The 128,026-nt window shown below is 36.1% G+C and overlaps 1 protein-coding gene, 1 long non-coding RNA gene and 1 pseudogene across 4 annotated transcripts; 2 read left to right on the forward strand and 1 right to left on the reverse strand.

Moving 5' to 3' along the window:
- Positions 1 to 16,422: 16,422 nt before the first annotated feature.
- LOC104242880 (mitogen-activated protein kinase kinase kinase 18-like) lies at positions 16,423 to 17,750 on the forward strand. The gene has a single exon (XM_009797995.2). The coding sequence runs from the start codon at positions 16,507 to 16,509 to the stop codon at positions 17,743 to 17,745; it is 1,239 nt and encodes a 412-aa protein (XP_009796297.1). The 5' UTR covers positions 16,423 to 16,506; the 3' UTR covers positions 17,746 to 17,750.
- Positions 17,751 to 28,489: 10,739 nt separating this feature from the next.
- On the reverse strand, positions 28,490 to 76,717 carry LOC104242881 (sesquiterpene synthase 15b-like; annotated as a pseudogene).
- LOC104242878 (uncharacterized) lies at positions 69,018 to 72,330 on the forward strand. 3 transcript variants are annotated; one of them, XR_011401026.1, is made up of 5 exons: positions 69,018 to 69,204; positions 69,365 to 69,535; positions 70,818 to 71,009; positions 71,110 to 71,168; positions 72,031 to 72,330. It is a non-coding gene; the product is annotated as an uncharacterized lncRNA (long non-coding RNA). The 3 variants fall into 3 exon arrangements; XR_011401027.1 differs by having other exon boundaries at positions 70,840 to 71,009; XR_011401025.1 differs by lacking the exon at positions 70,818 to 71,009 and having other exon boundaries at positions 69,021 to 69,204.
- Positions 76,718 to 128,026: the final 51,309 nt, after the last annotated feature.

Below are 128,026 nucleotides of genomic sequence, written 5' to 3' on the forward strand. Positions count from 1 at the left end.
ATTGTGGCAAAAGTTCTTTTTACAAGAAGATCCACTTCCCAATTATTTAATTGATAAAAAAATGGAAAGTGGGGGGATTATCTGTATTGGGAAAAAACTGAATTTATATTAAAAATGATGTGGCATGACACGTGGATTAGTTGAATGGTCAAAGAACAGCAATTGACTAAGAGGCACGGTGAAAACAGCCACGGGAAGAAGAATTTAAATAGGCACGAGACGATGTATAGATACGAGTCTCGTACCAATTTAAATTATTTACAGCCAACGGATTAGAAGGCATTGAAAGCAAGGATCAGATGACAGAAAGGAGTCCAAATTCATTATTAAATGTCTGATACGTTATAAAGTTGGTATTTAATAGGAATGATTGTATAACGGCTTATTTAATGTCATTTATTGCTCATGATTATATCATTAAAACTGATGCTTTATTCCTTTACCTAGAATGATCTATAAAAGGAAGAAGTATCATCATTTGTAGGGACACGGAATACTATTGAAAATTCATTGAAATACTTATCTATTTACATTCTACCATTGTTCTCAAAAGTATTTTATTTTTTATCTCCTGATTATCAGTAACCCGAATTTCTCTTTTAGCTTTGACCAAGCACTCAGATTTTTGGTTAAACAAGGCTAAATAGGCCTGAATTGTAAACTAGATTCTATCAAATGAGAAAGAAGAAACTTAATTTATATGGAGAAGGAGCTTTTAATCTTTTTCCACACAAATCAAAAAAATTCGTGAAATATTAGATACACTATATATTCTTTTCATCGAAAGAAAAGTCAAATATGGTTAGTAATTAGTACCATAATTCAAACCAGAAGCTAACAATCTCCATCTTGGCATAAGTTTTCTTGCATAACGAATTCGATTCAACCTTTTTCACATAGTCTTCGAATATTAAACTTGATACATCTCCTCCTCTGAAGACCCAATAGGCGAAAATATCCAAATCTAATTCATAAAGTGTCACGAGCCAAATTAGGACCGTGACCGGCGCTTAGGAGCTAGTGCTCCCAAGCAAGTTTCATCGGAAATTTTACAAAAAATTGGACAGAGTTTTCCCTATTTTTGGACCATCCCAAAAAATTTCATATCTTAAATCAGCAACAAAACATCCTAATAGCAATTCAAATGACAAGGACTTTATCAATTAACCAAAATAAATATCTACCTTTAACAGTCCACCCACTAACAACTAGAAATACTACTATATTTGCAAATTTGATAAGAATGAGCGTTACTCAACATAAGTCTATAATAACAAAGGCTACTCAAGACACTAAAAGAAGGACCATGGAGCGACTCTAAGAGTCCAAAGAAGACCATGAAAATAAATAAAATCTCCGCCCACGCGAATAAATGTGAGGTTCACCGAGAACTATCAATCTGTGCGCTTTAATTAACGAAATCCTTGCCTGCATCAGCTGTTGTCTCTGTAAAAATATTTAGCGGGGAATGAGTCGCTAGCTCAGTGAGTAATAACACTTAACCACAACCGTTTTTATTTGGGGACAAGTTAGAAAACAGGATAGTATCTCAAACAGAAAATAACATAAAAATGCCCTTTCAGAAACAATAAATAATTTTCAGCCTCATCATGCTTTTCTTGTAGTATAAGCTCGGTAACCACTGTATAATATCAATATTCAAATTTGGGAGGTTTCAATGAACGGATCATGTAATCGGTATAACTGTGGACTTCTTCTCAAGAAGTCAAATATAATGGCAGTCCCTACTCGAGGAAAATCGGTAACGGTGTGCTAGTTCTACCTTCCCACTAGCGAGGGCTATAACTATACTCTGTAATCGGTAAATACAAGGTGCACCAGGTCTAACGAACCCGCCGTTAGCTACGGGATCCTTCAAAGTCTACTCCCATTTATACTTGTCTATATATCTGTAAATACTCATAGGAAAATATTTTAAAATAATATAGGGCATTTTGGTTCTTATCAAATCATGTAATTCCATTTCAATAACAGTAAATTCAAGTAACTGTAGAACAAATCTAGTGACAACAAGAATATTTAAAACAACGGTAATCATCTCAAATAACTATTTCGGTATCATATCGAGTAAAAGACTTGTCCCACATGCAACTCAAAATAATCGGTAACATATTCATGTTAAAAATCATGTGTAAATCATGCAAGTTATGAAAACACAAATTGCGGTAAGATTACTACTCACAGTACTCATACCGAAATACCAACTGCTTCATCTCAAGCTAGTCGTACAAATTCCTCCAATCAATCTATAATTACATAATATCGATCTCATGTTAATTTCTTTATTTAGACTAATTCATAACTAATTTAGAATATTCAACGCTCGAGATTACACCTTTAAGTGTCAATTCGTCCAATTAATGTCTATCCATGCTTCGGGTTACTCAACACATTCAATATTCTTCTATTTAAAACTGTCATATTATTTATTCATGGTATTGTTCAAAAATATTTTTCTCTTAAACATGTAAATAAGCCAAATTTAGTAGCGTTACTGGATATAGGTACATAATTGGTATTTAATATTCATTACCCAATGAAATTTTCGTATACACAAAGAGTAAACTCAAGCAAACCGTGAGTAAGAAAAATTACTTTGGGATTGAACGGTGACTTCTACTATTTGCCTTCGCTTCTGTGTTCCATGACACAAGATTCCACCACAAAAGCTATTTGATCAACCATCCTTTTGTCCTTCACGGTTAATTGCCAGAGAATCCCCTCCTTTTGTCCTCCTTGTTTTCAATTTTTAATTGCTTTCAATTCATTGGTCGACCAAAGTCATTGTCTTTTGCCCAAATATTAATCTGTTCTTTTTTTTCTTCTCCTTTATTTTGGTGGCTAATACACCTATCTTATAAAACCCTTAAGAGTCCATGGTATCGGGTAGTGTCTTCGGCCAATTAAGATGCTTTATACATTTTTTTTTAAAAAAGTTTTTGGCTAAATGGCAATTATGCCCTTATTTTAATTGTAGGATATTATATTCTCCCCCACCTTATAAAATTCGGTCCCCGAATTTATACACATACACACCTGCAGACTGAAGTAAGTGAGGATACTTGACTCACATAGCTTCTTTTACTTCTCTAGTAGCTTCTTAAACTGTATGGTTTCTCCACAAGACTTTCACAGACACATTTTTTTTTCCATAACTTTCTTACCTGTCTGTCAACAATAGCTACCGGCTCCTCCTCGTAGAATAAGTTCACATTTAATTCTATAATCGGTGCTTCAATCACATGAAGGGAATTTGATGTGCATTTTCTTAGCATAGAAACATACAATACATAATTTATGAAAGACAATTTAGAAGGAAGTGCCAACCAATACACCACAACTCACACTTGGTCTAGTATCACGTTCGACCTTATAACCCTCGGGCTAAACTTACTCTCTTTTTTCAAATTACATTACGCCTTTCATAGGGGAGAGTTGTAGGGACACTCTGTCCCCCCAATTGTGAAAACTAAGTTCCTTCTCTTCGTATCCCTAAAAGACTTTTGTCTGCTTTTATTTGTGAGCAATCTTTGCCTAATCAACTCGACCTTGTCATTAGCTTCTTCTACTAGGTCATGTCCCCATAAGTTAGTCTCACTAGCTTCAAACCACCCGATAGGAGAACAATATCTTTTACCATAAAATGCTTTGTATGGTGTCATCTGAATGCTGGATTGAAAGTTATTATTGTAGGAAAATTCAGCTAAAGATAGATCGACATTCCAACAACCCCCAAACTCAAGAATTCAATTTTTTCAACATATCCTCCAAGATCTATATAGTATATTCGGAATTTGTGTTTGCGTGTGATAAAACTAGTACTAAGATCTACTCGTGTACCCAACGTCTCTTGAAAAGATTTTCAAATCGTACAGTGAATTGTGATCCTCTATTAAAGATAATGGACAATAGAGCTCTATTGAGTCAGATAATTTTCTGTTCATGTATATCTATGCATATTTTACCTCATTATAAGAGGTTTTGACTAGCAAGAAAAGTGTCTACTTGGTAAGCCAATTTACAACTTTCCCACATATAATGATACCTCTAATGATTTGAGTAATTTAGTCATATAATGTATTGTTCTATTGTATTTCCACTTCAAAATCTTGAATTATTTTAGTGGGCATGTGAGTCGCACGTGCTTGCGTTAACATACTGACATGCCAAATAATTAGAATAAAGTTAACGATTTTTTTTTCCTTCTTTCTTTTCCAACCAATCAATTTTTTTTATAGTCATGGTACATCTTATAGACCTGAGATATACAGTGTATCTAGAGTTGTGAGCTCCATCATGAATAGTTTGTCTCAACCCATATATGTTTGCTATACATAATTAATTATCTAGTCATAGAATACCCTCATTATTAATAGTCATATCCTTCCTTTTACCAGCTAAAAGCTAATCTTGGTAATTAAACAATTGTTCATCCTTGTATTGGCAATAATGTCTTAGAATTTTTTTTCCACATTGAATTTAACACGTGTACCCTCTAATCTATGCATATCTTCATCCAGAAGTATCTCTACAGGAGCTAAATGCGTCAAATCACCCATATTTTTTTTGGCATAAGCTATAATATTTATCTTTTTCGAACATTACAAAATAGTACAATTATATCTTCAGTAGTTCCCTCCATTAGCATTGTTAATATTTATATCTCTGTGAGTTTTAAATGTACTTCAGGATCTTGTGCTAGGTATAAATCTCATAGGTTTCTTCAGATAAATAGTGTCTCTAAATCTAAAAAGGAAATACCAATATGACCATCTCCAAATCATGAATGGCATAACACGACTTGAGCTTCTTCAATTTCCTTAGAGCATAGGCTATCACGCGACTATTTTGCATGAGAAAATATTTTAAGCCTACCCTCGAAGTATCACATAACATCGTGAATCCTCTAGAGCCTATTGGAATAAGGCTAACATTAGTATGGTTGTCAAACATGCATTGGCTTCTGGAATCTCGTCTTACATTCCAATATTCACTGAAATTTGGTGACTTTATATGTTAACTTGGTGAGTAGTGGTGCTATTCTAGAGGAATCTTATACAAATAATGCTTGTAATAGCCTGTCAAGCCAAAAAAAAAAATCAATCTCTTTAGGAGAAATGGATCTCGGCCATTTAGGAAGTGTTTCTATCTTCTCAGAATATACCATCTTTTCATTCTTAGATATCATGTGTCCTATGAATACCACCGAGTCTGGCTAAAGTTCACACTTCAAGAACTTGGTAAAAAGCTAATTTTTCGGTAGCATTTATAACGCAGTTTTTTTTCTTCCAAGTAATTTTTCGTGTTCTTTCTAGCTACAAGAATATACTAAATATCATAAATAATGGCCATGATACTTTTTCTAGAAACAACTTGAACACCATATTTATTATATCTATGAATGCAGCTAGAGAATTGGTCACTCCAAAAGGCATCACAAGTAACTCATAATGTTTGTACTGAGTTCTAGAGGCTTACATTGAAATATCTTCCTTTCTTATTCTAAGCTGATGATAACCAGACTAAAGATCAATCTTTTAAAAGTGGGAGGCTCCTTGTAACTAATCAAACAAGTCATCTATACGAGACAATAAGTATATATTGCATATTGTTATCTTAGTCAATTTTATGTAGTCAATTTACATTCTTACGGACCTATTTCCTCCTCTCTCTCTCTTTTTTCCCAACAATATTGGTGCTCCACATGGTGAAACACTCGGTATGATAAAACTCTTATTCAATAGGTTTTGCAATTATTTACTTAGCCCTCTCGACTCCGTTGGTTTCATATGATATAGTTTGTATGTCAAGTGTCAGCTCAATACCGTAATCTATTTCTCGTATTGGAGGTAGTCCTAGTAAATCCTTAGGAATAAATTAGAGAATCTCTCATTATGATACTTACTTTTTTTTCAAACTAAGTATTTCTTCTCTTGTGCCCCTTACCGTATCTATGAGATCCAAACAACCTTTCTTCTATAACCGTTAAGTCTTCAAAATATATAATTTGCTCGTCTCTAAAACCTATAATCCTTTTTTTTAAAACAAAACTAGTTTTTAAAGTTCACCAAACCTAATTAGTCTTTCCAATATAATCGAGGGCAACATGGTAAGAAGATAATTAATCCATGTCCTTCTGTACATTAGAGTCAACCATATCAAGTACAACTTGGTTAGTTGGGGTTTTCTTCTCTTAGCTTGAATCTTAAAAGTTTTAAACACATGTCTAACTACTATAAATTTTTCACAGATATGGCAACCCGAAAAGGATCGCTTAGTATCTGAAAATGTTCTTGATTTTTAAATCTTCGATTCATATTAAAATCCATTCTAATAGATGTTCTAGTTTTGATCTTTCTTATGTGAGTTCTTGCAGCCTATCATATCCATATTTTCAATCCATCTGGTAAGTGAAACTGCTACAAAATAGGTTTAAGTCTTCATATATGTAGTTACTATATTGTTTAAACAATTAACCAACCTTTCAACAAGCCTGTAAACTTATGATGTTGCTTGTGTATCCAGTTGAGAAAGTTTAGTGTTATATGTAAGTATACCCAACGTCTAAATCAATTTCTTAAATGATCTAGCAGGAAAGTTCTCGTCACAAACTGTCAAGAAGGAAGTGATTCATAAAAACTTTAGTGAAATTTATTCCCAAATTAGTTGTGTTGCTCTTGTTGGCATCTCTAAGAGTACAGTAGCATTTCATGTATTTGCCATGTTTTCTAGTCTAAAAGTTGCATGTTCCATAGACCTCTTCATGAAATATCCTATAGCTCACAACGTGGTAAGTATTTTACTAAAACTTTTAAAGATCCTTTGAACTATCAGAAATAGTAAACTTAGTAGTTTCAATTTTAGGAACTTTATTAAGAATATTTTGTTGGTCCCCATAATCTTTTAGGTGCATGAGGACTTTAGAACCCCTATTCTATTGCTCATTCTTCTCAGGTTTATTTAGTATATCCATAAAGATCTCAATTTTTTTTTCATGGAGGTAAGTACCTTTTTGAGATAGCACTCATTTATCGCTGAAATGGTGTACTAGTATAAATTTCTGAAATGCACTCTATTATGCATCTTACTGGAAAGTACCTCATATGGCTCAATGAATCTTTCACTGGTCTTGTATAGTACCTATGTAGCATTTTTATATGGTAATTGGTCAGAGCCATACACGAATAGGATAAGTAATGATAGATTCAGTTATTTGACCCTAATCGCCATACATGTACAGAAGAATAAGAAAGAAAGACAAGACACATCCTATCACGCCCTCGCAGAATCACGATTATGGGAATGGCCGGCTACATAACCATAATTGAGATTCTACTACCGACGTGTGCTCCATTAGTCACAAGAATAACCTAAGCTCTGATACAAACTTTTGTCACGATCCAAATTAGGACCGTGACCGGCGCTTAGGAGCTAGTGCTCCCAAGCAAGCCTCATCGAAAATTTTACAGAAAATCGGACAAAGTTTCCCCTATTTTTGGACCATCCCAAACATTTTCCTATCTTAAATTAGCAACAAAACATCCTAAAGATAGGTGGCTAATATACCTATCTTTATAAAACCCTTAAGAGTTCATGGTATCGGGTAGTGTCTTCGGCCCATTAAGATGCTTTATACATTTTTTTAATTTTTTTTTTGTCTAAATGGCAATTATGCCCTTATTTTAATTGTAGGATATTATATAAAGTCTCCATCTTGAGATGCCAAGATTGAAGATGACTCTCCATTCAAATTTCTTATACAAATACTTCATTATTAATCTTGAAATTGTAGCTCTAGCGTACAATTGTATTATGATATATAGTGGAAGGGTTGTACAAAGGAAACAGACAAACCACACCAACGTGATAATTCGAGTCAAATCGAGAAAAAAATTTGACTATGGTTTGGTTTGGTGTTGGAAAAAAAACCCGATCATAATTGGTTTGGTTTCGTTTTAATTAAAGAAAGTCAAACCGAAACCAAACCAACCCGACATTACATATATAATTTTTTTAGATATATTTAATATATAAATATACTTATTGTGATGTAATTTATAAATATTTCTTAAAAAAATTCATAATTTTATCTTTTAAGGTATTATTTCAAGGTTAGACTTAGAACTTTTGAATGCTCCAATAAGTTTTATAGCCATTAATATTAGTAAATTAAATAATGCTAACAAAAGCCCAAACCAAAATCAAATCAATACTAATGCTAACAAAAGACATTCAATTCAATATTACGAACGAGAATTTATTGAATATTTATTTTTTGTTTTGCAATAATTTAGATAAAAATGCATAACCTATTTTTATTTTTCTTTAGCTAGCGTTTAGTCATGTAATTAATACTCCCTTCTTAGTCTATTTATTTTAGCATGACTTAATACTTTTAGATTATGTTTATTTTTATTATGACTTTTTAATTAGCAATATTTATATTACATAATTTTATTGTCTTTATTGTTGAATATTTTAGGATAATGCCATGACACATCTCATATTTTGTATTATTTTCTTGGAAAATACTTTATATAGTTGTATCTTATTAGGATTAAAGATATGTTTTGAGCATACTGTTTTGTTCTACGAAGATTTTACCGGAAAAAAAATTCGAAAACCCCGAATAACCCGAAAACCCGACAAAAACCAAGATTAAAAAACCCGAGTTTTATTGGTTTGATTTGGTCTTTAGATTTAATAATCCGACACAATTAGTTTGGTTTGATAGTTGTAAAATTCGAACCAACTCGGCCTTTGTACACCCCTATATAGTGGTCCTTATTCATATAGAGAACTTGATAATATAAACTTTGGACGACAATACGTAAGATAACAATTATTAGAATAAAAGGATACACAAAGAATTATATAGTTTGATCATAAAGCTACGTCCACCACGCATGGAGAACCAATCCATTATTTTAGAAATGGTGAGGAGTGTAGAAAATTAGAGACACACTGCGAGATTAACAAAGTTACAAAGTTCACTCTCTGTGTGAGTAATTTACAATAATTCGACAAAAGAGGTTTGTTCAAGCACTATTAGAAAATCGACAAAAAGCAACTAAAAAAATCGACCAACTTTGGTCGGTCAAAAACCCGGCCAAGTTGGTCGGTTTTTCAAAATATTTTAATTTTTTTTTTACGAAACCGACCAACTTTTGTAGATTTTCTTTGGCGCAAAAATGCGAGAAACTACTTTTGATTCCTACGAAATTTATTTTTCAAGAAATCGACCAATTTTGGTCGGTTTTTGCAATTAAAATAAATAAAAACTAATATTAAAAAAACCGACCAACTTTGATCGGTTATTTTCGTGCGAAAATACAATTAAAGAGTATAAATAAAAATAAGACAATTTTAAAATAAAATGCACCAACCTTGGTCCTTTTACCTTTGCGACCAACCTTGGTCGGTAATCAGTGACCAACCTTGGCCGGTATACTAAAATGACCACCAAAATAGCGACCAAGCGTGTTTGGACGCGTTTTAATCGGTAATTTGCCAAAACTAACCAACATTTATCGATTTTTGTGATCGCTAAATTACCGAATTTCTAGAAGTGAAGTGGTAAGCACCCTCTATTTTTAACTTTGAGGTTGCGGGTTTGAGGAACAGAATGAAGAGCTATTGGGAGGGGTTAAAAAAAGCTCATAATGGGGTTCGTAACGCAAGCGTAAAGATTACTTATACACGTGGAAATAGGTATAATTCTTTTTTTTTTGGAGTCTCTAACTCTCTAAGGGGTCGTTTGGTAGGTGGTATTAGAAAATATAATGCAAGCATTAATTGTGTGCATTACTAATACCTTGTTTGATATATTTTTTCAACTTGTATATAACTAATGCTTGTATTAGTTATACATCACACTTGGTATTAACCTGTGTATAAGTAATGCATAGAAAACCATGACATTAGTAATACCAAGGGTGTTAATGCATGCATTAGCATAGTTGAAGACAAAATTGTCCTTGAAGCCCCTTAAAGCTAGATAATATGGAGGGCATTTTTATAAAAAAATTATTTTTCTTAAAATTATACAATACATTAAAATTTTTAATACACCACACAAAACAATAAATAAGAAATAACATCTGCATAACTAATGCTTGTATTACTAACTCATACATTACTAATCCTTACATTATTAATACACCTTATTCCGCACTATTCTTATACACTCTGCCAAACGAGCCCTGAGTCTTAAAGGATTTCCCATAGTGTTTAGTAAATGGACTACCTTCAATCTACCATACCAAACTTCCACATGTATATGCTCAGTACGCCACAATTAAATATAATTTTGCGAGTTGTAAGTTGTGTCAATTTAGTTTTGCCAACCAAATAGCAGTGCTGTTAGAGTCAGAGCCAAGTTGTTAATAGCCCCCAAAACTATTGCCACGTGTTAAATAATTGTCTAACTACAAAGGGGTAAGCTAAAGACAAGACCACGTTATCATAGTAAAAGGGGGAATGGTTCCAAACCTTTTGTGAGTGATAAGGAAAAAAAGAGATCTAAAACCTATCCTAACAAACAGTTTGAAGATAAACAAGTGAAATATCATAACCAGCAAATAGGATTGGGAAGTGAAAGTACATACGTGAGTACATGCCCAACAATGTCTAGCTGTCCCTCTCACGCAAAGCCAGCAAATTTAATTACTCCACTTAATTAATTCCGTCTTCTACAAAAAGAAAAAATAATAACACAAACAAAATAGCCAACCAAAATTCAACACTTGGCATAATATTTTGAATCTTTTTTGATATCTTCAAATATATAAAGATCCTATCCTCTATTCCTACTTCATCCGACTACTATAATTGTAAAGACTAAAGAGCGACGTGAAAGCCAACAATAAACATAACACGCCTACTTGTCCTGCAGCTGCTTCTTTTACAATTGGCAGGCTAACCAACCCCTGTCTATATGTCATCTTCCTTATTTGCATTTCCCAAACTAATTGTCTTCAATTTTCTCTCTTATGGTCCACACAACACAAGTTGGAGGAAAAACGTTTAAAATAGGTTTACATATGTCTGGCCGTCCTACTAATTCCCAAGACCTCCCTTGCGTATATTTTTGCGTTCAAATATCACCCTCCACAAACTTTAACCATGCTTACTATATCAAGTTGTGTCATGGGTTTAATGCAATTTAGAGGAACGCTTAAATTAAAAATAGTCACTCAATGTATAATATGATGTGATATTATATGCTTTCGGCCAAGCCTGTATGATTTTTCTTAAAAAAATCTCACACCATTAAGTGATCCCTACTCCTTATATGTAGGCTCTCAATTTTTTCAGCTACTAATGTAAGACTTTGTTCGCATACCCAACAATCTCTCCTTCGAACTAAGTTTCATGTGGCCTACTACCACGATCCACGGGTGTCCCCGTCGAACCAAGTTTCACGTGGCCTATTACCACAATCCACGAGTTAATTTTCGAGATTCATTGTGTGTCACCTATATTGTCAGAGTATTTAGGGCAACCGAAGCCCGCAACTAGCTTCTTCTTGTTTGCACGTCTCCAAGATCATACGGGTAAACAAATCGAGCCGCACACAATTATTCAGCCATCAGCATACTCGTCCCAACAAACCTAGGCTCTGATACCAAATTTTGAACTAAATCAGCCACATAATACTCTTAACATGACATAATATTGTTCAGTTTGGACCAACCCATGATATATATATATATATATCATATGTAATCAGTATATAATTTATAAATACATATAAAAAGATAAATAATAAATCCAACCGGTTAATTATAATATTTTGAAATGCAGTCGCTTTAATACTTCTAATATACTATATTCCCCGCAGAGGCTAGAACGAAGAACCATAAGAGAAAGATTAATTGTGGAACAATAATATTACCCCTTTCTAACTCTGCTCTGCTTATTTCAAGCTTTAACAGGCCGAACCACGTGGCGGAATACTACAAGCTGAATTACATCGCAGATCCTATGTTAGATTATTCATTTCAGATCCAAAATGAACTGTTAATTTCATGATCCATGACACACCTGTCACTCCATGAATTAATGATTTAGCCTTAACTTTCCTTATGAAGAAAAGAATTAAGGAGCTTAACCAATTCAAATTAAAGTGGTTAAAGTTATACAATAATAATACACGTCACTTGAGATGAAACAACATCTCTTATTAATTTGCTAACGCACACACGCCACGCTTCATACATGGGAGAGCATGAAGATGGAGCTTAGTATTATATTATAATTTATAAAAAAATAGATTCGTAATCTTTTCTTATCATACTTGCAAGATTTAGATTCGTAATTAAATTAAGTTTTAATACGGTTATTGTGTCATACGTCATGAGGCCCAAGTGATGAGGTAAATCTTTTGTTTTGTGGCTTTTACTTTACAACTAATTAACCTCACTTACTGTGTCACACTCACTTAATGTTCTTTAAAGAGTCAAATTCTTTTCTTTTTGGTGAAATTTGTTACTTCTTCTTTAACACCCTTTATCCTTCTTTATTTTTATTTTTTCAACTTCCCCTTTAATCAAACCTCTGCCGAAGAATGTGTTTTTTACACTTCGTAATTCAGATGTTCTTAAATATCGAGTTAATGTCATATTTATTGAAATATGCACGTACTGTTTCACAATTACTAAACCAGAGTAGAATTTAGCTGCAGTTGGTGGGTGCATTCAACTGAAGTTAACTTACATCTTTAAGAACTGTAAAAAAGAAATTAATACATTTATAGTTTGGTATTGAAACAGTTTGAAGTAGCCTTCTTTAATGCGTAACCATTTGGACACGACATTTTAAAGGTTATTTTAGCAAAGTGGTTACAATATGTAGAACTGTAGATGCTATGCTTCTTATATAAGTAAAAGAACTAAATTCATAGGCGGGGCCAGGATTTAAAGTTTATGAGTTCTAAAATTGCTATCGAACTCATAATAACTCGTTTAGTTAATGAGTTTACAATTAAATATTTATACATAATTAATGAATTTCTAATATAAAACAAGGTTTAAGCAATAGTTTCTGAATTCGTCCAAACCTGTCAATAATTCGTCTCTGACTAAATTATAAAAAAAGAAAAGAAAATAAAAGGCATGTAGTTCAAGGCACATTATTGTTACTAGTAACAGTTAAAAAGTCGGCATCCGATGGAATCTTGTGGAAATTTTGAGATATGATTGGAAAATAAAGCCTACTTTCCCACATTGAAGGATTATCAAAGACTTGATTTAGAAGTTAAGAACCACTACTAGTAAAATAGGCCACTTTTACTCACTGTTTGAGAATGGTTTAAACTGCAAGGGTTCCAACTACAATTCTTCCTTTAGCATAATGAGAAAGCAAATTTTATTGTTGACGTTCCAGAAGGTGATTATGCGATTTGGAATAGCTTAATTATTTACATTAAGTAAAGGTAATTATTAGTATCAAACACTTGATTCGCTTTGATTAAATGCCTTGTTGTTTTCATATGACACCCGAGAGGAATCCTACATTGACAAAACACGAAAGATATGCTAGGTATATAAGTAGATAGACCTTAAATTTTAGTGACGCGTTTTAAAGTTGTACGAGTTTAAGTCCTTAATGGACAATATCACTAGTGAGGTGTCAGGTGGGCCATTACACTCACATACAATAAATTGGGGAGAAATTTAAAAATAGCCACATTTACAAGTGATCATCAAAAATAGCCACAATTCCAAAAGTAATTGAAATTTAGCCACTTTTCATGTAAAGATAAATTTGAACAAAAACACTGTTCAAAATCTGGAAAAATACTCCAACATAATATACTGGAGTTCTAGTATATTATACTGGAACTCCAGTATAATATACTGGAACTCCAGTATAATATACTGGAATTTCAGTATAATATATCGATCCAGCATAATATATTGGAGTTTGGAGCACCGATGCTCCAGTCTCCAATATATTATACTGGAACCAACAAAGTATACTGGTCCAGCATAATATGCTGGAAGTTCATACATAGGTGCACTGAACTCCCGTATATTATGCTGGACCGGTCTCTATTGCAGCAAACTAATGGCTATTTTTCAATGACTTGGTAAACGCTGGCTATTTTTGAATGACTGATGATAGGCTATAATTACGTATTTTAGTCGATTATTACACTCTAATTTACTGCACTTTAGTTGAGTTCGCGCTTTAATCGCTAGTGTTTTGCACTAATTGTGTGTTTTATGCCTTGTAGGTATGATTCCGAGCTATATAGATGTTATGTAATGAATTTAAGTGGTTTGGAGCTTTGAAGTCTGAGTAATAGCTTAAGGAATTAAGCCGGGATCGCGTTCGGGGATCAACGGATGATAAAACAACAAAACGAAAACTCGAAGAGGTATATTGCGCACTGTCTAGTAAAATAGACATAAATTTTTACTTAGAACTCCATTTGAGCTCCACAATATATGGTTGGAAATCTAACTCAAAGGGCTACAACTTTCATGTTTTACGTTTTTCCAAATTCCAAACGGAATAGGGTCAAAAATCGCGACCGCGGCAGAACCGCAGCAGAACCACGACAGAGGGCAATCGCGGACAACTGAAGAATCTGAGTGTTTGGCCGCGGTTCCGGCGCGACCGCGGTGGAACCGCGGCAGGATGCGTAAATTTCAGGGATCAAAGTGCAAAACACGGGATTTTAAGCCCTAAACCTTATATTAAACCAAGGAAGCCGGCCAAGAAAAGGATTGGACATATTTTTGACATAGGTTTGACCTAAGGAGGCAGAGACACAATAGGAGCAAGGCTTGGGAATTCTTCCACGAGTTTTTTCCTTCCTCTTCCTATTTTTCATTGTTAGTTATGACTTTTAGTATTGTAGTTTTACATACTATTATGAATAGCTAAGTTGTTATCTAGAGTTTTGATAGAACCTTTTGTAGGATAAATTCTTGTTATGTTTTTATATAATTGAGTCGTAGTATAATCTCTATTTGTTCAACTACGTTCTTATTGTAGTTAATTGAAGAGCTATCAATTAGCTGTGCCTATTTAGTGTGCATAACTAGGGAGAGAGTGCATATTTAGGTAATTGTTGAACAACACCACTCCCAGAGTATATGAGGGATCAATAACCGAGGGTTTAAAGGCGGGATTAGGGATAACGAAGCCTTGGGTGCGATCTGAAGTGAGCTGTATCAAAAGCCAGCTAGCGTAGCTCGGGAGAGTGCGTCTAGTAAATTGTCGTGATTACTCGGGAGAGATTTACGGTAATAAGAGTGCTCATGATCGGTAGAGAATACTTAGGCGAAATTATAGAAGACATAGCGGGAAGGATTCCGACAATTGGGGAAATCATAACTCTAGACCTCCTTAATCTTGTCTCTAACTCTTAATATCTTTAGTTGTTAATTTATTATTTTAATTTGTTAATCAATTAGTTAAACACAAGAATCTAAATATCTATAAGTTAAGAACTGTTCAAGCTTGTCTTCTTGGTGATAGTGAACAGCTATAGCTAAGCCTTAGTTCTCTGTGAGATCCGATTCCGGACTTGTAAACCGGATTATATTTGCAACGACCGCATTGTCCTTTTTATAAGGCATAGTTGGGCGTAATCAATGACCAGTCCAAAAACTGGCTAGACCGTGCTATTTTAACAATAAATTGGCTACTAATCCGTTTTTTCCTTTGAAATCTATTCTTTGTAGTAAGACATATCTATTTGCTAGATTCTTCTTATTTTGATTGACCTTATGCTTGTCCTTTTCTAGGAAGTTTAAAATCCATGGTAAAGTTTAGTGGATAAACATGTAAAGAGCATCAATGACTTCAAACTCCACTTGAATTCAATGCCTATCAAAAAGTGGAATATCCAGAGAATTCAATACTAATATCCATTTTTGTGGTTCAAACTAGCCTCTTGAAAAGAATAAAAACTTACCAAACACCTTCCCTAACTCCCAAATTTAATCTTCAAAGTAATTACACACCATACAAAACAAAGGATCACAATCCCAACTCAACTTCTTTTCAAACATAAATTAAAAACTTAGATCTACCCATTTTGATATGATTTAGTTATATGTATCGATAATATAAAAATATCTTTTATGTTGGCACTATACTTTAGCTTGAGATAGCAGATATCATCTAATTATAGTAATTTACCAGCAATTATCTTTACATATATAGTTGTACCTAAAACTTAAAACACTTTTTTTTTTGAAATTATCATAGCTTGCCACATGGCAACAATTCCAATTGGCCAAGTAATGGGATTCCTCCAACCTACTCAAACTGCCGTATGGCCACAAGCATTTGTCCACGTTGTGAATTCCCGTTAAAGCAATCGTCAAAGTTTTAAAGGGAAAAGAGAGGCCACCTAAGCTCTACCCAACTAATTTGGAGTTTCGAACATTCACCATATTATATATACCTCTTTGCATCTTATAACAAACCAAAAACAGAACACTTTCTAAAAATTCTTCTTTTAAAATGGATTGGACCAGAGGGCATATTATCGGCCACGGCTCCTCTGCCGCCGTCTCCGTTGCCAAGTCGCGTTGGTCCAGCGAGATTTTTGCTGTTAAGTCAGTGGAGTTATCCCAGTCTCAGTTCTTGCAAAAAGAGCAGAAAGTTTTGTCCGCATTGAGCTCCCCTTACATAGTTAGCTACAAGGGGTACGATGTTACAAAAGAGAACAATACGGTCATGTTTAATCTTATGATGGAGTACATGTCGGAGGGTACAATTGCCGATGAAATCCGGAAAAACGGTGGTCGGATCAACGAGCCGGTAATCGGTTATTACACAAAGCAAATTCTGCTAGGATTAGAATATCTACATTCAAGAGGCGTAGTACACTGTGATATTAAGGGACAAAACATTTTGTTAGGTAAAACCGGTGCCAAAATTGCAGACTTTGGCTGTGCAAGGTGGGTTGATACGGCGGAGAGGGACGGTGGTGCATCGGCCCAGCCAATTGGCGGCACGCCGATGTACATGGCACCGGAGGTGGCGCGTGGGGAAGAACAGGGGTTTGCAGCTGATATATGGGGATTAGGATGTACAATTATTGAAATGGCCACAGGTGGATCACCGTGGACTAATGTAACTAATTCAGCTTCATTACTTTACAAAATTGCATTTTCTGGCCAATCCCCAGAAATTCCAAAATTTCTATCTTTACAAGCAAAGGATTTCTTGAGCAAATGCTTCAGAAGAGATCAAAAAGAAAGATGGACGGCTAAACAACTCCTCAAACATCCATTTCTTGAGGAAATATCCAATTTTAAGGAAATTCAAGATTCTATCACAAGCTCCCCAACAAGCATTCTTGATCAAGACATTTGGAATTCAGTAGAGGAAACAGAAACCATGGATTCTACTACAATACAACTGGAAACATCAATAGATTCACCTCTTCAAAGAGTAAGAAAATTGGGTCTGAATTCAAGAAAACCAAACTGGAGATGGGATGACGAAATTTGGACCACGGTTAGATTGAACAGTAAACAAAATGAAGGAGATGATGATTTGGAAGTTTGCGGGACAGTGACAGCTTTTTCTGGAAGTCGTGAAATTGAGCTGGAAAGCTGTTTTGGTAGTGACGAGTCGGAAATAAGTTGTTTAGATAATATTTTTTGTTGTAATATACAAAAGAGCTCTGTAGTTAGAAGTCTCAATTTTACCAGGCATTTCACAAGTTCAGTAAATAAAATTCAATGTTCATAATTCAATCCTCTCACTGTTTACCGTTAATTTTTACCTTTTTTTTATTTGAATCTTTAAAAATATTAACATTCCATAGAAATTAAACGCATTCCACAGACAAGAGGGTTAATAAATTAAAGAATTAACCCCGCTCAACCTTTAAACTATAAATAGCCGGTGGAAGTATAATATATGTATATTTTATGCATTATATATGTATAATTGTATATAATCAATGTATAATCTATGTATATGACTAATAAAAATAAACAGTAAATATGACTGCTATTTGTGAAAAAAAATTTCATTTCACTTGTCGGTGTGCAAAAGTAAGAAAAAATGAATGATGGGGGCTTAACCACAAGCTTTTAGGAAAGGAGAAAATTTTGTAAATAAGAAAGCACGTATCATGTTTTAAGTCTATTGAAAAAGACAAGTCATATGTACATATAGGGGATCTTGAGAAGATATAATGAACAATGTTGGTGGAAGTTAAATTTAACAACGTATACATGATTTAATATCTCACTAAAACTATAAGGAAATTGTTTTCATAGTTAATTCTGTGCTCCCACTTTCTGCCCACTCTTTCTGCGTCTGCTATGAGTAAATGTTTAATGTACAAAATTTATTTTTTTTAAAATATTTTAATTTATTTTAGAGAATAATTGTCCAGGTATTTGGACACTAAGATAGGTAACTTTTTATAGTAGGTAACTTATATTAAAAGTAGAATAGCAGGGATACGACAAGGGCTGGTGTTCTGGCAATAATTTTGACTATTGCAGGTTGATCATAATCATAATATTATTATTGGTTGCAATTAGTGACTTGCTGCAAGATTAAGATATGGTAAAGAAAAATTACTTATTTACCAACAAAGATTGTGATGGAGTAGTAAGTACTCCTCATTATTAATCAGAGGTCTCGGGTTTGAGTCCTGGATGTGGAATCGTCTTTGTTAGGGAGCGTTTTACTCCCCTCTTGCCCCAATGTATGACTTTTCCAGTGCAAATCCAAAGTTAGTTGGGCCTAATGTGAATATCGAGCACCGAGTGTAAACCAAAAAAAAGAAAGAGAAAGGAATTACTTACACTCATCAATGACGCAAGTCATTCCTACCCATTACTTACACTCATCAAAAACTCAAAGATAATTTCATTAAGAAAAATATTTTTGCTAAACCAAATGCACACTAAAAGGGAATTAAATTGAAGGGAAGTTAAAAAGAAGAAGTCATAAACAGGACTTTGAGCCAAATCTGTTAGGTATCACCACGATGTCGAAAAATAATTTTCAAGGTATTGGGAGAGGCATGAGTGTCACGTTGGGCTTGCTTTTTTCTATTTAAAATGGGGATGAACTTGAAGATGAGACTTTTACTTCCTGCATAATTGTCTAAATGCTTTTGTTGGGCTATCTCAATTTTACACCTAACTACAAGGAAAATTATATGTACATGAAAAAAGGACAATAATGACCCACTTGCAATACTCTGACTCTACTATTTGAAGGAACACCAAATACTTGACATCTAGGATCTGACGTACCTTCTTTTGATTTGGGTGTATTATCACCACATTCACCCAAAAGCAAGAGAAATTTGCACATGCAATTGTAGATATGAAGCATAGTGTTTCTCCGCATCAAATTAGGACTGAAGCTAGAACTAAACAAAAACATGATTTCGATGTTGGAGAATTTTCGAGGCCAATCAAACAAGCGGATAGAAAACGAAAAGTGATAGTTCTAGATGATGATTTTGTAGAAGATGTGTCTATCAGTAAACCTAGAAAGAAAGCTAAGGTGGCTCCCAGTTCAAAAACTCCCAAAAAGAAGAAAAATTCAAAAAAAGCCCCTAGTGTTAAAATTCCTAAAAATATTCGAAAACACTCATTGGTGAAGGTAAGATTTTTTTAATTTCTTCACTACTTATTTCGCCTGTTTTAGTTGTTAAAAATCTATATAATCTGTGGTTTTTTTGATTTATAGATTTTTGTAGAAATGTTGTATATAAATTGCATATGTATCTATGTTTTTAAGCACTGAAACTATGTGAGATTATTTATCTTAATTTTGTAGTTTAATTATAGATTTGTTGATCTATTTAACATTGTTGTTATATTGTATATTTTTGAAGTTATTTTGTAGAAACATACAAATGTATCAGTGCTTTTTAATTACTGTATTAATGTTAGATTACATTTGTTGAATTTTGCAGAATGAATATTTTTTTGCATCCCATAATATTGATTATGGGGTGCTTAGATTCCAGACATTATGTGACCCTAACATTCCTAGCCAAATTAAAGCGCTTTTGTCTCCAAATGGTTTGAAGTTGTTCAAGAAGACATGCTTTGGTTATTTACTGCCATTTCCCAATTATGCATGCAAAATCAAGCTATTCATCTTCTTATGAAGTATGAATTGAAATCATCCGATGCTTCCTATTTTTCAGTTGAGTTAAAAGGTGAGAGGTTAAATTTTGGATTGAGAGAGTTTGCAGTAATAACTGGTCTTAGATGTCATACTGAGGTGACAGACTTTGGTTACACTCCTAGTTATGTCAGTAAGATAATGAGCAGTTACTTTCCAAACAAGGTAAAAGTGGAGAAGACATACCTAAAACAGATAGTAACCACCAAAAGCTGGGTCAATGATGAGGATGCAGTCAAGTTATGTATTATATATCTCATAGAATACTTCATTTGTCCTTTAGAGAGAGACCATATTGGGTTGGTAGATCATTTTAGGTTTTATTTGGTTGAATCCGGTCAGTACGAGTCATTTCCATGGGGTGTTCAATCTTACAGATAGTTGATTGAATCTGTTAGGCACATGCTAAATCCTTTCATTCATTCTTATCTCATTCGAGGATTCCCACTAGCCATGCAAGTATAGTTGTATGAGTGTTGCTCCTCCGTCAACATTGATATAGCTACAAAGATTTCTAATTCAATCCTTCGCATACTAAACTGGTCAGTTGCTAAGGGTCAGATTTGGTTAGCTGCAATTGAAGACAAAATGATCAAGCCTGAATGGATGAAGGTAAATGGTCTTTATCTATGATAATACAATTTATCTATAAAATATCTACATTTTGTACACATATTCTGCCTTAAACAAGCTAATTTATTTTTTTCATCATTCAGTTCACCAACATAAATGAATCACCTGAAGAGCTTTCAGTGACGTCTTTTCTTGATAAAGTTGAGTACACAATTGAAGAGGTTGAACATGTTTCTGAGAATCCAAAAGTTGATGCTCCTCCATTGGAACCCAAAGAATCAATTGGAAAAGAGGAAAAGGAGTCTATTCTTCGTAAAATAAAAAAGTTAAAAGGAGGTGTTGAGAAGGTAACAAGTAGTCCTAAAAGGCATTGTGATTTTTATATAATAGTGTATCTGTTTTTTAATACATATTTCTGAAGGTAACTATGTATTTTTTTTATTATGTAGGTCGATGAAATGCTTGAAAAATTTAGGAATGATGTATTTGAAGAACTAGATAACCTTCGAGACCTAATAAAGGATTCAGTCAAGACTGTTTTGCAGGTGATAAACAATCCAAATGATCAAGTTGATGTAAAGGTGACATTTGAATCTTAATCATATTAAAAAAACTATTTATGTCACCTCTAAAATATATATCCTAACTAATATAAAACTTACAGTTTGCTGGAAGTTCAACAAAAAATACTGACCAACCAAAAGACAAGAATAATCAGCAATTTCAGTTCAATAGTGGTGAAACAGTGCAGGTCAGCCCCAGCAAAACAGGTATCTACAATATATCTCCAGTATATCTACAATTACATACAAAATATCTACAAAATAACTACAAATTATCTACAACATAACTACAATTTGTCTACATTATATATACACAATATATACAATTAAATCCAGCTTATTTACACAGCAATACAGATTTATGTAGATATTATGACACACCTTAATATCTTCATAAGTTGTCAAGCTAATATTATCCAGTATTATTTAACATTTTTAATGAAAAAAACATAACATGTTGAATGTGCACATGGTGAAGAAAATCATCCAGCACGTATTGATTTATATATATATATTTTGAAGGGGTTGTTGATGAAGAGAATGCAGGTGAAATTGTTTTCAGAGATATTTTCTTTTTGTTTCAATATTTTTACCATTCTATTAAGTTATATATACATGGTGTTTCAGAGAGGGAATATATGCATGCACAATCTCCAATTCACGGAGTGACAGTAGTAGCTCAAACAGAACAGCAGAATCCGGAAGATGAAAATGTAGGTGAAGAGGCACAGTATGTGAATGTAGGTGATTCAGAAGAATCCAGAAGTAAGAAGAAGGAGGTTACACTTAATGATTTCGAGCTGCCTGATAACTTCTCCCAGTTGGTTAAGTTCGGCGAGCCTATACAAGATAAAACAACACTCGCGCATCAAGGTAGAATAAAGCAGCCGGGAAAGCATGCCTGATCACCATTTCTCCCTTTATACAGTTCTGGTGGTAGCACCTTGGTTGGACCTCAAATATTTCACCTCAAGCACCCGTTTACTAGTGTTATTGGTCAAAATATAGACCCTGAGTTGTTGGATCAATTCCACAAGTGGTTATACAACGGTACCGACACAGGTCCAAAGAGGTTAGGTTGCACAATTTGATACTTTTATTCCAGTATTCATCTTTTACACATCCACTTCATTCAACAATTATATTTTAATTTCTATTTGTTTATATAGGAGGAAGGCTCCATATTCTATAAAGGACAACCAAATTAAGCCATGGTTGGATCTTGGAGTTGAAAAGGTTGACAAGAAGGAGTGATTCTTTTCCCTTGCACACCCAGGACAAGTCCTTAATGACTCGGTAAGATTCAATGTATTTAATTTATAGATATTTTGTAGATAAATTGTAGATAGTTTGTATTCTGAATGAATAGATGCTTTGTATTTCTGATTGTAGATGTATTGTAGTTATTTGTAGTTTTGTGTAGAATATTTTGAGATAACATGTAGAATAGATGCAATCTGTTTTTGTTGCAGCACATTAACGTTATCATGTATTACTTGAGAAAAAGAGGCAAGTATGACCCCCACAACAACACCAGATTTACTACAACAGATTGTGTGCTTAAGACTAGGATTGATCAGATTTATGAAAAGTTCAAAAATTCTTCTCAAGAAAAGAAGTTTTCTGTTGTCAAACCCCAGGATGTTGTAGCATAATATATATTGGGGTATAGACTACTCGCAAATGTTGCATGGGATGAAGTTGATTATGTCATCATGCCCGTCGACATTGTAGAAAAATTTCACTGGGTGTTTGTTGTTTTTGACATTGCAGAAAGGTGTCTTTATGCTTATAATTCCATGGTATCTTCACACAATTACCCTATTGTTGAATCTTATGTCGACAAGTTTTCTATTATTATCCATTTGTATTTGTCATGCACCGGATTTTATGGGAAACATAAAGACATCAACTTCAAGAATACAAAAGTACATAGAGAAACCTGTTACCGACCCTCTTAACATTCAGTAGATCGTCGGAGAGATACCACAGCAAAAAGAAGGATCACTGTAACAAAAATCTTCTTTCTTTCTTTACATTTAACCCTTTTTTCTGATGGTTTGGTAAATATTGACATTTTTTAATCTTTTGCAGCGATTGTGGTGTATTTGTTGCTGCCTTTGCAGAGTATGTTAGTATTGGAGAATTATCAATTCCGACAGAAGACCTTTCTGATATTGACCAACACCGTAGACGCTATGGAGCGCTACTTTGGGACTATGCTAGAAAGAAGCAGGAGCTTGGGGCAATTAGTGATAGTGAGGTGATAGACAAATTGGCAAGGAGGAAAGGTGCACCAGCTTTGAATGAGAAAACAAGAGTCCAGAGGAAGAAGAAGTAATTGTAATGTTTGGAATGGAACATGTATTACAATTATGTAGTTGATGCTAGTTTATAAGATAGATGGTAGACAAGTTTTTGAACAGTTTATTATGTTTTAATTGTAGCAGACTTGTGCTACAATTATAGTAGCTTTTGTTTCTTTTTTCTTATCCAGTATAGTAGTAAAAATGGAAACAGTTTGTTGGGTTTATATTCACTTGTTGAATATGTACAGTACTTGATCTTCATTATTTTTAGCATTTAAATCCTTTGCAACTGAAATTTTATACAGTTATTCTGATCTACATTATTTTCACCATAAAGCTTCTTTCTACCTGAATTTTAATCTATATATTATGTCAGCTACAGATATTGTAGCTTTTTTGTAGTTGTATTTGTAGATTATTTTAACAGTGTGTTTTGTTTCTTTTATATTCATTGTTTCAATGTAAACAATACTCCATCTACAATATTTTAAGTTTTTAACTACTTTCCTATAGATTTATAATGTATATACTCTGTAAATTCCAGATAATGTATTTTTTTGTAGTTTTATTGTAGATAAATTGTAAAAACACATTAAAAACTATTTAAATGATTCCATATATAGTAAAAAAGTTATAGATTATATATATAGAAAACATTCATAAACAAATCAATTTATGAAAGTATTATCTCAGTATAGAAACATCCTAACTAACTACATTATGATCTTAAAAAAACCAACGATTACACATCAAAATCTGTTATCCAGAACTAACCAACAAATTTTATGAAATATTCTGTTAACGACATAAAATTTTATTTCATTTTGGGTGCATTCTTGCAAGATCTTTTGTTATGCCCTTCTCCTCCGCAATTGCCACATGAAACCTTGTACTTCTTTGAATTTATTTCATCATATGTTTTGTATCTTTCTTTTTGAGGTCTTCATTGTTGTCTTTTCCCTCCTTTAGGTGAATATACTACTTCTTCAGTTATATGTTGTGGCACATTCCATTTGCTCTCATCAGGCAGTGGATTTACTGGTATTTCATACGTACGCAAGAGGTTCGCCCTTGTGTAATAAGGAGAATAATATTCTTCAAAAGACTCATCCCTTTGTCTTAAAGCAGCCAAAACATGTGGACAAGGTAGTTCATCAAGATAGAATTGCCCACAACTACATTTCTTGTTTTCAACACAAACAATCTAGCGCCTCACACCATCTATTACTGTATGGATGCAGTCTGTTCAAGCCCTCACCTACGAGTACATTACAAACAAAAAAACAATTCATATATGGTTAAAATCAAGCTATATACAAAATATCTAAAAAAAATCTACATTGTGTTGTTTATGAATTTGATTCAATAAATAATCAAATCTTACTCTAAGCTTGTGCGACAATGTTCAGTTGTCATCCAACTCTTTGTTGAATTTGTATCCAAGGTATGTGAATGTACCCTTTGCTTTCAATAATTTTTCTTTCGTCCAACGTCAAGAAGGGTCCTTATATACTCTAATAGTTCTACTATCGGCAGCTCTCTTGCATATTTTGTTACAGCATTCAATGACTCTGCAATGTTTGATGTCATAGTCCAAGTTCTGTTCACCGTAGCATGTACTCGAGACCATCTATGATATCCAATATCGCATAAGTATGCTTTAACACGGGAGTCAATCTCCTCAATCTTTGACATCATTTCATTAAATTCATTAAGTATGTATGACCGCACCGTGGCAAAGTATAATTCACTTAGCTTAAGATGTCCCTTCTTGAACTTTGCCCATATATTTATCCAAATATGCCATATGCAAGAATAATGTGGCATGCCGGGATAAATAATAGGTGTTGCCTTCAAGATACTCTCATTTCAATCCGAAACAACACACATATTTGGTCTTTTACCATACGCAAGCTTGAATTGCTCAAAAAACCACTTCTATGATGCGTCATTCTCTGAATCAACAACAACATACGCCAATGGTAATATGGTACCTACATTATGTGGCAAGAAGCAATTAATTGGCTGCAGTAAAAATGCAGAAGAAGACATATATATACAAACTACAATTATTCTACAATATATCTATAATTAATCTACAAGTACTACAAAAGAACATACAAGCTATAATATTTCTACAAATAAAACTTCAGTACCTACTGCATCCATTGTACTGGCTGTTAGCATTATTCTCCTGTATGCTGACTTTAAAAAGGTCTCATCAACTACTACAACTAGCCTACAATATTCCCAACTATTGATTGATGTACAAATCGCAACAAATACATACAAGAAGCAGTCATCATCTGTCTTCTTCAATTTAACTACAGACCTCGGATAAGTCTTCTCTAGAATATACAAATAACTAGGAAATTTGCTGTAGGAGTCAGCAGGATGACGTCTCAAAAACTGTAAAGCCTTTTCCTTTGCTCTCCAGGCTTGCATGTAGGTTAGATTCACGTCGTGTTCAGACAACATGTCAAATTGAATGTCTTTTGGGGGTATAAATTGTCTTAGAATCAGAATATTTTGGAATAATCATACTACCAACTACCATGACAGTAGGTTTGCGTTGTATGAATGTATTGTCCATTAAAGAGCATGTGTGCTGGTTGTTGAAATTTCTGACCTTGAACATTGCAGAATCATTTATGCTAGTTGCCTTGAAGTGCCATGTACAGTTTTCACCAACACATATGAGCCAGTAGCTACAAAATAAATACATTTTAAATAATGGGTTAAAATTTAGATTTTAAAAAAAACCTGTTGTAGCTTAAACAATCACATTATACAATATAAATATAACATAACTACAATTCAACTACAACTCTGTTACACATTATCACAAGGAAAACTGAAGAACTAAAAAATTACAAATAAACTACAAAATTAGAAAAATAATAATCTTTGACTATTCATATGTTCATACCTTCTAGCATTATATCTTTTAATCCTGAATTGGATATATATGCAGTTTATTTGTAGATAAAATGTAGATAATTTGTAGTTCATTTACAAATTATCAGAATTTCATAGAAAAAATAACATCACACACCTGCAGTTGTGTTCTCATATGTGATACTCAATTCCATATTGAAATCGTGAATAGTTATACATAACAGATATGATCCTAAGTTTTTGTTTTCCTTTTTCCTCTCCATGTATACACGAACACCCATATCGTTCCTAATTTCCATTGGAGGATAATGCTCGTTGACAATGTATTTGATTTCTAAATTTTTTCGGATGTATCAATCATTAATTGATGTGCTATTGTAGAAATCAATAGACTGTAAGTCACATCATCATCGACTACAATGTCATCGACCTCGAATTCTCTAAATCGACCAAAGCTATCCCAATTCCTATTCGATTGTAGCATAATTGGTATTTTCGCCATAATTGCTTTTGTTGCAGAAGAATTGTAGAAGATTTTGTCGATTTTGATTTGTGAAATCAGAGAAAATGTTGAAACAGATTATATCGCTAAAATAGAGTGCGGAAATTTTGTAACGAAGTCGACGATAGTTATTACTGTGTGTGATTTGCGTTGTGGAAGATCTGGAAAATATTAAATTCCCTTTTTTTTTAGCGCCTAAATAAGGAATCCTACAGCTACAATGATTCCTTATTTAATACATTGTATATATTATATAGAAATACTATTAGCATGAAGGGTAATATGTAAACTATGAACATATTTGGTAATATAGTTTCCTATACGGTATAGGAACGAAAATTTCCCTAATCTAAAATAAAGTAAGGTCCATTTTATTGCAAGTCCATAATCCTAACGAGATTTCTCCCGAATGAAGCTAACATATTATTAGGGGACATAAAAATGGTACATCATGAGAAGTTGTTGCTTCAAAAATAAATTCCGCTATACTGTAATGACATTACTTGGTTAAAGCGCTTTTGTCTCCAAATATTGATTGGATCCTAATATTGATTATGGGGTGCTTAGATTCCAGACATTATGTGACCCTAACATTCCTAGCCAAATTAAAGCGCTTTTGTCTCCAAATGGTTTGAAGTTGTTCAAGAAGACATGCTTTGGTTATTTACTGCCATTTCCCAATTATGCATGCAAAATCAAGCTATTCATCTTCTTATGAAGTATAAATTGAAATCATCCGATGCTTCCTATTTTTCAGTTGAGTTAAAAGGTGAGAGGTTAAATTTTGGATTGAGAGAGTTTGCAGTAATAACTGGTCTTAGATGTCATACTGAGGTGACAGACTTTGGTTACACTCCTAGTTATGTCAGTAAGATAATGAGCAGTTACTTTCCAAACAAGGTAAAAGTGGAGAAGACATACCTAAAACAGATAGTAACCACCAAAAGCTGGGTCAATGATGAGGATGCAGTCAAGTTATGTATTATATATCTCATAGAATACTTCATTTGTCCTTTAGAGAGAGACCATATTGGGTTGGTAGATCATTTTAGGTTTTATTTGGTTGAATCCGGTCAGTACGAGTCATTTCCATGGGGTGTTCAATCTTACAGATAGTTGATTGAATCTGTTAGGCACAGGCTAAATCCTTTCGTTCATTCTTATCTCATTCGAGGATTCCCACTAGCCATGCAAGTATAGTTGTATGAGTGTTGCTCCTCCGTCAACATTGATATAGCTACAAAGATTTCTAATTCAATCCCTCGCATACTAAACTGGTCAGTTGCTAAGGGTCAGATTTGGTTAGCTGCAATTGAAGACAAAATGATCAAGCCTGAATGGATGGAGGTAAATGGTCTTTATCTATGATAATACAATTTATCTATAAAATATCTACATTTTGTACACATATTCTGCCTTAAACAAGCTAATTTATTTTTTTCATCATTCAGTTCACCAACATAAATGAATCACCTGAAGAGCTTTCAGTGACGTCTTTGCTTGATAAAGTTGATGGAAATTGTCGAACCAAGTAATGTCATTACAGTAATGTCATCTGTATTAGGTTCTAGGCATCCTCGACAAATCCTTCCATTTATTCTCCAATATTTTCCTAATCTCTGTGCATGCTTCTTCCTTTCTGACACCATATTCGTTCATGTAACATTCGACACCTGATACATCTCCTCTTTCTACTTCTCTCTGCATATCCATATAAAAAGCAATGATCATTAGAACACAAGAGCCAAAATTGTTGTGTAAACTAAATGTTATGGACTATGATTTCAGGGGAGAATCTAGTATATTATAGGTGTGTGTTAAATTGAACCCATATATTCTAATCAAGATTTAGATTTATTTGTGTAAAACCCATTAGAGACAGTGTGAACCTTGAAGTATGAACTCCTAACTCAAACAAGGTGATAGATTCAATGATTGAAACTTAAGTCTTGAACCCAGGGAATTAAAATTTTAAATCCACCTCTAATTGTGAAGCATCCAAAGGCCTTGAGAAAGCTTGCACAATAAGTTTTGGTTGAACTCATAAATACTACAAAGAATTAAGTATATTGTATTTGTTACTCCCTCCGTTTCAATTTAAATGACACACTTTCCTTACTAGTCCATTCCAAAAAGAATGACACATTTATATATTTGAAAATAATTTAACTTTAATTTTTTATTTTACTCACTTTACCCTTAATGAAAAGCTTTCAAAGCTACACAAATGTTATGGCCCCATAAGCCTTTTGCCCCTTGAGCTTTCAAGTCCACATATTTCGAAAGTATTCTTTTTTTCCCTTAAATTTTGTGCCACAGTCAACCTTTTTTTTTAAAATTAATTATCCACCTCCATCGAGTATGGATAAGGTCTTATAAATATGAAAGCATTACAAAAGTAGGATATTGCATATAAGCTATCCTATATATGTTTAATAGGAAGGAACAAGCTCCCCCTTTACATCAATTTCACAACACAAAATTTAGTGGGAACAAATTCTCAGAGTGAGAGTCCTCCCGAATGAAGCTAACATATTATTAGGGGACATCAAAATGGTATATCATGAGAAGTTGTTGCTTCAAAAATAAATTCTTCTTCATGGTTTTGCTACGAAGAGAAGGATATTGGAGTTTGTCCATGTTAACTTCTCCTCTAACTTCCCTGGGAAGTTGGTGGAAATTGTCGAACCAAGTAATGTCATTACTGTTGAAGTTTGGCAAAATTCCAAAGTCCCACATCGGTTGGGAGAAGAGTTGGGGAGATTTTTTCCCCCTATAAAAGAAGGCCTAATGTTTAGGATTTAAACACATCTCTCATTTGCCTTCTCATCTGTTTAAGGCATTTGTATCTTCTCTTTTTAATATTATTTCACTTGTATTTTTAGAGTGGAATAAAATATTGATTGTGTCCGAGGAGTAGGCAAAATTAGCCGAACATCGTAAATTCTGGTGTTCCCTTTATTGTTGCTTTATTGTCTTATTTATTATTTGGTGGCTGTCATAATTTTTGGTATAGTAGTTGTGACTTATTCACACTATATACATTTGGCTTCCGCAACAATTGGTATCAGAGCCAAGGTACTGTCTAAGTATGCTCTGTGGTTGCAGCATAGTCTGATCTTCCACATCAGAAAAGATTTATCTTGGTAACTGAGTCAAGGTTCTGTCTGAGTATGCTCTGTGGTTGCAGCTTAGTCTGATCTTCTACATCAGAAAGGAAATAATCTTGATTTGTGTCGTCAGCTATTAAATAATATTTGTGTCAAATATGGGAGACAATAAACAAGAAGAATCTACATCAAGTGTCAACAATACGTCATCATTGGCATCTTCGCTTATGACAAGAATTGTGTCAAATGCGAAATTTGCGGTAGAAATTTTTGACGGGTCCGGACATTTTGGGATGTGGCAAGGCGAGGTTCTAGATGTCCTTTTTCAACAAGGGCTAGATCTGGCCATTGAAGAAAAGAAACCAGATGTTATTGGAGAAGAAGATTGGAGAATTATCAACCGTGTTGCTTGCGGTACCATTCGATCCTACCTTGCTAGAGAGCAGAAATATCCATACACAAAGGAAACTTCTGCAAGTAAATTATGGAAAGCACTGGAGGATAAATTTTTGAAGAAAAACAGTCAAAATAAATTGTACATGAAGAAGAGACTGTTTCACTTCACCTATGTTCCTGGTACCACGATGAATGAACATATCACCAGTTTCAATAAGTTGGTCACAGATTTGCAAAATATGGATACAACTTATGATGATGGTGACTTGGCCTTGATGTTGTTGGCGTCACTTCCTGATGAGTACGAGCACCTTGAAACTACTCTACTCCATGGAAATGACGAAGTTTCTCTCAGAGAAGTTTGTTCGGCTTTGTACAGCTATGAACAAAGAAAGCGAGAAAAACAGAAGGGCGGAGAAGGAGAAGCACTGTTTGTGAGGGGTCGTCCTCAAAATCAAACGAGGACAAAGAAGGGAAGATCCAAGTCAAGATCCAGACCCAGCAAAGATGAATGTGCCTTTTGTCGAGAAAAAGGGCACTGGAAGAAAGACTGTCCGAAGTTGAAGAATAAGGCCAAACATAACAATGGAAAGGCCATTATGGATTCAAATGTAGCTGATTGTGATGATTCAGACTTCTCATTAGTTACAACAGAGTCATCAACATCATCAGACATATGGTTGATGGACTCGGCTTGTAGCTATCATATGTGTCCCAACAGGGACTGGTTTGTGGAATTTCAAGAAGGAGAATATGGAGTCATCCACACAGCGGATAACAGCCCTCTTACCTCATATGGCATTGGTTCAATACGATTAAGGAACCATGATGGAATGATCAGAACATTAACAGATGTTCGATTTGTACCGGATTTGAAGAAGAATCTCATCTCTGTAGGAGCCCTAGAATCAAAAGGGTTCAAAATCATTGCAGAAAATGGAGTGATGAGAGTATGCTCCGGTGCACTAGTGGTAATGAAGGCTAATCGGAAGAATAATAATATGTACCGCTATCGTGGCAGTACAGTTATTGGGACAGCGACAGTGACATCCAGTGACGACAAAGAGGCAGAAGCAACCAAGCTATGGCACATGCGCTTGGGACATGCTGGAGGAAAATCCTTGAAAACTCTATCAGATCAAGGATTGTTAAAAGGAGTAAAGGCTTGCAACTTGGAGTTTTGTGAGCATTGTGTCAAAGGGAAACAGACAAGGGTTAAATTTGGTACAGCGATCCATAATACTAAAGGCATTTTGGATTATGTACACTCTGATGTTTGGGGTCCTTCCAAAACACCTTCATTGGGTGGGAAGCACTATTTTGTAACCTTTGTTGATGATTTTTCTCGAAGAGTGTGGGTGTATACAATGAAAAACAAAGATGAAGTGCTGGGAATTTTTCTCAAATGGAAGACGATGGTGGAGAATCAAACAGGCAGGAGGATCAAGTGTATTCGCACAGACAATGGAGGTGAATACAAAAATGATCATTTCAATAAGGTCTGTGAAAATGATGGCATCGTCCGACACTTCACTGTTAGACATACACCACAACAGAATGGAGTGGCAGAACGTATGAACCGGACCTTGCTGGAGAAGGTACGGTGTATGTTGTCCAATGCTGGCTTGGGCAAAGAATTTTGGGCTGAGGCAATTACATATGCATGTCACCTCATTAATCGTCTACCATCTGCTACTATTGATGGCAAGACACCATTTGAAAAATGGTATGGAAAGCCTGCTGTAGATTATGACTCTTTGCACGTGTTTGGCTCAACTACATATTATCATGTGACAGAGTCAAAATTGGATCCAAGGGCAAAGAAGGCTATTTTTATGGGAATTACTTCTGGAGTCAAAGGATATCGCTTATGGTGTCCTATGATAAAGAAAGTAATATTCAGCAGGGATGTTACCTTTGATGAATCTGCTATGGTAAATAAGGTAACAGAAGATACCAAACAAAATGAAGGTGCTTCTAAGTAGGTGGAGTTTGAGGGAAAATTTATTTTTCCTACACAAGAAGAAGAAGAGGAAACAAATGAAGATTACCCTCTGGAAGGAGAGCCAGTAGAGGAGATTCCAACTCAGGAACCTCAACAACAACTTGAATCAATAGCAACCAGCAGGCCAAAAAGAACAATAACGAAACCTGTTCGTCTCATAGAGACGGTTGCTTGTGCAACCTCAATTGTAGCTGATGATGTTCCTACTACTTATAAAGACGCTGTCCAAAGTTCAGAAGAAGATAAGTGGAGGATTGCCATGAATGATGAAATACAGTCCCTTCATCAGAATCATACATGGAGATTGGCCAATCTCCCGAAGGGAAAGAAAGCAATTGGGTGCAAATGGGTATTTGCAAAGAAGGAAGGATTTCCTAACCAAGTAGATGTTCGCTACAAAGCAAGATTGGTGGCCAAAGGATATGCTCAAAAGGAGGGAATTGATTACAATGAAGTGTTTTCTCCAGTTGTAAAACATTCCTCCATTAGAATTATGTTGGCTTTGGTAGCACAATTGGATTTGGAACTAGTTCAGATGGATGTAAAAACTGCGTTTTTACATGGAAACTTGGAGGAGGAAATCTACATGACTCAGCCAGAAGGATTCAAAGTTGCTGGAAAAGAAAATATGGTGTGCAAACTTGAAAAATCGTTGTACGGATTGAAACAATCTTCTAGACAATGGTACAAGCGATTTGACGAGTTTATGTTGCGGCAAGGGTACAAGAGAAGCAAATACGATCATTGTGTGTATTTGCACAAGCTTAAAGATGGTTCCTTTGTATATCTTCTCCTATATGTTGATGATATGTTGATAGCTTCCAAGAATTCGGAAGAAATTGATAAGTTGAAGATTCAACTGAAGAAGGAGTTCGAGATGAAGGATTTGGGTGAGGCAAAGAAAATTCTTGGCATGGAGATAATTAGAGATAGACGTTCAAAGAAACTCTGTTTATCTCAAAAGGAATATTTGAAGAGAGTACTTCAACGTTTTGGCATAGATGACAAGACTAAGCCAGTTAGTACTCTACTTGCTCCACATTTTAAGCTGAGTATTACTATATCGCCAAAGGATGAAGCTGAACGAGAGTATATGTCAAAGGTACCATATGCAAATGCTGTTGGTAGCTTGATGTATGCAATGGTCTGTACGAGACCTGACATTTCACAAGTTGTTGGAGTTATTAGCAGATATATGCATAATCCAGGAAAGGAGCATTGACAAGCTGTGAAGTGGATTCTACGGTATATTCATAATACTGTAGATGTTGGGTTAGTTTTTGAGCAGGAAGACAATCGGTCTGTAGTTGGATATTGTGATTCAGATTTTGCGAGTGATCTGGACAAACGAAAATCAACTACTGGTTATGTGTTTACTTTTGCAAAGGCACCAGTTAGTTGGAAGTCTACTTTGCAGTCAACAGTTGCTTTGTCTACAACAGAGGCAGAGTATATGGCTATTACAGAGGTTGTGAAGGAGGCAATTTGGCTTCAAGGATTGCTAAAGGAGCTTGGTGTTGAACAAAAAGGTATCACAATTTTTTGTGATAGTCAAAGTGTTATTCAATTAGCGAAGAACCAAGTTTATCATGCAAGGACGAAGCACATTGATGTTCGGTATCATTTTGTACGAGAAATCATAGAAGAAGGTGGAGTCACGATGAAGAAAATTCATACTACAGAGAATCCTGCTGATATGCTGACAAAAGTGGTGACTGCGGTCAAGTTTCAACATTGTTTGGATTTGATCAACATTGTTGAACGCTGAAGATTGAAGATGAAGACACAACCAAAATTTGTTATTGAGAGAGAATTGAAGATGTGGAATTTTGCCAAGGTGGAGATTTGTTGAAGTTTGGCAAAATGCCAAAGTCCCACATTGGTTGGGAGTTAAGTTTGGGGGGGATTTTTCCCCTATAAAAGAAGGCCTAATGTTTAGGATTGAAACACACCTCTCATTTGCCTTCTCATCTGTTTAAGGCATTTGTATCTTCTCTCTTTAGTATTATTTCACTTGTATTTTTGGAGTGAAATAAAATATTGGTTGTGTCCGAGGAGTAGGCAAAATTAGCCGAACCTCGTAAATTCTGGTGTTCCCTTTATTGTTGTTTTATTGTCTTATTTATTATTTGGTGGCTGTCATAATTTTTGGTATAGTAGTTGTGACTTATTCACACTATATACATTTGGCTTCCGCAACAATTACAATTCAAGCCAAAGTTAGCCAAATGATCTGGATACCTTATTGCATTCCCTGGAGCAATTTTTCATAGTAATTTCTTCAAAGCAATTCATTTGGTTCCTGATTTCTAAAACTATATCTTGTAATCTCCATGGAATATTATTGGTGTTTGTAATCCAATTTACCAGCATAAGAGTCACTTTCTACCTCAACCTTTTTGATATTATTATGAATGAACCAGTCTATACCGTATTTCAGTGCTAAAGCTTCAGCAAAGTTATTAGTTTCTGTGCCAAATGATATAGCATACACCTTAATCAAGTTCCCATGATCATTCCTGATAATACCCCCTCCTCCACTAGGGCCTGGATTGCCCTTAGAGCATCCATCGCAGTTCAATTTAATCCATCCATTGTGTGGGAAGGACCACTTAACGAAACTAGTATGAATTGCAGGTTGTGCAGTATCAATTAATTCAAAGAAATGATTCCCTTTCATAAACGGAGGTACTACGGGGAATTGTTTGTGAGCAATAATATTGAGTTGCTGGGTAGTGTGAAGGATTATCATGCTGGAGGACATTCTAATCCCTTCAAATCTGCTCTTACATCTAGCTTTCCAAATTTGCCAAACAATTATGCCAGGTAGGATCTGTAGGGCAAATTTTTGTAAAGCATTTTGACCACTTTCCATCCACCAAGTAATGACCATCTTCCTAATGTTGTTATGATCTCTTCTAATACCAAACATTTGGTTGAAGAAGAGCCACACCGCTTTACCAACCATGCTGTTGATGAACAGGTGATCTTCATCCTCTGAACTAGAACTAATGCAACACGAACATTTGGAGGCCAATTGAGTGCCAAATCTGCCTAGGTTGCCATCTACAGAGACCTTATGTCTGAGTAGCCTCCAAAGGAAGAAAGAAATTTTAAACGGGCATCTAGGATGCCAAGTCATCTTATTAATCAGTGAAGTATTGTGAATTTCTCTAAAATTTCTCCAAGCCGAGTTACAACTAAATCTCCCATCTATTGACGCAGTCCATATTGGTTGGTCTTTTATGTTGGGATAGTTAATTTTAACTCCTTGAATTTGATGAACAACATGTAAAGGAAGGTTTTGAGAGAGTTTAAGAGTATTCCAGTTACCATTAAAGATATAAGAGGATACGTGATTCTTTGTGGAGGTAGATGCAGTTCCAAATTGAGCTAGTTTACCCATTCCAGACCAGTTATCCCACCAAAAGTTTAAGTTGCCAGAGTTTATCTTCCAAAGAATTAGGTGGTCAGTTCTGTGTTTGATTTTCATCATCCTTCTCCAAGTGTGTGAGTGAGAGTAGTTCCATTTTCTGGCCATTGGGTGGACCCTTTGAGAGTATTTGGCCTTCATAAAGTCAGTCCAAAGAGATTCTATGGTTCTAAATTGCCACCAAAGCTTAGCTGAGAAGGTATCTCAGATCTCTTGCAGAGTTCTAATGCCAATTCCTCCTTCTTCAATTGGTAAGCACAATTTTTTCCATGAGGACCAGTGATATTTTTGTTTATCTTCTAGGTTTCCCTAGAAAAAGTTTGCAAAGACTCTTTCAATCTGTGCTAAAATAGTTTTTGGTGGTTGGCAAATAGACATCAAGTGAAGAGGTATTGCAGTTAGAACATGCTTGATAAGAGTCTTTTTGCCACCAGTAGATAATAAGTTAGCATGCCAAGATCCTACTCATTGGATGATTTTAGTGGCCATCTCCGTAAAGAACTCAATCTTTTATCTCCCATAAAATAGTGGACATCCAAATATTTGATGGAAAATTCTTTTTCTTGAAAATTCAAGTTCCTAGCCACAATATTTTTTCTCTTGGCAGGGATCTTTTTGTCCATCAGGAAACAACTTTTCTCCTTATTAATAAGTTGGCCTGAGTTATCCTCATATTTTCTTAGAGTGTCCATAATTAGTTGTAAAGTTGCTGTTTTTCCTGCACAAAAAATTATAATATCATCAGCATAAGATAAATGATTAATCTTTGGTCCATTTGGTTGCATAGTAAAACCAATGAACTTAGGATTACTATATACGTTATTAAGCATCCTTGATAAAACTTCAGCAGCAATAATAAAGAGAGATGGAGATAGATGGTCTCCTTGTTTTACTCCCCTTTGTGATTTGAAGAATCCTTGTCTTTTACCATTTATTACCACCGTATACCACATATTGGATAAAAGGTTCCAGACAATATGAATCCATTGTTCTGCAAAGCCCATCCTCCTCATAACTGTGCCAAGAAAATGCCATGATAGCCTGTCATAGGCTTTGTTCATGTCTAACTTAATCAGGATATTACCTCCCTTATTAGGTTTTCTCATATAATGTATAATCTCTTGCGCAAGAAGAACATTTTCCCCAATTGCTCTCCCCTTAATGAAACTGCTTTGGTTTTGAGAAATAATTCTGGGGAGTAGCTTAGATAACCTCGCATTTATCACTTTAGAAACTATCTTCTGGGAAACATTACTAAGGCTAATAGGTCTGAATTCAGAGAAGTACTGGGGCGCTTCAATTTTTGGAATTAGGATTAAACAAGTGTTAGTGAAGAATCTAGGCATTTGCTCTCCATTAAAAACAGCTCTCACCAGATGAACTATATCATCACCGACAATCTCCCATGTTTTCTGAAAGAACACACTATTGAAACCATCAGGGCCTGCAGTACTATTTGGATTTATATAAAAAACAGACTTCTTAACTTCTTCCGGAGATGGTTCTGCTAACAACATCTCATTGTCTACTGTTGTAACAACATTTGGTATGACATCCATGATACTCATATCAATCTCATTGTTGTCTTGGTTGAAGAGTTGTTGGTAGAAGTCTACAGCAGCTTGCCCAATATTATCATCTCCTTGTATCCACTGGTCGTCAACCTTAATTCTATGTATATACAATCTCTTCCTTTACCTCTGACCACGCTATGAAAAAATTTGGTGTTCTCGTCACCTTCAAGTTGCCATTTGAGGTTAGCTTTTTGTCTCCAAAAGGTGTCAACCATCTTGTGATGGATCAATAATTCGGCCTTGGCTTTATTGAGGTTCATTCTATCTTCTTGGTTCAGAGAATTCATAAAATTAGTCTCACATTCATCCCCTTTGTTTTCTAGTAGTTGAATGTTAACAAAGATATTCCCAATTTTGTTTCTACACCACTCACTAAGGGCTCTACCAGTCTTCTTCAGTTTCTGATGAACAATCCAAAAGATGTTACCCGAAATATCAGCCTCCCATTGTTGTTTAACAATATCTCTGAAGTCATCTCGATCCACCCAAAATTTAAGAACTTAAAATATTTGATGTAGTTCCCATCATCCTTTTCGATAGTGATGAGAATTGGACAATGGTCAGAGCTTAATCTTGTCAAGTGCTGAACTGATGTTTTAGAGAAGTATATATCCCGCTCATTATTAGAGACCATTCTATCCAGCCTTTTCCATATGATATCCTGCCTTTTTCTTTCATTACACCAAGTAAATGCGTGCCCTGAGTATCCCATATCCATTAAACCACAATCATTCAGACATTCGATGAAAGGAAGACTTTTACCAAATCTATGTGGAACACCTCCCAGCTTTTCTTCTGCATTAATGATGATATTGAAGTCACCACATACAGTCCAAGGGACAGAAACAGTAGTAGCAAAAGTTCTCATAAAAACAGCCCTGCATACCCAAAATATTTTTATAAAAGTCAATAGTAGTTTCTTGCATAAATGGTTCCTGTATAGCAACTAAAGAGATTTTATGAAGCTTAACCATGTAGATTAATCTTTCTGTAGCAGCTTGGGATTTCATACCCCTTATATTCCAATTAAGCAACTTATTCAGAATATTAAGGGTTGTTTGTGAGTTTCTTTTTTGGCCCCTAGTTATAGGAGATTCTCTAGCTTTTCCACTTTTTTTTCTTTTTGATTTGCCCCCGGAAGGTATTCCCTCCATTAAATTAGTAATACCAGTTAGGCCTTGGACTTCATTAATATCTTTCTTCTTTCCTCCAACAATTTGATGCAACACTTCAGTTTCTTCATCTGTAGTTTCCTCCTCTGATGACGCTTCATCTGTTGTTTCCTCCTCTTCTGTACTAGCTGCATCTTCCCACTCATCAGGAGGCTCTTTATCATTCTGAGACTTGTCCAGGTTCTCCTCATTATTATTCTGTTCTTGCACCTCTACAACTATTTTGCTCTGTATGGCGTTATCCTTCCTGAGAGAATCAAACTTATTATGAATAGCTAATTCTTTCTCGGTAGTATTCTGATGTATCTCCCTTTGTTTCTGCATCTTTGTAGTCTTTTGTTTCTGAGCACACCATTGTCTCTCCTCTTCTTGTCTCATTTCATCATCTCGAAATAGGATGACTTGAAGAGCTTTAGGATCTTCAATGGGAATAACTATTCCGCTTCTTTCTATATTCAAGTTTTTCTGGATAGCTTCATCTTGAACTATTATTTGAGAGGTACTACAGGATGCTATATTTGTATCTTTTCTTTTATCCTTTGTAGTCTTTTTTGCTTGGTTCTTGTTTGGTTCTTCTATCCTCACAACATTGGAGTTCGTACTTTTGATATTCCCGACATTAGGTAGAGGTTTATCAACCCCAAAGATCGCTCCAGTTGGTTTATAAGCTTGTTTTGGAGGAGCACTCTTTCCTCTTTTTGGGTTGCTGTCCATATATTTGTTCTTTTTAAAATCTCTGCCCCTTTGTCGATCCTCTGCTTGTATCTCCTTTGGAATCAGTTGTTCTTTAGTCTGATTTGTTTGGGGGTGTACAATATTGTCTTTCAATGTCTCATTTGTCTCACTGTTCTCCTTTTCCAGTCTTCTACATTGGTTGATTGAATGACCTTGTAGTCTACAATGCATACAATATTTAGGTACTCCTTCATACTCAATTTTTTGTTCATATCCCTGAAGCGGATTAGTCGATTTCCTTTGACCAACAAATACATGATTTAATCGTGGTTTAGTTAGGTCGATTTCTACTCGGACTTTTGCCATGCTTGGTCTAGTTTTTCCTTTAGTAGCGACATCCATTGCCATTGGAGTTCCAATTGGGCTCAGTATTTGTTTCACGTAATGCCAAGTATGTAAATGAAATGGGAGTTTCGGCAGTAGAACCCATACCGGAGTTAGAGGGCTATCTTCCTCCGGAGTGAAGTCGGGAGTCCATCTGCTTAACCACATAGGCTGACCATCAATTTCAATAACATGTTTAAAGTAGACCGTCTTGAAGTCCTCTTCGTTGTAAACATCGATGAAGACATTCTTGTTGTCATAGACTCCGACTTTAATCGAGCCTTTGATTGGGATGGTTTCCTTGACTACAGCCCGTATGGTTTCAATTTGGGGTCGTGTTTTTAGAAATCGGCCATTGATAGTATATTTGCATTCTTCTGCCATAATACCATAGTAGTCCTCCGCATCAAATATGACCGCCGGCATACCATTATGGGTTGTAATCTCTGCCTTACAGATTCTCGATGGCGGCTGGAACCCAGTGATGATCCAGCAACTGCATTCAGATAGTTAGTTTTGGGTGGGGGTATATCCTGGGATCTCAACGCTATGCCTGAGGGATCGGGTGGTTGTTCCGGATGCGCCGGAATAGGGCCAGACGCCCTCTCCATGGGTGGCGCGTGGGAAAAGAAAGCAATGTGAATTGGGGATTTTGTTACCGTTAGGATGTGTTAGAGTACATAATCTAAATTGAAACAAAGGGTGTAATATTCAAGGTTGAACTAAAAAAAAATTCTAAACTTATTTCCTAATTATAATATACCTCATGTGAAACAATATCATTCGATAATCAAAATTCAAAACTTATTTCCTAATTATAATATACCTCATGTGAAACAATATCATTCGATAAACTAGCAATTATAGAGGAAGCAACGAGAACTGGAGGTTCACTTGCAATCCAATCGTATGCCTCCTTTGTTGCTTCATTTCCCATGACTAACCAAGAGGCAGCCGTAAGATATGGGATAGTGCTAGATCGAATTCCATTCTTCACATACTGTTCCATTGTTGGGACTTTATTCCCATGATACCATTCGGCCTCTTGAAAATAAGCCCTCACCAACTTTTTCTTCTGAAAGGAACAACTCATGAATTATCCTTAAAAAGTTTAATTTACTGATTAGCTAAGTAATTGATCCTCACTTAGTTACCGCAGCTATAGAATAGTTGAGTCGAAATGACTTGTTATCACTTGCCAATTCTTTCTCCACTTCACTGTAAAAATCTAGAAGGTTATTAGTAAAATACTTACTTACTGTACAAGTTATTACATGACAAAACTAAAGCATTAAGCTATAATTCATGTTACAAACAATTTTTTTTACTACCTTTCTATTGCACTCGTGAGGCGAGTAAGTTCATCTAGTGTTCCATAGATGTCATAGATATCGTCAGTAACAGAAGGAAGCATAACATTTTGGTAAGTATGTTTCTGGAAAACCTATACTAACTCGACTATTATGTCTCTTGCAAAAGGTAATGCTTTTGCCAAGTCCAATTCTTTCCACCACCTAAAAAATGTAAAGTTTGATCTGAAAATTGATGTATTCTTTTAAAAATAGTTCAATGTTGTGATGTTAATTAGCGATTGTCTATCGTGTAAATTACCTTGTGATATCACATAGTTCCCTCTTATGCTTTTTCTGCAATATGTTGAAGTCCAATTTTGCGAAATTTAGTAACACTTCATCACATGATTTATCTGCTTGGTAAAACGATATGTATTTCCTCGTTGCTACCGTCGATATAGTATAATTGATTGGGTACTCTAGTGCATTCCTGACTTGCATTGCGAGAGAATTGCTCAATGTAGGCAACATTAGCTTCAAATGAGTGGTGGTGAAATTATCTGCTTTGTCCAGTATTTCTTCACCGTGTACTCTGAATTGTGCTGCCTCAAACAAGCTCAACAATCCTTGCACGTCGTTAACCAATGTTTTGTTGTAATTTCCTCGGTCATCAGCAAACTTCCTAAAAACATCTGCTTCATCATATTTTATGTAGTCAGTGTCTATAACTTAAACTTTTTTCAGCAAAAACTCGAGTAACAATTGCATACCAGATGAGACATAATAACCGTGTTGCCTAAGCAATCGAAACCGTAGAGCAACAAGATCACTACAAGAAAGTGAGGATACGACAACATTTATTTAGTGACATTTAAAATAAATGTCGAGAAAATGTGAAATTCAGTCATTTATGAACAAATGTCATAAAAACTATGACACTTGATACAAAATGTCAGTGAAAAAATGATATTTGATACTAAGTGTCATCAAAATCCGACATTTGATACAAAATGACGTAATAACAACGGCATTAATGAAGAAATATTGTCAAAATTACGACATTTGATATAAAATGTCATAAAAATAGTGGCATTTGATACTAAATGTTGTAAAAAATGGCATTTGATGCAAAATATCATATAAACAACAACATTTATGAAGAAATGTCGTAAAAACTGTAACATTTATCAAGAAATGTCGTAAAAACTACAACATTTGATACTAAATGTTGCAAATAATAACATTTGATATAAGATGTCAATAAAATAACGGCATTTGATACAAATGTAAAAAAAATAATGATATTTGATATACAATATAATAAAAACACGATGTTTGAACAAAATATCATAAAAGTTATGACATTTGATACAAATTTAAAAAAATGAGTTTTACTTTAAATCATATTATCAACCGATAATTACGAACATGTACATCTAATGTTGAAATTTTTTGTATTTTTTAATTGTGAAATTATTCTTTGTTTAGATCAAAACAACAATATTTATATTGTTATATTTTAAAAATATTGTGATATTTATCCTCTGAATAGATGAGTTATTCGATTGTCGCTTAATATCTTAAAAGTCTTTTTGGGACTCATCCATGACTCATTCTTGGGCGACACACTTGTTGTAGTGACTCATGTGCGAGGCTTAGTTTTGTGAGGCTTACGCCTCAAATGTCTAATTGTGCATCCTGAACACGCCTATCCTCAGCGTTCGGGAGTTACTACGTAAATCATATGTCAAATTTTCTAATTGACCCACAAAATAATTTAACAAATGAATGATAAAAGTTCTATTCATATATATAAATATGAAGATTTAGATTAACTAAACTATCGAGTCATAATATTGCATTTTTACTATTTGAGTGAGAACATCGTGAAGATAAATGTCATTTGAATATTTTTTTTTTTTGAAAATGAATAACCGAAATTTATATCTTCACTTTCTAATGCTCTTTATTTCTTAGCTTTATGTCTCCCAAAATTATGAGACTTTTACTCTTTTACTACAATTATACTTATTTATGAAGGAGCTGTCACACCCCTTTTCTACCCCTCAAAATAATAATAATAATATGTGTATGGGCCAAAGAGTTTTTCCAATTAAAGTAACAAAATTTGAATAGAGATTATTTTATTGTTCAGAGTCGCCACTTAGAATTGATTTTTTCGGTGTTCCAAGTCACTATTTATTTGGATCCCTAGTCAAAGGAAGGTTTGACTCTATTTTAATCGGTCCGCGAAAATAAAGTTCGGGTAAGGAATTCTGTTGACCGGGGAGAAGGTATAAGGCATTCCCCGAATCCCGTGGTTCTAGCACGGTCGCTTTATTGACTTAAACTTGGCTTGAATTAATTTTGGACAAACTGTGATTTATATTATTTTCATGTTTTACCTATCCTCTTTTATCTCTTGATTATTAGAAAAAATTAAAGAATATTTTTGAATAATAAGATGTCATAACCACACTACGCAAGCGAATGCGTGATCGACGAAATTTATTATTTAGTCATAACGGCGCTACGCAAGCGAATCCGCAGTCATGGCAGACGATTGTTAGCACGTTATTTACTTTTGAAAAATTGCTGCAATTGTGTTGGAGGAAACATTAACCCTCTTTTTTCAGAAAATTTATTAAATGTCACTACCACGCTACGCAAGCGAATCCGTGATTATGACAAAAGGTTTATAAATTAATTAAAACTATTAAATATGAAATGAAATTGATGAATTAACTTATTAAAAGTTAAGCGTCACGCTACACAAGTGAGTCCGTGAAGTTAAAACGCACCTACTATTTGCCTAACGTTTAAATTAATTAAAGAAAAACTAGTTAATTAAAATAGTAGAAAAATCTGATATTATTATTATTTTTTCGAGCTTTATAGTTGGGAAAAATTATGCAAATAAATGTTGGACCAACTTTATCTATTTTAAAAGAAATGAGCCAACTTCTTGTTAAAAAAAATGGGTCAGCTTGTATGGAGCTTTTGGGCTGCTGGAATTTATTATTAAAATGGGCCAAGAAATGAATTTCAATTGGCCCAATGCTATATAGAAGAAAAGGGGTAATTTTGTTGTTTAAAGGTAAATGGGCCAACTTTTATCTTTGATTCAATAAGGCCCAAAGTTGATACAATCTTAGCTCTTTACTTAGTTTGAGTTCATGACCATTAACTACATAGTCACAATTGTATAAACGCCCACTTTACAAAAATAGCCATTTTTGCAAATCCGGCAAAATGACCAGATTCACAAAGATATTATCACAGCATTCCTAGAAGCATATGTTGGCAGTGAAATTTCAGCAACTAAAACGAACTCATGCTATGTGTTATACACCTAAAGTCATTCATGACATACTTAGCATTGTTACTCGGATATAATAGCTTGAAAATATGCTTAAAAATCCATAAACGACTTACATATCACATTCAAAAACTTACAACTCAATATTCAAGTATTATGAAGGACTATATTCACATTATCACATGCTTGATACATAACAATAACATACAAGTTCTTTTGTTGTCAAACTATTCATCACATCAAACATATTTAAATGGTGCAGCATGTTCAAGTTGTTCCCATTGCTGAAAATACGTACATTACGAGTCTTAAAGGATTATCTGGTAGCAAAAGAATAAACAGTAGTTCAGCAACTAAAGCAGCATAAAAACAACAACAAAACCAACAGCAAATCCGTGTTAAAACAACCCGAAAACTTAGAGAGGGAACCCAGAAACGAACTCTAAAGAGGACTTATACTTTTTTAAAAGTTTGCACTCTAAGATTCACTCCCAAAGCTCACCATTTCAGCTTACTTTTCATGTGTTCAACTGCTGAATTTTTTTTGTTTTTGTGACAAAGCAATTATAAAAAATGCCCCTGGAAGTGTGATGGAGTCCCCTCTATATATCAAAACAACCAGCTATTTCAAAAAATTAAAAATCAATCTTTTTGACAGATTTTTCTACAAAATCTGCTCTTAAATTCAAAAAGCAAGACTTTCTAGTTCAAATCTTGTCAAGTATTTCAAACAAAATCTGCTCTTCACTATTCAAAAATAGACTTTATTCAAATAATGTCCAAAGGTCTACATTTTCTTACCTAACAATTTGACTTTTGAGTGTTGTACTCAAAGAGTCTTGAAGCAGTAAACAAACAACCAAACAAGTACCATATACTCTTAAGTATTTTCATTACCTCACTTTTATCAATACAAAACTATTTTACTACTTCAACAAGTGCAAAAACAGAAAAATTAACATTTCAAACTTCAAAAACTAATGCTAAAATAATTAATAATAGACAAAAATAAAATCTAAAAATTAATAATAAAAATAAAAAAATCAGCCATGAAAAAGAATAGTATTTTACCATTTTACACATCAAAAGGCCGAAAAAATGGTGGTATGCCAAAGAGGGTGTTCCGGGAGATCGCCGGAATTAGGCTGGATTTTGGTCGCCGGATTTTTAGGGTAGAATTGACATCAATAGCTAGGTCTTGAGGAGCTCTATCCATTGATGTAGGTATTTTGGGGTGGTAGTAGTTGGAGCTTCAAGAATTTGGGCAAAAAAATGACGGGAAAGTTTTCCTAGATCTAAGATTCAAGGAGTTTGAGGGATTTTTTTAGGATTTGGTTTGGAGATATGGAAAGAGGAAGTTGTGGAGATTACGTGGTGTGAATTTGGAGGTGTTTGGAGGTGGTCCGCCGGTGGCGGCGATTTCCAGCAGGCGGCGGTGGGCGGAGCTGGGGTGGTGTAGAGAGAGTGAAGAGAGAGAGAAGAGAGAAGAAGGAGAGGGAAAGAAGAGAGAGGAAATAAGGGGGAAATGGGGAAATTTTTTGGATATTTTAGGCTTTAAATACCTAGGATGAAGATCAAACTAGGACTGTTGGATTAAATCAAGATGGGTGGATAAGATTGAATCTTGTCACTTAACCAAAACGACGTAGTTTCAAGACAAAACTACATCGTTTTAAGCTCTTCTTGGAAGCCCCCTTTTGGACCGGGTTTGGGCTCTTTGGGCTCAAATTTTGGGCCAATTTTGGCATAATTTTAATTAAATTACACTAGTCCAAACCCCACCTCATTTATCAAACCATTACTCAACTCTTAAAACCTATACATACACAAATAAGAACAAACACACACACACACATACATGTTATATATATATATATATATAAGGCGAAAATTAGGCATTTACAACTGCCCCTCTTTGCTCGAGAACATGAAGAGTTTTCGTGCAAAGACAAATAAATGCCATGGATAATTTTTTGCTCACATTCACTTTAGTGGAAGCATTTTGAAAAAGGTGGTGACCGAACCTTGCTTCTGAGGTTGCTTACATATCCTTGGCTATAAAGGAATCAGGTCAGTGTAGTTCTGGAAAAATTTGGTAGGTGGGACTACCAGACACTGAAGTTAAGACTGTGTTGCTGCTGCTGTTGTTGTTACTCTTACCGTTACTGCTTCTTACATCAAAAGAAAAAGAGAAGAGCACTACATTTGTCTGCAAACTAAGATTACAAAAATTCTTATCCACGTGTCTGCTAGAGTCAAATCTTGATTCTTGACTTGCTCGCTTGTGTTGACCTTAGATTGGATCTTAATTCTTTTAAAGAAAAGATTATGACTCAATCTCGATGGCTTGCTTTCTGGATCAGAATTTGAGAAGATGAATCTTGAGAAGCTGGGCTGCTGACACATTATCAAAGCTAAACTCCGACTATCTTGTGATCGAAGGATTTCTTTCTTCTGATGAGAAACTGAAACTGCAAGCTTTAATCGTCACTTGTGCTATACGGCAGAGCCTGCAAAGCCATCAAAGACAAACAAAAACGAACAAAATTTTTCTGCCTGGCACTAGGAAAATTCTGTGAGTTATTAGAGAAATCTGTAAATTATCTAATTTATTGAAAAGGCAGATAGAAACAGTAGTATAAACTAGTTGAAAGAGATAAAATTTGGTAACGAAGGATAGTTTAACCAGGGATCGGTACCTTGTGCAACTGAAAGGAAATGTAATCATAGGCTGGTACCCTTTCTTACTGGAAGGAAATAGAATCGGGTGTTAGCACCATGTATTATCGATAAAGTGTTGAATCCCTCTAGGCGAAACGGTTCGATCTGAGTTAAACTGTATTTAAACAACCTGAGCAAAGATTACTTCTACCCGGAACTACGAACTAGATCCCCTTAGGCGAAACGGTTCTACCTGGGTTAAGCTACGTAAAACACCCTAAGTGAATAGTACTTCTACCCGGAAACTATGAGCTGAATCCCCATAGGAGAAATGGTTCTACCTGGGTTAAGCTACATAAAACACCCTGAGTGAAGAGTACTTCTACCCGGAAACTATGAGCTGGATCCCCCTAGGCGAAACGGTTCTACCTGAGTTAAGTTTCAGAAAACACTCTGAGCGAAGAGTACTTCTACCCGGAAACTATGAGCTGAATCCCCATAGGAGAAATAGTTCTACCTGGGTTAAGCTACGTAAAACACCATGAGTGAAGAGTACTTCTACCCGGAAACTATGAGCTGGATCCCCTTAGGCAAAACGGTTCTACCTGAGTTAAGCTTCAGAAAACACCCTGAGTGAAGAGTACTTCTACCCAAAAACTATGAGCTGGATCCCCCTAGGCGAAATGATTCTACCTGAGTTAAGCTTCAGAAATAGGAGGTGTGAACAATAGTGATGCATGCTGATAATAAAAGAAAAATGGAGATTTTAAGGATCTTACGTTTGGTGACATTCGTTCACTTAGGACCGACATTTTGCACTCCTTTGTTCATGCTTTAAACAAAGAAAAACTTGTGAGTTTTTAAAGTGGTGGTTGGTTTGTGGCCTTGATGCCCTGAGTAGCTTGATTTACGACCACTACCGACGAAGAACCGATTCTTTCAGCGTGGTACCGATATGTTGTGCCGCTCTGTATCATTTTCTAGAGACCTTGGCTTCACAATATTGCCCCCAACTGTTTCATACCCAGATGTCTATGGTACCGCTACCCTTGTCTCTAAGGCAATGCATTTTTCTCTAAAATCAAACTCAGTTGTCTTACCCCAGTATCAGTTTGTGTCCGTAGTGCTCATCAACTTTTCTCATAAAGCAGGTCTTGCTTAGGCGACCTTTTCAGCTCTTTTTTAGACACTTTGTTTGTCTTATCGAATGAGATCAGAGATGGATTCGTGCCTTTGTCAATGCCATATATGCCCTAAATTGTGCTCGACATTACGGGGAAACTGTAGCCAATTTTGCAGCCCTTTTTTTGCTTCGATTTTGATGCAGGATTAGACCGAAGGGGACTCAAAGAAAAATTATGGGTAAAAACAGAATAATAATTGGAAGCGAAAAAGAACTGTGCATAAACAAAAGGTGTCCTTTTCGAGAAAGGAATAGGGAGACTTATCTAGAGGAATGTGCCGACTTTAATGAATCATGACATGCATTTTGGACTGGATGCCTGATCTGTCTGAGCTGTCTAATTCTCAAAATCCGCCGCAAATGTTCATCTTGAATTTGTCTTGGTTGTGCTCATGCCGGAGAATCAAAGACCCTTATTCGGCTAGTAGCGCCCATTGCAGGTTTTCGCTAACTAACCTCTCTCATTTCTCTACTAACTGTCACCTTATGGTGCCTATCTGGGTTTTCACCAATAAGACTCTCTCATTTCTCTACTCATTATCGCCTTATAGTGTCCGTACGGGTTTTCACTGATAAGACTCTTTTATTTTATTTTTTTTACTAAGATACTATATGCGGGAGGTTATCCAATGCCTTTGGCATGGGGACTTCAATCATTCTTAAAAAACATCGATCAGAAGTTCTTGAAAGATAAAAAGGCGAAATGAACCTTGAACTGAATTACAACTTTTGGAATCATTTTTACAGAAAAAACCGTGAAATAAAACAAACTTCTACCCCAGTTTTGGAGTATTGGGAATATGGATTTTTTGTTCTGATGGGACCGAACCCAGGGTAAGGCTGCCTACGTATCCTTTCGGAATCAGGTCGGACGTAGTTCAATGACTCAGAGATTTGTTGTTGTTGTTGTTTTTTTTTACAAGTACACAAGTTCCAAGAAGTGAGAAACAAGAAAGACAAATACGGCTCAAAGGATTAACAAAAAGGGTGACACCTATTTGGAATAGCGAGCAAATGATAGCCTTTGTCACTTCAATATGAGAAAATCAATGCGTGAAAATTCTACAATGGATATATATCCGACATAATATCTTTTGACTGCATCTGCGTTAATAGTCATGTCTGGTACCTGTCCTTCTACATCTACCAAGTGCAAGGCCCCTTTTGGTAACACTTTCTTGATGATATAGGGTCCTTTCTAGTTCGGGGCAAACTTTCCTTTAGCTTCTACCTGGTGCGGAAGGATGCGTTTCAAAATTAGCTGGCCTACCTCAAACTGCCTTAGCGCACTTTCTTATTGTAAGCGCGTGCCATTCTTTGTTGGTATAATTGGCCGAAACACACTGCTGCTAGCCGTTTTTCATCGATCAACATCAGTTGTTCTAATCGGGTCTTGACCCACTCAGTGTCTTCAATCTCTGATTCCACATAATTCGGAGAGAGGGAATTTCGACTTCAGCGGGTATTGCAGCTTCAGTTCCGTATACAAGTAGATACGGAGTTGCGCCAATAGATGTGCGAACAGTCGTACGGTATCCCAAAAGAGCAAAAGGCAACATTTCATGCCATTGCTTGGAACCTTGGATCATCTTCCTAAGAATCTTCTTGATGTTCTTGTTTGCCGCTTCAACTGCTCCATTGGTTTTTGGCCGGTAAGGGGTAGAATGGCAATGCATGATTTTAAATTGTTCGCATACCTCCTTCATCAAATGACTATTTAGATTGGCTGCATTGTCAGTGATAATGGTCTTTGGGATACCAAAGCAACAAATGATGTTGGAGTGAACAAAGTCTACCACTACTTTCTTGGTGACTACTTTGAAAGTGACGGCTTCCACCCACTTGGTGAAGTAATCAATTGCAACCAAAATGAATATATGCCTATTTGAAGCCTTTGGCTCGATCGGCCCAATAACATCCATTCCCCAAGCAACGAAAGGCCAAGGAGAGGACATGGGATGCAAATCCGAAGGAGGCGAGTGAATCAGGTCACCGTGAATCTAGCACTGGTGACATTTGCAAACAAATCTGAAACAATCTCGCTCCATGGTAAGCCAGTAATACCCTGCCCGTAGAATCTTCTTCGCCAAAACATATCCATTCATGTGAGGTCCGCATACCCCTGAATGCACTTCACTCATGATCCGCTCTACTTCTGTAGCATCTATGCATCTCAACAAGTTTAAATTTGGGGTACTCTTGTACAGAATTTCCCCATTCAGGAAGAAACCACTGGTGAGTCGCCTTATAGTTCTTTTTTGATCTCCTTTGGCATACTCTGGATATTCTCTTGTTTTCAGGAATCATTTTATGTCATGATACCATGGTTCACCATCTGGTTCTGTCTCGATTGTATTATAGTAACCGTGTTGATTCCGAACTTGGATTTCTAGTGGATCAATATGAGTGTTGCCTGGATAAGGGAGCATCGAGGCTAGAGTAGCCAATGCATCGACTAGCTCGTTGTGAAACCAGGGAATGTACCTGAACTCGATAGATTTGAATCCTTTTCTCAAGTCTCGCACACATTGTCTGTACGGAATAAGTTTGATGTCTCGAGTCTCCCATTCGCCTTGGGCTTGCCTGATAAGCAAGTCAGAATCTCCCATAACTAATAGTTCACGCACATCCAGATCGATGGCCATTTTCAAACCCATGATACAAGCTTCATATTCTGTTGTATTATTAGTATAGAAGAACCGAAGTCGGGCCATCTCAAGGTAATGGTGTCCAATAGGTGAGATGAGGATTGCCCCGATCCCAACTCCTTTGATATTGACAGCCCCATCAAAATACATTTTCCATATAGGGTGATCGTCTGGGACCACTTCCTCTATCGAGTTGACCTCTTCGTCTAGGAAGTATGTGCTAAGTGGAATGTACTCATTATCAACTGGATTCTCTGCCAAATGATCTGCCAAAGCCTGTGCTTTCATCGCGGTGCGAGTGACATAGACGATGTCAAACTCTGTGAGCAGGATTTGCCATTTTGCGAGCCTGCCAGTGGGCATTAGCTTTTGGAAGATGTACTTCAAGGGATCCATTCTGGATATGAGGTAAGTAGTGTAGGCCAAAAGTTAATGTCTCAACTTTTGAGCCACCCAAGTCAAGGCACAACATGTCCTTTCTAAAAGGGTGTACTTAACCTCATAATCGGTGAACTTCTTGCTCAAATAATATATTGCATGTTCCTTTCTGCCTGTTGCATCATGTTGCCCCAGAACGCATCCAAAGGAATTATTCATCACTGATAGATATAAAAACAAAGGCCTACCAGGTTCAGGTGGGACCAGTACAGGGGTTTTGACAGATAATCTTTGATCCTGTCAAAAGCCTTTTGGCAATCGTCTGTCCATCTGACAGCGGCATCCTTTTTCAGCAAAGTAAAGATGGGTTCGCACGTGGTTGTGAGCTGAGCAATAAACCTACTAATGTAGTTCAACCTCCCGAGCAAACTCATGACCTCTTTTTTGTTCTTCGGGGGTGGCAGATCTCGAATGGACTTTATCTTAGATGGATCCAATTCGATGCCTCTCCAGCTGACTATAAAACCGAGGAGTTTCCCAGATGGGACCCCAAATGCACACTTGGCTGGATTAAGTTTAAGGTCATACCTATGAAGTCGTTCGAAGAACTTTTTCCAATCACACATGTGATCGGCTTGTGTCTTTGATTTTATGATGACATCGTCGACATATACTTCAAACTCTTTGTGCATCATGTCGTGAAAAATGGTGGTCATGGCCCTCATGTAAGTTGCCCCTACATTCTTTAAACCGAATGGCATGAGCCTGTAACAATAAGTACCCCATGGCGTGGTGAAAGCGGTCTTTTCTGCATCATCCTCATCCATTAGAATTCGGTGGTAGCCAGCATAGCAATCCACAAATGATTGGATCTCATGCTTTGCGCAATTATCTACAAGAATGTGGATGTTTGGCAAAGGAAAATTATCCCTTAGACTTGTTTTGTTCAGGTCCCTATAGTCGACACAAACTCTGGTTTTTCCATCCTTCTTTAGCACGGGCACAACATTTGCCACCCAGGTGGTGTATCAGATAGCTCTGACCATATTGGCGCTTAGTTGCTTCATTATTTCTTCTTTGATTTTGTCGCTCATGTCTATTTTAAATTTTCGTTGCTTTTGTTGGACTGGCGGAAAACCAGGATATGTAGGAAGCTTATGAACCACCAGATCAGCACTTAAACCCGACATATCATCATAAGACCAAGCAAACACATCTCTGTATTCAAATAAAAGTTAAATTAAGATATCTCTGGTTTTTTGTTCAGTGTTAATGCTTATCTTCATTTCTCTAACTTCTTCAGGACTTCCGATATTAATCGTCTCAATTTCATTGAGGTTTGGCTTAGGCTTGTTTTCAAATTGTTCCAACTCTCTTTTTATTTCCTCAATAATCTCATCTTCCTCATATTCAACCTCTTGATGCGTTATTTTGATATTAGACAGCTTTTCAAGATTCGGGCATGAATTTCGCATGCATGTCATGTTATTAAAGCCAACATTAACAAAACTGAAATGAAAATAAAATGACAGGAATTAGGAAAAGGAAAAGATAGGAAACTTAATAGGAAACTGAACTGCACTTTATTGAATTCGAAAGGATAGAAGGGTTAACATCAAAACAAAACAATCATCCTGAGATATTTGGATTACAACCCTGAAAGTAACCCAAAATACAAAAAAAAACTGCAAAAGCAGATTACCAAGACTCCTTCTTTGTGGGGAGATGAGTTGCTTCCCAATTGGTGAGCATGGTGTCTGGGTCAATTAGTTGCACATCGGCACGACTAGTTCCTTCACCAGCCTGGATCATATTCATTTCAGAAAACATCTCGCTGAGGCCATGGAAAATTTCATCAATGTTTACATGCACCGAGGAATTTTGACCCTCTCGGAGTCGCGGCTTGACAAAAGTGTAGAAAATATGAGGGATAGGCTGTTGCAAGACCCATCCACTCTTTTTACGGTGTTTGGATTTGTTTTTGTCTGCTTGTGTTGGCCTGAAGCCTAAGCCAAAAGTACCCTGGTTGCCTAACGGAGCAATAGGCTCTGAAATTTATTGCAATGATGCCCCCAAACCTTTTCCTAGCTCATAACCTTTTCTCATCATAACTGTAGCCACCATTACAGATGTGGCGGAAAGACGAGGATGCAGAATGGGCTTTCCTTCCTCGACATGGTCCACAACAACCACTTCAAAAGCCTGATAGACAATGGACTCAGACCCTTTCTTGGCCTCAATACAGGGGATTAATGTGTCTTTATAAATGGAAGACTCGTCTTCTCCGTGAACAATAATTTCTTGCTTGTCATATTCGAATTTGAGCATCTGGTGCAAGGTGGATGGCACAACTCAGGCTGTATGGATCCATGGCCTTCCAAGAAGAAAGTTATAAGAAGTGACCATGTCCACTACTTGGAAAACAATCTCAAAGTCCACCGGCCCAATCGTCATGGTGAGGTTGATTTCCCCCATGGTATCTCTCGCTGAGCCATCGAAAGCCTGAATGCGAACATTGCTGGGTCGGATTCTATCTGTATTGATCTTCATGATTTGCAAAGTAGAGAGAGGGCATACATCTACACTTGATCTTCCATCAACCATGACTCTTTTTACATAATGCCCCTCACATTTGACCATCAAGTTCAAAGCCCTATTGTGCCCGACTCCTTTCTCGGGAAGTTCATCATCGGTAAATGAGATTCTGTTTACCTCAAAAAATCTATTGGCCATCTTCTCTAACTGATTCACTGTGGTCTCCTCTGAGATATGTGCCTCGTTCAGGACCTTGATTAGTACACGAGCATGCTCTTTGGAATGTATGAGCAGAGATAGTAGAGAGATTTGGGCAGGAGTCTTTCTTAGCTGGTCAATGATTGAGTAATCCTGAGCTTTCATTTTCTTCAAAAACTCTTCTGCCTCTGCTTCAGTGACTGGCTTCTTTATTGGCAATTGGCCTCCTCTGATTTTCTTGGCCTTCATCAACTCTTCTGGAGAATAATACCTCCCTGATCGAGTCAAACCTCCAGTTTCCCCCACTTCCTCTATGATTTCCTTGCCTTTGTAGGTCATCACAGTTTTGTTGTAGTTACAAGGAACAGTTTTTGTGTTTGTCACATGGGGTTGCACGGCAGGTTTGATTATGATTGGCTCTGTTATGCCATTCGTACCGCCCCGATTCTGCCTTGCGGGGTGGCCTCCAAGGACATACAACCTTGGGCTTGGAACATTGGAGCGAACCTCTAACCTCGAGACCCTAGGCACAAATAAAGTTACCTTTTCTGAGTTCGGGGCGCCTTTCACAATCAACGGCACATTTGGACTCTTACTTCCAGACTTATTCCTTCTTGAATTGCTCCCACTGTCATTTCTGTTTGGTCGACCGGCTTGTATTCCTGATCTCGGCCAATCATTCCCACGAAATGAACATCGTTGTGTTCCAGCAACGGGTTATTTGTCACATTAGGAGGGTCCTCGCCATTCGTTACTACAATTAATTTTTTAGAAATGAGTCTTTCTATGGCTCCTTTCAAAGTCCAACGGTCATCGGTGCTATGCCCCGGGGCACCTGAATGATATTCACATCTAGCATTTGCTTGAAATCCATGTGAATTCGGATGCATGTGGTGGGAAGCGATGGGTCCAATCACGCCCATTTGCTTCAGCTTTTGGAATAGACTAGAGTATGATTCAACCAATGGAGTGAATTTTTCCGTCGGCCTCTGCTTTCGACCATAATCCTGCCTGGGACGAGCATTGTAGGGTGCCCGAAAATTTTGTTGCTGAGGTCGGGGGGCCCTTGGAGCTGGTGCCCGTACCTGCTGATTGGGAGGCCGGGCATATGATTGAGCATTGAACACTATATATTGTGGTGGGCCCACAGAGTATTGAGGAATTGGCGGGGGATAGTAATGTTGAGGGTAGCTGGATCGCCCCTACTGAACTTGCACATAAGGGTGCGATGCCCCTCGTTGAACTTCCCTAGATCCTGAGGTCATCATAGAACCTTCATCTCTCTTTTTCCTATTTGCAAAACTTCCCGACCCATTTTGGATCGCTTGGGTGGTGGCTTTGAGAGCAGCCTGACTTACAATTCTGCCAGTCTTTAGGCCATTTTCGACCATTTCCCCTATCTTGATTGCTTCAGCAAAAGGCCTACCCATTGCAGACATCATGTTTTGGAAATAATCAGGCTCTTGAGCCTCCAAAAAGACAGTGATCAACTCATGATTATCCATGGGAGGCTTAACTCTGGCCGCTTGCTCCCTCCACTTGATGGTGTACTCCCTAAAGCTTTCCGTCGGCTTTTTCCTCATATTGGATAGGGAATTGTGGTCTGGTGCAATATCAATGTTGTATTGGAATTGCTTGATGAAGGCCTAGGCCATGTCATCCTAAACATGCCAATGAGAGATATCTTGGTCAATGAACCATTCGGAAGCTACCCCCACAAGGCTTTCCCCAAAGTATGCCATCAACAGCTCTTCCTTTCCTCCTGCACCCCTCAGCTGGTTGCAGTACCTTTTCAAGTGAGCGATAGGGTCGCCGTGTCCATCATATTTCTCAAATTTTGGGGTTTGAACCCTCGTGGTAAATGGATATGAGGGAACATGCATAGATAACTGAATGAAACACTTTTGTGACCACCTAGTCCCTATATATTCTTTATATTTTGTTCAAGACTTTTCATTTTCCTGGCCATCTCATCTGGCTCAATCGTCGTGGTAGGCATTTCATTTTCCACTGGTGATTCGTATTGAGGAGTCTGATTGTATAGAGCCGAGGCCTCAAAAGCCATATTCGGAGAATAGTATTGTCCATCATAAGCATGAGATGGTGGCTCATTATTTGGCCTCGTCACAGGAGGTGGTGGCGGTATTGTATATACCGGTGCGCCAGACACGACGAGAGGGGTGTTCCTGACCGGTGCGACTGGAGGTCGCATATTAGAGGTACTGGGGGCAGCATGGAGGCTGTAGTTCGGCACATACCCTGGTGGTAGAATGGGGTCACTCGTTGCATGGAGCGGTGGTTGAGTAGCCTGGGGTATGGTGTAAGTTCCCTCTGAGGGACCCTGGGGTGGAGGTCGACCGGAAACCCAAGCTTGATATACATCTGACAGTTGTTGTCTCAATTTTCTTATCTCCTCAGACTTTTGCTCAACTGACTGACCCTGCGGATTGTCACTGACCAACTCGATTTCATCACTGTTATCCATTACTACTGGTCCCTTAAATCTTGTGAAGTAATGATGTGCTTCCAGATTTACCACAAACCAACCACCTTAAACTTACTGGTTTAAGAGACAACAAACGTGTTAGGGTTAGGCATTTTATAGATATGAATTACACGTAATATGTCATGCTCCTAACATCGCCACCATTTCTAAAATGCTTTTGGAAGGCTTCAATGTTTCATTCCGGCCTATCAGCTTGTTGCTTATTGACACTGTTATTTCCTTCTTCTTCTTTTTTTTTTTTATTATTCTTTTTCTTCACTCGCCTTATTTGATCCCTTACTTTAGAGCCATTTTAAAATGAATACTTGACCGAGCCTTTTGTGGGTTGCCTACGTATCATGTCGCCGCATGAATCAGATCATTACGTAGTTCAGATATGCAAGACACTTGATTTTGTTTTTATTTTTTTTACAAAACAAACATCAAAAACTTTTTCATTGATTTTCGATATAATATTTTGATACAAGACTCAAAAATCAAGAGTTACATAAAGATAAACGAGACCAAACCTGACTCAAATAGTCTTTTTAGAATAAAAGTCAAAACAACACCAAAAGACTCTTATAGACTTAGAAACAACAAAAGCATAATGAAAAGGACTGATAACTAAAAGAAGACTTTGATCTCTGTAGTAGAATCCACCAGCATTACTGTAATCAAGGCTCTTGTTCCTGCGGCTGACCCCCAACATTGCAGTATATCCTCTCCAAGTCTGCAGATATATGACAAGCAACATTCAATGATACTTCTGCAAACCGCTCGGGCGTCATGCCCTGGAAACTCCTGCATGCTCTTGAGGTATATGTGGCTACCTTGAGGATCTTTCCTTTAATGTATTCCTGAGCCACGTGCAGCTCTTGATTTTGCCGACCACCGGTCTCAGCTAGATCCAGCGCATCACGCTCGCGGTCCAAGGCCATATCTTTCTGGCGCCGAACTTCTAGCGACTCCGCTTCTAATTGATTGATAACCTTTTGGTAGTGGTGTCCTTCTATTTCAAACTCCGCGATCTGGCTCTCTTTGCTTGACTCAACTCCCCCTATCTGATCCCTCAGACCTTGGATTAATGGAGCGAAACCTCTACGTTCATGATCACGGACTACCCTGAACTGGGCTTCTTTCTCTTCTTGCTACTGAGCGGTTGTGACTATGTTCTTCTTTCAAATTTGGGCTTTGAGTGCTTGCTTCTCTTGTGCCCACTGAGCCTTTTCCCGCTCAAAATCAGCTTGTTGTACGTCAATGGCTGTCTCAATAATGCCCTTATCTTCTTGTAAAGTGTCAATACGAGATTGGAACTTTTGCGCCACTTCCCTTCTGGTTTCTCTAACTCTGACCTCGATCTCTCTCTCCCAATCAATTGCATTCCGTATGGATCCCTCTGTCCTTTTCTCGGGGATAGCCTGGTTGTGAAACCACTCAAGGTATGTGAGGCTTACCTCCCCACGTTCACGATTAGCTACCATCTCGTCTAAATCGGAAAATAAACTACCAAACCAAATCTTCTGTGCATATGACTCCCTTGGAGGTTCCTCTCCCTTGAATTCCCATATGAACGGGTGCATGTCCTCAATCGGGGGCCTCTTTTGCTCTCTCCCTAACTGGCGCATGACGCGTAAAGGCGCGTAGGGTTGGAAACCCCTAAAACCCATGAGTATGAAGAATGGGCGATACGTCGACATATGCATGACCCTAGCAGAAGGGAACCAGTAATAGTTCCAAGTGATTTTATCAGCACTCAATGAACCAAGTAATGTCCGCCAAGCCCTCACCCTTTCTGGAAGATTACAACTCGCAGCTCTGTCTGGGTGACATCCAATGTAATTCAGCCAATCATCATTGAAATTTAGTACTATTGGATGATGATAAAGGTGCTCTACGAACCACATCTGCAGCAGAATGTTGCATCCCTCAAAGTAATCTTCACCTTCTTGACAACGGGTCAAAGCCCGAAATATATCTCCCAAAATCATGGGAAAAATGGTATGATCCTCGCTACTTTGCAAATACGAGACTACCGCAACCAATCGAATTCTGATGTGCCCACCACGCTCCGGAAAGACCATGATCCCTAGAAATGATATCATGGACGCGAAGATTCTCAACTCCCTCCAAGCATCGTAACTCAACTGGTTGACGAATTTTGTGCCCGAGAAGTTCTCAAACCCTTTCTCGTCCCTAAATCTATCATAAAAATATTCCGACGGAACCCAATCTTCGTTTAAGCAAACCATTGGAATTTGACGAAGGCATAACTTCTTTAAAAAGTTGTTCACACCAACTTTTCTCGGAGCAGCAGGCCTTTTCCCACGAAGGTCTCTCCCCAATCCGGTGAACCCACCTAATTCTTCCAATGTGGGTGTCATTTCACAATCTTTGAACCTGAAGACATTGTTCGCGGGGTCCCAAAAACCTACTAGAGCCTCGATTAAATCTCTGTTAGGCTTAATTCCCATGAGGTTGGTGAGGAACTTGAGGTGCTTAAATACTCGATTCCGTTCCCATGTAGCAAAACTAGCCCACCAATTACAGAGACTACTCGGGGTCTTATCTCTGATCAAGAATATAGGAATTGTCTCGTCCCTTACCCTTTTCTGACTGCTTCTTTGTGGAGAACTCATGGTGATCCTAAGAATAAGATAAAAAAGGGTTAGGACTTACCTAAACTATATGCAAATTATGATCATTCATTATTTTATTTTATTTTTTGGTCAATTTAGGACTCGATCTATTTTTTTTAATTACAATATATATTTTGAAATTACCGGACACAAAAGTTGAGATGATAAAAGCGAAAAAATGGCTATTATTACAAAAACGGCCCTTTAATACTTCCATAGAAGGCATAAAGGATGTCTCGGCAAAAACAGCCAAACACAGGAACAAAACAATAAAAATAGACAAAATAATAAATAAATAAAAATTATTTTTACGAAAATGACCTTTTGCAATATGAGTATAACCAGATAAAAATAGCTACTTTTTGCAAAAATAATCTTTCCGGAAAGGTTTAAAGTTGCTTCTCCAAAAATGGCCAGACATAAGGGCAAAATGGTAAAAGGTGAATAAATATGGATAAAGTAACTATTTTTACAAAAATGGCCCTTCAGCACTTCCCAGGAAGATTTTAAGACTGTCTTGGCAAAACAGCTGGAACATGAGGGCCAGACAGTAAAAGGTGACCAAAATAGGCCTTTTTTAAAAAAAAAATTTATGCTCCCTTTTTTTTTGAAACATGTGGACTAAACCCGATGGAGGTTGCTACGTATATCACATCCGGTGAGAATCAAACCCGCGTAGTTTAGTAAAACAGGGTACTCTCCCCTTTTGTTTTTTCTTTTAATGAAAATTAATCTTTACAACTCACACCAGACTACTACAATATATTTTAAAAAAAAAGGTTTATTTGCACTAAACTAGGAGAATTATTCTTTTTATTTTTATTTTTAATAATTACACTAATGTTTTTTTAAAAACCGGTCGACAATGAAAGTAAGCCTTCCAAATGATGTATCAAGTAGCATATACGTGAACATGATGGTCTCAAAGAGGATACCTGTCTTATACGGACCCGGCCCCTGTGCCGAGTTTTGCTAAGTCAAATGCACGTGATGCAAATAAAGCGAACCTACTAGGGATATCCGGCATGAGGCTTGTTCTTCTAGGTTTAGATCCTGTTGGAGAAGGTATCTAGACTGGCTTACTCGAGCAGACAACTCGAGCCGAGGAGGGTCAGTGTACCGGTAGCATTGCTTTTCGGCTTAACTGGTGGTGCTCCCCACCTAAAACAGGTGTGACTAAAATCCTTCACCGGGTGACGAATACTTCGGCTATCTCAAAGAAAGCGGGCTATGTCAAGCAAATGCCCAATTTTTAATTTCAAAAAGACTTAGAGGGGGTGCGTGAGAAAACAGTTTATATGTACAGTTCAACAATATCAAAATGATAAAAAGCGAACAGGTAGCACATTAGGCACAAATAATCACAATATTTACAAAATTAATAAAGCCAAATAAAAAGTCAACATGTACAAGCTCGAATTCTTATGTAAGTCCCCAGCAGAGTCGCCAGAGCTGTCACACCCCTTTTCTACCCCTCAAAATAATAATAATATGTGTATGGGCCAAAGAGTTTTTCCAATTAAAGTGACAAAATTTGAGTAGGGATTATTATATTGTTCAGAGTCGCCACTTAGAATTGATTTTTTCAGTGTTCCAAGTCACCATTTATTTGGATCCCTAGTCAAAGGAAGGTTTGACTCTATTTTAATCGGTCCGCGAAAACAAAGTTCGGGTAAGGAATTCTGTTGACCGGGGAGAAGGTATAAGGCATTCCCCGAGTCCCGTGGTTCTAGCACGGTCGCTTTATTGACTTAAACTTGGCTTGAATTAATTTTGGACAAACTGTGATTTATATTATTTTCATGTTTTACCTATCCTCTTTTATCTCTTGATTATTAGAAAAAATTAAAGAATATTTTTGAATAATAAGATGTCATAACCACACTACGCAAGCAAATGCGTGATCGACGAAATTTATTATTTAGTCATAACGGCGCTACGCAAGTGAATCCGCAGTCATGACAGATGATTGTTAGCACGTTATTTACTTTTGAAAAATTGCTGCAATTGTGTTGGAGGAAACATTAACCCTCTTTTTCAGAAAATTTATTAAATGTCACTACCACGCTATGCAAGCGAATCCGTGATTATGACAAAAGATTTATAAATTAATTAAAACTATTGAATATGACATGAAATTGATGAATTAACTTATTAAAAGTTAAGCGTCACGCTACACAAGTGAGTCCGTGAAGTTAAAGCGCACCTACTATTTGACTAACGTTTAAATTAATTAAAGAAAAACTAGTTAATTAAAATAGTAGAAAAATCTGATATTATTATTATTATTTTTTCGAGCTTTATAGTTGGGAAAAATTATGCAAATAAATGTTGGACCAACTTTATCTATTTTAAAAGAAACGAGTCAACTTCTTGTTAGAAAAAAATGGGCCAGCTTGTATGGAGCTTTTGCCTGCTGGAATTTATTATTCAAACAGGCCAAGAAATGAATTTCAATTGTCCTAATGCTATATAGAAGAAAAGGGGTAATTTTGTTGTTTAAAGGTAAATGGGCCAACTTTTATCTTTGATTCAATAAGGCCCAAAATTGATACAATCTTAGCTCTTTACTTAGTTTGAATTCATGACCATTAACTACATAGTCACAATTGTATAAACGCCCACTTTACAAAAATAGCCATTTTTGCAAATCCGGCAAAATGGCCAGATTCACAAAGATATTATCACAGCATTCCTAGAAGCATATGTTGGCAGTGAAATTTCAACAACTAAAACGAACTCATGTTATGTGTTATACACCTAAAGTCATTCATGACATACTTAGCATTGTTACTCGGATATAATAGCTTGAAAACATGCTTAAAAAATCCATAAACGACTTACATATCACATTCAAAAACTTACAACTCAATATTCAAGTATTATGAAGGACTATATTCACATTATCACATGTTTTATACATAACAATAACATACAAGTTCTTTTGTTGTCAAACTATTCATAACATCAAACACATTTAAATGGTGCAGCATGTTCAAGTTGTTCCCATTGCTGAAAATACGTACATTACGAGTCTTAAAGGATTACCCGGTAGCAAAAGAATAAACAGTAGTTCAGATCTTAAAGAGGGAACCCAGAAGAGAACTCTAAAGAGGACTTATACTTTTTTAAAAGTTTGCACTCTAAGATTCACTCCCAAAGCTCACCATTTCAGCTTACTTTTCATGTGTTCAACTGCTGAATTTTTTTTTGTTTTAGTGACAAAGCAATTATAAAAAATGCCCCCCCCCCCAAAAGTGTGATGGAGTCCCCTCTATATATCAAAACAACGAGCTATTTCAAAAAAATTAAAAATCAATCTTTTTGACAGATTTTTCTACAAAATCTGCTCTTAAATTCAAAAACAAGACTTTCTAGTTCAAATCTTGTCAAGTATTTCAAACAAAATCTGCTCTCCACTATTCAAAAATAGACTTTATTCAAATAATGTCCAAAGGTCTACATTTTCTTACCAAACAATTTGACTTTTAAGTGTTGTACTCAAAGAGTCTTGAAGCAGTAAACAAACAACCAAACAAGTACCATATACTCTTAAGTATTTTTCATTACCTCACTTTTATCAATACAAAACTATTTTACTACTTCAACAAGTGCAAAAACAGAAAATTTAACATTTCAAACTTCAAAAACTAATGCTAAAATAATTAATAATAGACAAAAATAAAATCTGATAATTAAAAATAAAAATAAAAAAATCAGCCATGAAAAAGAATAGTATTTTACCATTTTACACATCAAAAGGCCGAAAAAATGGTGGTATGCCAAAGAGGGTGTTCCGGGAGGTCGCTGGAATTAGGCCGGATTTTGGTCGCCGGATTTTTGGGGCAGAATTGACATCAATAGCTAGGTCTTGAGGAGCTCTATCCATTGATGTAGGTATTTTGGGGTGGTAGTGGTTGGAGCTTCAAGAATTTGGGCAAAAAAGTGACGGAAAAGTTTTCTTAGATCTAAGATTCAAGGAGTTTGAGGGATTTTTTTACGATTTGGTTTGGAGATATGGAAAAAGGAAGTTGTGGAGATTACGTGGTGTGAATTTGGAGGTGTTTGGAGGTGGTCCGCCGGTGGCGGCGATTTCCGACAGGCGGCGGTGGGCGTAGCTGGGGTGGCGTAGAGAGAGTGAAAAGAGAGAAAAGAGAGAAGAAGGAGAGGGAAAGAAGAGAGAGGAAATAAGGGGGAAATGGGGGAAATTTTTGGGGATTTTAGGCTTTAAATACCTAGGATGAAGTTCAAACTAGGACTGTTGGATTAAATCAAGATGGGTGGATGAGATTGAATCTTGTCACTTAACCAAAACGACGTAGTTTCAAGACAAAACTACGTCGTTTTAAGCTCTTCTTGGCAGCCCCTTTTGGACCGGATTTGGGCTCTTTGGGCTCAAATTTTGGATCAATTTTGGCACAATTTTAATTAAATTACACTAGCCCAAACCCCACCCCATTTATCATACCATTACTCAACTCTTAAAACCTATACATACACAAATAAGAATACCTATACATACACAAATAAGAACAAACACACACACACACACATACATATTATATATATATATATATATATATATATAAGGCGAAAATTAGGCATTTATAGGAGTATTATTTTAAATTACAGTATTTATAAAGTTTATTGATTATTTAATTTTTGAGAGGTAACTAAATATGTAGTTTGTTAATATTTTTTAAAAATATTTAATATTTTAATTATTTGAAAGTTCAGACATTATAGTTGATTTGTATCTCATAATAAATTTAAAACCATTGTGTTATATATAATTATAAAACAATTCTAGATATTTTATTTTTCTATGAGTTTTTTTAATCTTTTTAATTTTATAAAAAATTTAATATACTTTATATATTATTTTATTATGTTATTTTTATAATTTATTAAAAAAAATTAAAGATCCCGTATTAAATAAAACGTTAATCCTTTTTTAAAAAAATGGTGCTGACTTAAAAAAATTTGACTAAAATTTCAATGTTCCGTATTATTGCTAGATATTGAATTTAAATATGAAAATACAAATTTAGACTATATCTAGGACCGATGCACCTACATTTATAATGGACCACAATTGCCAACTAAAGGCCCCGTCATAATCCTAGGGCTCCTTTGTCAGAAGCATCTCAAGACCCTAAGATGTTGGGATTTTTCAAATCGGTTCATTCCCTTATCAAATCCAGTCAAATTAAAAGATTTTGGCGGTAAGATTTTGGCTTCCCTCCTCCAAATTCTAAAAAGTACAGTTTCCTTTATTAGTTATAATTCTTCAAAAGACCTAATTTTTTACTTCTGTTGTGCTATTGCAGTTACTTTGAGAAGGAGAAGGTTTTGGCATTGAGGCTTTTGAAGGGTTTTATCTCTTTTCATCTAATTGCTTTCAACACTGCTAATCTTCACAAAACAGTGCAAATTTGAATATTTGCAGGTACCCAGTTTAGATAATAGTTTTCTTTATTTTTTAGGTTGTTCATATGTTGTTGTTTTTTAAAAGAATTTGTGCATGTGGTATTCAAGTTTTTGCCGGTACCTAGTTTAGTTAATTTTTCTTTTCTTTTTTTTCCCCGTAGTTGTTTGGATTTTATTGAGTAGAACACAAGAAATATAGATTTTTATAGGCAACTTTAACTTGCTAGGTTCTGAGACATAGTTGACTAATCGATGGATGAAAGAAAATTTGTTTTTCTTCTTTTTGGGTAGGTCTTTAATTTATTTTGTCTTTTGTCGTATTTCAAATACAGGATTGTTGTGTTCTGGAAGCGCTTACTAGATTTCTTCTTTCCTAGTTATTTATGCTCTTTAGTTTGCTTGTAGATTATGTTTCTAGTATTTGAACTTACTGTATAGAAAGAATGGTGCTATTTGAAAAGTATTAGATTAGCATGATCTCATTTAGTAGTTCAATCTAAAATAATCTTAAATTAAGTTCAATCAAATATCAGTTTGATACTAGTTTTATGGAAGTTCTATTTACTCAAGATGTTAGTTCTCGTGTTCTATAGTTTGATTTTGCTTATTCATGATAAAATATTATATTTTTGGCAATAGAATGAACTAGTTTGCAAGATTCATTTCAGAAAAAAATTGAATCCAGATCCACATCCGGATAATACTATATTGGAAAGTGAAGAAGATATTGAATGAATTAGAGAAGGTGTGTCGGGAATAGAAATTGGCCCATTAACTTTAACAGCTTGTTTGGATGGTTGTTACATATCGTTTCATAATGTATTGTATTGTATTGTATTGTATTGTATTGTATTGTATTGTATTGTATTGTATCGTTTGATTAATACAATGTTTGCATGGATTGTGTCGTTTTGTCGTCGTTTCATGGTATTATGCACCAGTAATATGATGAATAAACTTGCAATATTATAAAGAAAATTATGAGATGGTATATAAAAGGTAGAGTAAATGATAAAATAAAATTATTTAATAATAATAAAGGGTGAGATTGAGAGAAAAACACAAGGAAACGACGCGACCAACCAAATCGGTCGTTACATAAAGTGACACATTTCATCGTTACGTAACGACGGATTTAACGATACGATACAATAAAATTTAAGTAACAATCAAAACAAACATCGTATATAAAGTAACAATACGATACGATACAACTGGTAACAACCATCCAAACAAGCTGTAAAAAGTAATGAAATATATGATGAAGAAAACGACATATCTTAGTTATTCTTCCTATATTTGTCACTATTTTAGTAAATATTGTTATTAAAAATAGATCATTGAGTTGGAGTTTTTTTACTGTGCTTCTTAGTGTTTGAATCTCTATCATTATTCTCACTTTTCTTTTTTTTTACCTCTAAAAATTTTGATTTTTGATTTGGTGTTTGGCAGGAAATTGTCTCTAATATATAAAATTGTGTCTAACTTTCTAGGAAAAGAGCAAGAGGAACAAACAAAGCCGAAAGAATGTGTATGCCACACATATCAGGAAGAAAAAATCATTCTCAAATTATAAATAAGGTATGCCATATTCACTATCTGCTTTCTGCAATTTATATGTCCGTACTTGTTTTCTTAAATTCTTTGATACACCTTTTTACTATTTAAACAAATGAAAAAATGATGGTGTAAAATCAAGTCGTATTGAGGTGTTGAAAAAAACACATATGAGAAAGAATAAACAACCAGTAAATGAGATAGATGGTGAAGTTATGGTAAATTCTTATTCTTTATGTATATAAAGGTATTTCCTTTCCATTGTAAAAATTTATAACTTTTTATTGCTTTACTCTTTCTTACAAAACAAGAAGAAGTGAATGAACTTGCTAAGGTGTATCTGAGTTAAATGTTCCTGGAATTGCTCTCAATGATGTGTATGGATAAGTTATGGGACCAGACACTCATAGGATTGTTATAACTCCAGAAATAAAGAGCAACTCTAAGTTTTATTTACGGCCTTATATATAAATAATTTCAGGCTGAGCAAACGTATTTTGATAAAACTGTTAAGGTAGAAGTTCAAAAAGCTACCAGCTATAAGAATTGAGATGGAGGAAGAAGTTGTCGGAAGCTAAAAAAGAAATGGAAGCGATAGAGAAAAAGTTGTCTGAAGCAAAAAAAGAAATAAAAGTGATGGAAAAAAAGTTGCCTGAAGCAACAGAGGATATGGAGGCAAAAATAGACAATAAAGTAAAGCTGGGGAGACATTGGCTCAAATTAAAAATCATCAGGTAATGAGCAGGTAAACAAAATTGTGCTTAGTCATAAGAAATTATTATATATAAGATGATATTATAATTTAGTTTTCTTTTAGTTATAATAATCTTCCTCTTTTGTGATAGATTTCTGATAACTCAATTGAAGATCGCCAACAATCACTATCACCTATATTTCAGTTGTTCAGACAAATAAGGTGAGTTTGTACACTTGTTTAAACGATATATTTTTATACTTAGATTCGAAGAGCAGGAAACTTTGGCATTTGAAATTTTTGCTTTTAGTTGAACTAGGTAAAAGAATTTATATCAAAGTTGTTTGATCCTATGGGTAAATGTTGTCATGTTCTGTTATCTTCTTATACTTAATAAAGTATTTTTCATAAAATGAAAAATATTATGTGGGTTTATCTTATTTTTTGTATCTAATATTCTATAATTGCTAAGTTTTGAATTTTGTACACTATCAAAGTAGCCATTTTAATGTTTCTTTTCAGGTTAAACAATCAAAAAGACTAGAATTAGTGAATTAGGCATAAAGAAAAACTAGGTAAGTTTATAATATTACAAGATATTGTTTCCTTTTTTATGGCCTTTTTTTCTCTATTTTTGTTCTCTCTTCAGTTGTTGCTATTATACCCATTATTCAATATGTTTGTTTTTTTAGAATCCCAATCTGTTGTTGTTTTTGGTATCCTAATTTGTTATAGTCGAGGAGGAAAGAATTCCCTTTATTAATTATAATTCTTTTTTTTTTGTATGATTTCTCGTGCAACATTTTTTAAGGAAGTGAGGTCAATTACTGGCAATAAAAATCTTGACTTATGGAGAGGTGGTTTGAACAAGCTTTGTTACAGGAATTAGTCTAGAAGTTGAGGGAATTCATTCGAATTAGGAGTGATCTTAACATAGTTACATGTGGAAATAACCATCTTTTATGATTTAGTTGAATTTGAGCTTTACTTTGAGAACAAATCATTTGATTTGGTATCATCTATCTTGTACAGAGTACTTTTTATATTGATACTTTGTTCTTTAGTTATAGTATTAAAAGACATTTGTTTTACATACATTTCAGGTTAGTTATAACCGTTGACATTTATGAATGTACAAATTGAATGTAAAGTACTGTAATGAAACTAAATAGAGGATTATTATTAATATTTTAAAATTTTGGTACCGATATTATATAGGAATTTTTTAATATGACATTTTAAACAGTTGTAAAAAATGTCACTACTCGGTTTTTGACATTTATGTAAATTTACTTACTGCCATTAAAGAAAAATGTCGGTAATTTTAAGTGACGTTTCATAGATGTCTTAAACTAAATATCGTAAAAAATTTACTCACATTTACCTAAATATCATAAATTAAATGTCGTAAGTTTCTTATTGACATTTATGTAAATGTCATAAACTACATGTCGTAAAATTCATACCGACATTTACCTAAATGTCGGAAAATTAACGACACTTAATACAAATATAAAATAAATATCGCTAAACGAATTTGCGATATTTAAGCATATTAAAATGACATTTAATAAATATCGTCATATCTCTATTTTCTTGTAGTGGATGGAGGTCAGTTTCATCAGCTCCAGCATTCAATTGGTCATAACAGCTATAGATACAGGCCAGTGACTCCTCAATCTCATGTTCAAAATGGTACGCTACTCCAAGACATTGGATTGCGTTTATCAGATTCAGATTTTGCAAAGATTTTGAAGGAGACATCTCTAGCATTTTTCTCACTTTTTCTTTTAGGTCTTCATGTTCCTTCTCTTCCCATTCATTGGCTCCCTATAGGAGTAATAATAAATAAAATTTTAATTTCATTCCGCTCTAAATTATTTACAAACACGATGAAGAAGATGCAGAGCAGAAGGAGATACTCCATCTATTTTAATTTATATGTCTTAGTTTGAAAAAGATTTAAAAAAGTAAGGAAAATTTTTAAATTTTGTAATCTCATATATGGCATGTGGAAAGTCGAAGTTGAAGAGTTACTAAATATAAAGAAAAAGATATTTTTTTGAACTAAAAAGAAATATAAGACATATAAATTAAAACAGTACAAAGGGAATAGTATTCAATTAAATACAAATTTCTATTATATAGAAGAGGGAAGGTGGTCGACCAAGGGTATATATGTAATTTCAGCAGATTTAACTTGAATTTTTATTGCTCATATATAAGTCATAAAACACGCGTCCTTCCTGATATTCTTCATCTAGAATTTTTTATTTCTCTATTAGCTCAGTTCTCCAACTAGCCTTCTTTCACTTTTTTACTTTGTCCAGTGGTCTATCATTTGAGCTTCTATCTTTTTCTTATTTTTGTTATACCAATGCGGTATCCCAGTGGTTAAACCCATAGTTGAAGACAGAGATGAGTAAACGAGGTATGTGCCAATAACTTTATTTCTTTTCAGTTCTTTAGACTACTACAAAGGGAATTGTTCAAGCATTTGGACTACTTCTCTTGTTAAATAAATATAAAATAGAAGATCGAAATTCGACTCAAGGTGGTGGAATTGGTGACAGATTGTACTCTTGATATAGGTGGTTTAATGAATTGAGATGAAATCAGATTTCGAATGCAACTGTGTTTCACAATTTGGGATAAAGTTGTGTGCTACTGTAATATCTGTGCCGATCGAAGAAAACGCTCACATGATTCTTGCCGGATAGAGCACTCTTGGAGCTTTCAAACTTCTGAATTGGAATATTGAGGTATAACCCCTTAAATTGCTATTTTTAAATTGTTTCTGTATTTTCATTTATTTTCTTTATTTATTATAATAATTAGTTAAAGATTGATTCTCTGCTAATTTTGAGGTGTAACCCCTTTGAAATTTTGATTTCTTTTGAGGTATATAACTGGTGAAATTTTTGATAATCGCTGATTGAAATTTTGATGTATAACCCCCTTTTCTAGATTTGTCTACATTGCCCGACTGCTTTGCGCATTGGTTCCTCATCTATGCTCTTATAGTCTCGTTCTTTCCCTGACCGAGTTTTTTCTTTTCCATTATTTCTCTTTTATTTTATCTTCAAAACCTCCTCTTGAATGAGGGTTGAAATTGATTCGTTGATCCGAAATGACAACTTTTTACTTTACTTCCTTTATTTGTTATTTCAACTATTAAAACATTTTATAATGTGCTTTCGTTGTCAATATAATCGATGTGGAGTATGGGAATTTAACATCATAAAGGTGATAACTTGGTAATTAGTTTTGGAATCACTTTATAGTTTACCGGAAAAAATAAAGGAGGGGGGGGGGTGTCTTTTCAGCTTGCATCTTTAATGTGCTAACATACATTAGCTCTTGTCAGCTAAGGCAGCAGGAAGAATGTGTAGGAGGTTATGAGACTAAAAACTCCCACGGCATGATTGTTTTGCTAAAAACTTCATTGTGACTAGCTGAACAATAAAAGCTTAAAAAGCATCGAAAATTAATCAATAAAACATCATGAAAACTAGATATGGCTGACCAATCGCAGCAGGAGCAACATCAGGAATGCCTTTGAAGAAGGATTCTATTATGTATGTCCGCATTTAGATTGCATATGCTTAAAAATTCACTACTAACTAACTAGAAAAGTATTTTCTGACTTCAAGCAAATATATATGAATAGATCAACCTGTTAACTTTGAGCAACCATCTTATAGTAGAATTTGTTTAATTCATTTAAGATGTAATTGAAAGCACAAGTATTGACATATTTTACTTTTCCTTTATTTTCTTTGGCACGTCGTATAATTCTAATTCGCTATCTGAATTACAAAAAAAGGAATAACTTACCAGTAAAATTATAGAGTAATTAGAATAGTTAAAGAGGAGAATGATACGTGGGAAGAATAAAATATGTTCTTAATCCATTTGAAATAGATCTTAGAGTCAAATAATATGTCAAACGTAAGACTCATCAACTGAGATCTTTCTCCAAAAGATATCAACCAGAATATCTTCCTATGATTCTTTTTAATTCAACTGAAACATTTTCCAAAGAATTTTAAGGAAAATATTGCAGAGGTCATAGAATTTGGCAAAGTGGACGGTTGACAGTTACAGTGGTGGCAATTATAAGGAATGCATCTGTAAGTTCATGTGGAAAAAGCATGATAGAAGTCACACTTCTTGTGCTTTCCCTATGAACACGATTCTCCCTTTGGGGTGAATTTCTGCAACTAACAAGAAAAGGTTAATATTCATTTAAATGCAAGAACTATTTTTAGTAACTATTGTTATTAAAAATCATTCAATTCTCTACTTGCTGATTTTTCTTTCTGATCCATTCTAGATTTTTAGGTGTGCAGTGATGGAAATGCGTGCCTGGTCTATATGAACTAAAAATCCCAGGTCAGTCAATAGAATTTCAAGGTTTTTATTCTGTGATTAATATCATCACTTTCTGTATTTCAATTGCTGATGCACATAGATGCACTAACTTTTGTGGATCAATTGATATGGATAAAGTTAAAATAACACGTTGGTGGAGCTTTTTCTAAAAGTAATAAATGTAAGTTGTCTTCCTACAATATCATGATAGGTAACAATCGGACTTATTTATATAGTCTGTGATGGAAATTAGGTATGACTCTTCAAGAAAGAGTTGAACGCCTACATTTGTGTTTTGGGGTAAAGATTGCTTAGGGCCTTCTGAGCAAGAACAAAAGCCATAATCAAAAATAAGTTAATAGAATTTAGAAACTTCTGATCGAGCCAAGCGAGGGCTCAAGGAGAGTTAAACATTAAGAAGAACTTTTGACTAACTTATAAAAATGTGTGTGACAATACTTTTGTTTGTTGATAACTTTGGAGTTAAGATGTAAGCTATACTTCAAATGAGAAACTAAGCTCTTATGAGAATTTAAAAGTTTTATTTGTAAGGCCACAGGAAAGAGGAATTTTAAAATTTTCATTTTCTTGGAAAAACATGGTTCTTCTGAGTGCTTGATTCTGTTTCTAAGTGAATTTTGATAAATGGTACATGTTGACATGTGTGAAGATCAATCTTCTATTGTCTCATCCGGTGCTATATACATATTCATAAGTTTTATCTGCACCTATTTTCATAATTATGACCAGTATATATCTCATTCCTTTTGTTTCTTTGTCATTTGGGTCCTCTCGATTCCTTTTAAAGGTTAGCCATGATAACTATATTGTAGGATAAATTGCTTTCCATCTACTGAGTGTGCTATTCTTGGTTTATTTGTAGGTTGTGCTTGATACTTCACTTCAAAGATTGGTGGCTCAACTGAGTTGTTTTTAAGAAAAAACTTTGAGATGCTTGAGTGAAGAAAATTTAATCAGATGAAGTTTAGGGTGACATAAGAGACACAATGTGACGTTTTTCATTAGTTAAACGATTTTGGTTGCAAACACTTGTTCCTTTTACGGAAAGTGAATGCTATAGCTTTTCACATTTTTGTCTCTGCACAAATAGAACGATCTTTTGTATTTCTACGGCACAAGATGATGTGATATATTTATCTTAACTTAGAAATTATTATTATTATTATTATTATTATTATTATTATTATTATTATTATTATATGTATCGCTAAAACAACTGGATCTTTCTAGCACATAGTCATCTTGAAGATCGTAGAACTTTGGTTTTGTCTGTGTGAATTCTTGTTGGTGTGCTCTTCTCTATCCTTTTGTTTCTCATTTTGTCAGATCTATATCTATATATATACATAAAAGAGAGTAATAAAAAAGTGAGGTGGCACCTCTCTTTGGCCAAGGAACTCACTTATCTTTTTTCTCCTTTTTTTGGGCTTTTCCTCTAATTTTTTATTAAGTTTAAATGTCTTATTTTCTATGTTCCAACTTGGAGAATTTAAAACGTTGCAACAATTAAGCTAATGGTTACAACGATTGAATTGATACTAAAATGGGTCATTAAAGTTGCAACCATTGAATTGAAATAATGGGTCATTAAAGTTGCACAAGTGCCTCTTGGCTTGCAGAATAGCCTTTCCATATTCCAAGCTTAAGTTTTAACTTTCACAAAAAAGAATTAATCCGATAGTTTGTACATTATTATGTTGAGTTGATTGCATGTAAAAGTCAAAAGAACTTACTACACTTCTTGAGAAGAATCTACATCTGAAGAATTGAGAGAAGATAAGGCAATAGCTAAAGAAGAGAAGGCACTTGCTTAACAGAAAAAAGAACTACTAACAAGGCAGCGAAACTGGTATGGGTTTACTATATCTTCTACATCTATTCTGAGTCCGTTTTCTTTATAAATCAAAATGTAAGACTCTCTTATGAGCCATTCTATATTTCACATGTTTTCCTTCTCCATTCTCATCGGTACTTCCCAATGAGCAGTTTATGGCTGTAATAACGTCAGAGGTAATAATACATCGACAAATTGTATCATTTTATTAATTTCATATTTTTTGACAAATAAATGTCTTTTATTTGACGATTTTTGGTTACTTAACTTTTTGATATCCTACTCTATGGCAAATATTGAAAATATATGCGACATTGTCATCAAACATCAATAGACGACGCAAACACGATAATTAGTAAATATGATATCGTGAGAGGTGGAGTAGAAAGGAACTTTACCAAGCCAATAGAGTGACTTATTCTCGCAATAGCTTTATTCTGCCTACAATGTTTAGGTTATCTTTTTGTCAAGGGCTACTTGAAATGTTTGCCTTTGTCATTGAAGAAGAAGTTCACTACATGCATGTTTGGCACAATATTTGATTATGAGTGATTTTGAAGAAAAAGAAGAAAGAAAGGAAAAGGAACTCCATGTTTTAAAGTTTTAAAAAGGAAGAAGGGAAGGATAAATAAGTACTCAAGTAAGAGAAATACATTTAGTTGATTCTTTTTTTCTTCAATTTCTTTTTTTTTAATTATCTCTTTTTTCTATCTTTCTCTTTTACTTCTTTGATTAATTTTTATTTGAGATAATTGAAAACCGGTCAACTTTATGAAACATATGTATGAACAATTAATACTTCGTAAAAAATTAAAAAACAAAATACGGAAAAGAAGCCTTAGAGAAAGAAAAGAATGCAATAGATATCATAGATTCATATTCCTAGATTTTTGTCTTATCATTTTTTTCTCTTTTTTCATTAGTTCTTTCTTTAAAAAATTGTGTTTTCCCAATTCAAGTAACATGTATTTATCTAAATAATTTTAAATGAATCGTTTCAAAACCAAGGATATTCACAATTTGTCCCGTTAATTTTTTTATATATATATAATATCTAAACAAAATCATGAAAGAATTTTACTGTAATTTTTTATATATAGTGTTTTAAGAGAATCATGAAAAGAGAGGAAAGAAGATAAAATCATGCAAAAATGGTTGATTAGTAAACATTATTTGCTTATAGATATTATAACATTACTCTTTTATGATTTTTATTTTTATTTTTCATAACTGTGCAAAGCGCGGGCAAATATAAATATAATTGTGGAAATAGACAAGGTGATTTGGCACCTCTATTTGACCAAGGATCCTATTTATCGTTTTTCTCCTTTTTTTGCCTTTTCCTAATTATAAAATGTCAAAAAGTATATCTAATCATTTCTTTTCCACTTCCCATATTAAAGTCTTTACAAGAAGTAATTACTTATTAGTTATTGTGCATTATAGTGAAGAACTGTTATTTCTTCAACTATTTTAAATCATATTAGAAAATTTACGTTACACGTTACCACGTCTAAAAACGTTTCATAGTCTGCTCTTCTTCTTTGTAAATGTAGCCTTCCTGAATTCCATAGATTCCCTTCTTTTGGGTTCCTCTTCTGCGTGCAATTGTATTTTCCTTTTGTTTAACATTTCTCTGTCCTTGAAACTATTCTTTTTTAACCGGTGAAGATACCCAATGGAGCAGAACAAATTAAATAAGAAAGCTTTGAGAAAGAGAATGAGAACTTGTATGTTCTGGACAAAGATGTTTGATCAGAGTAATTTAGTTAGTAAATCAGATGTATGTTTAGTTGTTAATTAACTGCTCTTCTCCCTCTTGTCCTACAACGACTTCTCAGCTTCTTTTTCTCTAATGGAAAGAAAAAGTGTGTTTCTGCTTTTATGTATATCCCTTTTGTCATTAACCAACAAGTAAAATTACCGGGATGAACTTTTAAACTTCTTTGAATTTTGCATTAATGTTATCATATAGTATAACTTTTCTCTTTCTTGGTATCCAGATCCCAAACCAAAGGAGATTCTTTTTGCCTTATTTTGTTTATTGAATCTTGTATCAAATAGTTGTCGTCTATCATTCTTTAATTTCTTAGGATGTAGCAGTAGTTTATTTTCAATATCGTGGATGGAGTACTTTGGATTCTTTATTTTTGTCATATGCCTCCACTGTTCCTAGCTTTATTAAAAATTTGTCCCCTCTTTTCCAATAATTTTTAATAGTGTAACATACAATTTTGTTGATATTTTGAACGTGAATGAGTAACACATGACAACGCCTGATATGTAAATTAATGAGAATATTTTCAAGTGATTACTTGTAAAAATTATCAATATTGTGTGATTTATCACGAAATACATGTTATCTTCATACATATAAATTTTTATACAAACATTTCAGGAGTATTGATTAGATACTAGAGGAAAAAAGTAAAATTTTGAGGATTTTGCAAACGTTTTGGACAAAAAATGGGGGTTGTTTCACTAGGGAAGAAGGAGAGAGAAAGAATTGGATTATATATCTCCTTCTAAAAGAATTCCCCTCTCAATTTGAAGGGACTGATCGGGTGCATGTTGCTAGAAGTTATTTAGAGTAACAAGCGCATTTTTAAGCTTTTGCAGAAAATAAAGGGTATTTCATGGAATAACAAAGCAGAAATTATAGGATATTATATGAACATGATCGTTTGATTCCAAGAATAAGAAGGTGAAAAACTATAAATTTTGGTACTCTAGAGGAACTAAAATAAACCAAAGATAAAAAATTTAAAAAAAAATAACACTCTACTATATATAATAATACCTTTATGTATCAGTTCTTTATAGTGATGATAGTAATGTTAGACCAAAACCGCCTCTCCATCCATATATTCCATAAATGATGACTTTTTCATTGAGATAATGCTATTGAATATTATTAAAGAGAGGAGAATTGAAAGAAAAGCGAAAAGAAAAAAAGGTAAAGAAGATAACAACAACCTAAGTTTCATGCTTACAAGTAGATCACAAGAGGAACTTTCGAAAAATCTATATGCAAATATAATTGTGGGATGCACAAGTCAAACAAATGTTAGACAAAGAGATTTATTATGTCTAAAAGCAATAATAGTTCAAATTTGTTGAAATTTCTTTTCAATTTTTAAGAAACCGGAAAGCTCATTAACTTTGATTAAATATGTATCAGCTTGTATCAGATTTACGTATGCACGGATATGTGTGGTTCTTATAGAATCATATCCTTACATGGCTTTAAAAATATTTTATGTTTGTGACTTAATAAAGTTTAAGGAATTAATATTTTTATGCATATTAAGAACTTATTTTTACATCTTCTATCTCAATTAAATTTATAAAAATAAATCCTTTTCAAATTTATTAATATTGTCTTATACTACCGCGCGAAAGTGCGAACAAGTTTACTAGTTAAGAAATAAATGCACATTTTATCCTAAATTATTGTTGTCTCTAATATCATCCATCAGTTCATCTTTATCCATATCACTTGAAAACCATTTACTTGAATTTTTGTTCTTTAGTTTTACGGTTTGAGGCAAACTTAGAATTTGGTACTTTGACTTTCATGTTGGGCCCGGGCTCTGCACGGGCATATACCTATCTAGTTTACCGAGAGATGAGCATAGGCAAGAAAATGGTCTCCCCAAACAGTAGGATGATGATTGTCACACCGCCGTTTAACTTCTCCAGCATTCCTATCCATTTTTCGTCGTGTTTTGCTTTAGTGTTTGCTAACTAAGAGAAGTGAATTACTCAAAGAAATTCTGTTCAAGTTACTAGTACACAGAGACATGGGTCTATTTATAAAGCTTTTAAATGGTTGTGGTGACAATTTAGCGTCCAGCCGCTTGATCCCTCTCTCATAAAAGTATTAAGTATGTATTCCTCTTTCAAAAATATTGACATTATTTTTATTATTAATTTATTTACAAAAAATTGACACATTCCGATATTTTTTTAATGAGAAACTTTTATAGTCACATAAATACTATGGTATATTTAAAGCGCTAAATTTTAAAAATTCTTCCTCTTTTTATTAAACTTTATATCAAAACAAATTAAGACAAACAAATTGAAATGAAGGGAATATATTAATTTGTTTATCTATAGATATTTTTTTTCTCCAAAAAGAATCTTCATGTGTTTGAGCTGCATTTACTTTTTTAAAAAAAGTTAAACTTTTGTGAATGTAAAAATTTTCATTTGAAAAACTGGCTTTCAATCTAGTTGTCTTAGTAGATTCCGTGTTTATTCAAATTTTGCAACATTAAATGATACTTATTAGTGGCACTATTCAAATATCAAGTTAGATTTTTGATCGGTCCTTGTCATATCAATATATTAGGATTGCCTTACTTATTTACTAGTATTATCATCCGCGCGAATGCGCGGACACTAACCATGTAATATGTTTGAGTTATTTAGATTATATGTAAATAATCTTAAAACTTAAACTTTCTCTATTAAATATAGATAATCATTGGATATTAATTAAGAAACACTACATGAAAAAGATTAATCATTTCTCAAATTTCCTAGATATAATTCTATTTTTATTTTTTGATACCATTCTCGCGGGTGTCATTGGATCCTAAAATTAGCCGGGAAGCAAAATAATAACTCATTTTTATAACAAAACAATCAAAGGTTGAGACTATGAAGGATTCTTTGGATACGATTTGACTCTTTTACTACTACTTGAACTCTTTTGTTGTTTGTTGATATCTTTCAAAAATTATTTCTATTTTAAAATTTCAGTTTCTACAATATTATTTTTAAATAATAATTTATTTTATAATAATGTAAGTGAAAATATTATCCTTAATTCAAAACTAATTTTAGTCGGCTTTCTAAGAACTTAATTGTTTAGCCAGTAATTGTTGTGAGCACGCGATTTTTGCCTCATACGAATTACTCCAAAAGAATTCCCAAAATTAGGTCTTTTCTTTAATTATGTGTTATTTTTAGGAATTATTGTGCGATTTCCCTGATTGTTCGCATATATTTGTGTGCATGTTTAATTTTGTTAATGCATTAAAAATACAAAAAATATAGCATTTTCATTTGAGATTTGATTTTTACATTTTTTGGAATTAATTAATAATTAGATGTTTTACAAAAATGAAAATTCAAAAAAATAATATAACATATTTTTGTAATTTTAGTCAAATTGTGTGATTTTCTTTTAATTTGGCATTTAATTATTTGTGATAATTATTAGTTAGAATTAATTATTATTTTTAAGTTAATTTGGTGTTTTATAATTAATTAGGATTTTAGTTTTAATTGTTGAAAAGAAAAAGGAAAAGTAAATTGAAAAGGAAAAGAGAATAAGAAGAGAAAAATCTGGTTGGGCCAATTTAGCCAAGCCCAAAACCAAAACTCAACTAAATCCATTGAGAATAAGAAGAGGAAAATCTGGTTGGGCCAATTTACTAATTGAGAAGCTCCTAATAGTGGTAGGGTAGTATTTGCATTATCAAATTAACTAAAAGCACTAATTGAGTGGACAATTAAGTGGATGATTAAAGAAATAAAAAGTTGAATCGTTAGTGGAAAATGCACTAATTGAATGCCCATTTAAGGGAGCTGAAAATCAGATTGGAGAAAAAAAAAAGAGGGGGGCGGAGAGAGCGGTATACACTCAATATACACTCTGGATATACAGGAGCAGAGAGCTAAGAAAACTTGGAAGAGATTCTGAGAGAGGGAGAACATTCAAATAGAGTAAGGCTAGGAAATTCGGAGAGGAAAAAAAAAGAAGGGGGCGGAGAGAGCGGTATACACTCGATATACACTCTGGATACACTGGATATACAGGGGCAGAGAGCTAAGAAAACTTGGAAGGGATTCTAAGAGAGATATAGGAAGAGAGATACACAGAAATAGATACAGAAAAAAAATCAAAAACGATTGCAAAATTTCAGGAAAAAACACTGTTTTATTGAGTCATTTGGTATTTTCTGAAGTTTTCTTCTAGTATGGAAGCAATTCCTGATTAGCTGATAATAAAAAGGGTTTAAGTCGAGTCGGGTTTGAGGTCTGCTGATTCACTAAGATTGAAATTAGGGTCTGACTATCGTATCATATCCCTTGGTTTCAAAATTAGTCTGCTAGTTCATTTTCTGGTGTTGAATACTACCGCTGCTGTTGGTTACTGCTGATACCTCATTTTTCTGCTTCCTTTTTTCATTTCCAGGTGCACACTTGAACTCAAATTGATGTAGCTTTGAGATGAACATGAAATGAAAGTACTCAGACATTTGTTTACTGAATGATGCATGTTTGGACGACTATACATCTGTAGTTAAGTAGATATTAATGATATGTAACTGTGTAGTGTAGTCTAATTGGATTTATATTCACATGAAACTCGGACTGCGTAATTTGTACCTAATTGGACTGTATGGGACTGTTAATTTGTGGTTATCCAGTTGTAGCCTTAGTATAGCTTAGAACTTGCTTTAGTTTAACGGTTTTGTTTTAAAAAATAAAAAAAATCAGAAATAGTTTGGGTGTTGCAATTGATTTTGAGATCAGCGTATGATATCCACATTAATTTTAATTTCAAGCTGAAGAGGCGTCTCAAACAACTTTGTGTTGCAGTAGCTAAGATCAGTAGATTAGTTACTCATATCAACATCTGCGTTTCATTAAGTAGTTTAGTTTAGCTGTATGATGATTAGATGTGAATAAAGTGTGAAGTTAGGCTATTAACCTGTTCGTGTTAGTGTAAGTAAAATCTCGTAATTAAGTTGCTTAGCCTGCTCATCTGAGGTTTATATTCATGACTATTTTTGTTAAAATTCAATTCACGTTTCCCAGTTTGTTTTGCCTTTAGTAATATCCAGAAGTTCACTAGTAGGTAAATAGATAAGAAAAATCTGAATTTTAGAATATAAATCCAATCCAGTCGGTTTAGACGTCTAGCTGTTTTGAATTTTATTGAGATGAGCATATGAGTATGTCAAGTGTTGATTTGAATAAATGTGAAATAGCTCCATCATTTGCAAGTTAATAAGCCTGAATGTCAAGGGTGGGCCTGAATGAAGTCTGTCCGAAGCCCAACTTGAGTTTTGACTTTGTCTTATTCTTACTGGGCTGAGCTTGAAGCCCAAGGGAATTACTGAAATTTTGAATAAAAGTCAAGGACGTAAGTATATTAGTTCTTGAACAATACTAATTAATTAGGGATTTTTCTTTTATTATTAGAAACAAACTAAGTAGAAAATTGTAGTTTGCTTTAGATTGACCTTTAAATAATAAATGAGGCGAGCCCTGCTAAACAAAAATGCATAAATTGCGGGGTCCCTTAAATATCTATAATAAAATACTTAGAATTCGAGATGGGCCGTTTAGCGAATTTCACAGCCCTCCCCAAAAATAATAACGCATTAGTCACTTTAGGTGCGCTTTTAATAATTTACCTTCTTAAACTCGGGTGTGCATTTCATGTGACCCAAATCAAATCCCAAAAATGTTGAATAAAATGTGTTTAGGATTGCGGGTGCATTTCATGTGACGCAATCCAAAGACACGTTTTAAACGACGTTCAATTTTCTCTAAAAATAATTGAATAAAAGCGGTTGAAAGCTAAAATTGGCACATAGGTTCAACATGTATTAAAATCAGATAAATAAGCTGAATATGACAGTTGAGCGACCGTGCTAGAACCACGGAATCCGGGAATGCCTAACACCTTCTCCCGGGTTAACAGAATTCCTTACTTGGATTTCTGGTTCGCGGACTGTTAAACAGAGTCATATTTTCCTCGATTCGGGATTCAATCGGTGACTTGGGACATCATAAATCTCCCAAGTGGCGACTCTGAATTTCTTAAAATAAATCTCATTTCGATTGTCCTTTAATTAGAAAAACTCCCTTTACATATACCCTTTTCCGGGGTGTAGGTGAAAAAGGAGGTGTGATAGCTCTAGCGACTCTGCTGGGGACGGAACCCAGAATCTCTGGTTCAGGGTTCAAGAATTAGAGCTTAGAATAATTGTTATAGTTGGCTTTATCCATTATCTGATTTTGTTACATGATTTGGGCCTAATGTGCTAATTGATTGCTTTTACCGCTTTGATATTCCGTGAACTGTATATAAACTGTTGCGAAATCCCTCTTCTCTCTGAGTCTTCTAAATCATGAAGAAGTGTGCACTTCATGTGACTTCTTTTCTGTATAGTGTCAAATCCCAATTTAGAACGAGGTTCGGACAAGTTGCTAAGCCGGTGAAGCTTCTGTATTCCCGGTACGCTGCCCCCCCTCGGCTCGAGCTGTCCGCTCGGGTAAGCCAGGTCTAGAACAAACACCCAGGTTCTGAACCTAGAATAACTCAACTTCATGCCGGATCCCTAGTAGGAACGCTTATTTGCATCATGTGCATTTGACTTAGGGGACTCAACACAGGGGTTGGGTCCGTCTAGGACAAGCAACCTGAAATGAAAAAGACCATCCTGATGCATCCTACTTGTTTTCTGTGCATTTATTTGTTCGGACTTGCATGCTGACCGACTTCTGAATCTCGGGAATATCAGAAATTTGAGAAAAAGAAAAAGGAGAGAGAGGAAATAACAGTGTAGAGAGTTAATTACCTATTTTTAGAATAAAACCAATGCTCAAATATTGTCGAAACTCTGCCGAAATTTTGAGAAAATAAAAAGAAAATATTTTATGTTTTTAAAATTGTTTGTTTTACTCAAAAAGCAAAAATGCGTGAAAAAGAGTCTTTTATTTTAGTTTGTCTTGTTTTCAAAAACGGAGAAGAAAAATAGTTTGTTCGTTTGTTATAAAAGGAACAAAGGAAAAAAAATCTTGTTTTCAAAAATAGCTAGTTTCTCTGCCCGAACTACGCAGGTTTGATTCTCACCGGATGTGAGATACGTAGGCAACCCTCATCGGGTCCAACTTCTCCTTTTGCAAAAATAGCCAAAAATGTCAAATTTTAATTTTCATCATAAATAAGTCGGGTGATACCGTTTTTGTCAAAAATAGCCGATTGTCCCCAAAAGGGACGCCGGAAGGCCGATTTTGCATAAATAGCCACCTTTGGTCATTTTTAAGATTTCGATCGGTTAATCCACACAGCCTTAAAATCTTCGTCTCCGAAGTGCTGAAAGGCCGTGTTTGAAAAACCGGGTCTTTCATTTTAGTTTGGAAAAAAAAATAGTAGTTTTGGTTTGAATCAAATAAATTTACCTTTTTCTTAATCACCTTAATAAATGTGCAGGATGAGCACAAATGCAAATGAATCTTTCACCATACTTAATGAGGTCCCCCTCCAGCTCCACATGTGGTGGAATGATTTGGGAGAAGGCAACAAAGAAATAGTGGCTAGAATCCTGGGAGGTCTTGTCGGTCTACTAAATGTCAAGCCAAAGTCGGATGTCATCGAGGCCTTAATACCATTTTGGGACCCGACCCGCAATGTGTTTCACTTTGGGGGTTTTGAGCTTACACCCACGCTGGAGGAAGTCGCGGGTTATGCGGGTCTGAATGGAAATATGAGGGGTCAATATTTGCTGTCACCAAGACCGGTATCTCCGCACAAATTTTTAGATTTGCTAAACATCAGCCGGAGTGTTCAGAATGATGATTTGTCGGGAGGATGTTGCACTCTTCAGTTCCTGTATCAGCGTTATGGTAATCCTCGGGGTTTCGAAGAACCAAATCTGGGACTAACCCATGCTGGGAATAGAAGTAAATGGGAAGCAAGACGAACCTTGGCGTTCATAAAAGCATTCTTGGGAATCGTGATTTGTCCACGAGTAGATAAGAAAATAGAGATAGGTCTCGTGAGGATGGTTGATGTTGCAATTAAAAGGGCAGATAGCACTATAGTTCCCATGATTTTGTCAGAAATTTACCAAGCATTGACTGTTTGCAGGGAGGGAGGACATTTTTCCAAGGTTGCAATTTATTACTTCAGTTGTGGATGCAAGAACATCTGTGCCACCGGGCGGGGTACATGAACTATGGGCTGACTGGGTTAAGCTGTATCGAAGAATTTGAAAAGAGGGTAAGGGGTATTGCATTTCCTGAGGGTACCGAAGCTTAGCTCATACGACTGAGGTCATTGACTGCCGATCAAATTGAATGGGAATTTGGGTGGTTGCCCGTTACCGAGGTGATATATATGTCAGCAGGAGAGTGTCATATTCTTTTAATAGGTGTTCGGAGTATCCAACCGTATACTCCCCATCAGGTACTACGCCAACTGGGAAGGTTTCAAGTCATCCCCAAAGATGAAGACTTGAGCAAGCACGTCATTGAGTTAAGGCCGAGAGCCACATTCCCGGAAGATAAAATTCGCAAATTGTGGAACGAATGTCGGTTCCTCGATCTTAAGACTATGGTCCGAGATCTAGCTAAAGGTGAGGTGGACCTGAAGTATAATGCGTGGTTTGGGAAAAGGTTCCAGATTCTCCAAAGGCCCGCCAAAAGAGCCCATGTCCAACAGTTTACTAATGATTCACAAGAGCAATGAGGTTGGTTAGCAAAAGAAGAGAGTTACAGGGCAGAAATAGGCAAGCTGAAGCAACAGATTAGAGACCTGGAATTTGAAAATAGTCTGCAAGTTGATGTCGATCAGGGAGAAAAGAACAAATTGGCCCAAGAAAATGAGGCGCTGAAAGCCCAAATCCGACAAATGAGGATAGATGCTGACAACCAACAAAGGAGTCGGTCGGAAGAGCGGTTAATAAAAGGGTTAAAAAAGGAAATCAGTGGGTGCCGGGATGATTTGAAGAAATCTGAGGGTACCATAGCACAACTCCAGGCACAATGGGCAAAAAGAACAAAAGAGCGCACACAATACTTACAGCAGGCGAGGAAGGATTGTGAAAAGACCATTGCCAGTCTAAAAAGGAAGGTGACCACCCCAGAGAGCGAGACGGCTAAACAAGCCAAGGCTTTTGAAACCGAAAGTGAACACTGCTATGATCTAATGGCCTTGATGGAAGATGAAATAGAGCAGTTACAGAAACAACATCTGCATGATTCTCGAGTTTTGAAGGCTAGAGGGGATCAGATAGAACGCCTACTCCTAGAGAAAGACCGAACTAGGGACAAGATTTTGACTATTGCTCATGCTATTACCATGAAATGTCGAGTGTGTGAAAACATGACCCACACTACTTTCTTCTCTGCAGTGATGATATTTGTGAAGCAAATCATGTATGAATTGGAACAGCTGGAAAAGGGCCTTACACCTAAGCCCGCGGCAAGGCCGAATGATGCCCCGCAGGCACCCAAATCTAAAACTTTAATGTATTTATAGTTTGAGTCTGCATTTTCTTTTTCCTTAGAGTCTGTTGTCTGTTAGAGTCTGTTTTTCCTTTCGCATCAGAGTCTATCAGAAGTTCTTAAGTTTGTACTTGGTTTGGTTTCGAGTCTGTTATTTTCCTTTCCGAAAGCGTCTAGTTTGTAATAGAATGTTTATTAATGAAAAATCAAAAATTTCCAAAAATTGTCTCTTTGCTTTTCGCACTTATTTCGATAGAACTATGCACGGTCTGATTTATGCGGGGACATGATACGTAGGCAATCTCTATAGGATTCAACCACCACTAAAAAGAAAAAGGGGAAATAAAGAAGGATAGAATAAAAGAAGCTTAAAAGAAGGGGCACAATTATGAGAGGTCGGGATGACGCACGCAACCGAAGCAAATGCATGATAGAAAATGGTTAATTGCCTAGGTGCATTGCATCCCAACGTGTAATTACATATGTGTTAAACTCTAAGAACTAACAAGTTTGTTGCTTTCCAGAGAGTTCAAGCAGTTTGTTTATTTAGAGGATACTGGCACATTATCATTACCAAACCAGATCAAAGGGACCAATACCAGAAATCATGTCTATCCCGGAGGTCGACACTAGTGTTGAGGTAGAGGAGTTGGACGTCAATAAAATGAAAAGAGGAGATGTTCAAGCTTAAGCAACAGATGGCCGAAATGTACCAGGCCTGGTCCCAAGGGCAATCACCACCGTCTTACCCAGCCAACCCGGCTTTTACCCCACCATTAGCTCAGTCTCAGGATCATCCCACCACCGATCCAGGTTTTCCCATTTATCAACACTACCATGGCACTACTTCTCATACGCCACAAGCTCCACCACCAAAATCAATTCCATACCCTCCTCCGCCAATCACCCCTGTCTTTGTGGCATCTCCACCAGCTGCACTCCATAAATCCCCGAGTGAACCTGTGTTCCAAGCTCAGGACAACCAGTATTATTCCCCGGAGCCCACTTTCAAAGTTCCCGAAACCTACCCCTATGATCCACATTCTGATCTCCCGAGAGAAGCTGAAAGACCAGCCAAAAATCCCGAACATGAAGAGATGTTTAGAAAAATGAAAAGCATAGAACAATCCTTCAGGGATATGAGAGGGCTAAGAGGTCAGGTAAGTGTGGCTTACAAAGACCTGTGTTAATTCCCAAATGTACAACTACCGGCAGGGTTCAAAATGCCCAAATTCGACTTGTACAACGGACACGGTGATCCGGTGGCTCATTTGAGAGGTTTTAGCAGTAAGATGAGGGGAGCCGGAGGAAAGGATGAATTGCTAATGGCTTACTTCAATAAGAGTTTGAGCGGAGCAGCATTGGAGTGGTACACCCGCCAAGATCACGGAAGATGGTACACATGGGATGACCTGGCACAAGCATTCGCTTGTCACTTTCAGTATAATCTTGAGATCATTCCAGACCGACTATCTTTGACTAAGCTAGAGAAGAAGCACAGTGAAAGATTTAGATAATATGGTTTCCGGTGGAGGGAGAAAGCAGCAAGGGTAGATCCCCCAATGAAAGAGAGCGAGATGGTTGATTACTTTTTGCAGGCTTTGGAGCCAACTTACTTTGGTCATTTGGTGTCCGCAATTGGCAAGTAATAAGGTTGTAAAAATGGGAGGCATAGTCGAGGAGGGACTTAAGTCCAACAAAATCATGAGTTATTCAGCGATCAAGGCAACTACTCAGGCCATTCAAAGCGGCACTGGGGGTGTACTAGGGAAGAAGAAGAAAGAAGATGTCACGACTGTTGAATCCGGTGCCTGGTTCGGATCTAGAGGCCCGTCACCCTACTATAGCCAACCACGACCCTACCACCAAAATTACCCCCACACTCTATATAGCCCTCCACAACATTACTACCCACCACCAGATCCCCATTTTTCCGTCCATCATGCACAAACCTATACCCAAACTCCGGCACACGCACAATGGCGTGCGCCGGCTCCACCAAATCCATACCAGCTCCACAAAATACATATCCACCCCCAAGTGCCTACAGAAATCCCCCCGGAACGGGTTTCCGACCAAACCAAGCCTTAAAGAATGAGAGGTTACAGAAGCAAAAGACTTTCACTCCACTGGGGGAATCATATACCAGTCTTTTCCACAGGTTGAGGCAGTTGGGCATGCTGAATCCAATTAAGCCTAAAATGCCAAATCCTCCTCCTAGAAATCTTGACCACTCGGTGAGTTGTGAGTACTGTTCAGGAGCCCCGGGGCATGATACAGAGAAATGTTGGAAACTAAAAACAGCTATGCAAGAGCTTATTGATACTCATCGGATCGAGGTTCAGGCCCTAGAAGCACCAAATATCAATCAGAACCCACTGTCAGCTCACCATGAGACCCATGTGATTGAGTTGATACATAAAGGAGGGGATCCCAAAAAGCCTTCGAAGACGGTAATGATGGTCCGTTCCAGTGAAACCAACTCAAAGGAAAAGGTAACTAATGGGAAATCAATGTCCAGTTGAAAGGGGTAGACAATAAGCCAGCTGTGGTAGCCGAGAAAGGGTCGTCAAGCATTGTTGCAGTGAAACTCGAGAAAGCTAAAGTGGTAGTACTAGAGGTTGCAAGTGAACCTGTTGTGGTCATGAAGGGGGCTCGCACAGAGCCTATTATTATAAAACCAGTAACTCAGCTTCTAGTGATCAACAACAAAGCTGTTCCTTGGAATTATGAACGGGTGATGGTGATTTACAAAGGAAAAGAAATCAAGGAAGAAGTTTGTGAAGCACAAGGTTTGACTCGCTCAAGAAGGTGTTTTACTCCCCAAGAGTTAAGAAGAACTAAGGATGATCCAACGCCGATGAAGAAAGCTGTAACTAAAGAAGAGGCAGAGGAATTTTTGAGGAAAATGAAAATGCATGACTATTCTGTTGTAGAGCAGTTGAGGAAAACGCCCGCTCAGATCTCATTGCTCTCATTGCTAATCCATTCAGATGAGCACCACCGATCATTGATGAAAATCCTGAATGAGGCCCATGTTCCCGACAAGATATCGGTGAACCATCTGGAAAAGATAGCCAGCAAGATTTTTGAAGTAAATAGAGTCACTTTTTCCGATGATGAATTGCCCATAGAGGGTACTGAGCACAACAAAGCCCTTTACCTGACAGTAAAATGCGAGGATTCCGTGGTTAGCCGGGTATTGGTTGACAATGGTTCAAGTGCGAACATCTGTCCACTCTCCACTCTAAGCAAGCTAAAAGTATAAGATGAGAGGATCCATAAGAACATTATCTGTGTGCGAGGATTTGACGGCGGAGGCAAAGACTCAGTCGGGGACATAATGTTGGAACTGACTATAGGTCCAGTAGAATTCACAATTGAATTCCAAGTGCTGGATATAGTTGTTTCCTACAATTTGCTATTAGGACGACCATGGATCCACGCCGCTAAAGCAGTACCATCAACACTCCATCAGATGGTCAAGTTCGAATGGGACAGACAGGAAATAGTTGTGCACGACGAAGATAATTTTGCGCTCATAGCAACACCATTGTGCTATTCATTGAGGTGGAAGATGACAAGGGACCATGGGTCTACCAAGTTTCTGACACAATGTCAGTCGAGAAAGTTCCATAGGGGAAGTGTATCCCAAATCCGAAGATAACCGTCGCATCAGTCATGGTAGCGTATGAAATGCTGAAGAATGGTTTTGTACCAGGAAATGGTTTGGTGTCAGATCTGCAAGGCATCATACAGCCCGTGTCTCTTCCTGAAAACTTGGGAACATTTGGTCTGGGATTCAAGCCCACAGCCGTAGACATAAAAAGAGCCAGGAAATTGAAACAGAGGACATGGGTCCTTCCAAAGCCGATCCCACGTCTTTCCAGATCATTTGTCAAGTCCGGTACGAGGAGTCGCCAAGCGATAGCAATTCCTAATTTTGTGATTGATCCAGACAAGGAGTTAATGGAAATATTTGAGAAGTTGTTCGACAGTGTGAACATGGTGGAAATTGGAGAAGGTTCTAGCAATGCGGAAGTGCAATTTGTCGGGCCAACAACAAAGCTTAATAATTGGAAGGCTACTTCTCTCCCTACTCGGAAGGAGTCTTGGTAGTTTGCTTTGATTTTCCTTTAAGTTTGTACGAATTATTCCAGGATTGTCATCCGGATTTCATTTTTTTAGTCTGTTTGAGTGTGCAAACCTTGTTATCTTTTATCATTCAATAAAATACAGTTTCCCTTTCTTATCATTCATGATGGTTTTCCTTTTTGTTTTGCTTTCTTTTCTATACAGTTCTTTTTACGCTGGTTCTAATGACGTGGTATGCATAAGGAATCCTCAGCCTAGTCTTAAAAATCAATCTGATTCCGAAATGTTAGTTCAAGAAGTAGATTGGGATTACGAATCAGAATACGATGATGAGGATGAAGCCTTCGAAGAATTTAGTAAGGAGTTAATTCACTTCGAAGAATAACCCAAACCCAACCTGAATGACACAGAAGCCGTCAATTTAGGGGACACAAACAATGTCCGAGAAACTAAAATAAGTGTTCACCTCGAGCCAAAAATCGGGAGGAGTTAATCAAAACACTCATCGAGTACAAAGATTTTTTGCGTGGTCATATGATGACATGCCGGGTTTAAGCATTGATTTAGTGGTCCACAAATTGCCCACTGATCCAGTATTCCCTCCCGTCAAACAAAAGTTGAGGAAATTCAAAACTGATATGAGTGTGAAGATTAAAGAAGAAGTTACCAAACAGTTGGATGCAAAGGTTACTCGGGTCACTCGATATCCTGTTTGGTTGGCTAATGTCGTGCCTGTACCGAAGAAGGATGGCAAGATCAGAGTATGCGTCGATTACCACAATCTCAACAAAGCAAGTCCGAAAGATAACTTCCCACTACCCAATATCCATATTTTGATTGATAATTGTGCCAAGCGTGAGATTGGATCTTTTGTGGATTGTTATGCCGGGTATCATCAGATTCTAATGGATGAAGAAGATGCAGAAATGACGACATTCATCACACCCTGGGGAACTTATTGCTACCGGGTAATGCCATTTGATTTGAAGAATGCTGGGGTAACTTATATGAGGGCAATGACTATTGTGTTTCATGATATGATACACAAGGAGATTGAGGTATACGTAGATGATGTGATCATAAAATCAAAGCATCAGGACGACCACGTCGAGGATTTGAGGAAATTCTTCCAGAGGCTTCGCAGGTACAACCTCAAGCTTAACCCCGCCAAGTGTGCATTTGGTGTTCCATCTGGAAAACTGTTGGGATTCATAGTCAGTCGGCGAGGCATCGAGTTAGACTCACCGAAGATCAAAGCCATACAAGAATTGCCCCTCCGAGGAACAAGACTGAAGTGATGAGTCTGTTAGGAAGGTTGAACTATATCAGCAGATTTATTGCTCAGCTCACGACAACTTGTGAGCCTATTTTCAAGTTGTTGAAGAAGGACGCTGCGATCAAGTGGACTAATGAGTGTCAAGAAGCATTCAATGAGATAAAGGGATACTTGTCTAACCCGCCTATGCTGGTACCGCCAGAACCAGAGAGACCTTTGATTCTTTACTTAACTGTCCTGGAAAATTCATTTGGCTGTGTACTGGGGCAGCATGACGTCACCGGCAGGAAAGAACAGGCCATCTACTAACTTAGTAAGAAGTTCACGACTTATGAGGTTAAGTACACTCACCTGGAAAGGACATGTTGCGCCCTAACTCGGGTGGCACAAAAATTGAAACATTATTTGTCATCCTACACTACTTACCTCATTTCGCGCTTGGATCCATTGAAGTATATCTTTCAGAAGCCTATGCCGACATGGAAACTTGCGAAGTGGCAGATATTGCTCACAGAGTTTGACATCATCTATGTGACTCGGACTGCGATGAAAGCCCAAGCATTGACTGATTATTTGGCCGAAAACCCGGTCGATGAAGATTACGAGCCATTGAGAACTTATTTTCCCGATGAAGAAGTGATGCATGTCGATGAACTAGAACAGGCCAAAAAACCAGGTTGGAAACTTTTCTTTGATGGGGCTGCTAACATGAAAAGAGTGGGGATAGGAGCCATGCTTATTTATGAAGTAGGGCATCACTATTCTGTTACAGCTCAACTTTGTTTCTATTGTACCAATAATATGGCTGAGTACGAAGCATGCATTTTGGGTTTAAGGCTAGCTGCAGACATGGATGTCCAGCAAGTCTTGGTCTTGGGAGACTCAGATCTTCTGGTACACCAAATTCAAGGAGAATGGGAAACACGAGATTTGAAGCTCATACCGTACCGACAATGTTTACATGATCTTTGTCAACGGTTTCGATCAATGAAGTTCAGGCATATTCCGAGGGTCCATAATGAGGTCGCCGATGCTTTGGCTACCCTGGCGTTAATGTTGCACCATCCGGACAAAGCTTATGTCGATCCTCTGCATATTCAAGTACGAGATCAGCATGCTTACTGCAACATGATTGAAGAAGAACTTGATGGAAAACCGTGGTTTCATGATATCCAGGAGTACATCAGAATGGGGATATATCCAGTGCAAGCCACGGGGGATCAGAAGAGAACAATTCGACGGCTGGCAAGTGGATTCTTCTTAAATGGAGGAGTTTTGTATAAAAGAACACCAGACCTTGGATTATTAAGATGCATAGATGCTAGACAAGCTACGACTGTCATGTCCGAAGTACATTCAAGAGTTTGCGGACCACATATGAGCGGGTATGTGCTGGCAAAGAAAATTCTCCTAGCAGGTTATTATTGGCTCACCATGGAGCGAGATTGTATCGGTTTTGTGTCCAAATGTCATCAATGCCAGATACACGGAAATTTGATTCATTCTCCACCATCGGAATTGCACACGATGTTGGCACCATGGCCCTTCGTTGCTTGGGGCATGGATATCATTGGACCAATTGAGCTAGCAACATCCAACGGGCATAGATTCATTCTGGTAGCCATTGATTATTTCACCAAGTGGGTTGATACCAAAACTTTCAAATCAGTGACCAAGAAAGCAGTGGTCGATTTTGTCCACTCAAATATCATCTGTCGATTCGGCATCCCAAAGGTGATCATCACGGATAATGGTGCTAATCTTAATAGTAAATTGATGGAAGAGGTATGCCAACAGTTTAAAATTACACATCGCAATTCTACCCCATATCGTCCCAAGGAGAATGGAGCAGTTGAGGCCGCCAACAAAAACATAAAGAAGATACTTCGGAAAATGGTAGAAAGTTCCAGGCAATAGCATGAAAAATTACTGTTTGCCTTGCTGGGCTATCACACTACTGTCCGTACTTCAGTAGGTACGACTCCTTCTTTGTTGGTATATGGAACTGAAGTAGTGATACCTGCGGAAGTTGAAATCCTGTCCTTTCGGATTGTCGCTGAGGCTGAAATTGATGATAATGAGTGGGTCAAGACCCGTTTGGAGCAGTTGAATTTGATTGATGAAAAAAGATTAGCAGCAGTGTGTCATGACCAGTTGTATCAAAAGAGAATGGCAAGAGCATACAATAAAAAGGTACGTCCCAGGAAGTTTGAAGTGGGCCAGCAGGTGCTGAAACATATTCTTCCACATCAGGTTGAAGCAAAAGGCAAGTTCGCCCCGAATTGGCAAGGGCCATTCATTGTGACCAGAGTATTATCCAATGGCGCTCTATGTTTAACAGATATCGAAGGAAAATGCATAGACATGACTATCAATTTTGATGCAGTAAAAAGATATTATGTATGATTTCTTTGTTATAACTGTTGATTGTTTGTATTTGGCATTATTTTGAAGATTGGAATGACGAAGGCAATTTGTTCTGCTATCTAAACACTTCACCTTTTGTTCCCCCTTTTGAGCCTTATTTATTTCTTTCATACCCCTCTTTTGGAATCAATAACGAGAAAGAGAGAAAAAGAAAGAAAAGAAAAAGAGAAGAGAAAAAAAATGAAAAGTATAACAACAAGGAAATTCACGTGTGAGCTACGTTTGACCTGATTCCTGTTAAGGATACGTAGGCAGCTTCCCGGCTCGATCATAGTGAAATAAAATATCCAAAGATCCCCAAGCAAGAAACTGGGGCAGAAGTTGTAATTGTAATAAGAAACGTGATTCCAAGAGTTGTAATTTTAAACCCGTGTCGAAATTGCTTTGAGCCTTTGATACCCTTTCTTTCTAACCCCATCCAAAAGCCCACATTACGGTCCAAAGAAAGACCTTCCGATCAGTCTCTGAGAGATGCCAAGTCGAGCAATGTACAGAGAATTCATATTAGGGGCAACACTCTAGTTTAAGTAAGAAAAATCAAAAAATGAGAGAGTCTTATTGGTGAAAACCCTCATGGGCACCATGAGGCGACGAAAGCTGAGAGAAAATAAAAATGAGAGAGTCTTATTGGTGAAAACCTTCACGGGCACCATCAGGCGACAAGTAATTGAGGAATCAACAAATGAGAGAGGTTTGTCGGTGAAAACCCTTCAGGGCACTGCAAGTCGAACGAGGTCCGTAAGTTGGCAGAAAGTAAAATTGGGTTGTGGAAACCTTGGAGAACAAAGTAAAACAATTGGAAAGGAGATTGATTAAATAGACTGGGCTGATTAATCCAAATGCATACCATGATCATTGGTGCCGGTGATTCCGCTTAGATAAGTCCCTTTTCCTGTCTCCAATAGTCATCCAAATTTGGATTCTTTTCTTTATTCTCAAAATCCTTGCATTTCATTGCTGTTAACTTTACTTCTCTAAAGCTCTACCAAGTTTAGCCTTGTAAGAAGGAATTTCAAAGTTTACTACTAGTTTCGGAATTGCACAAAGCAAAATGCAGCTAGAACATGCCAAAGATGATATGATGAAAAATGGGACCTATGGCGTAAGCAAAAGTTAAAACTGTGGAATGGTTCAGTAATGTCGTGGGAGATGTACGGTTTCAGGCAGAAAGGTCAGGAGGGGAAAATAACAGTTGGGGATCTTGCAGTTAAGGATCAGTCAGAAGGTCAAAACAATCTTTTCGATCAGTTCAAGGCAGTTGGACGAAGCAAAGAAAAAACCACCTCCAGCAAGAATTCCACGATGAACCACCACGTTTTAAACTGACGAAATTTTCTTTGATTCGAAACAGGGGCAAAAATGGCATTTGTTTTGGGAAATCATCCGTAGGAAGAGTAAGTACCAGGCAGAATTGATCGCGGAAATTCTCAGGACCCTCCTGGAAAATAGGACTTAGTTTAAAATTCAAAATAATCATTAGTAGCGGAATTTGGCATGAGTGCACCCTAGAAGATTATAAGTGGAACTTTGAAGTTTGTATGTTTGAGATAAACTTTGGACATTACCCCATGAGAACAAAGATTCTGACTTCTCTTCTTTCCCAGATTAATGATTATGATTTTCTGTTTCCTCAACATTTTCCCCAAGTAGAAACGCCATCTTTTTCCGCCTTTTCCAAATTTAGTCGGAAATTTTCAGGACCCTCATGTAAAATGGGACCTAGTTTTAAAAAAAAATCAAAACAATCATAAGTAGCATGAATATACCCCAGGGAATATAAGTTGGTTTCAAAGTTTGCATGTCTAAAATAGGATGTAATTAGGAGTTTTCAGGAACCTCCTGGATAATTGGATAACTTTAAAACCCTCTTAGATAACAAGATTTAACGGAAGTCACACTTTTAGAAGATATAACTTCGATTTAAAATTGTCGTTTAGGTAAGAATTGTGAGGACCCCCCTAGATAATGGGACCTAGCTTTCGAATTCTTAGTAATATTTGGTAATATGATTCAGTTTAACACTCACATATGTGCCCAACCTCCAAACGGAGGCAGAAAGTTTTCTTTGTTTTATCTGTTTCATTGAAGTCAGAAGCCCGCCTGGAGAGTAGAGAATACTTTCAAGCACAGCAGTCAGGAGCCCACCTAGAGAGCAGGTAATACATTCAAGTTCAGCAGTCAGGAGCCCGTCTGAAGAGCAGGGAATACATTTCAAATTAGCAGTCAGGAGCCCGCCTGGAGAGCAGAGAATACATTCAAGTTCAGCAGTCAGGAGCCCGCCTGGAGAACAAGGGAGTACAATTCAAGTTTTAGTTTTCAAGTTCTTATTGATATTTGGTAATATGATTCGTTTTACACTTACATATGTTCCCAGATACCCAAACTGGGGCAGAAAAATTTCCTTTGTTTTCGTCTATTTTGGTTGAATTCAGGAGCCCGCCTGAAGAGCAGGGAATACATTTCAAGTTAGCAGTCAGGAGCCCGCCTGGAGAGCAAGGAATACATTTCAAGTATAGCAATCAGGTACCCGCTTGGAGACAGGGAGAAGCAGTTCAAGTTTAGCAGTCATGAGCCCGCTTGGAGAGTAGGGAATACATTTCAGTCTTTACATTTTTCAAGTTTTGAAGTTGGGAGCCCGCCCATTTAACAGAGGAATATATTGAAGTTTGAAGTCAGTAAAGCAGAGGGTTACAACAAAAATCCCCAGCAGAAATCAGAAGGAAGACCACAAGTCGAGCCAGAAGTAAAGAAACAACGGAGGAAGCACAAATCGACAAAGCAACATCAGTCACAAGATCAAGTTTGGAAATAAATCTTTGTGAAGAATATATTATAGCTTAGTCTAGCTTCTTCATTTTTGTCATGGTGTAATAAGGAGGTCAGTAGGCAGTATCAGCAGCAGCAGCAACAGTAACAGCAAAACCGCAGCTTTATGGTAGTCCCAACTACCAAAACTTCCCGAACTACATTAACCTGATTCCTTTATAGCCAAGGATATGTAGAAAACCTTTGAAGCAGAGGTTCGGTCAAATCTTTCAAAAATGCTTCCCCACGGAGTATTCAAACAAACAAAAATCGCTCGTATCCGCTCACTTTATCTTTGCACGAAACCTCTTCATGTTTCCGGATAAAGAGGGGCAGCTGTGAGCAGGCGATTTTTGCCTCATACGAATTACTCCAAAAGAATTCCCAAAATTAGGTCTTTTCTTTAATTATGTGTTATTTTTAGGAATTATTGTGTGATTTTCCTGATTGTTCGCATATATTTGTGTGCATGTTTAATTTTGTTAATGCATTAAAAATACAAAAAATATAGCATTTTCATTTGAGATTTGATTTTTACATTTTTTGGAATTAATTAATAATTAGATGTTTTACAAAAATGAAAATTCAAAAAAAAATATAACATATTTTTGTAATTTTAGTCAAATTGTGTGATTTTCTTTTAATTTGGCATTTAATTATTTGTGATAATTATTAGTTAGAATTAATTAGTATTTTTAAGTTAATTTGGTGTTTTATAATTAATTAGGATTTTAGTTGGAAGGGGGAGGAGAGAGCGGTATACACTCGATATACACTATGGATACACTGGATATACAGGGGCAGAGAGATAAGAAAACTTGGAAGGGATTCTAAGAGAGATATAGGAAGAGAGATACACAGAAATAGATGCAGAAAAAAAAATCAAAAATGATTGCAGAATTTCAGAAAAAAACACTATTTCATTGAGTCATTTGGTATTTTCTGAAGTTTTCTTCTAGTATGGAAGCAATTCCTGATTAGCTGATAATAAAAAGGGTTTAAGTCGAGTCGGGTTTGAGGTCTGCTGATTCACTAAGATTGAAATTAGGGTCTGACTATCGTATCATATCCCTTGGTTTCAAAATTAGTCTGCTAGTTCATTTTCTGGTGTTGAATACTACTGCTGTTGTTGGTTACTGCTGATACCTCATTTTTCTGCTTCCTTTTTTCATTTCCAGGTGCACACTTGAACTCAAATTGATGTAGCTTTGAGATGAACATGAAATGAAAGTACTCAGACATTTGTTTACTTAATGATGCATGTTTGGACGACTATACATCTGTAGTTAAGTAGATATTAATGATATGTAACTGTGTAGTGTAGTCTAAATGGATTTATATTCACATGAAACTCGGACTGCGTAATTTGTACCTAATTGGACTGTATGGGACTGTTAATTTGTGGTTATCTAGTTGTAGCCTTAGTATATCTTAGAACTTGCTTTAGTTTAACGGTTTTGTTTTAAAAAATAAAAAAAATCAAAAATAGTTTGGGTGTTGCAATTGATTTTGAGATCAGCGTATGATATCCACATTAATTTTAATTTCAAGCTAAAGAGGCGTCTCAAACAATTTTGTGTTGCAGTAGCTAAGATCAGTAGATTAGTTACTCATATCAACATCTACGTTTCATTAAGCAGTTTAGTTTAGCTGTATGATGATTAGATGTGAATATAGTGTGAAGTTAGGCTATTAACCTGTTCGTGTTAGTGTAAGTAAAATCTCGTAATTAAGTTGCTTAGCCTGCTCATCTGAGGTTTATATTCATGACTATTTTTGTTAAAATTCAATTCACGTTTCCCAGTTTGTTTTGCCTTTAGTAATATCCAGAAGTTCACTAGTAGGTAAATAGATAAGAAAAATCTGAATTTTAGAATATAAATCCAATCCAGTCGGTTTAGACGTCTAGCTGTTTTGAATTTTATTGAGATGAGCATATGAGTATGTCAAGTGTTGATTTGAATAAATGTGAAATAGCTCCATCATTTGCAAGTTAATAAGCCTGAATGTCAAGGGTGGGCCTGAATGAAGTCTGTCCGAAGCCCAACTTGAGTTTTGACTGTGTCTTATTCTTACTGGGCTGAGCTTGAAGCCCAAGGGAATTACTGAAATTTTGAATAAAAGTCAAGGACGTAAGTATATTAGTTCTTGAACAATACTAATTAATTAGGGATTTTTCTGTTATTATTAGAGACAAACTAAGTAGAAAATTGTAGTTTGCTTTAGGTTGGCCTTTAAATAATAAATGAGGCGAGCCCTGCTAAACAAAAATGCATAAATTGCGGGGTTCTCTTAAATGTCTATAATAAAATACTTAGAATTCGAGATGGGCCGTTTAGAGAATTTCACAGCCCTCCCCAAAGATAATAACGCATTAGTCACTTTAGGTGCGCTTTTAATAATTTACCTTCTTAAACTCGGGTGTGCATTTCATGTGACCCAAATCAAATCCCAAAAACGTTGAATAAAATGTGTTCAGGATTGCGGGTGCATTTCATGTGACGCAATCCAAAGACACGTTTTAAACGACGTTCGATTTTCTCTAAAAATAATTGAATAAAAGCGGTTGAAAGCTAAAATTGGCACATAGGTTCAACATGTATTAAAATCAGATAAATAAGCTGAATATGACAGTTGAGTGACCGTGCTAGAACCACAGAATCCGAGAATGCCTAACACCTTCTCCCGGGTTAACAAAATTCCTTACTCGAATTTCTGGTTCGCGGACTGTTAAACAGAGTCATATTTTCCTCGATTCGGGATTCAATCGGTGAATTGGGACACCATAAATCTCCCAAGTGGCGACTCTGAATTTCTTAAAATAAATCCCATTTCGATTGTCCTTTAATTAGAAAAACTCCCTTTACATATACCCTTTTCCGGGGTGTAGGTAAAAAAAGAGGTGTGACAATTGTTTTTCCAGTGTGACTCCATTTTGATATATGATATTAACCATATTAAATATCCGAGTTTTTTTGAATGATATGTAAATAACCTTAAAATTTAAACCTTCTAGATAATCGTTAGATAGCAGTTACGAAACAGTACATGAAAAAGATTACATTTTCTCAAATCTCGTAGTGATAATTTTATTTTTGCACCATTCTCATTGGTGTCATTGAAATCTAAAAATAGCCAAAAAGTGAAATAATACTCGTATTTATGTCAAAGCACAAAGGTTGACACAATATGAACGATTCTTTGGTTACGACATGACTCTTTTACTACGACTTGAACTCTTATTTGGTATGTTGTTATCTTTCAAAAAATATTTCTATTTTGACATTCCAATTTCTAAAACTTATATATATATATATATTATCTTTATAATGATGCAAGTGAAGATATTATCTTTAATTTAAAATTCACGTTAGTCGGCTATCTAAGAATTTAAATGATTCTTTAGCCGGTAAAATTTTATTTCAATATGACGTTATTTTGAGTTTATCGATATCTCTAGCCACATATTTTGAATTTGGAATACCTTATATACAGAGGTGGATCTAGGATTTATACTTTATGGATTCAATTTTTAAGGTTTTAGCGTTGAACTCATTATATTTTTAGAGTTATGAGTTCATATCTACTATTTTTATAATTTTAAGAATGTTTTACATATAAATTTTTGCTCAGCGTGAAAAGTTATGGGTTCAATTAAACCTGTTGTCAACACTCTACATCTGCCTCTGCCTATATATATACAAATTTTTTGTTCTTTGAATCACTAAATGTTAAATTAGTTGATTGTTATTGTATAACATTGCATATATTATTTTGAAATTGCCAAGTAGTATTTTCTCGACACCATACTTGGCTTAACATCAATGCAAACTACTCAAATTGCATTTATATTCAAATTCAGATATCATATCAGTTTGTTAGTAATAGTAATTTTTTAAAAACGACACACAATTTAAATTAAAAAAAATTCTAAGATATCCTTGTCTTATAGTCCATGTATTTGAGTTGAAAAAAATATTTAAAATCGATGATATCAACTTCCAAATTTTTATACTTAACATAGATGAAACAGAAGAAGAAATTCGTTGTCATCTCTTATTTCTGGTTTTTAAATTTTTCAAACATCTTTTCTATATTTATTTTCTTTTATCTTATTTTTTATGTCTTTTTTTTTTTTACAAAAATTAATTTATCTCTCTATAAAAAGATGAGCTTAAATAGAAATTGTCTACATAAGAACTTTATTTATATTTTTAGTATTTAGTTGAAATTCTTCCATATTTTTCTTTTGGCTTTATCTAATCAACCTAAATAAGTGCTCGACTTACCACTTAAATTAAAAAAACTGAAGAATGTGTAATTTATATATAATCCATATATAATATGTGCATAATATATATATATATATATATATATATATATATATATATATATATATATATATATATATATATATGTATATGTGTATGTATGTATGTATGACTAACATAGTCAAATATAAAATAAAGTTATCATATACTATTTGTATTTATTAGCTTGCCACTTGGCTTACCCACAATTCAATTATATATAATAACTTTCTTGTTTATATATATATATATATATATGTATATATAGATGGTTCAAATATCACGTTTTAGATTGCAATTGGTTCTTGTCCTATCAATATGCCTTTATTTTAGTACTAGGTGGGAATAGCACGGGCCCAACATGCAAAACAAAGAAATAAGGACAACAGCTCTTCTACGGTCTACAGTTATCAAGATATCAATTGTAAAGATCAACTAATTGATCCCTTAGCTTCATTTTCGTTATTGTCAGATTATTATCTTCTCTTCTTGTCCCACGATAGGACAGATGACACCTTTTAATCTTTTTTCCTCCTTTTATTTTCCCAGCCGAAATATATCTAGTACTACAATGTTTTTTCTGAAAATATTGGCATTAAAGTATTCATTTTAGTTAAAACATTCTTATATGGGAAGGGTATTTTGTAGTAGTTATTTCTATTATTATGTAAGATTTAATTCTATAATACTTTTACTCTCTCCGTTTCAATTTATGTCAATCTATTTGATTGGACGCGAAATTTAAGAAAAAATAGAAGACTTTTGAACTTGTAATGAAAATAAGACATATATATTTTATATGAAATTATTGCATAAAGGTAAATTATTTCTAAATATGAAAAGTGGTCATTCTTTTGGCACGAACTGAAAAGTAAATAGGTTTACGTAAATTAAAACGAATGGAGTATATGATTAATGCCTCGGGCACTTATCTTTCATCTCCTACGCACCGCGCCCTTAATGTGCGACATTGGCGTGCATCCATGATGTGGCTCTTGCCAGGTCCTTTTTTAAAAAGGTTTCTTCTCCTCTTTGTAATCTTTTGCCTGAGCGACTTAATTCCAAGCATTATTATATACTTCATAGCTTGTCATTATACCTTCGTAGTCTGTAGCATTACCTGGTATGCAAAAACGGTAATTTTAACATTGTTTGTGCGCTTTAAATTACTTAAAAATTACCGAAATTTTCAGAAATGCTACAGTTGGTAAGGAAAATATTTTTTAGTTTCCATGTTTGGTTCATCAATATTTTTTGGAAAAAGGAAACATGTTCTTTAAAAATAAAAAAAATGGCTTTCTTGATGAAAGTAGGGAAATCAAGTACGTGTATATATATATATATATATATATATATATATATACTAGAAAGGGTATTTATCTTTTTTCTCAAAATTTTGCCATCATAACTTATTTTTTCTGGTTAAAAATCAATATATTCATGCATTTACACCATACTTTAATTTTATTTACCAACAGTTGTGAGAAATTGCTATTAAAATACCACCATTTAACGTACAGTAGTGACGTTCCAAGAATTGCCATTACTACCCTACCCTTTCATAATAATAAAAAATGAATGCTAAACATTCACATTTTATAATTAAATAAAAGTTACAAATCTATTGAGGAATTGGATAAATTATGATGACCCGATAAGTCATCTAGAGTTTTAGAACCTAATTATGTGTTTCGAAGCCTCCAATAGCTTCTTTAAGCCTGTGTCGATTTACGTGCGCAGTATAGGTGTTTTTTCGGAAGGCTTGGATGTTAAAAACTGATAAAATATGAAATTTTGCTTCAAAAATTCATTTGAGTTGACTTCGGTCAACGTTTTGTGCAAACGGACCCGGATCCGTATTTTGACGGTCCCGTTGGATCCGTATCGTGATTTAGGACCTGGATTGTCCGGAATCGAATTCAGAGGTCCCTAGCTCGAGTTGTTAATTTTTGTCGAAAATTGAAAGTTTAAAGGTTTAATGATTTTTAAGAATTGACCGATGTTTGTTTTTTTAATACGGGGTCTGTATTTTAGTTTTGGAGCCCAATACATGTCCGTTACTATATTTATGACTTGTCTGTCAACTTTGCTGTGGCGTGCCACCAAATAATCTCGGACAGGTCCTCTTGATATGCCCAAAACCACCACACTCAAAACATCCATCCTGGTGCTACGACTGTTGAAACTGAGACTGACTCGAACGGGCCGGATAACCACGGTGATAACTCTGAATAGGAGGTGCACTGATAGAAGCTGATGGTGCACTATAGGTTGGCTGCCCAGAATGAAGCACATAAGGACCACGACTCCCTAAAGCACTATGGGATGCCTGAAGCGCTAACTGAAATGGCCTGGGAGGATGGCTCCTATCAAAAGTACCCCTTCCTCCAGATGAGGTACCACTAAACCCACCAGAATGATGAGGCCTCTTATCAGACCCTTGCCCTCTCTCATGTAAAATAACATTCTCGATCCGCCTGGCGACATTAGCAGTCGTCTGAAAAGAAATCTCACCCCAGTCTCCTTGGCCATCTGAAGCTTGATAGGGTGAGCGAGTCCCTCAATAAACCTCCTCACCCCCTCTCTCTCTTGATAGGAAGTAGAAAAATAGCATGACAGGCCAGATCTACTGAGTGACTGACATACTGCCTTGCTGGAGACGCTCAAACTGTCTGCGGTAACTCTCTCTCAGTGTGACAGGAAAGAACTTCTCAAGAAATAGCTGAGAGAATTGGTCCCAAGTAAGAGCAGGCGACCCAGCTGGTTTGATCAACATATAATCTCTCCACCACTTCTTGACGGAGCCAGTCATCTGAAACACAGCAAAATTGACCCAATTGGTCTCAACTATACCCATGTTACGCAACACCTCATGGCAACGATCAAGATAATCATGTGGGTCCTCAGAAGGTGCACCATTGAAGTAATCTGGGAAGAGCTTGGCAAACTTTTCCAATCACAATAAGCCCTCAGAAGACATGGCATGTCCATTACCGGCCTGTGCTGCAACAACTGGCTGAACTATGGCGGGGCTGCTGGAGTCTGATACTAGGGAGCCATCTGCTCCGGAGTGTAAGTAGAGGGAGTTTGTGCTCCTCCCCCAGCTTGAGAGATGGTTGGTTCCATGGGAAATGCACCGACCTAGGCCTTACTCTCCATAAGGCCCACCAAAAGGTCTAAAGGGTCCTGAAGCACTAGGTAGCAATGAGCCCCTCTGGGACCTGAGCTGGCATAACAAGTGCAGTTTGAGCTGGAACCTCCTCATCAAAGTCCACCTGAGGCTCCACTGCTGGTGCTGCTGCTCGAGCTCTAGGCTGAGCTCTGCCTCGGCCTTTGGCGCGATCTCGGCCTCGACCTCTGCACCTCGTAGGAGCTACTGCTGGGGGCTCCGGCTACTGTCCAACTGATGATGCAGTGCATGTTCTCGCCATCTACGAAAGAACAAGAATAGAAGGGTTCAATCAACAATGATAGAATAAAGTCGCACGACAGAGAATAATAAAAGTGAAATTGTTCCTAACTCCATAGCCTCTGTAAGATAAGTATAGACGTCTCTGTATCGATCCTCCAGACTTTACTAAGTTTGCTCGTGACTCGTGAGACTTATGTAATCTAGTGCTTTGGTACTAACTTGTCATGACCCGAAATTCTCACCATCAGGACCGTGATGGCGCCTAACATTCACTTGCTAGGCAAGCCAACGTTAAAATAATTTTTCCATTTTTAACAGTTTAAATTAAGCAAAGAGAAAGAACTGAAATAACTGCAGAAATCTAAAGTAAAAATGCGGAATAAAATAGCCAAACATCTGCTAACATCCCTGGACCCGGTGTCACAAGTGCACGAACTACTAGAATCGTACATACAATGGTCTGAAATAAATGTAAAGCTTTCTGAACGAAAATACACAGCTAAATAAATGGGAGGGGTACTCCAGGAGCTGCGGGCGCTAAGCAGTTGTACCTCAAGTCTCCGCAAAGCTAATCAATCCAAGCATGCTAATAGCCGTTGCTGGGATCGACTCCAAAATCTGCACAAGAAGTGCAGAGTGCAGTATGAGTACAACCGACCCCATGTACTCTGTAAGCACCGAGCCTAACCTCGATGAAGGTAGTGACAAGGTAAAGGCAGGTCACTCACACTACAATTTGTACGCAGTATATAATAAAGACATAAAAGAAAATACGGAGCGAAATAAGACAGTCAACTGAAAATAATAGCTACAGCCTCAAGAAATAAGCCAGTGACGTTAAGAATTTCCAATCCTTAGATTTTCAAATAAAAATACCGAAAACCAACACAACTCAAGGAAATAGAAACACATAGGTTGTTGCGGCGCCAACCCGATCCCACCGTGCAACACAAAATCCTCCCTTATTTCACTGTAACAACATCAATATATATATATATATATATATATATATATATATATATATATATATATATATATATATATAGTTCAATCTTATTCCACCATATCAATCCACCCTTATTTCACTTGTTGTGGCGTGCAACCTGATCCCATCATATCAGAACCAATTACTCAATGTACACAGTCAAATCAATAATTCAAATCACAAGAACCTTTACGATTAATAAATAACAAGTTGAACCCAAAAAGAAACCTCGTACAACATGGGAATTCACATAGATAATACTATACAGCAAGTCAAGTCCGGTAAATGACAATTAAAAGGTACAAGTAAGTCAGTTAAGGCAAGTAACAGTGAATCATGAAAATATGGAAGGATCTAACATTATTAACAGAAGAAAAAATTGATTAACATGTAGCAAATAAGCATGGAAGGCATTTAGAGCATATAACATTTAAGACAGGGAAATAAAGAATTAAGGAAAAGCAAAAAATCAGGGAAAACAAGTAATTCGGCAGCATATAAGCATTCATCACCTCGCATATACGCCGCAACACATGAAATTCACATAGCACATAGTCCGAGGGTTCCTAATTCCCTCAAATCAAGGTTAACCACGATACTTACCTTACGCCGCAGTCAATTCAAAGCTCTACCTGAGCCTTTCCCCTATAATCCGCCTCCACACCACTCGTATCTAGCCACAATTGACTCAATAATATCAAATATTGCTAAAGGAATCAATTACAATGCATAAATTTAGAATTTCCAATCTTTTCCCCAAAAAGTCAAAAATTGACCCCGGGCTCGCTTGGTCAAAACCCAAGGTTCGGACCAAATTTCATTTACCTATTCACCCCGAGCTCGATTATTTAATTAGTTTCAGATTCCGACCTCAAATTGAGGTCTAAATCCCAATTTTACAAAATAGCTAATTCTACCAAAACCCTCAATTTCTACCATGAAAATCCTAGATTTTTAGGTGGAAATCTTATGAAATGTAATGTGTAATTTAAAGAAAGTAGGTTAGAATCACTTACCAACAAATTGATGAAGAAAAACTCTTGGTAAAATCATCTCTAGGATTTTCTAGTTTTGAAAATTTGAAAGAATGGGCAAAATCCCATAATTGATCTGTTTTTATCACTGGGTGTCAGGACTTTTCGCGTTCGTGAAAGGCCTGCCATGATCGCGAAGCAGCGGCTCAAATAGCCTTCGCGTTTGCAAAGGCTTATACCACCAGCCTATGCGTTCATGAGCCTTGTGCCGCGTTCGCGAAGAGTATAGATCAATTTCCCCTTCCCCAAGTCCCATGCCTATGCGTTTGCGAGAGGCTGACCGCGTTCACGAAGGGTAATGCCCCTATTGCTCCGCGTTCGTGTTCATGAAGAATAAACTCCCACCCATCCCAGTTTACTCTTCGCGTTCGCAGGAATACCATCGCGAATGCGAAGAAGGAAACCAGAAACCAACTGAAGCACAAAAAACCAAAATTTCCAAGTTTCAAAACATCCGCTGCCTATCCGAATCTCACCTGAGCCATTGGGGCTCCAAACCAACCATGCACACAAGTCGAAAAACCTCATACGTACTCGCTTGCATGATCAAAATACCAATATAACTCCTAGAACTACGAATTGGACACCAAATCAAATGAATTTTTCAAGAAAACTTTAAAACTTCTATTTTTAACAACTGAACGTCCGAATCATGTCAAACCAACTCTGTTTCTCACCATAACTTCCTATCAAGAGTCATGTCCTTAGAAATCTGAAGCCGCACCATGTCCTACCTAATCACCTCGCCCTAATACTTCTTAGGTCGTCCTCTACCTCTTCTCATACCTGCCAAAGACAACCGCTCACGCCTCCTAACTGGGGCATCTAGGCTTCTCCTCCACACATGCCCGAACTATCTAAGTCTCACTTCCCGCATCTTGTCGTCCGTGGGACCCATACCCACCCTCTCCCGAATATCTTCATCCCTAATCTTTTCTAGTCTAGTGTGCCTCTACATCCATCTCAACATCCTCATTTTGACTACTTTCATCTTTTGGATATGTGAATTCTTGACTGGACAACACTCTTCCCCATACCACATGGTCGATCTAACCACTACTCTATAGAACTTACCTTTAAGTTTCAGTGGCACATTAAATACTATGGAGAAATGGGAATGCCTATTCAAGGCTAAAGCAACTTAGTGCTATTTTCACTATTCCTGTAAACTTTTAGCTCTTGAGAGAAGCACTTTTCTCATGTTTCACTAAAATTAGTTTTCCAGCCGTTGGAAATATACAAACAGAATATCTGCAGACTTTGAATTTCATAATTATCAAGCTGGTTTAGAGGTAAAATTAGTTTCTCTTGATCTGTTAAGACAAGCAAAAGTCTCTTAATAGGACATCCCAAGTAGAAGGCCTTCATTGAAAAATACATTGGGCAGCCAAAAGCAAGATCCTCAGTGGGTGAATTATTGAAGGATCCATAATCCTTTCCATGTTGTCAATTATCATGAGAATGTTCTTAATAGTTGCTTAATAAGGTTTGTTATCAGGTTAAATGTGAGTTAGAATTTTCTGAATGGCCTATCTTCTCTCTCGGTGCATGTTAGATTAACCTGTGCCTACCATGGTAAGAGAGCTCGTATTCCATCTCAGAAAGCATTAATGGCGAAGGAGGCAGCTGCTTCACGGAGTAATGCTCAATGAGGAATCAAAGAAAAGGTAGTAACAACTAAAAATTCTGAAAGTAAGAAATCGAGCCCTAATTTCAATGAAACAGTACCAAAAATATCGAAAAATGAGAAACTCAAGCAAATTGAAGCAATTCAAATATGGAATGAGGTCCAACAAGCATCCACGAGCAGCAATCCAATAATATATGTGAGTAATGGAAGGAAATCATTTGCAGATAACATCGATGAGGAGACTGAAGTGCAGGGGAAGAAGATCTCAGTGTGGGATAACTTCGATATCACAAATTGTATCAAATGTTGGGTATAAATTGGAGTATGTTTAACCTAAATCAAAAGGTGAGTCTACTTTTGTTGAAATTGAACTGGACGAATTAGTACAGAAATTGATTACTTGGGAAATGCTGTCATCTGCTATGTGCTTGGGGCTCATCCACCGTTTGCTGTGATACAAGGTTACATACATAGGTCGTGGGGTAAACATGGTATAGATAGGATAGCAATGCTAAAAAATGGGGTAATTGTTGTACGATTTGATACAACAATGGGGAAACAAGAGGTAATTGAGGGTGGCATATATCATTTTGACAACAAACCATTCATTATCAAAGCTTGGACACCTGATTTGGAGTTCAATCATGAGGAGCACTTTACAGTACCAATTTGGATCAAATTGCCAAGCATTGGACTTCAAATATTAGAGTCCAAAAGGGCTAAGTAAGATAGGGAGTCTGGTTGGTGAATCACTGATGGTTGACTAGAACATAGAGAAAATGATTGGCTTGAAATTTGCTCGACTATAGTGGAGGTTGAAATGGACGCTATACTACATGATGTGGTGATGTTTAGGAATGAGAAGGGCAAACTAATAGAGCAAAGGGTTAGTTATGATTGGAAGCCTATTCTTTGTACCCATTGCTTAAAGTATGGACATGAAGAAGGCATATGCATGTTACACCCCATGTTTTCGTACATAAGAGTACGTCGTAAGTCAATTGATAGAATCTAAATGAATGGAAAAAATAAGTTTCGTCGAAAGTCAACAAGTTGGGAATGTTATAACATGTACTTTTGGGGTGAGACTAGGGTGCTTAATATTATAAAGAGATTATGTTATGAGTTATTTTAGTCGTATGATAGTTGTGTGTTATGTTTTGAAGTCAAGCGAGTTGTGAAACAAAAGTTGGAAAATGTCATCACAAGTTACATTCATAAATGTGCTGAAATTTGGGTCAAATGTAACTGTGGTTTTCTCCCAATATACATAGAGTTATGGGGGTTTCCACCCATAAAATTGAACATCTATGAGTCTATTTTCTAATGCATTAAACCGTTTGTAAATACAACATTGGAGTAGAGAGAGATATATGCATTTTTGCAAGACTGCGCAGATTGCTAGGTGACAAGTAGGTGTGTCACCTACTTGCTTAAATGAGAGTCCAACAATCGTCCAAAGAGACATTTTAGAGGCCTATCTCGTTCATATAATACACTGATAAGAGGGAACAACAACCAGACCTAAAACCTTGCAAATATCCTCCCAAAAATTGAACACAAACACTACTCGAATTTCTCTCCTTTTCAAGTTGTAGTTAGAGGAAAAACCTTGAGTTTGAAGAACCAAGATATGAGCTGAGCTATTCAAAAAATAAGGTAAGTTTACTACTATCTTTCATCTATTTTTCTTTAGAATATGTGGGAAAAGTCTTTCTATAATTGTAAGAACTCACGGGACGCTGATCGGAAGCCGTTAGTTCGAGATATTCACTTATAGTGGAATGTTTTGTGTTGTTGTTGGATTGCGTGTTTTACTACTATTTATGGCATTTTGGAGGAGGAAAGGTGTGGAGAAATACCTGATAAATGCAGGGTGGTGGGCTGGTCGTTCGTTGTAATATTTTTGGGTCGTTTGACACTACTACGGTGGTCGTTTTATGTATGAAGAGATTGGGATGTGTTAGGCTGTTTTGTTGTATTTTTTTGGTGTATATAAGGTTGAAAAATAATGTATATATATTGTTATTGTTGTGTTCTTATGTTGTTGGTGTTATCTTGAATTTGGAGGAAGTAAGGATTATTGGGGAGATGCTGCCCGTTTTAATACAAAATAAGCTTATCATTTGTTGTGCGATAGTTGTACTTTTCGTAACTTAATGATAGTATTATTATCGTTGTTGTAGATTAAGGTGTGAAGAGAAGTTCAACTTGGTGATTGGAAATATTATGATAAGGTATGTTAATGCTAAACCTTTTCTTCATTTTGGCATGATCCAATTTCTACATGTGTTTGACAACGAGACATAAAGAGAAGTTCATATTCATGAATTTATGTACATTTTTCTAGTCTCATAAGTTACAGCATTCTCCCTTATTGGGACTTCATATTCAGTTTAGTTTTGTATTCTTTCAGCCAAGAGAGTAGAGAGTGTGTGTGTGTGTCTATATATATGTATATATATATATACACACACACAATATTACAGTATTTTCATCACCATCGAGCTATAATCGATGGGCAGACCCCTATTTGGTCAACCTCTAATCAGATGGTAAATTATACACCAAGCCTACTGTGGCCAAGCGCCTATGAACGAGCCTAGAATGGCCGAGATACAGAGTCTAGTATGGCCGAGCGCATATGAGTGAGCCTATTAAGGTAGAGCAGTTACACATACCAAGCCTTATAGGGCTGGACAACTATTTTACTTACTATATTGAGAGAGATGAGTCAGTATCAGCAGGTAAGCATATTTTCAAATTATATTTGACTCCTAGATACTTTCAGTTATTATATTATTAGTTCAATTTCAACTTTTAGTTATATTGTTGCCTTACATACTAGGTACATTATTTTGTATTGACGTCCCTTTTGCTGGGGACGCTGCATTTCATGTCTGCAGGTCCTGATAGACAACTAGATAGACCTTCCTAGTAGACAAAGTCAAACATTAACTTGGTTGGTAATCTCCACTTCCTCGGAGTTACCAGGTCTATACCTTGGATTCCATTTTATATATACAGGTTTGATGGGTAGGTCGAAGCCCTGTCTCGACCATGATACAGTTCAGTTATCCCTAGAGGCTTGTAGGCGAGTCCTGTATATTTTTTATATTAGCATTGTGGCTTTACCAGCCCTAGGTAGATGTTTAGTTTTGTACTACTGGTTGTAGATGTTATTTTCAAATGATTCAGAATATGGCTTCATCGGCCTAAGTTGAGGGTTACCCCTCCAGAGTTCATAGTTATAGAGTGGTACGCTCAGGCCAAGTATGTCACCGAGTGCTGGCCATGCCTCTTCAGGTTTGGGATGTGACAAACTTGGTATCAGAGCAGTTCTATCCTAAGGAGTCTACAATCCGTGTCTAGTAGGGTCTTGTTTATGGGTGTATTGTGCACCACACTTATAATCTGGAGGCTATAGGGCATTTAAGACTATCACTTTTTTTTTCTTACTCTAGATCGTGTGATAAAGCTTAGTTGTGAGATTCAAACTCCTAACCTTTATTTTATTCGTAATACAATGATACCCATATCCAGAAAGACAGTTGGTAAGAGATTGAATGTGGATGTAGAAGAGTTGAGTCAGAAGAACTCGATTTTGCATCAAGCTTACGATGAGTAAATGTGAGGTCTTCAGAAAATCATATGTGTACATGACATGTAAGCTTCTTGGTAAGGATCCCTATAGCATGAATATTTATCAACCCATATGGTAAAAAGAAACGAGAGAATCAGAAGGTGGATACCAGTTTCAATAAGTAAAAGAAGCAAGGTGGTGAAGGTACGAGGTACCCAGTTAGCGATATTATCAGTATTTAAAATTCAAGCAGAGAAATATAAGTATTTGAGTTACCGTCAACAGTAACTGAAGTATGTACAATTGGCCACACTCATCTTAGTTATACCCGGTAGGAGCTAACAGATATTGTTTAAGAGAAGGATGGGATATAATGACCCAACTGGGGTTAGAGTAACCCAAAATGGTGGATGGACTATTAGCATTAGGTGACATTTCCGAATGATATAGCAAACATGGTAATAGTTCTCCGTGTGAGACACCTCGATGGTGCACTCTAGAATAGTAAATTTAGATATGAATACTAGAATGTCCAGAAAAATTTCAGAAGACAGGCAGTGGAATCCTAGAAGAGATAAATATTTACCTTTGTATGGCTCCCATACCTAATAAAGAAAGAATGCTAGGCGACCTGAAGAGCCAGTGGATAGAGCAAGGGGAACTAAAAGTGAAAGAATATTTTGTTGAAGTTTCCAAAATAAGGTAATAGACAAAAATATTAGCAGGAGAAGAAGAAGAGAGTAAAAAAAGTATTATGAGTAAGATGTGATAAATGGGTGATAACAGTAAATCAAAATATGATATGATGACAAAGTCTATAGTCAAGTGAAGGAAAAGACAAGAGGTGACACGCCTTGAGACAATAAAAGAGTATAGGCCAAAAGTCATATCCTCATTTCGAGAAATGCGTTGATGAGTCCAATGTGATTACCAGAACAAAAAAGTTAGACCCTGGAGTAAGAGAAACCAGCATGGGCTAGTGAACAAGATAAAATGAACATCAATTAGGGATCAAATGATGTGATAATGGTCGACATCAAGAGAATTTCAAAGATCACATTCTAGCAATAATAAAATGGACAACAGAAGAATAACCTTTAAAGGTCATTCAAGAAGACGCTCCGCCAAAGTAAAAACTTTGAGCAAAGTTAAGCTTAAGGGACTAAGTGTGCCAATTACCCTAGGTGTCACCCTCGTGCGTAAGGAATTCAGTTATCCCTGGTAGATAAGGGTTACCGCAAGGCAAATAAGAGTCAGTGAAGACATGAAAAAATGCCAAAGATGAAGAGGTAAACCATATATAGGTAAATCTTCATAGCATTAAATGCTAGTACACCCCTAAAGGGGGGAAGACAGTGTGATATGGTTGTAAGTCGGAGTTATGTAGTTCAAGTAACTATGGAATAGTAAAGAAAGAGTGCGATAAAAAGGCGAAAGGAATGAGATTGTATTTATTCAGATCCTAGATATGTTACGACCTAGAACATTATTCAAGCACAATGTCGGGAGAGGCAGTAAGGGTTACCAGCAAATGCTATTGATAAATAAGTGCGAATAAACATTGGATACATTAGGAGCCAGTGTAAAAGGTAAGTTATGACAAAAGACATAACCCAAGAGAGGTTACGCAGAATATAAATATGAGCATAGACTGACGAGTAGTTAGTAGTTGATTCAGGAAGAGCTTAGTTATGGCTAGACAAGAGGCCTCAGATAAATCAGTAGATCATGAAAGATAAACGCAGTGAAACCCAACATAGGAAATTCAGTCTCTCATATATGACATCATAATCCTTGAGAAATATTCAGATAGGAGTTGGGGTAGTAGAAGGTACAATATAAATGTTACGGAAATAAAATAAAGTGTCACTAGGGAGACAATCCAAATTTTAATTCAGAAGCAACCCTACGAGCACAAAGGCGTGGAGGTAAGTAACTAATGATAATGATAGGCGAGTAAGAACATCAGAAATTCCGTGGGGTATACAATGTAATAAGCTCGCAGCTTTACAAGAGTCAGAGGGTCTTCCCTAAGCGTCGCAACGAAATACTAGCTGAGAAAATAAGGAAGAAGGCTTCAAGCTTAGCATAGTGACTTAAAGAGGAAATGATCTTATAACAACAGTATCACTACAATATTGTATACACTCTATAAGAAAGTGGCACCTATCGTGGATAATGAATGAAAAAAAGTAATATTCGAGATCATATGAGTTGCACAAAATTCCAATAGGTGTGGGCACTAAGATAAGCCAAGTACTCACGCAACAAGTGGCAGAATGACAAGGAAAAGTAATTGATTACTTTTTAAAGAGATGAGAAGGCACATATGGAATTATTCAATCAATGACCCAAAGTTAGTTATATTATGAACGCACTTAAGATTTCAGAATATTATCCATGCAGCATATATGTTGACTTTACTACAACTATAGGAGACTCCCGTATAAGTTAAAAGAACGAATTGAGTCCACCTTACAGATAAAGGCTTGAATTATTAGAAGATTATATTATGGATGTTCCATAGCATCCACCAAAGGCTAAAGTAATAACTAATACCCTGAGTCGCAGATCGGAAGATTGCTTAAGCCTATTTAAAGGCTGAGAGAGAAGAGGAAACTAAAGAGTTACATCAGCTAAGTGAATCATGAGTCTTATTATTCGACCCAGATAAATATAGAAATCGTGATCAAAATACTACAGAATCGCTCTTAATATCAGAGGTACAAGAGAGATAGTATAACAACCATATTTTATAACAGCTCTATGATAAAGCTAGTTAGAAAAGTGCCAGCCTCACAAGGAGTAAGTATGAAGCTCCCACTAGATTGTATATGCACCAGAGGTGCAAGTATTATAGTAGAGCTTTAAGTTGTGGATGTGATTTCCACCAATGTGGAAGGAAGGTTTTGAAAGCCACAGAAGATACGATGCGAGATTTAAAGGTAAGAAAGGTAAAGGTAAAGGAGGTACGGGATATTCAAGTGCATAAGGTTGTGAATAATCAAGACTTCAGATAGAGGGCTAGAAGCGCCATGATTCAGTATCCAGAAATAATAGTGGTGTCATAAGTAGCATATCTTCCACCTAATGGTTTTCAGGTACCGAGAGGTCTAGTTAAGAGAGTAAAGAAGAATTAGAGACGACGTGATATCTCGTTTGAGGTTCCAGAATAATATAAGGAAATATGTGGTGCTATCAAGTTAAAGGAAGGTTGCGAGTTGTATAAATAGATATGTGTAGGTCGCAAGCTAAAGTATGGTAGAGCGACAAGGTTTTAGGTAGACGAGAGTAAGTATAAGAAAAGGTAATCGAGAAGGTGACGAGAATAGGTAGTCCCTCGGGATTAAAACACATCAAAATAATATAGTTGATGGTTTTCGCAAGTTATAAAAAAACTCAGTACATCTTGAATGAACTCAGATGAGTTTAAGACTAGGATCCTTTAAAAAGAGGGAATGCTGCCCTGGTAGTAGAATAAGAGTATAATTGTGATAAATGTTAAGCTGATGACATTTAGGCTTTCAATTGAGTAATTATTCAAAGAGAAAGGATTTCATGAATTGCATGAGATTAGAATACCCCCATAAGATAAATCACGTTGGGATATGATGAAATATGGCTATTTAAGTATAGTATCGTCCCTAGGTGGATCAGGCAAATGACTTCAGATGTGCCCTGATCAGACGTGATCCCTAACAACAATGTATTACGTAAGAGATTTTAAGTTATCAATGGTAGATTATAGATCAACATTAAGGTGAATCAACAATAGGTGTATAAAAGTTCCAAAGTATGATATGAGATTGGGCCGTCATTCTTAAGATGAACAGTAATGAGGAAGAACTAAAGGACTTAGATATGTACATATAGGATAAATAGCGAGAGAGTAACCTGAATTTGGGTCGAAAACCTCGGTAATAATAAACCGAAGTAAGTGTTATGGTATAGTATAACCTACCTAGATGTAGTAAAACCATAAGGATAGATATACAAGGCTATGAAACAAGATATAGCAACAGTCGTAAGTTCAACAAAGTACCGAGCGAAGAATTTCAGTTCAACTATATATACCGGAAGGAACAACTTGTAATAGTTCTGTATACGTTCCCAAAGTGAGGCCTGGAGATTAGATAAAAGCTTGAGGAAAAAGGACACAAGAGTCGCATATGCGCACATACAAGGACAAAGTCATAGAGGCTGCATGACAGAAGGTCGCAATAGTTATGAGATTGGAAGAATTCCAATAACAAGTTGTGGTGTGAGAAAGAGGCCTAAATGGGGAATGCCCTGGACTTCAGATTTATTCACAAAATAGTTGCTTAGATGGCAAGGACATAATTAAAATATTCGTAACGACTATAGGTTGTGAGACTGATAAGCGCATCAACCAACATTCAAGGACGAATGTTCCAAAGGGAGGAATGATGTTACAACCCATGTTTTCGTACGTAAGAGTACGTCATAAGTCAATTGATGTAAGCTCATAAATAAAATCATCTTTGAAAATTTTACAAAATTAGTTAATCATGTTAACTTGAATGTTACAAATATTTATGATCATGAATACCAAGTACCAAGAGGGATTGAAGGCTTAGAAGCTAAATGAATTGAAAAAATAAGTTTTGTCGAAAGTCGACAAGTTGGAAATGTTATAACATATACTTTTGGGGTGAGACTAGGGTGCTTAATATTATAAGGAGATTATGTTTTGAGTTATTTTAGTCGTATGATAGTCGTGTGTTCTGTTTTGAAGTCAAGCGAGTTGGGGGAAAAAAGTTGGAAAAACTCATCACAAGTTACATTCATAGATGTGCTGAAATTTGGGTCAAATGTAACTGCGCTTTTCTCTCAATATACTTAGAGTTACAGGGATTCCACCCATTATGTGAGTCTAATTTCAAATGCATTAAACTTTTTTTCAATACGACATCGAAGTAGAGAGATATATATGTGTTTTTGCGAGACTGCGCAGACTGCTAGGTGACAAGCAGGTGTGTCACCTACTTGCTTAAATGAGAGTCCCAAAATTGGCCAATTCGGGTCATCCAAAGATACCTTTAAAGGCCTATTTCGTTCATATAATACAATGATAAGAGGGCACAATAACCAGACCTAAAACCCTGCAAACATCCTCCCAAAAATTGAACACAAATCCTAATTGAATTTCTCTCTCTTTTCAAGTTCTACTTGGAGAAAAAACCTTGAGCTTGAAGAACCAAGATAGGAGATGAGAGATTCAACAAATAAGGTAAGTTTACTGCTCTCTTTCACCTATTTTTTCTTGCTGGATATGTGGGGAAAGTTGTTCTATAATTGTAAGAACTCATGGGAAGGCGATTAGAATCCGTGAGTTCGAGATATTCACTTGTAGCGGACTATTTTATGTTGCTGTTGGATTGCGTGTTTTACTACCGTTTTATGGCGTTTTGGAGGAGGAAGGGTGTGGAGAAACACCACATAAATGCAGGGTGGTGGGCTGGTCGTTCGTTGTAATATTTTCGGGTCGTTTGACACTACTACGGTGGTCATTTTGTGTATGAAAAGATTGGGGTGTGTTGGGCTATTTTGTAGTATTTTTTGGTGTATATAAGTTTGGAAAATAATGTATATATATTGTTATTGTTGTGTTCTTGTGTTATTGGTGTTATCTTGAATTTTGAGGAAGTAAGGATTATATGGGAGATACTGCCCGTTTTAATACAAAATAAGCTTGTCTTCATTGTGTGATAGTTGTACTTTTCGTAACTTAATGATAGTATTATTATCGTTGTTGTAGATGAAGGTGCAAAGAGAAGTTCAACTTGGTGATTGGAAAGATTGTGATAAGGTATGTTAAGGCTAAACCTTTCCTTCATTTTTGCATGATCCGGTAACTACTTGTGTTTGATAACGAGACATAAAGAGAAGTTCATATTCCTAAATTTATGTACATCTACCTAGTCTCATAAGTTACAGCATTCTCCCTTATCGGGACTTCATATTCAGTTTATATATATATATATATAATGTATTATAGTATTTTCACCACCATTGAACTATAATCGATGGGCATGCCCTTATTCGGGCAACCTCTAATCAGATGGTAAGTTATATACCGAGTCTATTGTGGCCGAGCACCTATGAGCGAGCCCAAAATTGCCAAGATACAGAGCCTAGTATGGCCTAGCACCTGTGAGCGAGCCTACTGCCGTAGAGCAGTTACACATACCGAGCCTTATAGGGTCGGACAACTATTTTACTTATTATATTGAGAGAGATGAGTTAGTATCAGCAGGTAAGCATATTTTTAAATTATATTTGACTCCTAGGTACTTTCAGTTATTATATTAATAGTTCAGTTTCAGCTTTTAGTTATTCTATTTGCATACTCGGTACATTATTTCGTACTTACGTCCCTTTTGCTGGGGACGCTGCATTTCATGCCTGCAGGTCCTGATAGACAACTAAATAGACCTTTTTGGTAGATAAAGTCAAACATTATCTTTGTTGGTAAGCTCTAATTCCTCAGAATTACTAGGTCTATACCTTGGAGTCTATTTTATATATACAAGTTTGATGGGTAGGTCGAGGCCCTGTCTCGACCATGATATAATTCAATTATCCTTGGAGGCTTGTAGATGAGTTATGTATATTTTTATATCAGTATTGTGGCTTTACCATCCCTATGTAGATGTTTAGTTTGGAACTGTTGGTTGTAGACGTTATTTTTAGATGATTCAGAATACGGCCTCATCGGCCTAAGTTGAGGCTTACCCCTCCAAAATTTATAGTTATAGAGTAGTACGCTCGGGCGGAATATGGCACCGGGTGCTGGCCACGCCTCTTCAGGTTTGGGGCATGACAATGCAGACTAAAGAAGAAAGCTCCTAAAAATGAACAAAGGAACAAGGAACAAACAACATACACTCAGGTGGAGAAGCAAGGTCAAGTGCATATTGAGAAGAACCATGAAGCTCAGAAAACCAATTCAGATGTCATAAGGAGTAACACAGGGCAAGTAACTCTAGGAAGACCACATCAATATGTAGCAAAGGAGAAGGTGGTAGCAAAGGAAAGAAATGCAAAACCAGGATGGAAAACACCTAATAAGTATGGCAAGACTATGACAAGGCAGAAGGAACAAATGGAGAAATCCAATTCATTCCAGATTCCTAATAAGCAGGAAGCTCTTAACCTGTCCAAGGAAGGGGGAGAAGGAAGCGATGTGGGTGGTCTAAACATCGCTCATAGTAGGGATGGTTAGTCTACTAAGTTGGAATATTATAGGGCTTAATGCCCCTAATAAGAAAAAAAGGGATAATGCTCCTTTGCAATGAGGAAAGAGTAGGCTTGATAGGCCTATTGAAACAAAAGTTAAAAAAAAGATGGGCCAACGAGCAGACAAGATGCTTGATGGATGGAAGTTTGTAACAAATCTTAATTGTCATTACAATGGTAGAATTTGGGTCACCTAGAGACCAGATTATACCTAGAATAAAGATGGCTTAATTAATAACCTATGAAGTACTATATGTTCCTCTTCAACTATCATTTGAAATAATATGTGTGTATGCTTTTAATACAAAAAAGGAGAGGAAGGGACTGTGGGAAGATTTAATGACTCACCGTAGAGGATACAATAAACCATGAATGGTACTAGGTAATTTTAACTCAATACTGAATGCAGAGGATAGAATAGGAGGGAATGAAGTGACATGGGATGCAGTGGTGGATTTTTATAATTGTGTAGTGAAGTGTGGCTTGATGGAACTACCTGCACAAGGAAATAGATACACTTGGAGTGATAAACATGAAGAGCACAAAAATATTTCTAAAATTGATTGTATTTTTTTAATGAGCAATGGTTTGATACTATACCAGAATACAATGCAAGATTTTTGACAGAGGGGATAAGTGATCACTGTCCTCCAAAGGTGACTTTTGTGAATGAGAGGCAAAGAAGCAAGAGATCCTTTCAATTTTGTAATGTGTGGACTCAACACCCACAATTCATGAACATAGTTAATTAGAGTTGGAACTACACTATTGAAGGGTGCAAAACATTTACAGCAGTGAGGAGATTAAAAATGCTAAAGAAGAGATTGAAAGCCTTAAACAATCAAGCATTTCATAACATAGTGGCTGAAGCCAACTAGAACAGGAACACACTCAAACAGGCTCAAGTTCAACCGCAGAGATGTCCTACTAGCCTAGAATATCAACAAGCTAAAGTCAATGCATACAAAAAGTTTAGGTAATCATACTACCTAGCTAAAGTTCATTTGCAACAAAGGAGTAAAGATACATTGATTAGATTGGGAGATGACAACATTAAATATTTCTACTCAGTAATCAAGTAAAATAAACTGAAGCAGGCTACTACTCAGCTCAAAGACAGCTCCAGTCTTTGACAAACAGATCCTGCTACTATTGCTGGTATGTTTGTTGACTATTATGAAGATCTACTAGGGAGGAAAGTAGTAGAAAGAGTGCAAGCTTTTGATAGTATAATTAGGAATGGGAATAGGTTATCAGAGTCTCAGCAACATGAGATACTGCAACCTTTTTTCTAAAAGAGAAATCAAGCAGGCTATATTTCAGATTGACATCAACAAAAGCCCTGGACCAGATGGATTTGGAAATGGATTTTACAAAGCAGCCTGGCCAATTGTGGGAAGATACATCACTGAAGCAGTTCAAGAATTTTTTCATAATGGGAAAGTGCTCAGGAAAATAAATGCTGCTAGTATTGCCTTGATATCTAAAGTGGAAGTTCTAGAAAATGCAGTTCAATACAGACCTATTTCCTGCTGTAATGTTCTATACAAGTGTATATCTAAAATAATCTGTACCATGTTAACGCCATCAATCAATCATATAGTAGCAGATAACTAGTCAACGTTTTTACAAGGAAGGTCCATGGTGCACAATATTTTGAAATGCTATGACTTACTAAGGCACTACAATAGGAAGATAACTCCTAGATGCTTAATGAAAATAGACCTCAGAAAGGCATATGACATGATAAGCTGGGAGTTTTTGGAGGAAGCTATGGATTTCCTAAGAAATTCATCCACTGGATCATGGTATGTGTGTCTACTACTATGTTCACAATCAAAATTAATGGTGAAGGTCATTGTTACTTTGCTAGAAAGAGAGGATTGAGGCAGGGAGATCCCATTTCTCTACTACTATTTGTTCTAGTGATGGAGTACCTTTCTAGAACCTTAAAGACAATCAGTAGATTACCTGACTTTAGGTTCCATCCAATACGCAAAGAGATTAAGCTGACACACCTCATATTTGCAGATGATTTGATGATATTCTGCAAAAGTAATGTTAGCTTAGTTAATAGAGTAATGGAAGCCCTTGATCACTTCAGTAAAGTATATGATTTGATAGTCAATATGGAGAAATCGAGCATCTTTATAGCTAGGGTTGAAGAAGGTATCAAGGACAAATTGCTGGAAAGAACAAGATTTACTCTTGGAACTTTTCCTATCAGATACTTTGGACTATCTTTATCTCCAAGGAAATGAAATAAGATGGATTGTCAAATGTTGGTTGGGAAGATCACTCACAGAATCAATGTTACCTACTCTAAGCAATTGTCTTATGTGAGAAGACTTCAAATAGTAAATTATGCTATGTAAGGAGTATATGTGGGGTAAAAATGAGGGGCAGAAGAAAGTGGCACTGGTTGTATGGGAAAAGGTGTGCTACCCAAAGAAATTGGGGGGGTTTAAATATCAAAGGGTGCAAAGAATGGAATATAGACTCAGTAGATAAACTACTATGGCAAATGGCATTAAATAAGGAATCCCTATGGGTAAGGTGGGTTCATGGAGTATACATGAAAGCAGATCATGACATATGGGCACATACTCCTCCTATAGATAGTAGTTGGTATTGAAGGAAGCTAAACTCAATCAAAAAAATTGTTGAAGGAATGATACTCCCATGACAGATATGTTCGAACTTCAGGAAGGAGATATTCAATCACTAGTAGCTATCTTGCTATAGTTGGCCAACAACAGAAACTAGAGATCGCAAAATTAATTTGGACAGCTATAGCACAGCCTAAACACAGGTTTATTGGTTGGCTTGCAACACTAGGGAGGCTGCTAACTAAAGACCGATTGATTGGGATGCAATTACAAGTTGATAATATAAACTGTAATTTGTGTAATGAGGATAAGCTGAAAACAAAAGACCACTTGTTTGATGAATGCAGCTGGATCAATACAGTAAGACAAGATATTAATCTGTGGTTAGGGCAGGCAATGCCGGTTGCAAGAATCAAGCAAATGCTGGAAATGATCAAACAAAAGCATTGAAAACAATTCAAGAAGGAGGTAGTAGCTGCAGCTAATGTAGCAGTGATATACCATACCTGGAGAGCTAGAAATATAAAAAGAATTCAAGGAAGAACTGTAAATAGAGCAGAAGTAGTTACACAAATTAAGAGGGAAGTTATAGAAAGGTTAGAGTTACTTCAGAAGTCAAAGAAAGCACAAAAATATAGGAGTTTTGTTCGACAAGTTCTTTGTAATATAATTAGCTGGTTGTTTTGTGTTGGAGGCCTAAAGTCTGTGGTCAGATTTAGGTGCTCTATAAGTGTAATCATTTGTTGTTGTCAATGATAATATTTACATTGTTACCAAAAAAAAGTTTGCTATCATGCCCATCCTTTTCTTTTACATTTTCATGAGTAACCTATGTTCAGTTCAATCTTGATTTGTGATATAGCTTATCAACTAATTGTCATCTTAGTCACTTCTTTGTACAGATCTTGATTGATGATTCTATCAACAATTTTTTTTTACTTACATAATAAAAAAGCCATAAAAAGGAAGAACTTAAAAAATAAAAACAAAAACACGAACGGAAAGAAATGTTAGGATTTGCCTTAAATTTCTAATCTATTAGGACTCTCTTTCTTGAAAGAATGGAAAAAGACTTTCCTTATTATGTCTTATCCTTTTCTTGGAGGACAAGTTTGCACATCTATAAATTAAGGATATTTACTTCTCACAAGAGCACAAAAAAAAAATCCACAATGTAGTCATTAAAGAGTTTTGTTTAAGGGGAGATTTTTCTCTCGATAATTTTTCTTCTTTTATATTAGTTTTATCATATATGGATCAATTGACCAAACCATTATAAACTATTATGCTTAGTTTAATATATTTTTCTTTTGTCGTCTGATTTATCCTCCACAAAACTTTGTATTATTAGTTTTCGCATGCACCATGTTATTTCGATCCCCACAAGAAATAGATATCAGAAATGTAATTCAAATGGAGAGTCATCGTTCCCACTTATTTCTTTTGATTTGTATTCTTTCAATTTTAAAGTTCTTTAAACATGTGTATTTAATAACAAGTACATTAAGGGATTCAATTATCAATTTACTAATTTCTTTTAGAACCCGTGCGAAGCTGGGGTACTTCACTAGTTATAGATATTTTCTTTAACTTGATTGACACGAATACTTTCTTATCTCTTCTCCATAGATTTCATGGATACTTTTGGATTAATGTCAATATTGTAGCAAACGGCTACTCCCCCCCACCCCCACCCCCACCCTCACCCTAAAAAAAAATTGAAAGAGTAAAAATTAGAAAAACAGTACAAAGTCCAAAATTGATAAGATGTATGTATAAATAACGAGTTCAACTCCAATGACTAAGCAAACTGCACGAAACCAAATGATATTCATTCCAATACATTTAGCTTATCCCAACTTTAAAGCATTCTCCTGTGTTTGCCCTGGAAACAACAGCTCAACCTTTCTGCCTACTTTGAAGTTCCTCCTCTGTTTGACATTGAAGTAGTTGAGACAGATAAATTAGGAACTTCTTTTGTTACAAATATATTAATGATACATTGCAAATATATATCATATACTCCTTTCAACTAAACATAAAAATATAAGCATATTAGAGAATTGCAATATTTGTTTTCTTCTTTATTCCATTTTCTTTGTGCTTTTGCTTTTCAAGTTTTCATATTGTAAACAGTATAAGAATCTTCATCTTTGTATGAGAACTCCGACATCCTAGCAAGGTTGAGCACTGGCATGAGCAAAACCCTAGGTACAACTCTAGGTTTTGTTGGGATAAAAAATAATCTCGCCCAGGAATAATATACACAGCAAATAATAATAACACAAGAGAATAACAATGACACCAAATATTTTAGCGGGATAAAATACAATACCCGAATGGAGCAATATTACCACTATAATAATACAACTCAGTAGTGTCAAGAGACTACTACAACTTTGAAAGAAATAACACTCTTTATTTAAAACACCTCATTACAATATTACTACCACTCACTAGTTATCTCACAGACCACAATCTGTGGATTACTCTCACTGCTTTATGCTTCTCTCGTTATTTTGGTGTGTATCAAAAGAGAAATGGAGCTTGCTATTTATAGAAGATCAGAATGGTTTATTCACTGTAATTTGCAGTGCAAATTACCATTGGTCAAAACATGTGTTTGTGACTTTTGAAATTTGGCAACTTTTTCTAGCCGCCCAACTTGGAAAATCTTTCCAGCCACCCTATTTGACTTCTGCAACTTTTTCATCTCTTTCCTTTGTTTCATCTTTTTTATGGGTCCTACAAATCTCTTCCTTAATTTTGGTTTTTCTTCTTCATTCCAATTCTTGATCTCAATCTTTGAAAATCTTCAAACTTAAGAGGCTTTGTGAAGATATCTGCAACTTGATCATGAGACTTCATATATTTGAGCCCGACTTCCTTCTTGGCAATGCGCTCTCTGATGAAATGATACCTTGTATCTATATGCTTGCTTCGATCATGACATACCGGATTCTTGGCGAGTGCCTGTGTAGATTTGTTATCAATACAAATCTCTGTAGCTTCCATCTGTGGCAAATTGAGCTCCTTTAATAATCTCCTTAGCCAAATAGCATGACAGGTACATGATGTTGCTGCTATATATTCGGCTTCACAAGTCGAGAGAGTAACAATGGACTGTTTCTTTGAACTCCAAGAAATAACAGAATCACCCAAGAAAAATACAAAATTAGTTGTACTTTTTCTATCATCAATATCTCCCGCATAATCACTATCACAAAATCCCACAAGGTTGAAATCATTAGAAGAAGAATAAAATAACCCAAAATCGATCGTACTTTTTAGGTAACGAAGAATTCTTCTAGTGACCTTTAAGTGAGTAGAGGTAGGATCCTCCATGAAGCGACTTACTACTCCAACTGCAAAAAGTATATCTGGTCTGGTACAAGTCAAGTACCTCAAACTTCCCACAAGACATTTGAAGAATGTGGGATCCACTTTTTCTCCTTCATCAACTTGGACAATTTTGTCCCACTTTCCATCGGTGGGTTCACGGGGTTGCAATCGAGCATGTTGAACTTCTTCAATATCTCCTTTGTATAGCTTTCTTAAGAGATAAAAATTCCATCCTCCATCTGCTTCACTTCTAGGCCCAGGTAATATGACATGGGCCCTACGTCTGTCATCTCGAACTCACGAGACATATCTTTCTTGAAAGCTTCAAACAAACTTGGATTATTACCCGTGAAAATAAGATCATCAACATAAAGACAAACAATTAAGATATCTCCATTAGTATGAACTTTAAGGTAAAGAGCATATTCATGGAGACAACGAGTAAACCCATTGTCTTGAAAATACTTGTCGATGCAACTATTCCATGCTCGTGGGGCTTGCTTTAATCCATATAAAGCTTTCTTCAACCGCAACACTTTATCTTCATGGTTTTTGACTACGAAGCCCAATGGTTGTTCAACATAGACTTCTTCTTTAAGATAGCCATTCAAGAAGGCTGACTTAATATCTAGTTGATGAATCTTCCACTTCATTTGCGCCGCCAAAGAGATCAGCAAACGAATAGTCTCCATGCGGGCAACAGGTGCATAGACTTCTTCATAGTCAATGCCTTGCCTTTTCTTGTAGCCTTTAGCCATAAGTCGTGCCTTGTATCTCTCCACATCTCCATCAGCATTCTTCTTTGTCTTGTATACCCATTTCACTCCAATTGCTCGATGACCCTTGGGAAGAGTTGTTAACTCCCAAGTGTTGTTCTTCTCTATTGACTCAATCTCCTCCTCCATGGCTTGTCTCCACCTTTTGTTTGTAACAGCTTCATCAAAGTTCATTGGTTCACTGTCAGCAAAGAGACAACATAAAAAAATCAAAATTAGTAACTTCTGTGTCCTCATAGAGCTCTTGAATGCTCCTTGTCTTTTGCTGCTGTTCATTTGAACCTTCTTGAGAAGAGGGAGATGCAACATTTGTTGGAGAAGAAGGTGGAGTTGTGTCCTGCACAGGTTCCACAGTCTCCGGTTCTTCTTCATCACCAAAGTATAGAAGAAAATCATATGAAGTTTCTTCCTCAGCTTCCCAATTCCATGTCAGTTCTACATCAAATTCAACATCACGACTTACCACCACCTTACCGCTGCTTGGGTTGTATAACTTGTAGCCTTTTGAACTCGTATCATAGCTAACAAACACATGCTTGACACTTCGATCGTCAAACTTTGCTCTCCCTTGATGTGGCACATGAGCATAGGCTATGCTCCCAAAGATTCTCAAGTGCTTGACACTTGGATTTCTTCCACTCCACACTTCTTGAGGGGTTTGATCTTTAACATTTCTTGTTGGAGACCTGTTATTCAAATAAACTGCATAAGAAACAGCTTCGGCCCAAAATTCCTTAGGCATACTTTTAGCTTTCAACATACATCTAGCCATATTAAGGATTGTTTGATTCTTTCTCTCTGCAACACCATTTTGTTGAGATGAATAAGGTACCGTTAGAGGGCGACGAATTCCATGAAGTTGACAGAAGTCATTAAATTCGTTTGAGGTGAATTCGCCTCCTCTATCGGACCTTAGAGCTTTAATTTCATAGCCACTTTCTTTCTCCACAAGTACTTTGAAATTTTTAAAAGCAGCAAAAGCTTCAGATTTTTGGTTCAAGAAATAAACCCAAGTCTTTCTACTAAAGTCATCAATGAAAAGCAGAAAGTATTTTCTTTTACCAAAAGAAGGTGGATTGATTGGTCCACACACATCAGTGTGGACAAGCTGAGGCGGCTTGGTTGATCTTGACATGGCCTCCTTTGGAAAACTCCTCCTTGCATGCTTTCCAAGAAGACAAGCTTCACACAATTGATTAGGATGATTAATTGATGGTATCCCATGCACCATGTTCTTTTCTCCCATTGATTTGAGCGCTTCAAAATTTAAGTGCCCAAATCGCATGTGCCAACACCATGATTCATCTTGCACATTAGCCTTCAAACACTTTGCATCAATTGTTTTAAGATTCAGAGAAAACAATCTATTCTTTGCCATATGCACTTTAGCAATTAGAATTCCACTTGAATCTCTAAGCCAAAGATGCATATTTTTCATGTGGATGTCATATTCCTTTTCAAGAAGTTGGCCCAAACTTAAAATATTACTTTTTAATTTTGGCACATAATAAACATCTTGAATTAACTTGTGACTACCATCTTTACAGGAGATCAGAATCGTACCTATCCTTTTGATTTGAACCTTTGAGGTATCTCCAAAGGACACATTACCTCTTACTGTTTTATTGATATCCGCAAACTTCTCTTTGCATCCACACATATGATTGCTTGCTCCATTGTCCAAATACCACGAGCTGCAATCATCTTTGTCTTCTTCCTTGAGTGCCATCAACAATGTTGACTCATTTTCTTCTTTCTTGTCGTCAACATGGTTAGCCTTTTCTTCAATATTGCTACGACATTCCCAAGAGTAATGGCCAAATTTATGACAATTATAACATTCAATTTTTGATTTATTAGACATTTGTCCATTATTTTCTTGGTAGTATCCACGTCCTCTTCCTCCTCTTTGTCCACAACCACGACCTCTGAATGTTTGGTGGATTTTAACTTCATGTTGAAGTTGTTACCATTACTTCTTCCTCTTCCATGACCTCCTCGACCTCGGCCTCGTCCTCGTCCGTTTCCTCGATAGCTTGTTTCACCTCCATAATCCTTGAAGGAAGCCTGAGTTTTAAGAAGTTGCTCCGATGACACTTCTTGTCTCCTTTTGATCTTTTCTTCGTGGGCCTGTAAAGAACCTTCCAATTGCTCCACCATCATAGAGTCTAAATCTTTAGATTCCTCAATAGCACACACCACAAAATCAAATTTAGGTATTAAAGTGCGAAGGATATTTTCTACCACACGAACATCTTCTATGTCCTCCCCGTATCTTCTTAGTTGATTTACAACAGCCTTAACTTTTGAAAAATAATCCGAGATGCATTCAGATTCTTTCATTTTTAAAACTTCAAAATCAGCCCTTAAAGTTTAAAGTTTTACCTTTTTCACCTCGAAGAGAATTTTGTAAAATCTCCCAAGCTTCCTTTGAGGTGGTAGCATCTGCCACCTTCTCAAACATGGCATCATCCAAACATTGGTGGATGAGCGTGAGAGCTTGTTGATCCTTCTTCCTTGTCTTTGCCAAGACCTCTTTTTTATTTTGGGGCAGAGCTTCCTCATTATCGGGTTTTGCATACCCTCTGTCTATGATTTCCCATACATCTTGAGAGCTAATGATGACTTTCATACGTAGACACCATTTCTCATAATTATCTTTTGTCAGACGGGGGTACTGAAAAGATAACAGACCATTATTTGTCATGGCTCTGATACCACGTTGTTGGGATAAAAAATAATCTCGCCCAGGAATAATATCCACAACAAATAATAATAACACAAGAGAGTAACAATGACACCAAATATTTTAGCGGGATAAAATACAATACCCGAGTGGAGCAATATTACCACTATAATATTACAACTCAGTAGTGTCAAGAGACTACTACAACTTTGAAAGAAATAACACTCTTTATTTAAAACACCTCACTACAATATTACTACCACTCACTAATTATCTCACAGACCACAATCTGTTGATTACTCTCACTGTTTTATGCTTCTCTCGTTATTTGGTGTATATCAAAAGAGAAATGGAGCCTGCTATTTATAGAACGATCAGAATGGTTTATTCACTGTAATTTGCAGTGCAAACCGCCCAACTTGGAAAATCTTTCCAGCCACCCTATTTAACTTCTGCAACTTTTTCATCTTTTTTATGGGTCCTACATGTTTTAGGCATTCTCGATTCAAATCCTTCCAACTATTATCCATTATTTTCCTAATCTCCACGTATGCTTCTTCCTTTGTGACACCATATTCATTCATATAACATTCGACACATGATATATCTCCTCCTTCTTGCTCTCTCTGCATTAGACAAAAAATGGTATGAACTATGATTTCACATGGGCGTATCAAGTATTATAGGTGTGGGTTCATTGAAATCATAACTTTAGTCTAGACTTATTAATTTGTGCAAAACCCATTAGAATTGTTGAAAATTAATATTGAAGCGTGAACCTATAACTCAAACAAGGTGATGCTGTCAGTAGTTGAAACCTGAGTCTGAACCCACATAATTAAGATTTTGAATTTGCCTCTAACTAATCCTAAGGCCTTGATCAGCTATATATTAAGCTTGCACAATAACTTTTATTTCTTATTTTTTTGAAAATTCCTAGGAAAACCCGCAACCGCTATCTTTTGGGTGCGTACTGGATAACCTGCTCACTCTGTAATAGCTCGCAAACCACGGAGGAGATGTAAATTGCACTAAGAAAGCCCGATGCGTGTGACGAGCTCTGACTGAGGAGGATGTTGATGAGCAGGGGCGACCCTAATGTTATAGATAATAAGACTTGTGTCCGAGGCCCCAAATTTGAGGGGGCCCATTTTTAAGAAATAAGAGGTTTATATGTAATTTAAATAAAAATATTTAATACTTTTAGTACAAAAGTAGATTTTTTCATATAAAAGGTAACAAATGTTTTTAGATATGTAAAAATTCAGGCCTCATATTAAATTTTGGCTTTAGGCCATATATGTGCTTAAGCCGCACCTGTTGATAAGGGGAATTGATCCGAGGTCTATTGGAAAACCACTAACCCAACCTACTCAGCCAATCCTCGCGAGCACAATAACTTTTGTTGAACTCATAAAATACTACTACAAGGATTAAGTATATGTTTGTTAATATTCAGGGTGGAACTAAAAAACTACAAAACTTATTTCCTAATTATAATGTACCTCATGTGATACAATATCATTCGATAATCT

The sequence above is a fragment of the Nicotiana sylvestris genome, chromosome 7 (assembly GCF_000393655.2).
Source record: "Nicotiana sylvestris chromosome 7, ASM39365v2, whole genome shotgun sequence".
Lineage (NCBI taxonomy): Eukaryota > Viridiplantae > Streptophyta > Magnoliopsida > Solanales > Solanaceae > Nicotiana > Nicotiana sylvestris.

Bases quoted from the DNA above. Each gene is read 5' to 3' on its own strand.
- LOC104242880 (XM_009797995.2), top strand. From the start codon at position 16,507: ATGGATTGGACCAGAGGGCATATTATCGGCCACGGCTCCTCTGCCGCC.